General features: G+C 37.8%; 2 protein-coding genes and 1 long non-coding RNA gene across 3 annotated transcripts, besides 2 other annotated features; 1 reads left to right on the top strand and 2 right to left on the bottom strand.

Moving 5' to 3' along the window:
• Positions 1-64,131: 64,131 nt before the first annotated feature.
• Positions 64,132-86,614, bottom strand: ZNF475 (zinc finger protein 475). Its single transcript, NM_001195535.4, has 3 exons — positions 86,528-86,614; positions 67,060-67,240; positions 64,132-64,299 (listed from the first exon to the last, which is right to left on the bottom strand). Exons 2-3 carry the CDS (start codon positions 67,232-67,234, stop codon positions 64,148-64,150), a joined length of 327 nt encoding a protein of 108 aa, NP_001182464.2. The 5' UTR covers positions 67,235-67,240; positions 86,528-86,614; the 3' UTR covers positions 64,132-64,147.
• A 5,281-nt stretch (positions 86,615-91,895) lies between these two features.
• Positions 91,896-133,373, top strand: ZNF474-AS1 (ZNF474 antisense RNA 1). The gene is made up of 5 exons (XR_007058915.1): positions 91,896-92,166; positions 96,187-97,466; positions 101,380-101,504; positions 116,949-117,993; positions 131,771-133,373. It is a non-coding gene; the product is annotated as a ZNF474 antisense RNA 1 (long non-coding RNA).
• Positions 93,221-117,244, bottom strand: ZNF474 (zinc finger protein 474). Its single transcript, NM_207317.3, has 2 exons — positions 117,107-117,244; positions 93,221-95,011 (listed from the first exon to the last, which is right to left on the bottom strand). The coding sequence occupies exon 2, from the start codon at positions 94,797-94,799 to the stop codon at positions 93,705-93,707; it is 1,095 nt and encodes a 364-aa protein (NP_997200.1). The 5' UTR covers positions 94,800-95,011; positions 117,107-117,244; the 3' UTR covers positions 93,221-93,704.
• Positions 116,655-117,854: an enhancer, noted in NCBI's record as "BRD4-independent group 4 enhancer chr5:121464631-121465830 (GRCh37/hg19 assembly coordinates)". NCBI's record gives its function as "activates an origin of replication core promoter dependent on BRD2, P300/CBP, MED14 and CDK7 cofactors, and independent of BRD4, by STARR-seq in HCT116 cells {active_cell/tissue: HCT116}" and the evidence as "EXISTENCE:reporter gene assay evidence [ECO:0000049][PMID:35650434]".
• Positions 125,482-125,776: a silencer, noted in NCBI's record as "tiled region #13182; HepG2 Repressive non-DNase unmatched - State 24:Quies, and K562 Repressive DNase matched - State 9:DNaseU". NCBI's record gives its function as "represses a minimal TATA promoter and a strong SV40 promoter by Sharpr-MPRA in HepG2 and K562 cells {active_cell/tissue: HepG2 | K562}" and the evidence as "EXISTENCE:reporter gene assay evidence [ECO:0000049][PMID:27701403]".
• Positions 133,374-143,682: the final 10,309 nt, after the last annotated feature.

Raw genomic sequence — 143,682 nt, 5'->3', positions numbered from 1 at the left:
ATATATATATATATATTTTAAAGACTTAGATGTAAGACCTGAAGCTATCAAAATCTTAGAAGAAAACAGGAAAAACTCTTCTGGACGTTGGCCTAGGCAAGGAATTTATGACTAAGACCTCAAAAACAAATGCAACAAACCAAAAATTGACAAATGGAACTTAATTAAACTAAAGAGCTTCTGAACAGTAAAAGAGCAACCAACAGAGTAAAGAGACAATTTAGAGAATGTAGGAAATATTTGCAAACTATGCATCTGACAAAGGACTAATATCTCGAATCTATAAGGAACTCAAGTCAACAAGAAAAAAACAACCCTCTTAAAAAGTGGGCAAAAGACACAAACAGACACTTCTCGAAAGAAGACATACAAGTGGCCAAAAAAAAAAATTAAAAATGCTCGACATCACTAATCATCAGAAGAATGCAAATGAAAATCGCAATGAGATGCCATCTCACATTAGTCAGAATGCCTATTAGTAAAAAAAAAAAAAAAACAAAAAAAAACCAAAAACCAAAAACCAAACAAACAAAAAGACAAATCCCCAATAGATATTGGTGAGGAAGCAGAAAAAGGGGGATGCTTGTACACTGTTGGTGGAAATAAAAATTCGTTCAAATCCTATGCAAGACCATATGGAGATTTCTCAAATAACTAAAAATACAACTACAATCAACTCAGCAATCTCACCACTGGGTGTCCACCCAAAGGAAAATAAGTTATTTTCTCAAAAAGACACCTGCACTCATATGTTTATCTCAGTACTAGTCACAATAGTGAAGTCACGGAATCAACATAAGTGTCCATTGGTGGTTGATTGGATAAAGAGCATTTGGAATATATATACCATAGAATACTATGCAACCATAAAAAAAGAATATAATCATGTCCTTTGCAGCAACATGGATGGAGCTGGAGGCCATTATCCTAAGTGAAATAACTCAGAAACAGGAAATCAAATACCACATGTTCTCACTTATAAGTGGGATCTAAACAATGGGTACACATGGACATAAAGATAGAAATAATAGACACTGGGAACTCCAGAAGGGGGAAGTCTGGGAGAGGGATGAGGATTGAAAAATTGCTTATTTGGTACAATGTTTACTCTTCGGTGATAGATTCACTAGAAGTTCAAACCCCACCATTATGCAATATATCCATGTAACAAACCTGCACATGTACCTCCTGAATCTAAAATAATGGAAAATAAGAAAAATACATTATTTTACTATAATTGAATTATTGGTATTAGTTCTGGGAGGCTATATTTTTTATATTTAAATTTTGGGCTGGATATGAAAAGTACATTATGTGAAAGGTATCTGATTAGACTAGCATTAATTAATTTTACTTTGGCATTTGGACAACTTGTAAAACTTTAGTGCCATTTTTTCACACTGTTTTCTTAGCTGTAGGGCCAGTATCTAATTAATCCTACTATTAGTGATTTTTAAATTTTAGCTATTCTGTTTTATAGCCAAGAGCTTTCATAACTCTATAAGAAAATAAGAAAAGTTATCAATGGAACAGAATAGAGAGCCCCAAAATAAATCCAAACAATTAATTTTCAACAAGGACATTAAGAAGGCACAATGGGGAAAGGATAGTCTCTTCAATAAATGGTGTCAGGAAGACTGGATATTCACATGCAAAAGAATGAAATTGTATCTCTTTTTTTTTTTTTTTTTAAATTTAAAAAGTATTTAATTATTACTAGATGTCCAACAAAGTTGTGAAAAATTTAAAAATAAATGACATGCTCAAATACATATATATCCAAACAAATGCTCTTCTTTTCTTTTTTTTTTATTTTTTTTATTTTTTTTCTTTTTTCTTTTTTTTTTTAAATTTTTTTTTTTTAATTTTTTTTTTTTATTATACTCTAAGTTTTAGGGTACATGTGCACATTGTGCAGGTTAGTTACATATGTATACATGTGCCATGCTGGTGCGCTGCACCCACTAACGTGTCATCTAGCATTAGGTATATCTCCCAATGCTATCCCTCCCCCCTCCCCCGACCCCACCACAGTCCCCAGAGTGTGATATTCCCCTTCCTGTGTCCATGTGATCTCATTGTTCAATTCCCACCTATGAGTGAGAATATGCGGTGTTTGGTTTTTTGTTCTTGCGATAGTTTACTGAGAATGATGGTTTCCAATTTCATCCATGTCCCTACAAAGGACATGAACTCATCATTTTTTATGGCTGCATAGTATTCCATGGTGTATATGTGCCACATTTTCTTAATCCAGTCTATCATTGTTGGACATTTGGGTTGGTTCCAAGTCTTTGCTATTGTGAATAGTGCCGCAATAAACATACATGTGCATGTGTCTTTATAGCAGCATGATTTATAGTCATTTGGGTATATACCCAGTAATGGGATGGCTGGGTCAAATGGTATTTCTAGTTCTAGATCCCTGAGGAATCGCCACACTGACTTCCACAATGGTTGAACTAGTTTACAGTCCCACCAACAGTGTAAAAGTGTTCCTATTTCTCCACATCCTCTCCAGCACCTGTTGTTTCCTGACTTTTGAATGATTGCCATTCTAACTGGTGTGAGATGATATCTCATAGTGGTTTTGATTTGCATTTCTCTGATGGCCAGTGATGATGAGCATTTCTTCATGTGTTTTTTGGCTGCATAAATGTCTTCTTTTGAGAAGTGTCTGTTCATGTCCTTCGCCCACTTTTTGATGGGGTTGTTTGTTTTTTTCTTGTCAATTTGTTTGAGTTCATTGTAGATTCTGGATATTAGCCCTTTGTCAGATGAGTAGGTTGCGAAAATTTTCTCCCATGTTGTAGGTTGCCTGTTCACTCTGATGGTAGTTTCTTTTGCTGTGCAGAAGCTCTTGAGTTTAATTAGATCCCATTTGTCAATTTTGGCTTTTGTTGCCATTGCTTTTGGTGTTTTGGACATGAAGTCCTTGCCCACGCCTATGTCCTGAATGGTAATGCCTAGGTTTTCTTCTAGGGTTTTTATGGTTTTAGGTCTAACGTTTAAATCTTTAATCCATCTTGAATTGATTTTTGTATAAGGTGTAAGGAAGGGATCCAGTTTCAGCTTTCTACATATGTCTAGCCAGTTTTCCCAGCACCATTTATTAAATAGGGAATCCTTTCCCCATTGCTTGTTTTTCTCAGGTTTGTTAAAGATCAGATAGTTGTAGATATGCGGCATTATTTCTGAGGGCTCTGTTCTGTTCCATTGATCTATATCTCTGTTTTGGTACCAGTACCATGCTGTTTTGGTTACTGTAGCCTTGTAGTATAGTTTGAAGTCAGGTAGTGTGATGCCTCCAGCTTTGTTCTTTTGGCTTAGGATTGACTTGGCGATGTGGGCTCTTTTTTGGTTCCATATGAACTTTAAAGTAGTTTTTTCCAATTCTGTGAAGAAAGTCATTGGTAGCTTGATGGGGATGGCATTGAATCTGTAAATTACCTTGGGCAGTATGGCCATTTTCACGATATTGATTCTTCCTACCCATGAGCATGGAATGTTCTTCCATTTGTTTGTGTCCTCTTTTATTTCCTTGAGCAGTGGTTTGTAGTTCTCCTTGAAGAGGTCCTTCACATCCCTTGTAAGTTGGATTCCTAGGTATTTTATTCTCTTTGAAGCAATTGTGAATGGAAGTTCACTCATGATTTGGCTCTCTGTTTGTCTGTTGTTGGTGTATAAGAATGCTTGTGATTTTTGTACATTGATTTTGTATCCTGAGACTTTGCTGAAGTTGCTTATCAGCTTAAGGAGATTTTGGGCTGAGATGATGGGGTTTTCTAGATAAAGAATCATGTCGTCTGCAAACAGGGACAATTTGACTTCCTCTTTTCCTAATTGAATACCCTTTATTTCCTTCTCCTGCCTGATTGCCCTGGCCAGAACTTCCAACACTATGTTGAATAGGAGTGGTGAGAGAGGGCATCCCTGTCTTGTGCCAGTTTTCAAAGGGAATGCTTCCAGTTTTTGCCCATTCAGTATGATATTGGCTGTGGGTTTGTCATAGATAGCTCTCATTATTTTGAAATACGTCCCATCAATACCTAATTTATTGAGAGTTTTTAGCATGAAGGGTTGTTGAATTTTGTCAAAGGCTTTTTCTGCATCTATTGAGATAATCATGTGGTTTTTGTCTTTGGCTCTGTTTATATGCTGGATTACATTTATTGATTTGCGTATATTGAACCAGCCTTGCATCCCAGGGATGAAGCCCATTTGATCATGGTGGATAAGCTTTTTGATGTGCTGCTGGATTCGGTTTGCCAGTATTTTATTGAAGATTTTTGCATCAATGTTCATCAAGGATATTGGTCTAAAATTCTCTTTTTTTGTTGTGTCTCTGCCCGGCTTTGGTATCAGAATGATGCTGGCCTCATAAAATGAGTTAGGGAGGATTCCCTCTTTTTCTATTGATTGGAATAGTTTCAGAAGGAATGGTACCAGTTCCTCCTTGTACCTCTGGTAGAATTCGGCTGTGAATCCATCTGGTCCTGGACTCTTTTTGGTTGGTAAATTATTGATTATTGCCACAATTTCAGAGCCTGTTATTGGTCTATTCAGAGATTCAACTTCTTCGTGGTTTAGTCTTGGGAGAGTGCATGTGTCGAGGAATTTATCCATTTCTTCTAGATTTTCTAGTTTATTTGCGTAGAGGTGTTTGTAGTATTCTCTGATGGTAGTTTGTATTTCTGTGGGATCGGTGGTGATATCCCCTTTATCATTTTTTATTGTGTCTATTTGATTCTTCTCTCTTTTTTTCTTTATTAGTCTTGCTAGTGGTCTATCAATTTTGTTGATCCTTTCAAAAAACCAGCTCCTGGATTCATTGATTTTTTGAAGGGTTTTTTGTGTCTCTATTTCCTTCAGTTCTGCTCTGATTTTAGTTATTTCTTGCCTTCTGCTAGCTTTTGAATGTGTTTGCTCTTGCTTTTCTAGTTCTTTTAATTGTGATGTTAGGGTGTCAATTTTGGATCTTTCCTGCTTTCTCTTGTAGGCATTTAGTGCTATAAATTTCCCTCTACACACTGCTTTGAATGTGTCCCAGAGATTCTGGTATGTGGTGTCTTTGTTCTCGTTGGTTTCAAAGAACATCTTTATTTCTGCCTTCATTTCGTTATGTAGCCAGTAGTCATTCAGGAGCAGGTTGTTCAGTTTCCATGTAGTTGAGCAGCTTTGAGTGAGATTCTTAATCCTGAGTTCTAGTTTGATTGCACTGTGGTCTGAGAGATAGTTTGTTATAATTTCTGTTCTTTTACATTTGCTGAGGAGAGCTTTACTTCCAAGTATGTGGTCAATTTTGGAATAGGTGTGGCGTGGTGCTGAAAAAAATGTATATTCTGTTGATTTGGGGTGGAGAGTTCTGTAGATGTCTATTAGGTCCGCTTGGTGCAGAGCTGAGTTCAATTCCTGGGTATCCTTGTTGACTTTCTGTCTCGTTGATCTGTCTAATGTTGACAGTGGGGTGTTAAAGTCTCCCATTATTAATGTGTGGGAGTCTAAGTCTCTTTGTAGGTCACTCAGGACTTGCTTTATGAATCTGGGTGCTCCTGTATTGGTTGCATAAATATTTAGGATAGTTAGCTCCTCTTGTTGAATTGATCCCTTTACCATTATGTAATGGCCTTCTTTGTCTCTTTTGATCTTTGTCGGTTTAAAGTCTGTTTTATCAGAGACTAGGATTGCAACCCCTGCCTTTTTTTGTTTTCCATTGGCTTGGTAGATCTTCCTCCATCCTTTTATTTTGAGCCTATGTGTGTCTCTGCACGTGAGATGGGTTTCCTGAATACAGCACACTGATGGGTCTTGACTCTTTATCCAACTTGCCAGTCTGTGTCTTTTAATTGCAGAATTTAGTCCATTTATATTTAAAGTTAATATTGTTATGTGTGAATTTGATCCTGTCATTATGATGTTAGCTGGTGATTTTGCTCATTAGTTGATGCAGTTTCTTCCTAGTCTCGATGGTCTTTACATTTTGGCATGATTTTGCAGCGGCTGGTACCGGTTGTTCCTTTCCATGTTTAGCGCTTCCTTCAGGAGCTCTTTTAGGGCAGGCCTGGTGGTGACAAAATCTCTCAGCATTTGCTTGTCTATAAAGTATTTTATTTCTCCTTCACTTATGAAGCTTAGTTTGGCTGGATATGAAATTCTGGGTTGAAAATTCTTTTCTTTAAGAATGTTGAATATTGGCCCCCACTCTCTTCTGGCTTGTAGGTTTTCTGCCGAGAGATCCGCTGTTAGTCTGATGGGCTTTCCTTTGAGGGTAACCCGACCTTTCTCTCTGGCTGCCCTTAACATTTTTTCCTTCATTTCAACTTTGGTGAATCTGACAATTATGTGTCTTGGAGTGAAATTGTATCTCTTATGCCACACACAAACATCAACTCATCAAAATGGATTAAAGACCTAAACATAAGACCAGAACTGTAAAACTCCTAGAAAAAAAACATAGAGGAAAAGTTCCTTGGCATTACCTTAGCAATAATATTTTGGATATGACATAAAAGCACAGGCAGCAAAAGCAAAAATAAACAAATGGGACAACATCAAACTAAAAAGCTTCTGCACAGCAAGAAAATATACATATATATCAACAAAAATGTAAAGGAAGACTACAAGTGGGGAGAAAATATTCGTAAAACATGTATCTGACAAGAGTCTAATCTCCAAAATATGTAAGGATCTTACAAATAACCCAATTTTAAAAAGGACAAAGGACCTGAATAGATATTTCTCCAAAAGAGACATAAAAATGCCCAAAATGTCTTTGAAAAGGTGCTCAACATTACTAATCATCAGGAAAATGTAAGTTAAAACCATAATCAGATATCGCCTCATATCTGCTAGAATGGCTATTATCAAAAAGAAAAGACATAGGTGTTGGTGAGAGTGTGAAGAAAAGAGACCCCCTTGTGTACACTCTTGGTGTTCATGTAAATTGGTACAGCCATTATGCAAAACAATATAAACATTTGTTAAAAAATTAAAAATAGAACTACAATTTGACCTAGAAATCTCTGTTATGGGTATATACCCAAAATAAATGAAATCAGCATCTTGTAGAGATATCTATAGTCCCATGTTCATTGCAACATTATTCACAATAGCCAGAAAATCAAACAACCTAAGTGTCTGTTGGCCAATAAATGCATCAACAGACGAATGGATAAAGAAACTGCAGTACACATACAATGGAGTATTATTTAACCTTAAAAAGAAGGAGATCCTGCCATTTATAACAATATGGGTGAAACTGGAGGAAATTATATTAAGTGAAATAAGCCAGATGCAGAAAGATCAATACTTAATTATCTCATACATGGAATTTTTAAAAAGTCAAGTGCATAGAAATAGAGAGTAAAATGGTGGTGGCTGGAGGTAGGGGTGGGGAATAGGGAGATGTAGAGAATCTCATGTTTCTGAATATTCCTTAGTCCTGCAGTCCATCCAAATGCATCTATTTTGTGTCAGAGAGTCTTGGTTTTTGGTAAATAATGAGCAGCAATGAATTAATTATAAAACTACACCATCAGTGTGCAAGCAAGGTAATACATTCCCTTTTGCAGAGAGCATAAGTTTTTCCCAAGCTGTGTGTCTCTTTCTTATGTGTCACCTCCTCAAGAAGACTTCCCCTGACCTCCCTCCTCCAAACTATTCTCTATTCCATCACTGGTTTTTTTCCTTCACAGCATTTAAAAACTTCATGCTGCTATAAAGACATATGCACATGTATGTTTATTGCAGCACTATTCACAATAGCAAAGACTTGGAACTAAGCCAAATGTCCAACAATGATAGACTGGATTAAGAAAATGTGGCACATATACACCATGGGATACTATGCAGCCATAAAAAATGATGAGTTCATGTCCTTTGTAGGGACATGGATGAAGCTGGAAACCATCATTCTCAGCAAACTATTGCAAAGACAAAAAACCAAACACCGCATGTCCTCACTCATAGGTGGGAACTGAACAATGAGAACACATGGACACAGGAAGGGGAACATCACACAGCGGGGACTGTTGTGTCGGGGGGAGGCGGGGAGGGATAGGATTAGGAGATATATCTAATGCTAAATGACGAGTTAATGGGTGCAGCACACCGATATGGCACATGTATGCATATGTAACAAACCTGCACGTTGTGCACATGTACCCTAAAACTTAAAGTATAATAATAATAAAATTAAAAAATAAATGAAAAGATAAAATGAAGTAATTAAAGTTTGAACAAGTCCTTAAATACCCAATGCAGACTTTCTAAACATAGCTTATGTGTAAAGAAATATAGATATTATAATTGCTGACTTATTCTTATGCCGAAATAAAAATGATATTTGATACTGATATTGACAGAGTTAAGCATGAACAAGTTGTAAAAAAAAAAAGAAAGAAAATTTTCCTTAAAGTATTTAATGTTCCCCCCTCTAACCATTCATAAATGCCAAACACAAAACTTGCTCCCCACCCCAAATGTTTAATTAATAAATATATTCTTGTTGGGTGAATTTTATGGTGCGACTCTCAGGTATTTCAGAGCTGATAAATCTTTTGGCACTTCTGAATTATACTTTTAGATGTCAGGATATTTAGGCATTATCTTTGAGGAAGGTGACTGCATGCTCAGACACTCTGCCAAGAAGTGTGCTTCTTCCTTCTTAACCACTTCCTTCCCCAATGGCTCAGGCACTCCTCAGAATCCATCTCCTGGGGCTATCAGATTAAACCAAGCAGGAAAGCTGGTAGAAAGGTTAATATGATTGGATCCAAAACTTGGAATGGTTTAAATTCAAGGGTTTAGTTGCTAATTTTAGTCCCAGGGTAGAATATTCAACAAGTAGACTGTGACTCTGTTTAAATAATCTTCCTTAATGATGATGTAAAGTGAAATAAATTGGTTTTAAAATGTCCTGGAGACAGACAATTTTTTTTTTACTTTTTTGGTTTGTGCTTATGCCCACTTCAGACTGGGTATAAATGAACATAGGCATGTAGAGTTGCCATTTAGGAAAAATTGACAAATACAGTTTTGGATGTATTATAAAATGTAAAAAAACATGATCTAGACCTCCCACTGAGTTGCTGTGAATCAACTTAGCCATTTTTTGCTTACCCACAGTGGCCCTTCGTTTTCTGTAACTCTTTTCCTGCCTCCTCCCCTCTTAACCCCCACTATCTCTCACACAGAAAAATGTTTAAAAATAATATAATAGTAATAATAGTTTTGATTCTAATTCTCTTAATTTGTTTTACTGCTTTAGCCTAAGTTATTTATTCAGGATCAACATATTATTCCCATCCTGGCCCATGGTGTAGCATTTATTTTGCAATTATCATCCTTATTTAGTTAAATGTTTTCAAACACATAGCTCTATGTATGATACCTTCTTTTTTGAAGTAATTGAAAAATACTCTGTACATGGCTTCAGCTCTCAGAACATCTCTATTTTGGAGTTTTAATAGTCTTTCTGCTTTTCAGCAGCATGGTATTTTGTATTAAGCAAGATATGCTTTAGAAGCCAATAAATAAGAACAATAATTGTCTTCATGTTTATCAACTCAGACTCTTTCACTCTTGTCTTCATCATGCATTTTGCCACTTAAGGCAAAACCAAGGACTTGTAGTTTGCTTATATTTATCTATTGCCTGCCAAATGGTCCTCTGCTCTCCTACTCCCCTGCTTCCCACCAACCAGGATAAAAAAATAAGTTTAAGTTCTTCTTATTTGATGGCTTTCTTTGGTTCTTTCATATTTCTGAAGCTTACTTTTTATGCACAAAATTTAAAATAGAAGTGAATGCCATCTTTGTTTTTTATAATTAAACCCTCATTTAATTAAATTGAATTTCACTGGCAGGACTTCAAGGCATAACCTTCCACTTATTATCACCATCTTTTGTGATTCCTGCAGTCATTACTTCTGTGGCAGATGATTGTGGTTTATGTTTTTTTCTTGTTGTTTTTTAAATATATGTCCCTTACTGTTCTTTGGAAAGTGGCCATTGTTAAGATGGAGGTTCTTCCATACTTCCAAGTTTATGTTTGTCAGATGCTCTAGAATAAATGATTATTCAAAACATATTTGAATAATTTTTCTTTTCTTCTATAGCTTAAGTTTAGTATCCAAAAAAAATCAACAAATTAAAACATAGTTTTCTTCTTACATATTTAAAAAATAGTCACATGCATAAATGCAAGGCTCTTTTTTTTTGTATCTGTAGACAGCACTATTGGCATTAACTCTACAACTCCAACTGGGTCCCCAGTATGCTGATGAGGAACTGGTGTGTCATCAAAGTGCCTGAGGGAAAGAGAAGGAATATAGGGGAATTTCCAAGCCACAGGAGGGCATCGTAAGAGTCTGTTTCTGTCATCAGCACAGCAAGGCTAACGTCTAAACCTATACTTTAGGATTTTGTCTGCCATCACCAATGGTCAACCCAATGTCCAATGTCAAACAAATGTCACTGTTTTATAGAAAAAAGGACTTGTTTACCTTGTAAATGTGTTTAAAAGGAGAATTTTGGGCTACTAAAGCACTGTCTCTAGCAAACATAAATGTAGGCTGTAGTGATTCTTTTCTTCATTAACACTTTTTTGTTCTCATACATTTCTCTATTATGTCACTCTGTCTTCTCAAGTGCCAGTAACTTTCACAGAGGCATAGACAAACAAGTAGAAATGCAAACAATGCCTAGCCAGTGGATCTCAATAGGAGCCAGAGAAGAGGTAGGTAGTTGTGGGTGCTAAGTAAAGTCTGAAATTTCGATTAAGCAAGCTCCTATAAGATAAGGAACTGGAGTATGCAGTCGGGATCATAACAAGGGCCCAAAGAAGATAACATTGTATCCCCCACATCATATTCAAAAACATAGGTGGTGGCTGGGCATGGTGGCTCATGCCTGTAATCCCAGCACTTTGGGAGGCCAAGGCAGGTGGATTACATGAGGTCAGGAGTTCAACACCAGCCTGGCCAACATGGTACTTGGGAGGCTGAGGCACGAGAATCACTTGAACCCAGGAGGTTGCAGTGAGCTGAGATTGCACCACTGCACTCCAGCCTGGGCAATAGAGTGAGACTGTCAATATAAAACAAATAATAATACTAAAAATAATAATAATAAAAAAACGAACAAAAACAAAAACAAAAAAACACCACAGGTGGAAACTCGACTCAAGACAACTGAGATGCTTCTACGTTAAATAAAAATGATAGCAGAGTGTGATGGTTAATACTGAGTGTCAACTTGATTGGATTGAAGGATGCAAAGTATTGTTCCTGGGTGTGTCTGTGAGGGTGCTGCCAAAGGAGATTAACATTTGAGTCAGTGGACTGTGAGAGGCAGACCTACCCTCAATCCGGGTGGGCACCATCTAGTCAGCTGCCAGTGCAGTCAGAATAAAAAGCAGGCAGAAGAATGTGGAGAGATTAGACTGGCTTAGCCTCCCAGCCTATATCTTTCTCCCATGCTGGTTGCTTCCTGCCCTCCAACATCAGACTCCAAGTTCTTCAGCTTTGGGACTTGGAATAGCTTCTTTGCCCCTCAGCTTGCAGACAGCCTATTGTGGGACCTTGTGATCATTTAAGTTAATACTCCTTAATATATACATCTATATATTAATATATAGATGTATATAATATATAATGTATTAATAAAGTTAATACCCTTTATATATACATCTATTCTATTAGTTCTGTCCCTCTAGAGAACCCTGACTAATACAGCAGAGCTACCACTTTGGAATTACCTGCTAGTGCTAGAGTCCCCAAAAGCAATTCTGGTTCCTGGGGTAAACTGAAAGGAATGTGCCCAAACCAACTGCGGCAAAGAGAAAGGTGCTTCTATTTTATGCTTGTACGTGTGCACTCTCTCTCTCTCTCTCTCTCTTTCTCTCTCTCTCTCCCCTTAAACAAAGCAGACTTTTGCTCTTGACCTTGGTTCCCAGATTCCATTCTTCTTAGAGGGCAGAGAGGAACTGACAAAGGGCCTGGAGTTAGAGAGGTCATATGAAGCTTAAAAACAAACAAATCATTAGCAATGTTTGTTACCCAGAGTGAATTCATATCCAGCCACAAAAATTGGCCTTGGACAGGTGAAATGGCTTGGGTCTTCAGGCGTTATTGGTGTTGAAAGCTGGGGCTGGGCTGTGTCTGCTGCTCAAGGTCATACAGACCCACAGTTAGGAGGAACAGCCACCATTTTGCACAAGTGGGAATCTAAATTTTAAATACACTTTCTTCAAGAGACATTCTTAGTGCCTTTCTCCTTTTGCTCTACAAATTATACTAGTTGGCAGCAATAAAGCAAAAACTCATGGCTCTCGAGTTTGCCCTTGACAGAGCACACTATCAAATCTCAAACAATAAAAAATGTTAGACACAATTCCAGTGTAATTCAAAGTTGAATTGAGTAATCTTCATTCCAGAACAAGAAAAATAGCATTTAAGACAGCAAAAGAGCATTTTCTTTCTTATGACATAATATAAAAAGATGTTTAACATTACTTATTAGATGGTGGGAAAGAAAGTTGGAATATCTTCTTTCTTTTAAGGTGAGGTAATACAGAATCAACTATTGTTAATTTTGCTTTACTTAGCCCTAAATAGAAAAATAGTAGCATATACAAATAAGCCCAGAATAATTGAAAATATTTTAATATATTTCCAGTTTTAATAAAATATGCAGAAAATGGTTGATTTGATTCTTGACTTGTTAGGAAATTGTTATACAAATACTTGCATTTCAACATATGATCTGTGGAATTGCAGCATTAATATCACCTGGGAGCTTGTGAGAAATTATAAGCCTTGAGTCCCAACATGAACCTAGTGGGTCAGAATCTGCATTTTATCAGGTGTCTAGGTGACTCATATGCACATGAAAGTTTTCTAGGGCACCGATCTAAATAAAACCATTCATCAAAGGCAACATCTCATAAGCTTTGGAAAGCTGCTCTTCCTTCCAACAACTTGGCATCAAAGTAAAAATTGTGTTTGCTATACAAATATAACTCAAGACCAGTCCCCTAAAACTCTCTTCAGACATTCTGGAGCCACTGCATATTTCTTTACTTCTCCACTTCCTTCTCTGAAATACTTCCTAGGGTAAATAATTTCACTTCACATATGCTTTTACCTGTGACTTTGGAAGTCTGAATAACAGCTATGGAAAGACAACAAAAAGAAGTGATACTGAGAGGTTTGTATGAAAAAAATATGTAAGTGAAAGACAAGGCAGAAACACAAAAGAATAAAAATAGTGTGAAATGAAGAAATAAATATATATTTTATTTTATTTATATTGGAAATAGATTTGTCTACATATAAAATGTTGCATATAATGGTTGTTCATAGTTTTCACTATGTAAAAAATGGTAAATTCTCAAATAATACATACAAAAAAATGTTGAGAAACAACATTGTGAAGGGAAATTTGTCTTCTGTTCTTTTAGTGGCCCGGCATATATTTACTCTTCTCCAATTTTCCTTCAGAAATACACCTCCTTGGAGAACATCACACACCGGGGACTGTCAGGCAGTAGGGGGCAAGGGGACAGAGAGCATTAGGACAAATACGTAATGCATGTGGGGCTTAAAACCTAGATGATGGGTAGATAGGTGCAGCAAACCACCATGACACATGTATACCTATGTAATAAACCTGCACATTCTGCACATGTATCCCAGAACTTAAAATAAAATTATGTTTTAAAGACATATGGTAAAAATAAAAAAAAAAAAAAAAAAGAAATACTCTTCCTCCCCCTCACCCACCCAACTCTCAGGCCACACGCTATAGGGGTAGGGCATGTGACATGGCACACAAAGCCTAAGCCCATCCACAGTGTTGATTTGAGTATAGGCACATGTCCCAGGTTAAGCTAGCCAATGACCAATGAATGTACAGCTTTCAAATGAATAATCAGGAAAATATTTTTCTCTTTCATGCTGGTACTAACATGGAAAGGAGGAGAGGTAAGGACTGTAACAGCCATCTTGTCACCATGAGCAGATATCCTGTTCTGGAAACAGAGCCCCCACAGAGAAAACAGGGCAGAGAGTTGGGAACAAAGAAAAAACTGGCTCTTCTTGATGACCTCTTTGAAGCCCTGAAAAAGATGGGCCTGAAAATATACTTTTCAGCTATCTGAGCCAAAATGGTCCTCTTTTGCTTGAACTAGTTTAAATTGAGTTTCTGTCTCTTGCAAGGGAGACATAACTCATTTTGATTATAAAAGTTTGTATATTTCCATGTGTACATATCCATACATGGATCTTATTATCTACAATTTCATAATCATTATTCTTTACTTACTATTTTTTTAAAGATAATTTTTTAGAGCAGATTTAGGTTCACAGCAAAATTGAGAGGAAAGTACAGAGATTTCCTTTATACACCCTGTTCCCATACAAGCATAGGCTCCCTCATCATCAACGTATCTGTAAACCAAAAATAAAATTTGAAGGCCCTCAACCATTTGAATGGACCCCTCCTCTTGGCCAAGGGCATTCCGGAGTTAACCTGAAAATCTAGTTCAGGCCATGGTGGAAGAGGGGGTCAGACATGTCTCATTATACCCCTCCAGGATTAACATCAACACAGACCTTAAGTTTGATAAGAAACATTTACAGTCTGTTCTCTCTGAAGCCGGCTACTTGGAAGTTTCATCTGCATGTTAAAACCTAGGACTCCACAACCCCTTATGTAACCCAGACATTTCTTTCCACTGATCATAACTCTCAATGAATCGTCAATCAGAAAATTGTTAAATCTACCTATGACCTGCAAGCCCCAGCTTTGAGTTGTCCCGCCCCTCCAGATTGAACCAAAGTAAATTTTGCGTGTATTGATTGATGTATTATGTCTCCCTCAAATGTATAAAAGCAAGCTGTACCCGGACCACCTCGGGCACATGTTGTCAGGACCTCCTGAGGCTGTGTTACAGGTGCATCCTTAACCTTGGCAAAATTAACTTCCTAAATTGACCGAGAACTGACTCAGATATTTTGGGTTCACATATCCCACCAGAGTGATACATTTGTTGTTACAACTGATGAACGTACAATGACACATCATTATTACCCAAAGTCCATAGTTTGCATTAGGGTTTACTCTTGGTGTTGCATATTCTATGAGTCTGGACAAATGTATGATGATATGTATCTGCCATTTTAGTATAATACAGAATAGTTGCTCTAAAAAAACAAAAAAAGCCTTGCACTCTGCCCTTTTTCTCTCCCCTAACCTGTGGCATCCACTTATCTTTTTACTGTCTGTATAATTTTGTCTTTTTCCAGAATGTCATATAGTTGGACTCACAGAATATGTAGCCTTTTCAGATTGGCTTCTTTTACTTAATAATGTGCATTTAAGGTTCCTCTAATTCTTTTCACAGCTGAATAGCTTATTTCTTTTTAGCAGTGAATAATATTGTCGGATATGTTATAGTTTATTCATCTATTCACCTGCTGAAGGATATGCTGGTTACTTTCAACCAAGATGGTTGCTTGGTTGCTTTAGGGTTGTTTTCATAACTCAAAATAAAGCTGTTTAAACATCTGTGTGTAGGTTTTTGTGTGCATTTAAGTTTTCAATTTGTTTGCATAAATAGCAAGAAACACAATTTTTAAATTGTATGTCAAGAGTTTTATAAGAAACTGCCATGCTGTCTTCCAAAGTGGCTGTACCTCTTTGCATTCCCAACAGTAATAAGTAAGAGCTCCTGTTGCTCCACAACCTCACTAGCATTTGCTGTTGTCTGTTCTGGATTTTTGGCATTCTAATAGGTGTGTGGTGGTATCTCATTCTAATTTGCATTTCCCTAATGACATATGATGTGGAGCATCTTTTTATATGTTTGCTTGATATTTGTATATATATATTTTGAGGTATCTGTTAAGGTCTGAACCATTTTTTTTAATCAGGCTGTTTGCTTATTGTTGAGTTTTGAGAGTTCTTTGTATACTTTAGATAACAGTCCTTTATCAGAGGTGTCCCCAATCCCCGGGCCGTGGACCAGTACTGGTCCCTGGACTGTTAGGAACTGGGCTGCACAACAGGAGGTAAGCAGCTGGAGAGCAAGCATTACCACCCTAGCTCCACCCCCTGTCAGGTAACAGCGGCATTAGATTCTCAGAGGAGCGCAAACCCTATTTGAACTGCGCATATGAGGGATGTAGGTTGCGAACTCCTCATGAGAATCTAACTAATGCCTGATGATCTGATGAGGAAGAGTTTCATCCTGATACCACCTCCCCTACCCCCAATCTGTGGAAAATTTGTCTTTCACTAAGCCAGTCCCTGACGTGAAAATGGTTAGGGACTGCTGCTTTATCAGACATAGCTCTTGCAAATATTTTCTCCTCACCTGTAGCTTCTCTTTTCATTCTCTTGACAGTGCCTTTCAAAAAGCAGAAAATTTTTATTTAATGTAATCCATCTTATCAATTCTTTTATGGATTGTGCCTTTGGTGTCATATCTAAAATGTCATCACGAAATCCAAGGTAATCTAAGTTTTCACCTATTTTATCTCCCAGGAGTTTTATAGTTTTGCATTTTATATTTAGTTCTGTGATCCATTTTGAGTTAATTTTTGTGAAAGCTGTAAGGTCTGTGTCTAGATTAATTTTAATGCATGTGGATATCCAAGTTGTTCCAGTAGCATTAGTCAAAAAGAAGATGTTTGCTCCAATGTATTGTCTTTACTCCTTTGTCAAAGATCAATTGACTATAGTTATGTGGGGTACCTACTATTCTTTAATCTGCTTTTCTCAACCAAATACATGTCAAGAGATCTATATTGTTATTTTATTGAATACATGGTTTGGATGATAATTTATTGAATCATTTCACACCCGACCAATCAGAGAACTCACTAGAATGCTAATTAGGCAAAAACAGGAGGTAAAGAAATAGCCAATCATCTATCGCCTGCAAGCACAGTGGGAGGGATGATGATTGTCTTATAGTGGCTGCTCTTAGATACAATAGATGCCAAAAGTTTCCTATTCAGATCTTTAAAAGGTGCTAGATTTTTAATCTCTTTAGGATTGGTAGGGTCTGGTAGAAAACATCTAGCTATGTTAATAGAGATTCTTTACAGATGTAAATTTTTCCCCACAAAGGACAGCTTTCCACGGCCATTTCAAGATACGGCAAAGAAACATGTTTTGGAGTAAGGTATTTTGACTTTCCTCTTTGTCTTGTAATGTTACGCCAGAGTCAGGCTGGAAAGTAAGTCACAATATATACGGTTAAATAAAACCCATCTGATGAGAATTTGTGGTTTGTGGGGAATGACTTCCCACAAAACGTTAATGAAAGAAATTAAAGAAGTGGCTGGGATGATGATTGGGATATAAACCCAGGCATTCGAGCCTGCAACAGCTACCCTCTTTGGGTCCCCTCCTTTTGTATGGGAGCTCTGTTTTCACTCTATTTCACTCTATTAAATCTTGCAACTGCACTCTTCTGGTCCGTGTTTGCTACGTCTGGAGGTGAGCTTTTGGTCACTGTCCACCACTGCTGTTTGCCGCCATCACAGACTCGCTGCTGACTTCTATCCCTTCAGATCCCGCAGGGTGTCTGCTGTGCTCCTTATCCAGTGAGGCACTCATTGCTGCTCCCGATCAGGCTAAAGGCTTGCCATTGTTCCTGCACAGCTAAGTGCCTGGGTTCATCCTAATTGAGCTGAACACCAGTCACTGGGTTCCACAATTCTCTTCTGTGACCCACGGCTTCTAATAGAGCTATAACACTCACTGCATGGCCCAGGATTCCTTTCCTTGGAATCCGTGAGGCCAAGAACCCCAAGTCTGAGAACACAAGGCTTGCCACCATCTTGGAAGTGGCTCGCCGCCACTTTGGAAGTGGCCTGCCACCATCTTGGGCGCTCTGGGAGCAAGGACCCCCCTGTAACAGTTTTAAGATTATAAAATTATTCACCCATTTTTTCCTAGTATTTTATAAATTCTTTTTGTCCTTTCCTTTTTCCCTCTTACACATTTAAACCTTTAATCCATCTGGAAGCTATTTTCCCATAAAAGAATCAGCTTTCTTTTCCCAAATATCTGACCAGTAATCCCAGCATTATTTATTAAAAATTCAATTCATCTTCTCACCAATGTGAAATGCCATCTTTATCATATACTTAACTACCACATATCCTTGAGTCTATTTCTGGCTCCTTAATTCAATTTCAATTTAGACTATTTCTGTGCCTCTGTGGCAATTCTGTTTTAGATATTGCAATTTATAAGTTTTAAGTTTGGAAGTACTTACAAACTCAATATTGTAGGTTAAAAGTTTATATTTCCTTTTATAGAAAATTCTTCCAAATTGTTTTGACTTTTTATTGATGTTTAAAAAGTAATTTCAGAATAATTTACAAGTTTCTAAAACATATTTTGCTTCACTTTTGAATAAAAATGCATAGATATTATAGGTTATTTTGAGAAAAATAAATAGATGAATTGTCTTAAAATATTGAGATTTTATAATCAAGAACATGACATATTTTCATTTATTAAATTATATTTGGTTAATGCTCTTTAGGTTTAAAATTTTTTTAAGTCAGGAATGTCTGAATTTAATCAAATACCTTTTATATCTACTGTAATTTGACTGACTGTAAGAATCTAATGGATTTCCCAGTGTTGAATTTGATATATTCTTGGAGTTAAACCTACTTGGTTATGCTATATTATTATTTTAATGCATTGCTAAATTACCTTTGCTAATACATCATTTAGATCTTTGAGAGAGAGAAGTGGGAGAGAGAGAGACAGAGAGAAAGAAAAAGAGAGAATCTGTTAGATATTGCTACCACACATATGCTAGTGTCATAAAATAATTTAAGATAATTTTTTCTCTTGTGTTGCTCTGGAAAAAATTTAAGTCGTATTGGAGTAATCTGTTTCTTGGAAGAATGGAAAAAACTACCAAAGGCACCTTTTAGATCTGAAGCCTTTTGAGAACTTTGACAACATTGACAATTTCTTCTACAATTTGTAGTCTATTTCTTCTTGAAAAAAAAAAAAATCCAAGTTTTAAAAGTTATTAATATAAGTTGTAGAGAGTACTTTTTATGATAATTTTCTTATCATCTGTATTCGTTCCCTCTTTACATTGCTTATTTTATACATCTGCGTTTTTTCTCTTTTTTTTGTTTTCTCTTAAATTTAACATTGGTAAGTGATGTATCTAATTTAATTGTGTCTGATATTTTTTCCCCACAGAGCCAGATCTTGAATTCAGTTACAATTTCCATCATTTTCCTTTTTTTTGGATTTTTGCTTCTTATTTTAAAATATTCCTTCCTTCTGTTTTTCCAGAAGGAAAGTTTATTTTGGTATTTTTTTTTTCTTAACAAGTGACATCTTACTCACTTATTTAGGTTCTTTCCTTTTTAGTAATATAAATGTTTTTTTCCAGATATTCTGTAATTGTGATTTTGATTATTTATTTAACCTAAGAATTGCTTAATAAGTTTTTCTTTTCTTTTTAATTTTATTTGTTTCCAGCATTGAAAGTGCTTTAGTCAGAGAATGTTGCCTACAGTATTTGTACTTTTGGGAACTTAATATTTTTTTGTTCCAAAAAATGTGATAAATGTCTATGAATATCTGTGAGTCTTTAAAAGTATGCATTTTTTGTTTCTAGGGTTCAATATTTGGCATATGCATATTTATTAATTATAATATTATTACAAACATTGCTATTCAAATCTATATTTTGAGCTACAAAAAACTGAAAATGAGGTGTCATTTTTCACTATAATTGTATTCTTGTAAATATATTCTTTATCTTCTGTTACTTATGTTTTATTCATAGTATTTTTTGCTAATGAAAAATTACAGTAATTATAACTTTTTATAGATTTTAACTTGCATCAATAACTGATTTAAGATTTTCAGCTTGCATTCAACTTTGCTTGATATTAGTATAAAGCTTCCTACCACCATTTTGTTTACTTAGTTGATTATTATGTCATTTGTCATTTACTTTTATCATCAAGCCAACATCTTAGGTCTTTTGTTATACCAATTGTTTTTTCTACTTTTAACTTATTGTGTTTTCTATTTCTTTGCCATCTTCTCTAACATTTGAAAAAATATAACTATTTTAAGTTCAAATGGCAATTGCAGTTATAGTTTAAAATACATTTAAACTTACTGTTTTTTAAATAAATTTTAAGTATAAATCATGATGTTATGGGACTCATCTAGATAGTATTAAAGGTTACTTTAGGGAAACAAATTAACATATACATCATCTCACCTTTTTTTTTGTGGCAAGAGCAGCTAAAATCTACTCATTTAGTATGAGTCCTATAGACAGTACAGTTTTATTGCCTATAGTCCTCTTGCTGTACATTAGATTTCTAGACTTGGTCATCCTATGTATCTGTTACTTTGTATCACCTGACCTACATCTCTCCATTTTTTCCCATCCTCCTTCCCTTGGTAACCTGTCTCTGCATATTTGAAAATTTATTTCTAGATTTCACATGTGAGTGAGATAATGCAGTATTTTTCTTTCTGTGTTTGGCTTATTTCACTAAGCATAAAGTGAAATACTCGTTCATGTTGTGGCAAATAGTGAATGAATACTCATTCATACTCAGACTCATTCATGTTGTAGCAAATGGCAAGATCTTGTTCTTTTTAGGGCTGATTAATATTCCATTATCTATGTAACATAGTTGCTTTATCCATTTGTTAATGGGCAGACATTTAGGTTATTTCCATATCTTGGCTACTGTAAATAAGGCTGCAATGAACATGGGAATACAGATATCTTTATGAGGTGATGGTTTTACTTCCTTTTGGTATATGCCCAGAAAAGGGATTGCTGGATCATATGGTAGTTCTATGCTTAATTTCTTTAGAAACTTCCATACTGTTTTCCATAATGGCTATACTGATCTATATTTCCACCAACAATGTATAAGAGTTCCCTTTTCTCCAGACACTAACCAACATTTATCTTTGGACTTTTTGACCATAGCCATCCTAATGGGTGTAAGGTGGTATCTCACAGTGATTTTGATTTGCATTTATTTGATAATTAGTGATGTTGACCACGTTTTCTTATATATGTTAGCAATTTTTATGTCTTCTTTGGAGAAATGCCTATACTTTTTTTTGTTTTGCCAGTTTTCTAATTGTGTTATTTTTTTTTCCACTGTTGAGTTGTATGTGTTCTTTATAAATTTTGGAGATTAATTCATTATCAGATGTATGGCTTACAAATATTTTTTCCCAATCCATAGGCTGCCATTTCATTTTGTTGATTACTTTCTTTGCTATACAGAAGCCTTGCAGTTTGATGCAGTTCCATTCACTTATTTTTTACTTTTGTGGTCAGGGCTTTTGGTGTAGTATCCAAAAAATCATTACCAAGACCAAAGTCCAAGAGATTTCCTCCTATGTTCTCTTCTAGAACTTTTATAGTTTTCTGGTATTATATTTAGGTCTTTTTAAAATCAATTTTGAGTTGACTTTCTTGTATGGTGCTCTTTTGAGCATGGAAATCTAGTTTTCCCAGAACCATTTATGAAGAGACTATCATTTTTCCATTGTGTCATCTTAGTGTTCTCATAAAAAATTAGTTAACCATACACATTTGGATTTATTTCTGGGCTCTCTAGTCTGATCCAATGGTCTATGTGTCAGATTTTATGCCAGAATCATACTGTTTTAATTATTATGGCTTTATAATGTAATTTTAAAACAGGAAACATAACCCCTGAAACCTTGTTTTTCTTTTCAAAAATTGTTTTGGCCATTCAGCGTCTCATGGTTTTATATAAATTTTAGACTTGTTTTTTTCTATTTCTGTGAAGATTGCCATTAGGATTTCGATAGGTATTTTTTTGAATCTGGATATTGCTTTGGGAAGTATTAGCATTTTAACAACGTTAATTCTTCTAATCCATGAACATGGGATATATTTTCATTTATTTGTGTCTTCTTTAATTTCTTTCATTAACATTTTGTAGTTTTCAGTATGAAGATCTTTCATTTCTTTGGTTAAATTTATTCCTAGGTATTTTATTTTATTTTTTGATGCTATTGTAAATGGAATTTTTTTTTTATTTCTTGAGTTAGGTTGTTATTTGTGTATAGAAATGCTATTGATATTTGTATGTTGATTTTGTATCCCGCAACGTTATTGAATTTATTAGTTCTAAAAATTTTCTGTAGAATCTTTGGGTTTTTTAATATATAAGATCATATCAACTGCAAATAGAGATAATTTTGCTTTTTCCTTTCTGATTTGGGTGCCTTTTATTTCTTTTTCATTATGATTGCTCTTGCTAGTACTTCCAGTATTATGTTGAAAAGAAGTGTTGAGAGTGATATGCCACTCTAGATATACCTCTACTAGAAGATACCTTCTACCAAATCTTAGTGGAAAAACTTTCAGTTCTTTTTTTTCCATTGATTATAATGTTAGTTGTGGGTTTTTCATAAATGGCTAATGCCTTTTATTTTGTAGAGAAATTTTCCTTCTATACTGAAACTGTTGAGTTCTTATTGAGAAAACATGTTGGACTCTGTCGAATGCTTTTTCCACATTAATTGAGATGATAATGTCAATTTTATTTTTCATTTTGTTAATGTGATGTATCGCAGTGATTGATTTACATATGTCAAGCCAGCCTTGCATGCCAGGGACAGATCTCATTTGGACATGATGTATAATCTCTCCGATGTGTTTTTGGATTTGGTTTACTACTATTTTATTGAGGATTATGGCATCAATGTTATTCGGATAAACTGGACTGTCACTTCTTTTCTTGAGATTTATTTGTCTCATTTAGGTGTTAAGGTGATGCTGACCTCATAAAATGTGTTTAGAAGTATTCCCTCTAGCTCTATTTTTTGGTAGAATTGAAGTATTAGTATTAATTCTTTGAGTGTTTGGTAGAATTCAGTGAAGCCATCTGGTCCTGGGATTTTCTTTGTTGAAAGGTTTTTGGTTACTCCTTCAATATATTTGTTATTGTTCTGTTTGGGCTTTTTATTTCTTCCTGGCTCAATCTTGGTAGGCTGTATTTTTCTAGGAATTTATTCATTTCCTCTAGGTTATCCATTTTGTTGGCATGCTTTGGCATTCAGTTGTTCATAATAGTCACTTATGATCCTTTTTATTTCTGAGGTATCTGTTGTAATTTCTTCACTTTCATTTTTATCTTGTTGGTGTCTTCTCTTTTTTCTTTAATTAAAGTTTTGTAAATTTTGTGGGGTTTTTTTTGCAAAAATCAACTTTTATTGATTCTGTGGTTTTCTGTTCTTCATTTGATTCATTTCTGTTCCAATTTTATTTCCTTCTCTCTACTAATTTTGAGTTTAGTTGTTCTTCTTTTCCTAGTTTCTTGAGGCATAATGTTAGACTATTTATTTGCAATCTTTCTTCTGTTTTGTTAAGTAGGCATTTATTGCTATAAAGTTCCCTCTGAGAACTGCTTTTGCTGCATCACGTAGTTTTGGTATGTTGTGCTTCCATTGTCATTCCTCTCAATATATTTTTAAATTTCCCTTTTGATTTCTTCTTTGACCCATTGATTATTCAGGAACATGTTGTTTAATTTTACATAGTTGTAAATTTTCAAGATTGCTCCTATTATTGACTTCTATTTTTATACCATCATTGTCTGAAATGATGCTAGGAGTCTGTTGCTCTGAGGCACACTGGTTCAAGGGGCTGAGATACAGCTGTGGTTCTTCTGACCCTGATAGGCAGAGCACAGTACTGATATGGCTCTGGGGAAGAAGGAATGCCCTGGGGAGCAGGGCACAACTGCAATTCAGGACCTGGAGCCAACAGGGCATAACAGCAGATCAGGCTCCAGGGCACGAAGTACCAGGTGGTGGTGACTCTGAAGCCTGGGATGGCGGAACAAGGCAGTAGCCCAGGCTCTGTGAGGCCAGGTGCAGAAGCAGCAGCAATGTCCCAGGAATGGCAAGATGCTGCCGGGGTTTGGGCCCTGGAAGGTGAGGAATGGTGCTGTAATGATTGCATCCCAGAGAGGTGGGGTGCCTCAGCAGCTCAAACTGTGAGGGCTAGTCCAGTTCCAAGTCAGTGGGGCATTGTAGCTGTTTGGCCTAGAAGGCAAGGTGGCACGGCTCAGCCCCAAAAAGCACGATAACACATCAGGGTAGTGGATTGAGTCTACGTATCAGTATATTTTCAGTGGAGTCTCTGGATTCCAGGGGGTGGGATCAGTCGAGCTTCTGGATCCCCAGGGGTAGGGTGCCATGTCAGTTGTGGTGCTGGAAGGCACAGCTTCTCTGGTGTGCAAGATACTCAGCTCCTTCAGGTGGTGGTGTGCTGCCTCCCCTATAAAACGGGGTGAGTGGCAACTGCTCTGGGGTGCTGGAGGTACCTAGGGGCCAGGATACTGCCTCAGTTATAGTGCTGGGGCATGACTGTGTCAATAGTTTGATGCCTTAGTTCTCTACGGCCAGGGCACCAGTTTAGCTCAGCCTGAAGGGGAGGGTGCACCAGCAACTAGGATGGGGAAAATGGAGCGGCTCTGCAGTAGCTTGGTCTTCACAGGTAGGGCATAGCAGGAACTTGGCTGGGAGTGGGGAGTTGGGAAGGAATGGTAGCTACTGGCAGTCGTTGTGCAGTAATGGCTGAACCTTAGGGATGGAGGAATGCAAAGGGCTACTCGCCCCCAGCAGGACACTCTAGGTAGCTTTGGTTCCCATATGCTACAGAGCAGCACAGGGCATGTGGAGGTGGGGTGGCAGGGTAGGGCACAGTATCTGCTCCTTTTCTGAGTGTAACTCAGGGTACGGATTGCAGGGAGCTCCCTCAGCAGTGCTCAGAGCCTATGAGGGCTGCAGGAGTCTCCAGTAGCAAAGACTGCAGTTGTCCACAGTGGCAATAGGTGCTGCTGGCGTCCTCTTGCTTACCTTTTTTCTACAGGGAGAAGCCCCTCCTGGTTCCTAACTGATCCTGCCTACGGGATGGGGTGGTGAAGACAAGCCCTTTCCTTCTCTTATCTGTGTGGCCTTCTTGAATTTCTGTGTTCTACAAGATTTCTGCTGTACAGTTGTTTTGCTGTTCGCTGGTGCTCTCCTTTAGTTATATTGGTGGTAACGTAAATTGTTATTTTGAGGCATTTTGGTGTGGCAGGGAGGAAAGTTCTAGGAGCTTCTAGTTAGCCATTTTGCTGATGTCTCCTATGGTTCTTAATGTATCAATTTTAATTTAAAATATTACAATAGCTCCTCACTTTGAGAAACTAGAGAATAAATGCTAATTTTGGCAATCATAATTTTAGTCTCTAAGCGCATACTCTTATCTTCATTGTTTCAAACCTAGAAAGACTGATGCACAATTTTTTTGTTATTTTGTGCTGTAACAGTACTCCTAAGTTCATTGTCTGAAGATACATCAGTTACACTGCTAAAAATGCAACCAAGGAACTAGCATCCCATAGTTACTGGTCAAGAACACAAATTTAAACATTTAAATTTCTAGTAGACCACTTTATTTCCTTATCTTAAGTGACAAAAAAGAAACTTTGCTTAAAAGCAAAAATTGTTAAAATGAAAGATGCACTCTTGCTTTGTTCCACTTCACCTTCAGGCAGCATCAACCACTATATTTTAATTTTCAATCCCTCTTCTCATTAAAATGCAAAGAAAGGAATAAATGTCGTCAGTCTAACTGCTGTACAAACAGGAAAACAGATCCACTAGAAGGTGGTGCTCCTTTCCACTTTGACAGTGGAAACCTATCTCATATTGATTAAGCAATTATGTAGCTGAATTTTTTTCTTATTTTTGAATCATAATGTCCCTTATGGCATTATATTAAAAATTGTCCATGGCAAGGGAATAAGGGAGAAGAATGGGAATGAAGTATATTTTCCTACTCACCCTAATTGTAGCCAACTGGCAGAAAATACCAGACATGTCAGCATATCACCCCGCTCTGGCTCAGAAGAGAAGTAAATAGTCTCCATTCCCATGTAGTCCCCAAGCACCAAAATGATTTCTGAGGATAAAGTGTGAACTCTCATGCGCGCACAGTCTCCAGCATGCACAGAGACTGCTGGATATGGGTTGTTTCAATTCCTCCTTTAACATGTGATCATCAGTCTGTCTCACTTCTTACAAAGAATTTTGGGAAGTGAGCCTTTGCAGTACCCTGCGCCTGTCTTAATTCAAAGTATAAAGATCAGGAGACACTAACAGTTCTAAAAAATTTCTCAGGATGGGGTGGCAATGAAGTTTGCCTGGCGACAGAGTGATTTAGGAACAATGCATGGGGTTTTCTTTCTGCTTTGGAAACTGAAAAGTTGTTTTTCTTTATTTTTTTCTGTTATTGGTAAATTTTATTAATAATATCTAAAGTATTAGAAATCTTTGGATCTGATTATGATTCTGGTCCAAAAAATGTGTAATCCCCAGTGAAGAATAAATTAAAAGAGCCAACTCCTTTCCAAAACTGAATGGATTGGCTAGGAAACTTGTCCTTCACCCAGCTTTTTTCACTTAAGCCATATACTTTAAGAGTAACTTGTTTCCTTTATCAGTCAGGGTCCTTGCAAGAAACAGCTGCCACATTCAAAGCATATAATTTGAGGGTTGTTTAAAAAAAGAGACCATTTACAAACATATGGGTAGGACACAGAGAAACCACGAGGGATGGTGTAGTACTTGAGGTAAATAATAGTAGGTAACCACTTCCACCCTAGTCCTAAGGGGTTCAGGGGAAGAAACTGCTACTGGGACAGGGAAGAAGAGAGAACTGGGTGAAAGGTCTCCTCGTAGGAGCTGGGATCCTCATTTAAGGAACAAGGCCAGCCCACGGCAACCAGCAAAGAGGAAATGCGGAAAACAAATGTCTGGACCTCATTATCCTCTTTCCCTGGGTCTCCTACCAGTGTCCTCACTGGCCAACCCTACCAACTCTCCCAAGGCCAGGGAGCCCAATGATCCTGTGCTTAAGTCAGCCTCTTGGTGTGCAGAGCATAGAGGAAAGAATGAATGGAGCAACCAGAAGAGATTTAGCACATTTATTTTAAATCAACTAGTATTTATGCAACAGCTACATTTGAGGAAATTCCCATTTCCATAACTTCATCATACACATGAATCGAAAGCCAAGGACAATTGTCCTACGGAAATTTCATCTCTAGGTTGTAAGGGGTTGCTATGAGGAAGTGTAAATAACTTGAAATTTGCAATCATAACGTGTATTCCAATATTGGCTTCATCATGTATGAATTGTATAACTTTGAATGAGCCACTTCTGATTCCGGGTACTCAGTGGTATCTATCAGAATGGTGATGATAGTCATATGGTTTTTCACTTCTGTCACAGAATTGTTGCTAGTACAAAATTATCTAGTGTATATAAAAATATTCTATGAACAATAATAAACTTTAATTTTAATTTGCTTTGGAAAATTTCCTCTGAATCTATGACATCTTTACTTCTTTACAAGTCAAACTTTCTTTTTTTTGAAAAGGAGAGATACTATTGTCAAAGTTGTTTGGTCATTTAACAGTTTACAAGTCTGTGTTTTATGGAAGTAAATAAGTGCTCAGAATGTATACAAAGACTTTCCCCGGGGAATTTCCAATTTCCTCCATCACATCAGGTGCATCTTACAAATAATGTCATATATAGAAAGAATTCTTTGCTCATTAATTACATGCAGTTACCTTCAGAGAGAGGGTCTGACTTGCCAAGTATACTACAGATCTGGCTTTAGCTAGGGAAGCAAACAGATGATGAAACAGGCATTGCATTAAGGACCTTTGGGCATTGTCTTCCCAGCTATCTCCCTCTGAATCTCTGAGTTGGTTCCAGAGGTTGTGGAAAGTCATGGAGAGTGCAATACATAGGTACTTTGGGATGACTGTTCTGGGACTAGTCCAGGAACAAGAGAGGATTCTAATTTGGGAGACTTTAACAAACCTCTCTCAGATATACAACAGATAGACAAAAAATATGTATGATTATATAGAAGATTTGGAAAAAATAATACATCTAAACAAACAAATATGCATTTGTGAAAAGAACATTTTTTTCCAAACACAGAAGGTTCATTCAAAGTAGATCAGGTATTCAGCTAAAAATAAAATTTTAATAAATCCCTCAAATCAGAAAGTATAATGCCACATCTTCAAACCAAAATGTAACAAAATAAAATTTAAAACTCCTAAAGGACAGATAAAAAGAGAGAAACCAAGATGAGATAGTCAATTCACTTGGAAACTTGAAAACATACACAGGAAAATAATTTTTTAAAAATCTAGGTTTAAAACTGTATAGTAAAATAGAAATTAAATTTAAATAAACTAAATGTTATAAGCTCATGAAAGAATGAAAAAATACACCTAAGGAATGTAAGAGAGAATTCAAAGGATAGAAATATAAACTAATTAAATAGAAAATAGAACACGATAGAATACATAAGTAAAGTAAAAAGTTGCTGTATTAGTTCATTCTCACCCTGCTATAAAGAACTACCTGAGACTGGGTAATATATGAAGAAAAGAGGTTTAATTGACTCACAGTTCCACACGCTGCACAGGATGCATGGCTGGGAGGCCTTAGGAAACTTACAATCATGGCAGAAGGTGAAGGGGAAGCAAGCACATCTTCACATGGCATATCAGGAGACACAGATCAAAGGGGAAAGTGCTACACACTTTTAAACAACCAGATCTCCTAAGAACTCACTCACTATCATGAGAACAGTAAGGGGGAAATCCACCTTTATGATCCAGTCACCTCCCACCAGGTCCCTCCCCCAACAATGGGAATTACAATTTGACATGAGAATTGGGTGGGAACACAGAGCCAAACCATATCAGTTGCCTCTTTGAAAATGCCAAATAAATAAACAAACCTTTGGCAATCTGATTAACACTAAAAAAAGTATAATAATAATAAAACCCAAACTACTAATTCAGGAACTTTTAAAATAAGAGAATAGTTTTACACAAAGTAATTTTAAAAACCAGAATAACTGACATTCCTAGAAAAGTATACATTAATGAGATTTGCATCAAGAAATTAAAAATCAGAATAAACCAGTACCACAGACAAAATGGAAAATATAGTCAAAAGCCAGGTGCAGAGTATTTTATGAGTGGATTCTACAAAATCAGACCAGGATACTAAAAGAAGAGAACACAATAGTCTTCTTATAAAACTAGATGCAAAAACATTAAATAAAATATTAACACTTTTAATGGAGAACTTCACTAAAAAATAATATATATCATGATCAAAAAGGGTTTAAAATAGTACTGCTAAATATTGAAAAATTGATAAACATGTAGGTCAATAGAACAGTATAGAGCATCCAGAAATGTGTGCATGGGTATAAATATAGTTTATATTAAAAGAAGCCATTTCAAATCAGTGAAAAAATGATGGACTAAGCAAAAAGTGGTATCAGAACAACTGAGTAACCATTTTCAAAAGTTGGATTCCTACTTCATACAATGTTTACTTTTTCAAATTTTGTTTTATTGTGGTAAGAACAGTCAAGATGAGATCTACCTTCCCAGATTTTTAAGTGTACAATGCAGTGTTGTTGGCAATAGGTAGAATGTTACAAAACAGATCTCTAGAACTTGTCTTGCTTAAGTGAAACTTTATGCCCTCTGATTAGTCATTCCTTATTTCTCCCTCCCCCAAACTGAGCCCCTGGCAATGACCATTCCACTCTTTGATTCCAAAAATTTGACTATTTTAAATACCTCGTGTGAGTGAAATTATACAGTATAGCAGATCCCATGAATATGGGATGTCTTTCCATTTGTTTGTGTCTTCTTTCTTTCATGAATGTTTTGTAGTTTTCAGAATGCAAGTCTTTAACCTTCTTAGTTATGTTTATTCCTAAGTGTTTTATTCATTTTGATGTTACTGCAAATGGTATTGTATTCCTAATGTCCTTTTCAGATAGTTTGTCAGTGTATAGAAATACAATTGATTTTTGAATGTTGATTTTGTATCCTGCAACTTTGCTGAATTTGTTTATTCTAACAGGTTTTTAATTGAGGATCAGTTATATACAAGATTATGTCATCTACAAACAGGAAAAATTTACTTCATTATTTGCAATTTGCATGTCTTTTTCTTATTTTTTCTTGCCTAATTGTTCTGACTGGAACTTCTAGCACTACATGGAAGAAAAGTGGGTAGAGTGGGCATTCTTGCCTTGTTCTTGATCTTAGAGGAAAAGCTTTTAGATTTTTGCTGCTGAATATGATGTTAGCTGAGGGCTTGTCTTATGTGGCCTATGTCTTGTTGAGTTACTTTCATTCTATTCTAAGTTGGTTGACAGTTTTTATCATCAAAGAGTGTTAAATTTTGTGACACACTTTTTCTATATCTATTGAGATGATCATGTGATTTTAATCCTTTTTTTGTTAATGTGGTGTATCACATTAATTTATTTTTGTATGTTAAACCATTTTTGCATCCCAGGGAGAAATCCCACTTATTCAGGTTGTGTGATCCTTTTAATGTACTGTTGGAATAGGTTTGCTAGTATTTTGTTGAGGAGTTTGCTTCTATATTTACCAAGAATATTGGCCTGAAATTTTCTTTTCTTGTGGTATCTTTGTCTGGCTTTGGTATCGGGGTAATGCTGGCCTCATAAAGTGAACTTGAAAGTGTTCCCTTCTCTTCTATTTTTTGGAAGACTTGAGAAGAATTGGCATTAATTCTCCTTTAAATGTTTTGGAAGAATTCACCAGTGAATCTATCTAGTCCTGGATTTTTCTTTGTTAGAAAGTTTTTGATTATCAATTGTATGTTCATACTGGTTTTAGGTCAGATTTTCTATTTCTTCATAAATTAGTCTTGATAAGTTGTATCTTTCCAGGAATTAATCCATTTCTTCTAGGTTAACCAGTTTGTTGGATATATTTGTTCATAGTAGTCACTTATGATTTTTTTTTTATTTCTGTGGCATCAGTTGTGTTGTCTCCTCTTTTGTTTCTGATTTTATGTATTTGAACCTTCTCTTTCCTCAGTTAGTTTGGGTAAGTGTTTGCAAATTTTATTTTATCTTTTCAGAAACCAACTCTTAGTTTTGCTGATTTTTTTCTATTTTTCCTCTATTTCATTTATTTCTGCTCTAATTTTTGTTATTTTCTTTCATCTGCTAATTTTAGGCTTAGTTTGTTCTTTTATTTCTAGTTCCTTATAAAGTTAGCTTGCTTATTTTCAATATTTCTTATTTTTAATGTAGGTGTTAATCACAATAAATTTCCCTCATAGTATTACTTTTGCTGCATCTCATATTATAGTATGTTGTGTTTTCATTTTTGTTTGTCTCAAGGTATTTATTTTCTTTTTGATTACTTCTCTGAATCCATGGTTGTTGAAGAGTATATTGTTTAATTTCTACATATTTGTGAACTTCCTGGTTTTCTTCCTGCTATTGATTTCTATTTTCAGTCAGAAAAATACTTGGTATTATTTTTATCTTATTCAATTTGTTAAGAGTTGTTTTGTGACCTAACATGTGCTCTAGGCTGAATAAAGTTCTGTGTATGACTGAGGAAAATGTGTATTCTGGTGATGTTAGGTGGAATGTTCTCTACATATCTGGTATGTTCATTTGGTCTATAGTGTTGTTTAAGTTATCTGTTTATTGATCTTCTGTCTGGATGATCTATCCATTATTGAAAGTGGTATATTGAGGTATCCTACTATTATTGTATTACTACTTATTCTTTTTCAACCTGTCAATATCTGTTTTATATATTTAGGTGCTCTAACGTTAAGTGCATATATATATGTATGGTCATAACTTCCCGGTGGTTTGATCCTTTTATCATTATATAATGTTTTTCTTTGCCTCTTGTGACAATTTTTTACTTAAAGTCTATTTTGGATAATCTAAATATAGCCACCTCTACCCTTTTTTGGCAACCATTTGCATATAACACCTTTTTTCATTCTTTCCTTCCAGCCTATATTGTCCTTAAATCTAAAGTGGATTTTTTTATAGATAGCATATAGCTGTGTCTGTTTTTTTTTTTTTAAATCCATTCAGCAATTCTATGTATTTTGATTGGGGAGTTTATTTCATTTGCATTTAAAGTAATTATTGATATGGAAGGATTTACTGTAACTATTTTTAATCACTTTATGTTTGCCTTATTGTTCTTTCATCTGTCTTTTCATCTCTTGTTGTCTTCCTTTGTGTTTTACTGATTTTTTTTGTATAGAAATGCCTTGAATTTTTCTCTTTTCCTTTGTGTAATTTTTATTTATATATATTTTTATTTAATTTTTTAATTTTTATAGTTACATAGTTGTGTATATTCTATTCTTTGTTTTGTCATTACCTTGGAGTTATTTAAAATATCTTATAGTTATAACAGACTATTTTAAGCTGATAACAACTGAAATTAAATCACATACAAAGTTGATCAATACATCAAATTGATCAATAGAATGAAATGCAACCCAGAAACAAATTCATGTATGTGTAAATATTAAATATATATATATATAAATATATATTTGATTTATAGTTAAAAGTGGCACTTCAAATGAGTGGAAAAGTTGTGTACTATACAATAAATGGTCCTTGGACCATTCATCGTCTATTAAAAAAAATCAAAGTCACTCCATGACAAAAACAAAAAACAAAAAAGAAATTTGGATAGTTGGGGTTTAATGGTTATAGAGTTTCAGTTTTACAAGATGAAAATATTCTGGATAGTGGATACACAACAATGTGAAAATATTTGACACTATGACACTACTAAGTTGTACGTTTTAAAGTGGTTAAGAAACATATTTTACTACAACTAAAATTTTTTACAAATAAATTGTATTTGGACAACTAAGTAAACAAGATAAAATAAACAAAGCCAAAGAACTTTGAAAGTGCCAAAAGAGACAAAATAGACTATATATAGTAAATAAATGTGTGTGCGTGTGTATTTCTCCTACCTTGTGGTGAAAAAGACCTTATTGAACAAAACACAAAATGTTTCCTGGTGAAAATACCAAAGTTTTCTTCTATATAAAAATTAAAAACTTTTTGGGAGTTTTGGTATTGGCATAGCACATAAATTCATTATGTTCCATCCCTCCCACTGATTACAGCTTTAAAAACTCTGTAGAAAATACAAAATAACAACTACCTGTAGCCATATTTGGAAGAGAGTCAAAAGTTGGAGAAGCGACAGAGATGGTTCTCATTTTTTTCTCTTTCCTGTTGTGGGTCTGCCCTATTGGTAGGCTCTGGCCTTCATCTGCTACAGTAGAAGCAGTAAAACGCCAAGAAATATCCCATATTTCTGGCCAGAGGAAGGAGGAAAATGAGTTTCCAGAAGGTGGAGAGTGAAAAAAGAATTTCAGAATGAAAAGCTGGAGAGGAGCAAAACAGTAAGCAAGCCATGGATGATGAGAAAATATTGGCAAAACATATATCAGACAAAGAACTTGTATCCAGCATAATGAAAGCACTCATACATCTCAGTTATAAAGACTGCAGACCCAATAAGAAAATGAGCAATTTGAAAAGTTACTTAGCAAAAGAAGCTATACAAAAAATGGCCAATAAGTACATGAATTGATGCTCAATATCAATGGTCATCAGAGAAATGCAAATTAAACTCACAATGAGATACAACTATGTACTCACTAGAATGGCTAAAACTAAAACTGACCATACCAAATGTTGACTGAGATGTGGAACAACTGAGACTCTTAGACTACTACTGGCAAGTACATAAAATGGTATAATTACAGTTGAAAAGATAACTACTGAGTAGTGAACCTTATCTGTTGCCATTTATAGTAATAGTTTTTAAAGAGTATATGTTTGCTCTCCAAATTCTCAGTTTCCATTCCCACTCAAGTCAAGTTTTTTATCTTTATACTTTCACCTAAACCTTCCTTGCCAAAATGATCAATGACCTTCACAATAGTGAAATTAGCAGTCAATTTCCAGTCCTCATTTTCATCAATATCTAATTTGACATACATGAGCACTTCTCAAAAGGTTTTCTTCACAAGATTTTGGAACACCACACTCACAGTTTTCTCCTACCATACTATTGTACTAGTCTGTTCTCATACTGCTGATAAACACATACCTGAGACTGGGCGATTTATAAAGAAAAAGAGGTTAAATGTACTCACAGTTCCACATGGCTGGAGAGGTCTCACAATCATGGTGGAAGGCAAGGAGGAGCAAAGTCACTTCTCACATGGCAGCAGGCAAGAGAAAGCTTGTGCAGGAGAACTCCCATTTATAAAGCCATCAGATCTCGTGAGACTTATTCACTACCATGAGAACATGATTCAATTATCTCCACTTGGCCTCACTCTTGACCTGTGGGGATTATTACAATTCAAGGTGAGATATGGGTGGGGACACAGCCAAACCATTTCAACTGTCTTCTCCTACTCAGTGTCCTTGCAGGATATTCTCCCATCCCAAACTCCAAAATGTTGGAGGATGACAGGGCTCAACCCTGGACCTCTTCTCGTTTCTATCTCTAATTATTTCCTAAGTGATCTTATCCATATCTTGGCTCCCTAATTTAAAACTTACCCCAGACTCTCCTCTGTATTTCAGATTCATATACCCAAACTTGATTGTATAACTGGGATCACACATTTAATTTTTTCAAAAACTAACTTTTTCAAAAACTAACTTTTTATCTTCCTCTAGCTCTCTTCCAAGTTCTCAGCTCAATAAGTGAACTTCCATTCACCCAGTTGCTCAGGCCAACATCCTAGAAATTTTCCTTGACTCTTCTCTTCCTTCAGAACTTACATCCAACCCATCAGGAAATCCAGCCAGTTCCATTTCTACAATATATTTTCAAAATGACTACTTCTTGCCACTTCTACTACCATCAACTTGGTCCAAGCCACCAACCTTTCTCTCTTTGACTACCTGCAATGGTCTCCTGGCTGATCAGGTCAGCCTCCTCCACTCATTTTTTTTTTGTTTGTTTGTTTTCTGAGACAGGGTCTTGCTCTGTCACCCAGGCTGGATTGCAGTGGTGCAACCTCAGCTCACTCACTGCAATCTGTGCCTCCCAGGCTCAAGCGATCCACCCACCTCAGCCTCCTAAGTAGCTGGGACTACAGGCACATGCCACGGTGCCCAGTTAATTTTTGTATTTTTGTAAAGATGGGGTTTAGCCTTGTTGCCCAGGCTGGGCTTGAACTTCTGAGCTTAAGCGATCTGGCTGCCTTGGCCTCCCAAACTGCTGGAATTATAGGTATGAGTCACTGCACCTGGCCTACCTCTCTTGTTTCTTTATAGTTTATATTCAAGCGGGAGGTACAAGGATTCCTTAAAATGAAGATATCATGTTCCTCCATTGCTGAAAATCCTCCAGTTTTTTCCCATCTCATTGCAAAATAATTCAAAGACTTTACCATGGCCTTCAGGGTTCTATCTGATCAGGTTCCTGGTTCCTCTACTGTATTTCTTTCTTCCATAGGCTCACTCTTTTCCAGACAATCTGGCCTTGTAGTTCCTAAGTCAGGCCACACATGTGTTCCTGTCTTAGAATTTTTGCAATGGCTGTTTTATCTCAAGGTCTTTTCCTCTCGGTCTTGTAGTCTTCATTCTCTTCTTTATATACAGTGCTCAAATAGCTCTTCTCAAGACACTTTTCTAATGACCCTGTCTAAATTGAACCCTCAATATCCCATCACTCTTATTCCCTTTTCCTATTTTGTTTTTCTGCAAAACAATTTTATTTTTATGTCCCCCTTCCATCCCTTCAATGAAAGTCCCAAGAGTTCTAGGATTTTCTGTGTTTTACTTACTGCTATATTCTCAATATCTAGACAGTGTCTGGAACATGGTAGAATTCAAGAAATACTTGTTTTCTGTTGCTTTAGGGACAGCACTATTAGGCTGGGTGCAGTGGCTCACACCTGTAATCCCGACACCTTGGGAGGCCGAGGTGGCCAGATCACATGAGGCCAGGAGTTCACAACCAGTCTGCCCAACATGGAGAAGCCCTGCATCTACAAAAAATACAAAAATAAGCCAGACCTTGTGGTGGCACACCTGTAATCCCAGTGACTCAGCAGGCTGAGGCACGAGAATTGCTTGAGCTCAGGAGGTGGAGGTTGCAGTGAGCCAAGATTGCACCTCTGCAGTCCAGCCTCAGCTACAGAGTGAGACTCTGTTTCAAACAAACAAACAAACAAACAAACAGAACAGCATTATTATTTTCTTTTTTTTATTATTATATTTTAAGTTTTAGGGTACCTGAGCACAACATGCAAGTTTGTTACATATGTATACATGTGCCATGTTGGTGCACTGCACCCATTAACTCATCATTTACATTAGTTATATCTCCTAATGCTATCCCTCCCCCCTCCCCCCACCCCACAACAGGCCCCAGTGGGTGATGTTCCCCTTCCTATGTCCAAGTGTTCTCATTGTTCAATTCCCACCTATGAGTGAGAACATGCGGTGTTTGGTTTTTTGTCCTTGCGATAGTTTGCTGAGAATGATGGTTTCCAGCTTCACCCATGTCCCTACAAAGGACATGAACTCATCCTTTGTTATGGCTGCATAGTATTCCATGGTGTATATGTGCCACATTTTCTTAATCCAGTCTATCATTGTTGGACATTTGGGTTGGTTCCAAGTCTTTGCTATTGTGAATAGTGCCGCAATAAACATACGTGTGCATGTGTCTTTATAGCAGCATGATTTATAGTCATTTGGGTATATTCCCAGTAATGAGATGGCTGGGTCAAATGGTATTTCTAGTTCTAGATCCCTGAGGAATAGCCACACTGACTTCCACAATGGTTGAACTAGTTTACAGTCCCACCAACAGTGTAAAAGTGTTCCGATTTCTCCACATCCTCTCCAGCACCTGTTGTTTCCTGACTTTTTAATGATTGCCATTCTAACTAGTGTGAGATGGCATCTCATTGTGGTTTTGATTTGCATTTCTCTGATGGCCAGTGATGATGAGCATTTTTTCATGTGTCTTTTGGCTGCATAAATGCCTTCTTTTCAGAAGTGTCCATTCATATCCCTTGCCACTTGTTGATGGGGTTTTTTTCTTGTAAACTTGTTTGGGTTCTTTGTAAATTCTGGATATTAGCCCTTTGTCAGATGAGTAGACTGCAAAAATTTTCTCCCATTCTGTAGGTTGCCTGTTCACTGTGATGGTGGTTTCTTTTGCTGTGCAGAAGCTCTTTAGTTTAATTAGATCCCATTTGTCAATTGTGGCTTTTGTTGTCATTGCTTTTGGTGTTTTAGACATGAAGTCCTTGCACATGCCTATGTCCTGAATGGTATTGCCTAGGTTTTCTCGTAGGGTTTTTATGGTTTTAGGTCTAACATGTAAGTCTTTAATCCATCTTGAATTAATTTTTGTATAAGGTGTAAGGAAGGGATCCAGTTTCAGATTTCTGCATATGGCTAGCCAGTTTTCCCAGCACCATTTATTAAACAGGGAATCTTTTCCCCATTTCTTGTTTTTGTCAGGTTTGTCAAAGATCAGATAGTTGTAGATGTGTGGCATTATTTCTGAGGGCTCTGTTCTGTTCCATTCATCTATATCTCTGTTTTGGTACCAGTACCATGCTGTTTTGGTTACTATAGCCTTGTAGTATAGTTTGAAGTCAGGTAGTGTGATGTCTCCAGCTTTGTTCTTTTGGCTTAGGATTGACTTGGCAATGCGGGCTCTTTTTTGGTTCCATATGAACTTTAAAGTAGTTTTTTCCAATTCTGTGAAGAAAGTCATTGGTAGCTTGATGGGGATAGCATTGAATCTGTAAATTACCTTGGACAGTATGGTCATTTTCATGATATTGATTCTTCCTATCCATGAGCATGGAATGTTCTTCCATTTGTTTGTATCCTCTTTTATTTCATTGAGCAGTGGTTTGTAGTTCTCCTTGAAGAGGTTCTTCACAACCCCTGTAAGTTGGATTCCTAGGTATTTTATTCTCTTTGAAGCAATTGTGAATGGGAGTTCACTCATGATTTGGCTCTCTGTTTGCTGTTATTGGTGTATAAGAATGCTTGTGATTTTTGCACATTGATTTTGTATCCTGAGACTTTGCTGAAGTTGCTTATCAGCTTAAGGAGATTTTGGGCTGAGACGATGGGGTTTTCTACATATACAATCATGTCATCTGCAAACAGGGACAATTTGACTTCCTCTTTTCTTAATTGAATACCCTTTATTTCCTTCTCCTGCCTCATTGCCCTGGCCAGAACTTCCAACACTATGTTGAATAGGAGTGGTGTGAGAGGGCATCCCTGTCCCGTGCCAGTTTTCAAAGGGAATGCTTCCAGTTTTTGCCCATTCAGTATGATATTGGCTGTGGGTCTGTCATAAATAGTTCTTATTATTTTGAGATACTTCCCATCAATACCTAATTTATTGAGAGTTTTTAGCATGAAGGGCTGTTGAATTTTGTCAAAGGCCTTTTCTGCATCTATTGAGATAATCATGTGGTTTTTGTCGTTGGTTGTGTTTATATGCTGGATTACATTTATTGATTTGTGTATGTTGCACCAGCCTTGCATCCCAGGGATGAAGCCCGCTTGATCATGGTGGATAAGCTTTTTGTTGTGTTGCTGGATTCAGTTTGCCAGTATTTTATTGAGGATTTTTGCATCGCTGTTCATCAGGGATATTTGTCTAAAATTCTCTTTTTTGTTGTGTCTGTGCCAGGCTTTGGTATCAGGATGATGCTGGCCTCATAAAATGAGTTAGGGAGGATTCCGTCTTTTTCTATTGATTGGAATAGTTTCAGAAGGAATGGTACCAGCTCCTCCTTGTACCTCTGGTAGAATTCAGCTGTGAATCCGTCTGGTCCTGGACTTTTTTTGGTTGGTAAGCTATTAATTATTGCCTCAATTTCAGAGCCTGTTATTGGTCTATTCAGAGATTGAAATTCTTCCTGGTTTAGTCTTGGGAGAGTGTATGTGTCGAGGAATTTATCCATTTCTTGTAGATTTTCTAGTTTATTTGCATAGAGGTATTGATAGTATTATCTGATGGCAGTTTGTATTTCTGTGAGATCGGTGGTGATATCCCCTTTATCATTTTTTATTGCGTCTATTTGATTCTTCTCTCTTTTCTTCTTTATTAGTCTTGCTAGCGGTCTATCAATTTTGTTGATCTTTCAAAAAACCAGCTCCTGGATTCATTGATTTTTTTGAAGGGTTTTTGTGTCTCTATCTCCTTCAGTTCTGCTCTGATCTTACTTATTTCTTGCCTTCTCCTAGCTTTTGAATGTGTTTGCTCTTGCTTCTCTAGTTCTTTTAATTGTAATGTTAGGGTGTCAATTTTAGATCTTTCCTGCTTTCTCTGGTAGGCATTTAGTGTTATAAATTTCCCTCTACACACTGCTTTAAATGTGTCCCAGAGATTCTGGTATGTTGTGTCTTTGTTCTCATTGGTTTCAAAGAACATCTTTATTTCTGCCTTCATTTCGTTATGTACCCAGTAGTCATTCAGGAGCAGGTTGTTCAATTTCCATGTATTTGTATGGTTTTGAATGAGTTTCTTAATCCTGAGTTCTAATTTGATTGTACTGTGGTCTGAGAGACTGTTTGTTATGATTTCTGTTCTTTTACATTTGCTGAGGAGAGCTTTACTTCCAACTATGTGGTCAATTTTGGAATAAGTGCGGTGGGGTGCTGAGAAGAATGTATATTCTGTTGATTTGGGGTGGAGAGTTCTGTAGATGTCTATGAGGTCCACTTGGTGCAGAGCTGAGTGCAATTCCTGGATATCCTTGTTAACTTTCTGTCTCGTTGATCTGTCTAATGTTGACAGTGGGGTGTTAAAGTCTCCCATTATTATCGTGTGGGAGTCTAAGTCTCTTTGTAGGTCTCTAAGGACTTGCTTTATGAATCTGGGTGTTCCTGTATTGGGTGCATGTATATTTAGGATAGTTAGCTCTTCTTGTTGAATTGATCCCTTTACCACTATGTAATGGCCTTCTTTGTCTCATTTGATCTTTGTTGGTTTAAAGGCTCTTTTATCAGAGACTAGGATTGCAACCCCTGCCTTTTTTTGTTTTCCATTTGCTCGGCAGATCTTCCTCCATCCCTTTATTTTGAGCCTATGTGTGTCTCTGAATGTGAGATGGGTTTCCTGAATACAGCACGCTGATGAGCCTTGACTCTTTATCCAATTTGCCAGTCTGTGTCTTTTAATTGGTGCATTTAGCCCATTTACATTTAAGGTTAATATTGTTATGTGTGAATTTGATCCTGTTATTATGATGTTAGCTGGTTATTTTGCTCAATAGTTGATGCAGTTTCTTCCTAGCCTTGATGGTCTTTATCATTTGGCGTGTTTTTGCAGTGGCTGGTACCGGTTGTTCCTTTCCATGTTTCGTGCTTCCTTCAGGAGCTCTTGTAGGACAGGCCTCGTGGTGACAAAATCTCCCTGCATTTGCTTGTCCGTAAAGGATTTTATTTCTCCTTCACACTTAGTTTGGCTGGATATGAGATTCTGGGTTGAAAATTCTTTTCTTTTAAGAATATTGAATATTGGCCCCCACTCTCTTCTGGCTTGTAGCGTTTCTGCTGAGACATCAGCTGTTAGTCTGACGGGCTTCCCTTTGTGGGTAACCCGACCTTTCTCTTTGGCTGCCCTTAACATTTTTTCCTTCATTTCAACTTTGGTGAATCTGACTATTATGCGTCTTGGAGTTACTCTTCTTGAGGAGTATCTTTGTGTCATTCTCTGTATTTCCTGAATGTGAATGTTGGCCTGCCTTGCTAGATTGGGGAAGTTCTCCTGGATAATATCCTGCAGAGTGTTTTCCAACTTGGTTCCATTCTGCCCGTCACTTTCAGGTACACCAATCAGACGTAGATTTGGTCTTTTCACATAGTCCCATATTTCTTGGAGGCTTTGTTCATTTCTTTTTATTCTTTTTTTTCTCTAAACTTCTCTTCTTGCTTCATTTCATTCATTTGATCTTCCTTCACTGATACACTTTCTTCCAGTTGATTCAATCGGCTACTGAAGCTTGTGCATTCATCACCTAGTTCTTGTGCCGTGGTTTTCAGCTCCATCAGGTCCTTTAAGGACATCTCTGCATTGGTTTTTCTAGTTAGCCATTCATCTAATCTTTTTTCCACGTGTTTAACTTCTTTGCCATGGGTTCGAACTTCCTCCTTTAGCTCGGAGAAGTTTGATCTTCTGAAGCCTTCTCCTCTCAACTCGACAAAGTCATTCTCTGTCCAGCTTTGCTCCATTGCTGGTGAGGAACTGCATTCCTTTGGAGGAGGACAGGCGCTCTGATTTTTAGAATTTTCAGTTTTTCTTCTCTGTTTTTTCCCCATCTTCGTGGTTTTATTTACCTTTGGTCTTTGATGATGGTGACGTACAGATGGGGTTTTGGTGTGGTTATTCTTTCTGTTTGTTAGTTTTCCTTCTAACAGTCAGGACCCTCAGTTGCAGGTCTGTTGGAGTTTGCCGGAGGTCCACTCAAGACCTTGTTTGCCTGGGTATCAGCAGCGGAGGCTGCAGAACAGTGAATATTGGTGAACAGCAAATGTTGTTGCCTGATCGTTCCTCTGGGAGTTTTGTCTCAGAGGGGTACCTGGCCGTGTGAGGTGTCAGTCTGCCCCTACTTGGGGGGGCCTCCCAGTTAGGCTACTCAGGGGTCAGGGACCCACTTGAGGAGGCAGTCTGTCCGTTCTCAGATCTCAAGCTGTGTGCTGGGAGAACCACTAATGTCTTCCAATCTCAGTTGGAAATGCAGAAATCATCCGTCTTCTGCATCGCTTATGCTGGGAGCTGTAGACTGGAGCTGTTCCTATTTGGCCATCTTGGAGCTCTCAGCATTATTATTTTCTAAAATGTATTATATGGTGCACTTTCATTCTGAAATATGTACTATCTCTCCCTGTTGGGATAGGAGTATACATGCTGCCCATGGAATTCAGGCACAGCTGTTGTCACCTTCTCTAGGCAGAAGCTTCAAGAGCCTAAGCATGTTTCACCATGTCTTCTTTGCCTCCTGCCACAATAACCAGCAATGTTCTAAACAGAGGCTTCTTGCAGCCTAAGCCTCAGAGAAAATGCTATGGATCAAAGCCACAGTCCATCATAGCATGTGTAGTAAATCAACTTTGCTGCATTAAGCCATCGAGATTTTGGGACTATTCATTTTCACAGTATAATCTATCGTTAGTAGTCCAGACACCCAGACAACTATGGACAAAGGGTGGGTCTGAGAGTACCTAAGACGTATTTGACATATTACATGTTTGCCTGAGCTGGCTCTCCCCTAACAATCTAGTGCTTTGCCACCACAACATTTTTTAAAAAAAAAAAAAATTATAAAAAGCCCTAGGATATTTACTTGGGCATGATCAGAGGTCAATATTTTATTGCTTCATGTTTTCATGAAAAATCAATATAGGAAAAAATAACTAAAGTATCTTAAGAATTTGAAAGCTATTTATCAAACATGGCATATCTTACAATTAAATGAGAGTCTTATTAACAACACTGATTCCAAAGTTGTGTCTCAGGCTGATGGAACCTGAATCCTTGGGACTGGTGTCTTCAAATCTGTATTATTTTAAAAATTTCCCAACTGACTCTGATGAAGCCTGGTCAAAAATCAGTGGTTGAGGTAAACATCTCTCTACTTAAGACCCTAGGAGACACGGAGTGACATACAGACCAATAAAAGCCCTTAGTCTACCCTACTGAAAAACCTATCTAAAGATATTCTTTCATAACCTCTCATTGGATCAAAACACTTCACATTTCCAATGGAAATTCTTGCATATATAGGATAACTTTCTATAGAAGATATCTTTGCTTTAGTTTCAGTTGTCATTAAATGGAAATGGTTGACTCTATACAAAATTCTCAAGGCAGTTTCACTTAGATCCATCTTTGTAGAAACAGGACTAAGAATACCATCAAAATATGGTACGATTGTTCTCTGTTTAGGCAATGTGAGACTGACTTGGACTCAGCAGGAGAACTTCCTTCATTAATATAATATGAGGCAATTGCTTACATTATTTTATAAGAGGTAATTCAGGTAAAGTAGTAGCAATCACCAAGACTCCTACAGGAAACACCAGGATTTTATTGCTAAGTGTCAGAAACAGCCAGTGTTGGATGTGAAGAAAGAAATTGAACACCATGTGGATATTTCTAAATGTAGGTAATATAATCAATAAAGTCTTGCTTCTATCATACAAAATGGCTTTTTTACCCTATCCATACCTTTAGCATAGTTCTCTCCCTAATAGGATAGAGAAGTGAAAGAAAAGGGCTGCAGACATTTGAACCTTTTATTTGACCTTGACGGCAGGAGTGAAAGTCTCATAAAGTCAACATGATGAAGGAAAGGATGGTTAGAGATTTAGAGAAAACATACTTCTCTAACAATGCTGTAAAATAAAATCAGAAACCTTATACTAATTTGTAATGTATTTGCTTTTAGGAACAAGAGAAAATAATATTGAACAATCCCTCTCCAAAATGAGCTGTGTAGTAAGGGTCACCAAGCCAGAAGCAATAGCTGAAAGCAATGTGGTTTGCTGGATTGCAAGGATCAGTTCTGTATCCCTTGGCAGCAAGCCTCAACCTCAACCAGATATACATGCAGCATTCAGAGGGAAACAGATAAACATCTACCATTGCTGACAGATGAAGAGAACTGGTCTACCACATCTTGGCTTCTTTACCTTCATTTTTAGTAATGCAAACATAAATGAGACTTTTCTTTCCCATGAAGTAACTAATTACTAGGTGAGTTATTTCAAGTCCTAGCATTACTACAAAGAAAAACAAATTCCTTTCTGGCACCACCTCAAAAGAAGAATTTCAATTGGATTAGCTTCCTTTAATCTAGATGAACATAATAATACCTTTTTTTTTTAACCATCCTTTCGTCGAATCCATTCCTTTCCCATCCTTTCTTCATTCTCACTTAAAAATAGTCTTAGTGACTCAAACAGTCATGTTTGAATTATTTAGAAAACTGAGGCAATAAATACAAATCACTTTACATGCATACAGGGAGAGAAAGGTAGAGACAGACAGATATGATAAACAGACTATTCACTAAAGCTCTAGAACACCAGTTGATCCTGTTTTTTAATTTTTTTTGCTCAAATCAAACCTATGAATTGAATGAAGTGAGAGTTGCCTGTTGAAAGTTTTATTTAGAATGTAACTAACCATTGCTTTATGTGTGCTTTTCCCCCTTCCTTATTTCAACTGGCTTATTTTATAAATTAACAGATTAGGCATTTATCATTGCAGGTGGTAGTCACCTAAATGCAGTCTAAAACATTGCTTGGAAAAATGAGAAAATTATTCCAGGTATTAAGTCTTTCTTATTGCTATAAGAAGTAAAGCCTGCCTCTTTTTTTTCTCAGATTCCCTTCAGCTTCTAATTCCTACATAATAGCCAGCAAACTTTTCAAAGATTGTCACTTTAGCAATTTTTTCTTTTTCTAGAGATCTTCATGAAACCTTTCAAAAATCCAATTTACCCAGGGGAAATATTCTTTTATTTGGGTAAAATTGTGGAGAACGTATATTTTAGTTCTTATTTCTTGTTTACCTGCTAGATCCAAGCCAAAAAAAAAAAAAAAAGAAAAAAGAAAAAAAGAAAAGAATAAAAGCAAAGAAGGATCTCAATTTCTCAATTGTTCAAAAATTTTGTGTTGTTTGCTAACTTGCGCTACTTTTGATATTTGATAATAAAAAAATCCCCCATTACATAATTTTATATCATGCCTCATATATTTCATAGTATTTATTTCCTTCATAGTATTTGTGACTTATTAATTTTATGTAATTATTTCTAATATTTTCTGCCCTAGTAGTGTATAAGTTCCATAAAGACAAAAGCTATGTTTATCTTATTCACCTCTGTGAAAAATATTTTTAAAGTTAATGCATAAATTGATTGGAATAAATGAATGTGTCAGAATGACTGGGCCAATCTGTACAATGGGAGCAGAGACACCTTTTATGTTATTGCTAAACAAAAATGGTCCTGGCCATTTATAGGGCCTTAATCCTTAGTCTATGGATCGAAGATGTGATAACATTTAGAAAGTTGTCTGAAGGTTGCTTTTTTGACAACTTTTAAGACAGTTCCAGAAATAAGGATTCAAGGAGAATGCTGATGGAGTGCAGCTGCTTTTATACCACACGATACAATGAGTTTCTGAGAATTTGAGAAAGCTGTGGGACAGGCTGAGCATGTATAGCATTGCAGTGGCCAACACATTCAGAATGCTGGCAGAAGACACAAGACTCCTGCACAGAGTTGAAGAATAGTTTATTACACATAACAACAGCAGTAACAACATTTCTGTGCTGGTCCCTGAGCCCCACTTCCTCCAGGTCAATGTGAGAAGAGCCATAATACACCCGCACTCACCGTGGGTTATATTACAGGATGGGAATCTCGAGCTCAGGGAAACAGTCTTCTATAATGGCAGTAAGCATGCCTGCCCTTTGCTTTAGAGGGAAACATCATATAAACATTTTTAAAACTATAGCCCAGAAAAAAAGACAATCAGTACATCTTTTGCAAGATGTTCAGACAAGTGAGACACATGGAGAATTGTCCCCCAACATCCTATCTGTGGAAGGTGTTCTCCCTGCCAAGGGCCTTTATTAAATTAACTGATACCAAAGATGCATACAGAGATATCCTCTAGTATCGACATGGCTCCCACACATGCTGAGTCAGGAGGGTGGAATAAGGTGAGCGAAGAGCGAGAAAGCCAGATGTCCAGCTAAGAAAGAAAGGGCAGCTGGTGAATACCCCTTCCATCACCTGGTTCTACTGCATTTGATAGGAGTTAAAGATTGATGCAGAAAACAGGGGTGAGAAAGACCCAAAATATGCTATTCCTTCTCTTGTCAGAATATAGTATCATTTGGGGCAAGCTAAATCACTTCTCTTTCATTTCTTCTTATCTGAAGCTTATGAAAGCCAAAATAACCCTTTCAAAGGCTACTTAATCTCTGCTTAATATGCAGCTTCTTTGTTATCCTCAAAAGCCAAGAAAACACAAGAGCAAGAGTTCAGATATGTCAGGGGTTGCAGGGGTGAAGGAAAGCAAAGAAAAGCCATTTGTCACCTGTCATGTAAGGACCCAGCAGTGCTGACACAGAAGTCCTGTGAATCTGGCTTACTCCTGTTCTTGCTAATGCATTTGTGCTAAAATGAACAATAGTTTCAAGGTTTGGAGTAGAAGAGAGCCTTAGTTGTCCAGGACAATTATGCTTGTTATTTTTATTTTTTTTAAAGCATTACCTGCTTTTGTTGTTTAGAGTGAGGACCCTTTCCATAAAACAGGCCCTCAGGGCACTCAGGTAATGTGTAAAGGTTTGTTTTGCAGGGAATAATAAAAAGATCTTGAGGATTTATAAGCTGTTCCATCCATTAGAAACTATGTAGATCTGGCATTTAGAGTGAATTATTCTTACTAAGCAAAAATTGAGAAAATTGCTTAAGTCTCACCAGAAGGTACCTGTAGTCTATCAGACACTAAGACACTCTATAAGCTATAAACTTAAGAGAAAAGAAATTGCATGTCTGCATGGATGTCTGCAGCAAGATGAATGACTCCAAAGAGAATGTATCCCAGCTTTGCTCCTTGGTCTGCTTGTGCTGGGTGGTTTTTTTCCATTCTTATCCTCTAGAGAACTTAAGGAGGGCTTTTGCAAGGATTACAGCCCAAGAAGAAGTGCCCCTTTTCATTTCTCCAGTGATATCCCTCCCAGCACCATTTCCACCATCATATATCACATGCAAATATATTCAAGGACTTTTATAGAGTGCCAGGCATTGTGTGGAGCAGTCTGCATGAATTATTTTTATGAATTTCTAGTAACAATCTCATGAGGTAATGCATTAACCTCGTTATACAGATGTGGAAACTAAGAGGTGGGGAAATTAAGGAAACTAGCCAAAGTCCCATAGTTGTAGTGATAGATATGGGATGTAAACTCAGGAAGGCTGACTCTAGAGCAGATTCTTCTAACCCCTCCATAATGCCACAAAGTAGCTCTGCTCTCAGAAGTCACAGGATCACCTTAATTAGTTAGAGTTACAAAGGACTTTTAATGAGCAGGCTTTTCTCATAATGGCCACTTGGTTCTCCTAATTTTCTCAATTACAAATTTTAATATTTTCACCCTTTTCTCTTTTACATTTTTTCCTCATATGTCTGAATTCACAAAGCCTTACCAGTTCTAATTCTTAATAAATGTGCCAATACACCCCTTGCAGTGTTTGGCACAGGGTAAAGGCTTAAGAAATGTTTTTTTACTGAGCTTAGAATGCAGATCACTCCAATCATACTGCGTTCATTAGTGCCAAAACCATTCATTGCACACATTCTGCCTTAGGATGTTCCACCTTTTTTTCTTTCCTTTGAACAAATTCTCACATTTACACTTCACAGCATCTGCTCCGTCAGTCTGGGAGCACCAATATAGCATGCCAAGCTCACTTGAACTAGTGGCACTACTATACAAACGTTGGAAGAGTCATCTTTGTTTCCAAAGTTTTTATTTAAGTGTTCAATCAACACTTCCAGAACAGCTCCAGCAAAAACAATCATTTCCTAAGACTCCATTGACAATATTTATTAGATTTTCCTGTAGTTTTTGTCAAATGAATATTATCTTAATAGTAACTGGCATGTAAGACATTATATCCTGGTACTTCTAGTGTCATGAAAACCATCTTTAAGATAATAGTTAAGAAATCAAAAGAAAGTTGGGAAGAAAGAAAATGTCTTCTTCTTATTCTAGAGAAAAGATCTTAAATGTTATGTAAGTTCTGCCTGGAAAAGTTACCATGTCAACAGTCAACAATTTTCACTGACCAATATTTTCTATAGTTTGGGGCAGCTGTGGTTATCTCTTCAAATAAGGATGAAGTCTTCCTTTCAGTTGCCCATTCCTTCACAATCCCAATTTTGTATTGTAAAAGATTACAAAATGCTGAGATTTTCCTCCAGAAACCAAGAAATCACCCTTAACTCTGGCTACTCCTGAACTCACCTGTAGTCAAATAATTCTACTTTAACTTCAGCCAAAAAAGGAATTTCACTTTCTTTTATTCATCAGACTGGTAGCTCACCATCCTAAATGGACTTCAAAATAGCAGACACATTCCAGGCAAACATTCTGGGGTCTAGACAGTGTAATTGCACTGAAGTGCTGCATAGACAGCAGCACTGGCAGAATTCTTGAGAGCAATATCTGCCTTTCCAAATGTAGTATCTTTGCCTCTCCCTAGCCTTGATTCCATTACCAGGCCAAATCCTTCCCAGACTCTCATTCTCTTTTGAGAAGTCATTCATGACTTTCTTTTATTCTTGCCCCGACAAGTCAAAGATCTTCCTGGCTTTTGTGAACCTCCATTAATTTGTCTCTTCCTTACTATCTGTTGCAGAGCAGATTTTGAGCTGGAAATTTGCATGCAGAAAGTGTTGAGCCTACTTTGGGAATCCATAGGTATGGAGAAGTGACAGTAGCAGATTGGGTAGAGAGATATGTTAGGCTGCGATGCCGTCACAACAGAAATTTCTGATTATTCCATGGAGTGCCCTGAAGCTGGGATGGTCTTGCAGAACGATCCCTCTATTGAAGCAAGAGGGCCCAGCTTTTACAACTTAGCATCAATCAGTCATTGGATATGGCTGTCTCTGAAATGGGGATGAGACCTTGGCCCAGGTGGCTTTCTTCAGCTGTGGGCAATTTCTGGAGTGGTCACAGCTGAGAGACTTCAGTAGTCACCAGTCCCAGCAATTGGGCAAATGAGGACTTTAGTCTCAAAGGGTGGATACTATGATATCCACTATCCACTTATTTTTCTTTCTCTTCTCCAACATATGCTTTTCTTCCAGTCTGACCTATCTCACTAACATTTATAGTCTTACATCCAGAACTCAGAACCCTGACTCTTTACTACAGCTGTTTCACTAACCTTTCTATCTAACCCACTAACCTGGGTCTCTTTCTCTAACCCTTGAGATATTATCTCTTCTTCCTGTCCCAGTGGTTTGCAGCCCTCTGAGTGCTCTGTTATCTGAATGCCTTCAGTATGTTGCATACATTAGAATTTAAATATAGAATTTCTTAGTTGAAGCAGCAATGTCACTGTTTTGTGCACCAGGGGATAGGTGTGGGCGAGAGAAGAGACAGGTGTATTTGTTTCTTCATTTCGGTTTATAGTCTCCTTGCGAGCAAAGACCATGGTTTTAACCTTTTATGTTCTCCACAATGTAGGCAGAGGGCTATGCATCTTTAAAATGTGCAGTATCTTCACAAAAATATGTAAGCACTTACTTTGTGCCAAGTAGTATTCTAGGTACTGAGATTTCAATGGTAAATAAGACAGATGAAGACTCTACTCTCAAAGGAGATTACAACCAGGTTATTAAGAACTAGAAGTCAGTCTGCTACTTATTTTATTTTGACATTTGATTTGTCATTATCTAGAAATAGCAATACCATATTCATAAAGAAACTCTAATAGTCAACTGTTACATCTTCCTTACATAATGAAGCTATGCTATGGCAATAAATTGGCTCTGAAATCTCAGCGACCAAACACAATGTATGTTTGTCACCCTCATCATGCCCTGGTGTGGGTTGGGTGGCTCTTCTCCACCTTGGAGGTATACCATCTGAAACACGTGGCCCCCAAGTTTTCCTTATCAGGGAAAGAGAGAGTTTAAAGGCACACTGGCTCTTACCTGCCTCCATCCCTCTGCTCCAGTTCATTGACTATAATTAGGCACATGGTCTGAAGCTAACTTTAAGGGAGGCTGGGAAATGTAAAAGAACAAATAAATAAGCAGTGAGCACTAATTGTCTGTGCCATAATAGCCAATATTTGTTAAGTATTTTTATATGACAATACTAAGTGCTTTACATCTATTACAACTATGAGGTAAATATATCAATTCCACTTTACAGATTAAAAAAAATAACTGAGGTACAAAAAAGACAAGTCATTTATTCAAGATCCCACAGGTAGTAATTTGTGGCAGTCGAATTTTAAACTCAAGCTCTAAGCTCTAAAGACTATTGTTTCCATTTACTATACCTTAAAAATAAAATAAAATAAAATGCCTAATAGAAGTTCCTGTCTCCTTTCTGGACAGATCTTTGAGAAACATTGTATAGAATAATCTCTTCTTTCAGTTGGTATGATCTGGAAATACTAATCCAACCTGTGATAGAAGTTTTCCTCTTCCAAATTCTCCTAAGTTGATAGAAGAGAAATTCTTCTTATGAGTAACATCTCAGTTTTCTCCCTGCTCTGCATGAAAACACTTGCTATTTTAAATTTTTCATTCTTTATAACAGTCATTAATAGTTCAAGGATTTCAGTGAGCTCCCTTTGAACTAATAAGCTGGACAAAAGTCAGCCAAAAGCCTTACTACTAAGCTGAAAGCTATTGATGATTAAAATTATATTGTCACTCCCCACCAAAAAAAAAAGATTCTTAGAATTAGCATGTTCAGAGCCTACTAAAACATACGTGTTCTTTCTAAATAGGCATCTTCAGTGATGTGGGAAAGCAAAGCCCTTCTCAAGGGCTCAGATTTTCTGTACAAGCTTTCATTCCTCCTACTCCACCCTGAATCCTCCCATCCTTATTTCCATGAGAACAAGGGGACCACAGATAATTGAAATTAGGTTTGCCTTAATGATGGGTTAAGAAGAGAGATGACTTAAAATGCCTGGACAAAGAGGGAAGAGAAGAGCCTCTATTGCCACCTACTGGGCTCCATGTTTTTATCAGCCTATCCAGTCTACCATCTCTGGTTTCAAATCTCTGGCCTCCTAGCTTCTTTTGCAGACTAACTTCCCTCTGACACGTGTCAATCTTTCCGTTTCAGTTTGGATGGAAAAATGCTTATGAAAAAGAAATTAACATTTTAGCTTTCAGCATCAACTATTCTTTAAACTTATGCTAATTCATAAGCAAGGATAATAACTAACCACTTCTCCATAGCACTCAGTTGCTTCCAAGTGTTTTTCATTAAACTTAAGTGAAAACATTTCTCAGGATGCAATTTGAAGAGACTATTATTAATCATATGCCTTGATTAGCCTTGAACAGTGGAATAAGTAAACTGGCTGAATAAAAATTATTTTCTTCTTTCTGAATATCCTTATTTTATAAGCTGGGTATGGCTGAAGGTTTTGGTTGCCTTTAAAAAGTGAGCTATGTGAAGTGATTTTCCAATTGTATATTGACTTGCAATCATGCCTGGCATATAATTTTATATGGCTTTATATTTTAACCACTTGATTATACGGAAGATATTGATATGGATACCTTCAGGGTCTAAGGCAAAATGTTTCAAATCTTTTCTAGAGCACTTAAGAGAATAAACAATTTAACAGCATAGATTTAAGGAATGAACAGAAGCCCCTAGCACTTAGAAAATTTCATGATAAAAAGTTTTTACTCTTCTCAAATTCTTTCTTCTCTATTCACAGTTGCTCACAGTTATCTGAAAAACACACATGACTTTTAAAAGGGAGATGCCAAGAGTCCCACAAAAATGTGCAAAAAGATTGAGTTATTGGTAAAACAAATTAGCATGAGTGGATCAGCAGAATTCAAGATTGAAGATTTATTATTTAAAACATAGATTACATATTGTGTTCCTGAGTAGAAAGAGTCCATATCGAAAAGATGCTGATTATTACTAAAAAGCATATATCAATTTGATTCAATACAAATCAATATACTAGCAGAATTTTTCAATGTTGTTTGATGAGCTTGACTCTAAAATTCATCTAGAAGAAAAAATGAGTAAGAAGAGCACCACCCCCCCCCCCGAAAAAATCTTTGAAAAAGAAACTGGACTTTTCTACACAATATAAAAATGTACTCTAAAGATATAATCATGTAAGCAGTGTGATATACTGTTGCGGACTTAGGAAAATAGATCAAAAGAACAGAATGGAACATCCACAAATGAACCTATTTATATATAGGATAAACTAATAAATTATACTAGAAAATTTCACTGGGGAAAAAGTTAGATCCCTAATGTGCACCTAAAAATAATAATAAAATGTCAGGTAGTTAAGGTCTAAACATAAAAACTAAAAATTGTTAGAAGAAACTTAGGAGACTATAGTTTTGGAAGGCTTGAAAAGGCTCTTTAAGCTATACATCATAATCAGAAAGCAGAAAACCAAAGTCTAACATTTTACTACGTTGAAATGTGTGATTGACTCTAGGACTTCTGATAAGACAACTTCTCTTCCAGATGCAAGGTTACCTACAGTGAGATTGGAGGCTCCCAAAGCTCCCTTAATCGTGCACCACACTTTACACTTCAGTCTAGAAAGGAAACGACTAAGCACCAAGTGCCCCTGAAGCTAAGTGAGGCCCCAAATGCTCCCATTTAAGACTCCCTGTTACTGACCCACAGAATAGTAAGTGCCCTCTGAACACTGCCTCCCTCCCAGCATCCCTCCGGTCAACATCTCCATCTTGTCCTAGAAAGAAGCTTCAGTTAGAACTGAACAAGCATTCCCTAAAGGACCCCCCAGTACTAATCTCAATGGGAATTATATCCCCGTTTAATTTAAATGCCACCAGAAATTCTGGCTTCCCAGAGCATTATGGAGCCTCATATCCATAGACAGATCTGTAAATTCTCTCGTCTTACATTACCCAAACTTCTCCCTGACCTCCAGCCGTGTAATTTGCAGAGCCTAGTGCAAAATAAAAATGTACGTCTCCTAATAAAAAAAAAATTAAGAATTTCATGATGGTATCAGCAAAACATTAAAACCAGCATGGGGCCCTTCTGAGCACAGGGCTCTGTGTGACTACGTAGGTTATACACTCTGAAAGCCAGCCATGCTCTCTACTCCCAACCCCTTTCTTTATTGCCTTATGGCCTCAATTTCTTCTCTAAATGTTTGAAAGCATTCTTCTTAATCTAACTAAAACTCAGCTGTCCTTTGAGGACACTGTTGGATTCCCATATTCTACACCACAGGACCCAGGGATGGAGTAGGTACCCTCTTTAGTCCTCATTCCTTTCCCTTTTCAGAACTTTTCCTTCTTTCTTCAAAAGTCATTTCTTTCAAGCCCATGCCACCATCTAGACCCACTGTCTCTCCTTGTTGAAGTCATCAACACATCGCTCCATTGTCCAGCTAGTACATGACACCTCATAGGACCTCCGTAAATATGTATTGAGACAGTTAACACTTTCTTGTCATAACTGGCACAATTTTTTTAAAACTTGATAGAATGCAAATTCTACTTTCCCAACTGCCTAATAGGAGCAGTCATACTTTAAGCAAAGTATCTGTTTTGCCTGAATACACCATATACTTTCTGTTCACAGTATGTGGATATTTGCATTCTATATGCTGTGTAAGTTTGTCATGAAACTAGCCAAAATGTGACCTGTTATTAAGCCAACTTGATATTTATATCTTAAATATTTATGATTATTTCTTTAAAAAGTTGGGAGTGGGGAGATGAAGGAATCATTTGATATGACTTCAGAAGAAATGCATGCTCCTTTTACAGTTCGCTGCAGCCGTATGAAAAAAAGAGAACCCATCAGCCTGTTAATGCCTGTGCCTGCACCATGAGAATTTCTATGTTCAACACTTCCAAATACTGCCCTCTTCTGGCTAGACGGTGCTTATTATTAGAGTTGTATGAAATGAGCCTGCTTCTGAGAAGAGAAATGGAATAAATGGGGATAGAGACAATGCGATTGTGAGACAATGAAATTAGAAAAAAAAAATGGGAACAAAAATGGGAAAGGTAGATTTATAAACTTCCTAATCTTTAGGCCCACCCACATTATTCCTGTAGAGGTCATCTTGTCCAATGACCTCCAGAATGAAAACAGACAAGGCATACAACTTGTCTGACTTGCCTTAGTACCTGTGGAAAGTTAGGGGCTTGAAAGAAATGAAGCCATAACTGCTCTGATCCTTTTGTTGTCGACAGCCCTCTCTTTCCTTGTGTACAGACCCTGTTCCTGCCCTTCATCCCTGCTCCAGCTGTTCCTCTGATCTGCTGCCCATTGTTGGTTGGGCTTCCAGATAACCGGCACACACAGCATGGCCACTCTTAGATACCTCCAGAGCCTCCCCTGATAACCCAGCTATGTATGGGTTTTCTTTCTATCCTTCATTGCTAAAAGGTATATGGAATTGCTTCGTCACCTTATGCATCTGGGTTCTTCAGCTCTCTGGAAAATACCGCATTGGTGATATAAGAAGAAAATGAAGCAAGTAAACAAAGAGAGGAAGAGAAATAATACCTTTAACTAGAGAAAGTAAAACATTAATTTTGAGGATTTTTTAAAAGTTGATCCCACATGCAGTTGGATTCCACATCCCATACAGTCTAGAATGCTACTGTACCTTTCCTCCCCATGGTCAATGTCACTTACCTGCATGTAGGCTGCAGAGCGTCCCACCACGTTTCACTTTACAGTACATTTAAAACATGCTAATATACATGCTAGTGTTCACCAATGAGGCTGCTTAGAGCCAGAGGTGAACGCCACAGGCCCTGGAGGACAGCCTGGAGAGCCAAAAGGATTAATGTGTTAGCACACCAATAATGGGCACATTGGTTAGGAAATAGTGGTCTAGAAAATACAACAGATTAAGGCAAAATAACATGCCTTATCAAATTATCAGGAAATCCTGTGGACAAACCCAGAGAATTACAAAGAAAAACAGGCCAATTAGAGTGGAAACAAAACAGATCAAAACCTGCAATTCATGGAGTATCCCACAATTTCTATGGGTTTTTTCCTTGGGGTGTCCTCTAGTGACCCTGCTGCCTCTACCTTCTCATCCTTTCAGGGCCAGCTCCAACTTCCCTCTGCAGTGAGGTTTTCCTAACAACTTCAGTCCTCCCGTCTGCTTTGGCTGCAGGAGGTAGAGCCCATATAACACCATTTGGTACAATTACACTAAGTCTTGTGTTGTTCATTGATTTTTTTTGTTTAAGACAGGGTCTTGCTCAGCTGTTCAGGCTGGAGTGCAGTGGCATGATCATGGATCACTATAACCTCAAACTCCTGGGCTCAAGAGATTCTCCTACCTCAGCCTCCTAATAAGTGGCAACCACTACACTTAACTAATTTTTTTATTTTTTGTAGAGACAGGGTCTCACTTTGTTGCACAGACAGGTCTTGAACTTCTGGGATCAAGTGATACTCCTACCTTGACCTCCCAAAGTGTTGGGGTATTTTTTTTTCAACATATTTAGCCATATATCCATGTTCTCTGGCCTTCCATGGTCAGATACACCTTTGCTAGACAAGAAAAAAAAAAAAACACCAAGATCCAAACCCTTGTTGGATGATGTCAGGAATCCCAGTCCTCTCCTCAGGTGACTCTGAGGATTTCTGTAGAGGATGTACCTACCTTGGCTGTTGCTTGCCATCTGTTGCTTCTAACTGCTTTTTTGCATGTTTCATGACGTTTCATGGGCATAGCTAATAATAGGCCAGAGTGAATAGTAAAACTGTACTGAGGGCGTAAGATAATATTCAGAGTTAGAATGCGGAAAAGGAACACTTAAAACTTGGTAATAATGACCACTGCTCTTAAGTCTACCAGTCTTATCCCAATGCAGAGTCCCACCTGCTGTCTCATCTCAGTCTGTATTGCTGACCTGTTGCTATGGCTATGGTTTCAGTCCCTTCTCATATAGGAGGACGTTCCTCTTGATCTTGTGCTGAGTCCAAAACTCCAATTTCTTTCTGTCAGATTCCAGCCAGAGGATGAAAAACTAATTTACTTCATAATAATTACCGGGAGTTGGAGCTCTTTCCACTCCAAAGGCAACCATTCATTATTCACATTCTTTTGCAAAATTGTCCCTCTCATCTTGGCCCCAATGAGACTTCTCATTTATGAGACTAAACCCAAGAATAAACCTCGCATAACAAAACACCCCTAAAAGTGTTTCCTCAAACAAATAAAATGATTCTTTCTTCCAAAAAAGAAGTGATGCTCCTATGCCTAATATATGAAAATGGCTACAATTTTTTAAAGTTTCACCTTTTTTTGCCTTTATTTGCCAAACTTGTCTGCCTTGATGGCAAGAGCAATGCCTTATCCTCCTAGGTTTGTGCCCAAATATTGTTGATTTTCCATTAGAGGGAAAGTGGTCCCTGAACAAGAAGCCAGGAATAGATTCATGTTTGAGCTGCTTGGAGACACCATTAATTATTCCCCCAAATTCGTGTGCACCTCTCCTTCCTGCGGCTGCAGTAACAACACAGTTCTCATCCTTTCTTGCACTTAGGCACTACCATGTGGCTGAGATTCAGCCAAGGAATGTTAGTGATATGAGGAGCATTTCTTCCAGACTGGGCCTGTACAAAACTGCCAAATGGCTAACTCCTTGATCTTTTCTTCTGGCAAGGCTGAAAGGAAAGCCCTCCCCTTCCCCGACTCCCCCACAACCAGGGCAACTTTTGAGTGCCTCATATGGAATGTTGAAAATAGAAACTTCATCAGCCTAGGACCCTGACTGATTTTATGAGAAAGGGATAGCTTACTAAACTGCTCACTTGCCCAATGCTCTTTTTAGTGCAAGAAATAATTTTCTATTTTATTTAAGCCATTATACTCTTTTGGTCTTATTTATTGCAGCAACTAGCTTGCCTCAGTACAAGCTATAAATGGATACCCTATAGTCAGAGAAGCCCCTACTCAGATGGAAAGTTAGCAAAGGTCTGTGTGGTGGGATAAGGCACACTAATGGTTAAGGAGAGGCTCACTCCCCATGCCCTCTCAGCCTCCATTTCAGTACCACCGTCTAAAATTCCACCACATGGATTTCATTACTTTGGATAAAGATGTAATACTTCTAGGAATCTTCTTTTAAAATAACTATCACCTGAAAGAGATAGCACATTCAACCGTGATCTTCCATGAACCTATTAGGATAAATGAGTTTCTCAGATGTCTTTGCAATGAAATACCTAGTGAAAACTTGAGAAAGGGATACAGGCAGCAAAATGTTGAAGGGAATATTAGGGGAGATGAAGGAATATCTGGATCATGGAGCACTCGAGTTTTTGCTCCAACAGAAACAGTGGAGCTGTTTTGACTCCACTGCGCAGTGGTGGGCAGAAGGTGGCAATGGAGACTGCAGAAGAAACCTTGATGGGGAAATTGATGCAGAAGGTTCAAAGAGGGAGATGAAGGCATTGAAGGTGGGTTTCTTTCTTGATAATATAGATGAACTCTGGTCCTCAAATCAGGTGCTTTTGAACACCCTTTTTCTACCCTACAAGCAAGTTATTTTGATGGTCCAGGCTACTTTTTAGATCTGTACATGGCTCCTTAGGAAAGCCCCAGTGAAAATCTTAAGAGAATTTTGGAATTTGTTCAAAACATATGTGCATTTCCAGAGTTCAGATGTTTTGATTATTTTTTCAGTCAGTGCCTTGTTTAGAGGTTCCTGTAATAACTCTACCATTCCAGATTATGCAGTTATTGTCTTCTTTCTGCAGCTCATGGAAAGGAATATGACTTCTAGTACAGACAGGTGGGCAGGGCAAGGCCATGGGGCTACTAGTGCCAAAAGTCAATCATCAAATAATTCAGCTGCATTTGTCCATTTATTATTACTTTAAAAACAAGTATGTACATATGACAGAATCAGCTTTATGATTAAGAATATTAAAGACAGTATTTTTCCTTAGCATAACATCAGTAATCTGCAACCAAAATTTATATACACTGCAAAATGGTTGTGTATTCAATGGTGGCAAATCTTGGAGCCAGTTTTTATATAAGGATATCTGCCCCTCCAGAATGTTGTCTAGTTGCTCTCTTGCTAAAAAGCAAGCTGTGGAGGTAGCCAGTAACTTTTATGGGCTTGAGAGCTCTATGCCTCTGATCAATAGGAGATTTTATTGGTCCTACCTTATGCCACATAGATGCATCTTGCATTTATTGTCTGTTGTTGCCATAACAAATTACTACAAACTCAGTGGCTTAAACAACACAGATATTCACACAGTTCTGTAGGGTTCAATCCTAGGCTCACCTGAAACAAAACAAAGTAGCGGGGCTGCGTTTCTTTCTGAGGCTCTGAGGGACCATCTGTTTCCTTGCTCATTCCTGTTCTTAAAATAATTTACTTTGCTACTTCTGCTTGTGGAACTGAGGCTCCTGTTTCCTTGCTGGCTTTCAGCTGAGGGTGGCCCTTAGTTCTGAGGGGCTTCTCTTACCCTTCGCACGTAGCTCCCTGCAGCTCAGAACCTGCAACAGAGTATTAAACCTTTCTTATGCTGCCATCTCTCTCACCCACCCTTTGCCTTCTTCTTCTACTTTTTAGAACTCAAAAAGGTTTCCACAACTCAAGGTCCATAACCTTAATCACATCTGCAAATTTCCTTTTGCCATTTAAGCTCCTGTGTCCACAAGTTTTAAAGACTAGGATGTCAACATCTTTGGGGCCCATTATTTTGCCTAACACATTCTCAGCTAACTAAAAGACATCTGAAAACCCTTGGCCTCTAGGGTGATCAGTGTCAACAATAATGGGACCCAGCTCCATGATGCCTAGGGCAGATTTCACTTTCTTATCTCACTCAGTTAAGCTTATGTCCATGCTGGCTTAATTTCATGTTCCTGTAAGTAGGACTGAAAGGCATTGTCAGAGATACCCTGGAATCTTGGGATCCCAGCAACCCCTTCCTGCCACCTTCCTCTTTCTTTTAATTAAAAATAGTAGTAGTTGGAATTTAAACCATTCAAATTCACCCTCAGTGGATGTCAACGACTAAGTTTACCTGGATGTAGGGAACATAAGACTTCATTATACTTTTCTCAATGAGTGTATCTATTTTATAACAATATTTTAAAAGAACTAAGCATAAAGGTCTACCATCCTGTGATAACCCAGCAGTGTTTTTCCTGGTGTATATTCTCTTCACAGCACCCAATTTGGCCTCTACTGGAAATTTCACTGGTTCTCATTTGCGTAATTTCTTCAAAGTGCAGAAAAGCTTCGTTTTTCTTATCTTGCCACAGTGCTCACAGAGAGCAGGCAGGGCTGGCAGAAACAGGCACAGCAGTTTGAGTGGTCCAGACAGTGAGTCAATATGAAAGTCATAAATGATAAGGGAAGTGGGACCATTGCCAGAGGAGGGAAAGGACCTCTCAGGAGTGGGGAAGGAAAGGGCAGGACTTCCCGCCCTGACATGATATGGGATTTAAGCCATATGAGTTGGTCTCAGTAAGGAGTATAAAGAAGAAGTGCTACTCATGCCAGAAGCAAATGAATATAGAAAGACCAAGTGCTGTTACCTGGTTTGCAGAGGAGAAGACTGGATATTTATTTGATATATATATATATATATAGCTTACAAATGGTCCTGATTATCAATAGGAGCTTCTTTTTTCATAAAGATTCTCAGACTCGTGTTCCCCAGGCTATTACAGCAGTGCATCAGGGAGCCATCCTTGAGACCTCACTTAGAAATACTTGTTAGAGCCAGGAGTGGCGGCTCATAGTTAACGCCTGTAATCCCAGCACTTTGGGAGGCCAAGGTGGGTGGATTATGTGAGGTCAGGAATTGGGACCAGCCAGACCAACATAGTGAAACCCCATCTCAACTAACAATACAAAATTAGCCGGGTGTGGTGGTCATGCCTGTAGTCTCAGCTACTTGGGAGGCTAAGGCAGGAGAATCGCTTGAACCCGGGAGGCGAAGCTTGCAGTGAGCCGAGATTGCGGCATTGCACTCCAGCCTGGGCAACAAGAGTGAAACTGTCTAAAAAAAAAAAAAAAGGTAAAGTTTGTTGGAAAATACTATGATGTATGGAGCCAAAAAAGAGTCCAAATAGCCAAGGCAATCTTAAGCAAAAAGAACAAAGCTGAGGGCATCATGCTACCTGACTTCAAACTACGATACAAGGATACAGTAACCAATACTGCATGGTATTAAAACAGACAAATAGATGAAAGAAACAGAGAGATAGCTGACAAATAAGGCTCCACACTTACAACCATCTGATCTTCAACGAAGTCGACAAAAATAAGCAATGGGGAAAGGATTCCCTATTCATTAAGTGGTGCTAGGATAACTGGCTAACCATATGAAAAAGATTGAAACTGGACATCTTCCTTACATCATATACAAAAATCAACTCAAGATGGATTAAAGACTTAAATGTAAAACATAAAACTATAAAAACCCTGAAAGATAACCTAGGAAATACCGTTCTGGGCATAGGACCTGGTAAAGACTTCATGACAAGATGCCAAAAGCAATTACAGCAAAAACAAAAATTGACAAATGGCACCTGATTAAACTAAAGAGTTTCTGCACAGCAGAAGAAACTATTAACTGAATAAACAGAACCTACAGAATGGGAGAAAATATCTGCAAACTATGCATCCAACAAAGGTCTAATATCCAGAATCTATAAGGAACTTAAACAAAACTATGAGCAAAAAACAACTCCATTAAAAAGTTAGCAAAGGACATGAACAGATACTTTTCAAAAGAAGACATACATATGACCAAAAAGCCTATGAAAAAATGCTCAACGTCACTTCTCATTAGAGAAACGCAAATCAAAACCACAATGAGATACCATCTCACACCAATCAGAATAGCTATTATTAAATAGTCAAAAAATAACAGATGCTGGTGAGGTTGCCAAGAAAAGGAAATGCTTATACACTATTAGTGGGAATGTCACCTAGTTCAGCCATTGTGGAAAGCAGTGTGGTGATTTCTCGAAGAACTTAAAACAGAATTTCCATTCTACCCAGCAATTCCATTATGGGGTATATACCCAAAGGAATATAAATCATTCTACCATAAAGACACATGCACATGTATGTTCATTACAGCACTATTCATAATAGCAAAACCTGAAATCAACATAAATGCCCATCAACAGTAGAATGGATAAAGAAAATGTGGTACATATGCACCATGGAATACTACACAGCCATATAAAAGAATGAGATCATGTCTTTTGCAGCAACGTAGATGGAGCTGGATGCCATTATCTTAAGTAAACTAATGAAGGAACTGAAAACCAAATACTACATGTTCTCATTTTTAAGGGGAAGCTAAACAACAAAAACACATGGACATGAAAAGGGAAACAACAGATACCAGGACATACTTTAGGGAAGAGTGTGAAAGGAGGCAGGAGGGAGAAGATTTTTAAAACTACCTATCAGATACTATGCTTATTACCTGGGTGATGAAATAATCTGTGCACTAAACCCCCGTGACACACAGTTTACCTATATAACAAATTTACACATGTATCCCTGAACCTAGAATAAAAGTTTTAAAAAAGGAAATACTATAATGAAGCCATCTAAAGACCCCCCATAATGGATCTGAGAGACTGATATGCTCGCTAAGAGTAAGAGATTTCCCCTCTCCATGCCCCTGACTAGAACATCCTTTTTCAGCCCCCTTCTGGTAGGACAGACCCTAAAAGATTGACGTTAATTGAATGCAAATGAGCATCAAGAGATCCTGGAATTCCTCCTATAACTTCAACTAGAGGGGAATTCAGTTAAACTTTGTGCAGTGCCAAGTAACAGAATGGTGAGGAAATTGCATTGTTGTTGATGCCTGTAAGAGCATTACATCCCACACCCACCAATAATGGCCTGGGTTAGTGTAGACTTCCAAGTACCTTCATCTAGTATCTGCTCTTTATAATCTAAAACAGTATCTACGGGAACTATTTCAAGGTTTGAATTCATAGTTCATGGAGATGCCAAGCATTGTTAAAGAAATTATTTTATTTTGAGAGTTACAAAGAGCTGCACGGATGTGAACTCATTGCGGGAGGGCCATTGGCAGAGAAGGTGAGCTCTTTCCCATTAATAGAGAGACTTCAATGACTTGCTTTGATAATAGACCAGAACTCTTGGGTTGATGTCATCATAACTGAGCTTGCTCCAGATTTAATTCCATGGAACATTTGTAGGCCAGCCAAGGTGAAGCCATCGTGGAATCTCCATACTCAGTACCTTGATGTGTCTCAAGCTGGCTCACAGTTCCCTGTGGATGCGATGATTTCTACAAGAACTCATTCTTTTCAACCACTTCAAGAGCTCACTGACTTAATGCTTCATACACATAAGGATGCTGGGTTTTTAATTTTTAATTTTGTCATACTCAAAAGTCACTTATTATGACCTGAGTGGCAACTCATTTCATAGTTGAGGCCAGAATTTTTTATATTCCCTGCTACTTGATTTCTGAACATCAGCAAAATGCAGAAGTGTCTTTTGAAAAACCTAACACTGTCCACTTCAAGCTTGTTTTCACCTCGGTCTAAGTTAAACCCAAACCAGCAGCAAAACTGCAAGATTCCCATTTGCCTTAGTTACTTAAATAATATACAAAATGTTTCAGATTTGTCAGATCATTTGTGTTAGTATGGATAATCACATTAGTGATGAAATCTAGCATACATATAGCAATGGATGAGTGTGGGATTGGAAGTCCAGCAGTCCTGAGTTTGCTTCCTTCACTATTCCTTAACTCAAGCTCAGTGTGACCTTGAGTTAACTATTTAGACCAAATATCAGTTTTCTGGTCTGTAAAATAAAGATAATGATATCCATCTGTAGGCTTGACATGAGATGTATATAATGTAACATATATGAAGCACTTAGCACAGTGCCTGACCCACAGTAAACTCAACATCTATTTGATGTTTTTGTCATTTTGGTTAATAAGGTAAAACAACTAAACCACCAACTATGAGTCATTAAATGCCATGATTTTTCACAAGATTTTTATTTGAGGGTATCTAAAGACTTTTAAAATGTTCATCTCTTGCTTCCTTTGAAGCAGGCAGGAAAAAACAGAAATATTTGCACAATTATCCTAACTTAACCCTGTGTAATAAGTAGAAGTATGACCAAAGTATTAGGTAGAATAAATTTGCCTGTGTAATTTGGATCTGACTATGCTGTGTAAAGTCATGAATGTGAGGCTTGCAGGAACCCACTGGATCCAGAATGGCCCTGGAATTCTGCCATAAAATGAACAAAGATCTCAAGCAAAACCGCTGGGAGTCCAGGCAAAGCAGCACAGCCCGGGGGAGCAGAATTTCCTAGGCAGAGTCCCTCCCTGACCCTGGCGTCCTCCCAGGAGAGCCCCACCTCGATGAATACACATTCAAGGACTCTAAAATACTAAGCAGTTTCACAACCCACTTACTGTGCATAAGCCTTGGGTGGGGAGGCACAGAACTTTCTGGCAGGCATTTAGACCACAACAATAAAACACCTATAAACCCCTATGTCGGCATAAAGAATTCATGCTGGACTTCTCCTAAATAAGGAAGGAGTTAGCCTCCACCTATTTTGATGAATTGTATTGCAGCAGTCTCCTGACACATGAGGCTGGCAGTGGCTCTGAAATATCTTGTATCATTTCTTGCCATTTGAAAGCGAGAATGAGTTAGATATGGTTCCAGTACATTGAGTTCTCAGCGATGTTTTGAATGTCTCTGCTGTTAAACAATCTTATAGAGAAAAGAAGCACCCCAGTCAAGAACTCAAAAAATGTCCCTGGATAAAAGGACATGTGGAATGACAGGTTATTTCAGAAAGCTCAGGGAGAGGAAGGAATCAGGTTCTTCCTGGGATTAAGGAGTTGCCTGAAGTTGCCTCCAAAACCCTTGTGCACTGAATAAGAGTCCTAATTGTGAAGTTCAAAATCTTGTTCAGGAAAGAAAATGGAAGAAAAATGGGGACCATTGGCTCTGAAATTTCTTTTAGACAAAAATCCCAGCTCTGATGAGAAGCAGCCTGCTTGTAAATCTGCCTGACAAAAGTGTGAAATGGTCCCCAGCATGCCTATGCACATGCAGCTGCTTGTTAAAACCAGAGCATTTGCCCAACTGCATAATAGTGAGCAATGCTTGCAACACCGAAGCGCTGAACTGGGCCTCCCCGGCTAGACCAGCCCTTGGTCAATTCCAGTTTTCCTTGTTTCCCCTCGTCAGCTCCTTTTTCTCCTTCCCACTTTATCCCAATCTCTTTCAAAAGGATTAATTTCTGTAACACTTCAGTAGAGAGAAAAGGGCTTTACTTGGCGGCTTTGGGTTTACAAGATCGTTGGTGAACAATCAGTCTGTCTGGCAGGAAGGTACGCCCACAAACATTACAGGGAACCAACTGGCTGTGGGCACTTGTCCAAGCAGCTTCATTTAAAGCATCAAGATCATAGAAGCCTTTGGCTGGAAAGTTAAAGGAAAAAAGCAAAAAGAAAAAAAGAAAAAAAAATACCAAAAACAAAAGGGAAAGAAAAAGGTAAAATGGATCAGTTTTTATTCGGGAGAACCATATTCTACTTTCTATGGAAAATATTTTCAGGAAATACCTGTTGACTGAGTATTTTAAACAAATCATATTACTTTTGCCTCCAAAAAAGAAAGGGCTGCTCGCTCTTTCAAGTGTTGAATAAAATTAGCTGGGAATCAGACAGAGGCTTTTCACTCTTTGGATTTTAAAAAGGGAAAGACATTGTTTTACATGGTATGATATGCATTCTTCACTAATTATTAACATCTTTGCATACACATTATTATTTTGCAAATATAACTTTTGGCCTTCTTTCAGTTGACTCTAAATATAAGCTTACAAAGGGGAATGAGCATGTATTCGTATTTTCCTTTTCTGTAATCCTTCAGTGGAATGTTTTTAGAAGCCAAAACTGACAGTTGAGAGTGAATTTAAGATGAATTATATCCTAAAAACTTATCATCTCTTCATGGTCATAAACTCAGATATTCTTTAAGTAATCAAAGTGGAGAATACAAACAGAATAATCTGACAAAAAGATACGTCCTTAAGAAAATAACAAAGACAGATGAGAAATGTATAACCTTCATTGGCAGAGCATAGGGAGAAAAAAGCATATGGCTTTATTTTAGAGAAACAATGTGGCATTTAGCTTTAATAAACCTTAGTTAAAATAGAATGATTTCAGTACATTAAATTGACTATGTCTTAGAACCACTGAAAATAGGCCCCCAAAATGTAACAAGGCACTCAAAAACATATTACTTAGTTTTTATCTTTGGCACAACATAGATTACTTCGTTAAAGCTTAGGCAATTCTCATATGATTTCTATCTAATGGTTCACACAACCACAGTGAACCTTAAATTTTTTAACATGTCTGCTCCTAATACTCACTTTCTTGCTCCATGGAAATTTAAATCCCAGCAAAATCTAGTATTTCTTCTTTGGATAAAGCAAATGTCACTGTCTATGTGGGATATGAATGTGTAGTTTCAGTGCTTTGAAAAATGAGAAAAGAATGACACTGACTTTCTCGTTACTCATGCGAGTTTTAAAATGAACTCAAAAATTCCAGAGTAGTCACTGACTCTCACTTGAAGGTGATTCACCACATTTCTAAATGTTTTTGCATAGGGCCTTGACTTCAGATCAGGAAGAGGGGTTATTTGAACCCTGTGACTACAATGAGTTCATGGGATAAAAATGGTAATATGAATTCTTTTTACCTAGAGAGGAAGGGCATCCTCAGAGATAAATAACATGGAAGTGAGAGGAAGACTGCAGGGAAGTGCAGTTATAGGACCCATCTTTTCCATCTGTAGGCAGTAACAGAATAGTGAACCACCAGGGCTTTCAGACCAATCATTCCTCTTACTTCTAGCCTGCTGGTAGTTATGGTCAAGCAGAGAAAGTGATAAAGATCAGAAGGGAAGGAAACATATTTTGACACCAAATGAGAAATGCTGGAAAGAGAGTTTCAATGAGGTAAACAACCTGTTTATGGAAAATGCTCTAATTTCAGTAGCTGGTCATTTTCATCTTTAGCTGTTTTCCCACCTGTATGAAAAGTCCTCTTTTTGACAAGCACTGTGAGTAGCTGGGATCTAGCAGGATCTAGAATTTATCATACAATCTAGGGTCTACTTTGTGGGTTGTTATAAAACTCTCCTTGTGTCACATCTCTGACACAAGTGCTTTGGACTAATTGACATTAAATGACCCCCAAGGTACTTTTCAGCATTGCAAATCTACGGTTACATAGGAGAATGGATGAATTGAAAGATACTCCTCTTAAAACCAACATTGTCCTGTGAGATGGTTTAGGGGATCTACTGAGAAAATGACAATGGTAAAAATATGATAAGCAAGTCTGAGCTTGCATGGCAAAAATATTTTCTTAACTATTCTCATACCCTAAATGAATAAACATGAGGCTTTGTGATGAGGCGAAACATGGCAGTGTAGTTTCAGTTTCATTTGGTTTGCACCATGCTTTACAAATGATTAAATGTGAAAAATTCTGGACATTTAAAATAGATGTCTAGATTTCTAGTTTGTTTTGTGTTATTGAAAGATATGAGTACATTGGACTAAATTTCTTAATGATAACGCCAGCTGGAACTGGGCAGCTGCTTGTCTCCTATAGAGCGAGCTGATGCTCCACAGCGCATCATAGTCCTTACCTCCCCTTTGGTGCACACATGGACCAGTTTACTCAATGTTATAACCTGACTAGTGGACCTGGTGAAAATTCGAGTTTGGTATCCCTGCTCTATGAACACCAAGACACATTCATATTTGGAAACATGACTTTGGATGTTCCCAAAGGTTTTTTTTAAGTTTCATATTTTTTTAAGTTTTATTCATTTTTATTTTTTAAGTATTTTATTATTTATTTTACATTCAAAGGGTTTGATGATGTATGAAAGAAACTTTTGGAGAATACAGCAAATTCCCATAGGTCCCTCTCATGCACAGTGTTGCCAGGACATAGTGTCTTTATGTCTCAGCATCAGAAGATAATTCTTTGGACAGGCATTTCAGAACTGTTTTTCTTATTTGTCTGTAACCAAGGCAAGAAATGTTGTTGATTTTGGTCGTTTGAACAAGTGAAAAAAGAATACTTCTGCTCTTATTAGTTTAGAGAGAAAAGTCTCCCCTTATGCACTCAAATCTTTTTTCTAGGAACTTACCAGTAATGGTCCTGACTTCTGGTTTTTTAGGTACTGGTCTCCTTAACTCTTTAGGCAACAAGTTGTTTTCATTATGCCATTTTTTCAGACATTGTGGCTCATGAATGCTAATAGATTTTGTTCCATATTCACGACCACAAATGTAGCAAACAACTGCTGGTGGACGCCGTATCATTGTTGGCTGCAAGTAACATAAAATAAATCATGAGTGAACTCCCATTCACAATTGCTACAAAGAGAATAAAATACCTAGGAATACAACTTACAAGGGATATGAAGGACTTCTTCAAGGAGAGCTATAAACCACTACCCAAGGAAATAAGAGAGGACACAAACAAATGGAAAAAACATTCCATGCTCATGGATAAGAAAAATCAATATCGTGAAAACGGCCATACTACACAAAGTAATTTATAGATTCAATGCTATCCCCATCAAGCTACCATTGACTTTCTTCACAGAATTAGAAAAAACCACTTTAAATTTTATACTGAACCAAAAAAAGAGCTCGTATAACTAAGACAATCCTAAGCAAAAAGAAGAACAAAGCTGGAAGCAGCACACCACCTGACTTCAAACTATACTACAAGACTACAGTAACCAAAACAGCACGGTACTGCTACCAAAACAGTTATATAGACCAATGGAACAGAACAGAGGCCTCAGAAATAATGCCACACATCTACAACCATCTGATCTTTGACAAACCTGAGAAAAAATAAGCAATGGGGAAAGGATTCCCTATTCAATAAATGATATTGGGAAAACTGGCTAGCCATATGCAAAAAACTGAAGCTGGACCCCTTCCTTACACCTTATACAAAAATTAAGTCAAGATGGATGAAAGAATGAAATGTAAGATCTAAAACCATAAAAACCCTAGAAGAAAACCTAGGCAATACCATTCAGGACATAGGCATGGGCAAAGACTTCATGACTAAAACACCAAAAGCAATGGCAACAAAAGCCAAAATGGACAAATGGGATCTAATTAAACTAAAGAGCTTCTGCACAGCAAAAGAAACTACCATCAGAGTGAACAGGCAACCTACAAAATGGGAGAAAATTTTCTCAACCTACTCATCTGACAAAGGGCTAATATCCAGAATCTACAAGGAACTTAAACAACTTCACAAGAAAAAAACAAGCAACCCCATCAAAAAGAGGGCAAAGGATATAAATAGACATTTCTCAAAAGAAGACATTTATGCAGCCCAAAAACATATGAAAAAACTCATCATCACTGGTCATTAGAAATCAAAACCACAATGAGATACTAGCTCATGCCAGTTAGAATGGTGATCATTAAAAAGTCAGGAAACAACAGATGCTGGAGAGGATGTGGAGAAATAGGAAAGCTTTTACACTGTTGGTGCAAGTATAAATTAGTTCAACCATTCTGGAAGACAGTGTGGCGATTCTTCAAGGATCTAGAACCAGAAATACCATTTGACCCAGCAATCCCATTACTGGGTATATACCCAAAGGATTATAAATCATTCTACTATAAAGACACAGGCACATGTATGTTTACTGCAGCACAGTTCACAATAGCAAAGACTTGGAACCAACCCAAATGCCCACCAATGCTTTACTGGATAAAGAAAATGTGGCACATATACACCATGGAATACTGTGCAACCTTAAAAAAGGATGAGTTCATGTCCTTTGCAGGGACATGGATGAAACTGGAAACCACCATTGTCAGCAAACTAACACAGGAACAGAAAACCAAACACCCCATGTTCTCACTCATAAGTGGGATCTGAACAATGAGAAGACATGGACATGGGGAGGAGAACATCACACACTGGGGCCTGTTGGGGGCGGTGGGCTAGGGGAGGGATAGCATTACGAGAAATACCTAATGTAGATAACGTGTTGATGGGTGCAGCAAACCACAATAGCACGTGTATACCTATGTAACAAACCTGCACATTCTGCACACGTATCCCAGAACTTAAAGTATAATTAAAAAAAAAGAAAAAATGTCTGTTAGATAAAGCTTAGATTTGGAAATCATATTTTAAAATTATACCACATTTAAGTTAGCTGGAAAATCAACATGATTTAAAAAAATCCCCACTAGCCTGGTGACTTTATCTTTTTGGCAATTAAAAGATTAAACTATATTATTTGAGTAACTGGGATTGAGGTGAGGACATGGCTTCAGAGGAAATAAAAAAGAGCTAACCAGAATTCTTCATATTGGTACTATATAAATTATATTTTCTCATTTAATATTGATTGATTGCCTTCTGACTATTTTATCCAAGTTACTATGCTGGGAGAATACAAAGATAAATCAGGCATAATTCCTCTTCTCAATAACACCAGGCTTGAGTACACCCATATATCTGAGAAGAAAAGTAATAAATGTCAATGGAAAGTTTATAACAGACATTGTTAACACTATTATGCCCGCCCACATTGGGATCATGTCAACAACTTTCTACTGCAAGCACTTGTGATTCTTTGCCTTTTTTGATCTGGAGTAGGCTCTGCCCACAGCAGAACAGCTCATCAATTGCAGATGAGAGTTAGCGAATAAATACCCAGTTTCCTCACCAAGGTTGATTCCATATAGTCTTCCAGAAGTCCCCAGAGTGATTGTACCACAGTCGCTTGTTAACACACTATCTAGGCTTTGTTCTCTTCCCTGTCTCTCTTCCTATTCCTTTACTGGGGTATCCTGAGATCACCTCCCAAATAAACTACTTGAACTCAAATTCTTAGTTTTCTTGTTCTTAGGAGAACCAAATCTATGGGAGAGTTAAGGATAAGATGCAATAGGGAAATTCAGCTTCTGTCTAGGATATAGAAAAGGACAAGAATCATTGCTTCCACCTAAACAATGAGAACAAATTGAATAGCTTACAGAATCATAATTTTTGAGCCCATTGGAGACTCAAAGTTGCAAGATAAATAGATGAACTAAAAGGCCTACCTAAGTTTGAACATAGATCAATAGTACCAAGAAAAAGCCTCCAAGCTCCAAACTTTATATGAGACATAATTTTCTGCCACAAGAAAAGGGCAGAGTAGCTGAGCATAAGCCCCTGTAAGGTGCAGGCATGCAGGGACCGTCTGTGTATACTCTCCTACCCACCATGTCTTACACTCAGTTATAGGAGGTGACAATCTGACACTGGGGAGAGGAAGGGGCATTGACAGAAGCCTCTACCATTTTAGGAACCCAGGGCCTGTCTAAATCTGAGGATAGAGCTGTACAAAAGACTTGCACAGAGTACAAATAAAACTTATAAATACAGAAAGGCAATTTAGAGAAGGAGAAAAACATTGATTTTGTTCTGGATCTGTTGAGTTTGACATAATTGTAGAATTTAAATAAATAAGTCCAGCCAAAACAGGAAATACAGGCCTGCAAATTCAGTATTCATTTATTTCAGAGCTATTCACACAGAAAAAAAATGTTTAAAACCATGAAAATTCTATAGATAGGAGTATGTAAAGAATATATGGAGAAAAATTCTTGGGAGAATATTTATAGTAGGGATATTGGACAAGGGAAATTATAGCCAGAAAACACAGAGAAAGGTTCAAATTTGCAGTTAAAGAAACAGGGCATGCAGACAAAAGATTCTGGAAACATTTCTGGTTTCCAGAAATATGGTGTCATCAGCCTTGTCAGATGCTGCAAAGAGTGATGAGGGGCTGAGTAAAGGCTATTAGATGGAGTTATCAGTGGATTCCATACCAGTGACTTTTGAGAGGTTAGTTCCAAAGGAGTGGTAAGGGTAAAAGCTAAATTGTTAGGAGTTAAAAATTATGTCAAGGAAGAGAACAATACACTTTCAAAAAACTTGCAGAAAAGAAACTTGAGAGACAAGCAAAGTAAAAGAAAGCTTTGTTTTGTTGTTGTTTATAGGATAGGGATGCCTTAGGCAGAGAGGAAAAGAGTATAGGCCCACAATAAAATAGGATAATTAAAAATTACAGAGGAGGCAGTAGAAGATGAGATTAAGGGCACAATTGGAGGTGTCAGCTTCTGAGAAAAGGGAAAAAGGAAAAGTTAGAGAAAGGGAAAAGGTGTTTGTAGAGAAGTGAGGAATTGGTGGTGCTCACATACATGGACTTAGTCTTCTAAGTATGAGATAAAGTGATCTTCAGAGAATGAAGAGATTTGAATTCTGGGAAATAGTGAAAGATGCTGGGATTATGCACTCTGGGGAATGTAGTAATGATTCAATTAGGGAAGAATATTCACTGAATAATGGAAAAGACCTAGTTACCTGAAGCTGCAAGAAATTTTGTTGGAATTAAATGACTTTTTTTCAATATGCTCTTTAGTAGCACCAGGTGGCATGAAAACAGAAATAAATTAAGCTGATTGTGTGGTCTCCATTGGGGAAATAAAACTTGGTTAATGTGTATGTCTTAGAATCAGCCTACTTCTAACTATAACTATTGGGACTTTCACTTTTCACAGACCAATATCAAAACCAGAAGGAAACACATTTATGATTTCTGATTACCAGGCATAAAAAGAGATTTTAGATGAATAAATCCACAGTTAACATAGACGAAGCAAAAAGGGAAAATAAAGTGACTCCCTGGATGATTGAAGTTTTTATAAAAAGGGTATTATTTGAAGTGGAATTTTTTTCTATTATTTTATATTAACTTATGCCAATAAACTGTCTACATTTATCAAAATAACTAAATAGTTATTTATCCTTCTTTTTCTTAGCCATATGGTAGGTTCTAACAATTCAAAAGTGGCATGAAAAATATTTGAGAAATTCAAGAAAGACCTAAGAGAAAGTACAAAGCATAAGGAAAAATTTTCAAGATGTTTAAATGTTTCTTACTATTTTTTTAACATGTTTATTTACTGGAAAGGTTAATTAAATGCAGATTTTTAGTTTAAAATGAGAAGTTATTCTTTTCATTTTGAAAATAGTGAATTTAATAAAATTCCACATGGAAAGTATGAGCCAAATCCAGTATTTAACCACACATATAAGCACAATAAATAGCATGGGTCATAAATGAAGACATTCGTGTCACCGTCAGATTTCCTTTGGAAGGAAAGTTAGAAGAAAACAGGCAGACACAGAGGTCAGAAGACACATACTGAACAACTGAAATGGATGTGGGAGAAAATTAATACCATAAAAAGGTGAAGATGTTCTATATTACATTTTCTAAAGCTTCTCCCATGCTCTATATTTGTGGTTGAACTTCAGTTGAACCTGCAATATACTCCATATTCTTAGGTTTTGAGCATCTTACTCCTAAGCCATGCTCTAGTGAAGCGCAAACAACCCAGCCACAGCAGAAGAGAAAAATACATCCACGTGGGTCTGAACAGAGATAAGAAGACCTATTTTATTTTTCATTGATTTTACAATTGTCAGTCTGAAACTTCCAGGGAAAGCTGAGCAATCTCCAACTTGTGGTTATTGCCACTGCCCCAGCTGCCAAGGTTTTCCTATTTGGCCTCTATCTCCAGTCCAAGGTTTTCCTATTGGGCCTTTTTCAGATAGAAGTGGATATGTGGGGGATGGAGAGAAGGAACGGAAAGAAGAGACTGTAGCTCTGGCAGAACCAGCAGAAGGCCCCCTCTTAGCAAATGTGCAGTCTGTAGCTTTCAGTGGCATGGCATAACAGAGTAAGGAGGGCAGTGGAAGGGTGGCTGAGGAGGTTATGTGAGGGCAGGGGGCCCTGTCTATGGAGGCCCTTGCCGGGACCAGCCAACTCCAGGAAAGCGTTATCCAAGAAAGGCAAAGAGGAAGTCGGTAAGTCTGAGGTTGCTGAAGAGCAAAGAATTAGATCAACAGTTTTCCCTGTAACATTTCAGATAGATAGTATTTTGCTGATGTGGCATTACTTTTCTAACATCAAGGTAAAAGACTTTTTTTACAAAAAGTTAGTCACTAAATCTATGTAAGTGTGCATAAAAATCTATCAGGGCTCATCACAATTTTGTTTCTGTGCTCTCAGTTTCCTGGGAAAGTTGATTTAGGCTAGATACAGACAGGCACTTGAACATTTTAGGGAAAACTTTTAACTTGAATCCACTAACTTTTCATATGTTTTCAATTATTTTGCTGGCCACTATTTGGAATTATCATATTATTTTCCACACAGCATCTTTTTCTTTCTGTTAATCTCTTTTCTCTGTCAGGAACACTTCATGTTCAATGCTTTAGGCCAGGTTTGTGTAACACACAGGGAAGTGGATATTTAACAACTTTTATCCTAATTATTGTATATAACCTGGCATCCATCCCTTCATTGTTACTGATTGAAATAAATAGTCATAATATCACTATTGAAGCAGGGGAGAAAGATTAAGGACCAAGAAAAGAGGCTGATTTGTTGGAGAACCTTAAGAGAGGTTTGGATAAAAGAGGAATGGACATAGCTGTTTCAGAAAACCGAGACTAGAATACCTACATTTCAGATAGATTCAGATTTCTCTAGATGACCTCTCTGATAGCACAGGCTAAAAGGAAACCACTGTGAAATACACAACTCAATAACTAATATTGTTTATAGAAAGAAGTATGACAATTGGTCAGAAGGAAAAAAATATTCCTAGCACTAAATTTATTGCATGAATTTATGAATTTTAATAAAAGACATGATGAAAACTAAAATGGAAGTCATTACTAGCAGTTTTACAAAATATCAGAAACACTCCACATTTGTTCATTTCTTTTTTTTTTTCTGAGACGGAGTCTCGCTCTGTTGCCGAGGCTGGAGTGCAGTGGCGCGATCTTGGCTCACTGCAAGCTCTGCCTCCCGGGTTCACGCCATTCTCCTGCCTCAGCCTCCCGAGTACCTGGGTCAACAGGTGCCTGCCACCATGCCCAGCTAATTTTTTGTATTTTTAGTAGACACGGGGTTTCACCGTGATAGCCAGGGTGGTCTCGATCTCCTGACCTCGTGATCCATCCGCCTCGGCCTCCCAAAGTGCTTGAATTACAGGCGTGAGCCACCGCGCCCGGCCCACATTTGTTCACTTCTTATACTAATTATACAGAAGATACGAAGTGATAACTTATAGTGTGAAAGTATAGTTCTGTGATGTTATTTACAAGGGAGTTCAGAGAATGTGATCCAAGCATCACCTCATGAAATAGAAATTGGTAAGAAATGTTTATGGAGCAATAGCCTTTGAAAATCTGATTAGTGTAACAGTGATCTCCCCAGAAAAATGCATATGTATACAGAACTGTGGATATGATATCGACTGATTGGTAGATTCCCTAAAACCTGTCTATTAGCCCCAGGAAGTGAGCTATTGGGCCTTTAGACAGAGCCAAACTTTCTCTTCCAATAGATGATTCATTGTTAAAGGGGCCATTTGGCACTGTTTAAATGGCTCAGAAAGTTCTGAGTTGAAGCATTCAAGAACTTGGCACCATATCTGGCTTTAGGGTGATTCTAAGCACTGTTTTGCCTAGAATAGTCTTATTATATACCTGTTGTCTTGGCTAATATTAATAGCTGCTCTTTTACTCCCTGAAAAGTCCTTGTATAATAAATACATGATATAGCCACTCTACCCCTGATCCTCTTTGAAAAACATTAGTTAATATAAGAAATCAAGGGATGAAACAACAAAAAAGCTAAAAAATATAGAGATTGTGACTCAAAGAGTGGCAATTAATCCACTTAAATCATAGAAGGCAATATAACTATAGAAATTGTAGAGGCTGTGCCCAGTGGCTCTTATCTGTAATCCCAGCACTTTGGGAGACCAAGGCAGGTAGATTGCTTGAGCCGAAGGGTTTGAGACCAGCCTGAGCCTGAGCAATCTAGTGAGACCCCATCTCTACAAAAAATATAAAAATTAGCTGGGCATGGTAGCACGTGCCTATAGTTCTCAACTATTAGGAGCCTGAAGTGGGAGGACCACCTGAGCCCAGGAGGTTGAGGCTGCAGCGAGCTGTGATCGTGCCACTGCACTCCACTGTGAGCACCAGTGTGAGACCCTGTCTCAAAAAAAAAAAAAAGTATAGAGAAGAGAATATAAAATTAATTATCAAAATTGGCAGGGGAAGGAGCAGTACAAATAAGTTAATGACATTAAATTCCTCACTTTTCATGTGAAACAGTCAATTGAAGCAGTGTAAAATTAAAGTTTGAAGTTAATGTTTTGCAAATACTTTAATAATTACTGTTTTTAACTTTAGTGGGTCCTTTTAAAAACTAAACTTTTAGTGAAGAAATATTATCCTACAGTTCAGCAAAATTATTAGTTTCACTTTGGTGCCTTTTTGTCAAATGCAAGTAATTTAAATTTATCTCTACTGATAACCTCACTTCTATGAAAACATATACGTGTCTACTTACATATGTCTGTGTACACAGATGCCTGGAATGATACTCACTAAGGTCAAATTAGGGGAGTGTGGGGTAACTTTTATACTTTCCTAATGGCTTGGATTTTTATAATGAATTTGTATCATTTTTATAATAAAAAGTAATAAAAAAATCAGCTCTGGAGTCAAAAGCTAATCTGGATTGGGTAATAAAATCAGCCTTAAAGGTAAAATAATGCAGACTAAATTATTTTCTGCAAATTCCTTAAATAACTCATAAAAGATATTCAAAGATTATATATATAATATAGTTTAATATTATAACAAACTAGTAGTTGGAATTAGAATTAATATTAGGAATGAATACAGCTTTGCATAGCATAAAATTACAATGCTGTGGCATAATAAGAAATGCATATTTGGTCTCTGCACCTACTTCCTGACACAGAGTTCTCAAAACCCTTGTAATTTCTTGAGTGACAGGGGTGATAGGAGCTTTTAAAATTATATTTGGTCCTTTTCCCTGTTTCTGAAACAAGAGCTTCTAAGACTTTTGGAATCCCCGGGAGTGATGAATGTCTTTTTGTATGCTAATGAATGACTGGTGGCTAGGACCGCCCAGACAGCTTTAAGATTCGGGCTGGTTGCCAGAATGACCAAGGCCTGATCAGAGGGCTGGAAATTTCAGCTCTACTCGCTGACCTCTGAGGAGGGAAGAGGGGCTGGGGATTGAGATAATCACTAATGTTCAATGATTTAATCAATTATCTCTGTGAAATGGAACCTCCATAGAAACTCCAAATGAAGGGTTTCAAAGAGCTTCCATGTTGGCAAATCCATTGAGGTGCTGGGAGTGTGGTGACCCCAGAGAGGTCACAGAAGCTCCACACCACCCCTAACCCCGTACTTTGCCCTGTGTACCTATTCATCTGGCTGTTCATCTGTATCATTTGTAGTAAACTGGTAACATAAATAACACGATGAAGTGTTTCCCTGAGTTTTGTGAGCTGTTATAGCAAATTATTAAGCGTGAAGGGAGGATCATGGGAAATCCAGTTTTTAGCCAAGTTGACAGAAGTGTGAGTAACCTGGCGTCCCAGTAGTGGAGATTGGCTTCTGAAGCTGGGGGGCAGTCTTGTGAGACTGAGCCCTCAACTTTTGAGGTCTGCACTAACTCTGGGACAACACGCAGTTGTCTGGAGAACTAGAGAACTGGTTGTTGCTGTGGGGGAAAAAATCCACACATTTGGTGTCAGAAGTGTTGTCAATAGAAAAGGTTTTCCTTTTAAATACAAAATAAAAATACGGTACTTTAAGTTACGTTATTCCAATACTATTTTATTTTGCTAATTGTTTATGGTTGAATACATATCAGTTAAATACTTGTATGATGAAACATAATTGAAATCCTAGAATTCTGCTCCATTACTTTAAAAAGCAGTAACAAATGTCTGGAAAAATAGTCTGAGAACAAGATTTAGCATGAGTTCATTTCCACCATAAGATAATCCTAAATCCAGCTTTTACAGATATTTTAGTCTAGGCTGTTTCCCACACCTGAACGCATTAGTCAAAAAATGAACTCACAAGTAACCAAGTGCGGCTGTATGGTACTAGTCATCTTATTTTGAAAAGTGGTGGTCAAAAGGATAATTTGGTGGGTGGATGAAGCAGGCCATCCTTTGGATCCTGTATTGCCCATTCTAGCTGGCTTGACATATTGCCATATAATTTTCATCTTCTCAACTATCTCCACCCCCCGCCTCTTGACTGTTTTGTGCAAACTTGGCCTATCTAATATGATGTCAGTAATTTTATGGTTCTCTGTGGCTACAGACTAAAGTCCAACACTTCATATAGACTTCAGCCATGGCCAGTCTTAGCCCCATGAATCACATCTTTGAGCCACGCCAAACTGGACACTATTCCCCATGCTAGAGGCCACAGTCCTCAATTTTGCTGTCTCCATGCCTTCATTCATCTACTTCCTCCAGCACCAAGCTGGAGGTTGTGGGGAATCCCAATCCTTAACTCTCCTTAGTTATGGAGGCAAACATATAAACTATTAATTTACAAGCCAAAATGTGTAAGTGTCATGATATGGGGACATAGTGCCACAAGAGTCTGAAGCAGAAAGAAAGGGAAGTGTTTTGATCAGAAGCCAATGAAGTGGATAATATCTGAAGTGGGTTTATTGAATGGCAGAACTGTACAGGAGAGAGGAGAACTCCCTCAGCCAAGCTGCTAAACAACACGACCCTTTCAACAACTGTTTAATAGTACTGTAGTATGTGAACATGAAAGCTATAATGCCCATAATGGAAACAAGAAGGCTGCTTAGAGGAAGTGTACAAGTGAGGATCAATCTGTTCCACATAGGATGGAAACACGAGTGGTTAGACCTTGAGAAAACAGTTGAAGGTCGCAACATGTTCTAAGTGTCTCCCCTGGCCCTCTGCCTTTCCACCTTGGTCCAGATCCCAGACTTCATCCTCCTGTCAGAACAGTGGGGTGGAGATTTGACAAATAATACTAAAAGGAAGGGCTTTCTATAAGAGAGCTGCATCAGTCAAGTTAAGGTGTTATGCTGTTTTGGATAGAGAGAGGGCAATTTTGGGGATTGTGTTGAGTCCTGAATGCAAGGATGAGGACTTCATATCTTTGAGACACAATCAGATTAAGAAATGGGCCAGATGGGACAATTTATAATTTTTTATTTTTTTAGACGGAGTCTTGCTCTGTGCCCAGCCTGCAGTGCAGTGGCACGATCTCGGCTCACTGCAAGTTCTGCCTCCTGGGTTCACGCCATTCTCCTGCCTCAGCCTCTGGAGCAGCTGGGACTACAGGCGCCGGCCGCCATGCCTGGCTAATTTTTTTGTATTTTTAGTAGAGACGGGGTTTCACCGTGTTAGCCAGGGGATGGTCTCAATCTCCTGACCTCGTGATCCATCCACCTTGGCCTCACAAAGTGCTGGGATTACAGGCTTGATACAATTTTTATACACTAAACCATCTTGGTTATCCCATATTGGAGAAATGCAAATTGGTTCTGCCTACACTAAAGCTCTGAAGTCACAGTAAAAAAACCATGAATGTGGCCAGGTGTAGTGGCTCACGCCTGTCATCCCAGGGGAGGCCGAGGCGGGCGGATCACCTGAGGTCAGGAGTTCAAGACCAGTCTGGCCAACATGATGAAACCTCATCTCTACAAAAATACAAAAATTAGCTGGGCATGATGGCAGGTGCCTGTAACCCCAGCTATTAGGGAGGCTGAGGCGGGAGAATCGCTTGAACCTGGGAGGCAGAGGTTGTAGTGAGCCGAGATGGCACCATTGCACTCCAGCCTGGGAAACAGACTGAGACTCCGTCTCAAAAAAACAAAGAACAAAACAAAACACGAATGCAACTGGAAACATCCATAAATAGAGCAAGAAAGTTGAATACAGTCATTCAATGGTCTATTACTGAGCAATAAAAAAGAACTACTGCTACTTGCACCAGTGGATGAAACTCAGAATCATTATGCTGAAAGAAACCAAACACAAGAGTACACACAGCATGATTGTATTTATATAAAATCCAAACTAATCTGTAGATTAGTGGTTGCCTGGAGGCTAGAAGTGGAAGGTGATAAAGGAATATAAGAAATTTTGGAAGGTAATGAAAATGTTCTATGTCTTGGTTATGGTGGTGGCATAACAGGTTTCTAAAACCATCAAAATTCATTGAATTGCACATGTTTAAAGGATGCAGGTTATTGTTTGTAAATTATTTCTCCATAAGGCTGATTTAAAAACACTAGTGCAGATACAGTTTAGTGGAGTATTTTTGCATTGCCATGCTCATGCAATGCAGTCAGTTAAAAGTCAGCAGTACACGTTGTAAAAGAAATTCCAGAATCAAGTAATGTATTTTAGTTATTTTTGCCAGGAGCTAGGGAATATTTCAAATGATCTCTATTCTAAACTCTTTAATTTATCTCCCAAGAAGTTTTCCTAGTTCAAAAAACAAAGCATATAACCATAAAAGAAAACAAATAAAAAGACCTAGAGAAAATTAGAAAATATTTTATCAAGACTTTTTTTTCAGGACATTAAATTTTTTGTAGGAGAAAGTCCATTAGGAAGCAACCCCATTTACATAAGATTTCATCAAGAAAACTCAACCCTAGAGTTTCAGGACCTGAGCCCTGCAGCCAGAGATGAATAACATAAAAGCAGGACTCTTCCTCTGCACCCACGTGCATGGCATCTTGTCTGTTTGAAACATAACCGACCAGTTTCTTGGCTAGCCATATGTAGAAAGCTGAAACTGCATCCCTTCCTTACACCTTATACAAAAATTAATTCAAGATGGATTAAAGACTTAAATGTCAGACCTAAAACCATAAAAACTCTGGAAGAAAACCTACGCAATACCATTTAGGACATAGGCATGGGCAAGGACTTCATGTCTAAAACACCAAAAGCAATGGCAACAAAAGCCAAAATTGACAAATGGGATCTAATTAAACTGACAGTGTGGCGATTCCTCAAGGATCTAGAACTAGAAATGCCATTTGACCCAGCCATCCCATTACTGGTTATATACCCAAAGGATTATAAATCATGCTGCTATAAAGACACATGCACACGTATGTTTATTGCAGCACTATTCACAATAGCAAAGACTTGGAACCAACCCAAATGTCCGTCAACGATAGACTGGATTAAGTAAATGTGGCACATGTACACCATGGAATACTGTGCAGCCATAAAAAAGTATGAGTTCATATCCTTTGTAGGGACATGGATGAAGCTGGAAACCGTCATTTTCAGCAATCACAAGGACAGAAAACCAAACACCGCATGTTCTCACTCATAGGTGGGAATTGAACAATGAGAACATTTGGACACAGGGTGGGGAACATCATACACTGGGGCCTGTCGTGGGATTGGGGGAGGGGGAGATAGCATTAGGAGATATACCTAATATAAATGACGAGTTAATGGGTGCAGCACACCAACATGGCACATATATACATATGTAACAAACCTGCACGTTGTGCAAATGTACCCTAGAACTTAAAGTATAACTAAAAAAAAAAAGAAACATAACTGACCAGTTTCTTATCTTCCAACATATGAGGCACTTCAAAGTTCATTAGTATGTAAATGTGTATGTGTGTATATATGCACAAAACACATATAAATTCAGTTAGTCCTCATCTACAGTTGATTTTAGGGATACTGAAAGGCTCCCCTTGTGTCACACCATTTATTCCTTTATATTTTCCTTGTGCTTGCCCTTGTCTACCCTCCAGCCTACAATTATTTTCTTTAGGGTCATTCAGCTCAAAAAGAGAGAGCTGAGAACTTTGGCTCTAGAAGGGCACAAGAACAATTACCCATCTGCTACCAGGGAATAAAGGAAGCCTCCTGCATTCACACATTGGAAGGCAGTAATTTGCTGGATTTATCTGTAACCATTACAAAAGCAGTAAGCCTGTTCTTTTTGATGAGGTCATTTTAGTGGGCCTTTGCCAAAGAGCCACATCAAAATGTAAACTATGTTATTACTAAATATGTATGCAAATGAAACGCCTGTGTCCTTCTCCCAAGTAACATGCTTTGTACATTCCTTGGAAATATTTTTTTAAATGCAGAAAGTTTAATGGTCTTTTTTTTTTTTTTGTAGGTTGCATCATCCGTACATCAAACCTACATTTTGTAGGTTGCATCATCCCTACATCAAAATAGCCATATTCCCTGTGTTCATTTGAGGTTATTCATTAACCTAAGAGTCAAAGAGAACTCAGGGCACCCAGAGGTAATAGAACATCCTGCAAGGGAAATAGCCCCTGTAAGCCTGAACCGTGACTTGGAGCAAATCAGAAAAAGGCACTCCTACCTTCAGACACTTTCCAACCATACGGTTGTAATCATTAATCTGTAATAACACAAGTCACAACATGTAGAATTAAAAAATGGTGACCACGGGGGAGATAGACATGACAATCCTTACCCTGTCTCACAACTGGGCCTAGAACTGACCATATATGTCAATGTGTACTTTGTCTCTCAGATGGAGTGTGAATGGTAACCAGTATAGTTTGCTAGTCCATAAATATCTGGGATGAATCAGATGCTTTTCAATTTCAAAAGCCAATAAAACAATAGGATTCTAGATTTTGATACTGCATTTCCATTGTGAGCAGAGATAAACCAGAGACCTCTGCTGGAAACACAGCTGAGACTGATTCACGTGAGGCCCACACTAAATGCAGATGCATCTGGAGGAAAGGGCTGTCCCTCAATAGGTGATTTAATTGAAGCCCAGATGTTGTTGCTCAGAAGTATTTTCTGATTACTGACAATGTGCCAGGGACTGTGCTGGGTACAGAACTGAGAACTTGCCCTAACAGTGGGAATGACCATATTGAACTCACTTTATTTACTTTCTTTTCTTTTTGCCCCTTTCATCTCAGTCCAACCCCTTTATTTAGAAAACATTTTTTAGCTTTGTCCAAAGCTCTATCTCTGAGACAGTATCAGGTTGACAGATCCCTATTTGGCTTGTGCTGAGCCCATTCACTTTAAATTACTCAAGATACAGAGGCAGGGTGAGAAGGGGACCTGCTGAGTGGAGGAAGCATTCTGACTTCTCTGCCCTCTAACATGTTTGAACTCAGACTGATTAGTTTTGAAAACTACTCTCCAGATGTGCAGCCTCCCTAGGATCCTGGACTTTTGGTCCTTAAAAATTATCAGAAGGTTTGGCTCCAAGGTGTCTGATCCAGAAGAATAGCTTCATCGTTCCAGAGACTCCCACAGGTGATCCAAATGGTAGTTGGCTGCTGGGGTGAGTTACCCTATGCTCAGGTATGAAGTGTGCATGCCCCTGGTCCCTGCACACAGCTATCACACAAACATGTGGCTCCTTAAGCATCCGCAGCTGTCTTCTCCTGGCCCAGGCATAGGTCTTTACAGCATCTCACCTGGTCTACCCAATGCTACTGCCTCCTCTTGGCTTTATACTCTGGATTTCAGGTGGCAAGCTGATGGACCAACAGCCATTTCAACCAACAGGCATGTTTTACTTGGTCAGCACAATGTTCTTAAAAGTTTTAAATGTGAATATCTTTAGGTGAGGCTTACTCTCTAGTATACCACAAGCTCTACCACTCCCTGTTGCCCTCTATGCAGCCTGTTCTGCCCCTGAAAGCATTTGAGCTTGTGACTCTGAGCTGCCTATTTTTCTAATCCCTCTCCTCACTCATATCCCCAATAAAAGGTATTTTCCTTATATCTCATTTCTAAGAAATGAACTAACCTTATTGTTAATTCACATTAATGTGCCAGTGACTAAAAGGGAATCTTTGCATTTTAGCTGAGATCTCCTGCAGAGTCAGTGTTTTCACTCGAAAGACTGAGTCATTGACTGAGGAATTAAAACAAAACTTGCCAGGTAGTAGGAGAGGTATTTTAGAGAGAAAAAAAAAAAGGTGACACAGAGATTGTCACATTGAAGATTCCTTGCTCTTTTTGAATTTAAACATGATAACAATTACAACAGAACTTGACAAGAGGCTTGAAGCCTATCCTTAGGCAAAAGAAGCTGTACTTTAAGGCATGAGACCGATTTCCAAGACGCTGTGCACACAGTAAGCATGGGTAATCCTTGAGTCATTTACTCTCTGGGGGATTTTTGCTTTCCCTGCTCCCAGCTGGATCCCAGGCTGTCAAAAACAGGGCACATCTTGCCAAGGTCTGAGGGAATTATGTGATTGTGTAGCTATTTGAATGTGTGTCATTCCATCAATGAGTGTTTCTCTTTCTCCATGATAAAATTAAACTAAAAATTTGGGCCTTAGCTTCTGTTTTAGATTTTCCACACTCCTGATTCCTTCCATTAAGCCAAATAATTGAGATTTCTGTGGTAAGTGCACAGGGCATATCATAGAATGCAGGAAGTTTGGATGGAGGAAGTAAGAGTGAGCGTTCCCCTCCCTCCATGCTTGGTGAAAAAGGCTAAAACCTCTTTTATAAATCCTTGTGTATGTTGCAATATTAAACATGTCTGACCAAGTGGCATAATGGCAACTAATTATCAGCATTTACTGACTAACAGGCCCTGTACTAAACACTTTACATGCTTTATTTCATTTGTTCTCATAATAACCCTCTGGGCAGAGCTCAATGCCCCTATTTTATAAACCAGGAAACTAAAGCACACAGTGATTACTAAGTGGAAAAGCTGGTTTCTGTTGCAGAGAGTTGGGTCTCCTGTGAAGTGGCAGGGAGAAGCTGACAGATAAAGTTTTGTTAGGCACCATCCCAGGTCCTTTGCAGTCATCCTCTCATTCCAACCTCTTATGGTAGAAACTGAGGCTTGGGGAGGTTAAGTAACTTGTTCAAAGGTATTTGATTTAACTGTGCATCTATGATCTGAATCCAGGTCTGTCTGATTCCAGTTGCTTCTAGAAACATGGGAGATACAGTCATCAGTGGTCAGTGGGGTATCATGCCCTGCCTTACAAGTCCAGAGTCAGCCATTGGATGGGACTGGGGAAAAACTAGCAAAACTCCTGCCTTTGCTCTCCCAACTACCTCAAAAGTTTATTCCTTTGGGTCAAACATTAACTTCTCCCAGATAGGTTTTCAGAATGCAAACAGTCCTATGAAGGATGGTTTTCTGTTAAGTTTATAAAATTATCTTGACCCCTTCCAACAATACCAAGGGGTGGGGGTGCAGAGGTAGGGAGGTTGCAGAAGGTGCTAAAAGGCAAAGGAGATTAGAATATGAGGCGAGGCCACCAGAGACTCATTTCTCCAAATCAGAATTTTGCCTTCAGCCATTTAAAACATAATTTCAACCAACTTGACTGAGACTGAATATATACAATTAAGTTTCTACTCTCTTAGTCATGTCCTCCTACATGCAAAGTATAAATAGCATTTTAATGTATGGGAGTAAATGCATAGTTCATTCCCAAACCTTAACAATTGCAGAGTTTGATTGTCTAGAAACCACTGGTATTTCACATTTACTTCTGGTGTTTTTAAACAATTCTTCCCAAATGTCATATCTGGAAGGATCGTTGTTTGAAATTAAATTGTTTTTGGAAATCACTGGATGCCGTGTAAAAGAATTTCCCAATCCGGTCTGTCTATTGGCCAACCATAAAAGAGTCTGTTACTTGTGATTTGGAGTTTTCTTTTGTTCCTTTTAACCTAAGAAAGATTTGACATTCATTTGGAAATGTTGTTTTTATTAAACTATCTTTATGTATTTAATTTTTTAAAAAGAACTATTGATATTTCCAATGCATGCCTGACATTTTAGTTATTTAATTGTTAATCTTGAGCTACAAAGCTGAAAATCATAGGTCAAAGAATGAATTCCAAAATAGACTCTAATTTGGTCTAGGTTTCTGAAAGGAATAATTTCCTAGCTGAAGGTTTTTTTTTTTTTAATTTTCACATTTGAGATAAGAGCCGTTTCTGCTTTTGTTTTTCTGATCTTAGAAGAACATAGTTGGAAGGTGAAGGGTTTGAGGTATTGATTAAATGTCTTGCCAAATTCTTGTCTGAAATGACTTTCCTTGAAGAAAATGGTTGGAGAATGTTCTTGGTGTTTGGTTCTTGTGCTCATCAGTTTGGATACAGGCCTGACTTTTATGCCAGTTGGCTTCTAGGTCACAGAGTAAAATGGAGAAACAAGGGAAAATGGAAGAAAGACAAGAAAAATCCATGGGCTACGGCAGACACTCAATTTGTCCAGTGCATATAATTAAAGAGATGAAAAAAAATGCTCTCTGACCTGAACTTGGACATTGGGTTTTCTCTAGTGCCTGATTTGTCTACAGCTTATGTGTTAGAGAGCACATTGCTCAGGAGCAGAGGCCAAAAAAAGGAATTTTCCTATAAAAAGAAGACCACCACCTTGGATAGGCCAGAAAGAATTCTAACTTTAAGATATTTTTTAAAAATTTTCCTATCAGAGTTGACCCCGCTCTCTCCTTATCCTTCCTTTCTACTCTCTGCCTCCAATTACTTGAAGCTTTAACATGGGACCAGTGATACCTTTATGTTCCCACTTTCTCTGATTAAGGGTAACCTGGGATATGAGAGCAGCATGGGAGACTTTAAAGATGGGACCATGGCATCAGAGCAGGTGCTTGGGCTGAGAATACTGGAAACTTATTGAGTTCCTGGATTTACTAGCCCTTTCTTCAATTTGTAGGTCATTTCTTTCTATGTATAAGACAACCTTATAAAGTAAATATTAGAAAGAGACAAGAGATGTAAGGGAGAGGAGCACTACACAACATAAAGGGAGAGAAGAAGATGGAGTCCCAAGTAAAGTTCTCTCAATTCCCCACCTATCCATAAGGCTGAACTTATGCCTCACATTGAGCAGTGAGATTCTGTTCATGGGACAGTCACCTCTGTTTCAATAAGGACTCCTTACAGATTGCGTTGCACTGCCTTTGTTGGAGCTTTAAGAATTTTGGGAGAGATTGTAGTTGTTGACCTTGGAATTTGGATTTTTAAGTACTGAAGCTATATCCATTCGCTCATTATATAAAGATTCAGTATGCATGATCACTAGGAAATGTGGATGTACGTGTGTTTGGACTGGAAGCAAGTGATGGGGGAAAAAGGCTTTGAAGACATATGAAATTAAGTTAGATTAACTTTTCGAGAGTATAACTATGTTATGGTTTTTGTTCATTTTACGCCTAAATAATATTTGAATTTATAATATGTGATTCTCTCCTCTCACAGAAGTTACAGTCAGTATTTTTCTTTCTAGAGAAGCAGAAAGCCACATACAGAAGCGCCAATGCAAAGAAAGAGCACCTATTTTTGCTTTGGGCTTTGGGCTCTGGGAGATGTAGTTGTATCTATCACAGTGTCTCTACCCAGCAATATGTGATATATAATTATAAGTCAAGGATAAGTTTTTAAATAATTATATTAGACTGTGATTTGTACAGGTGAGTATTATCCTTTAAATTTTTAGATTAGAAAGCTACATGTCAATTTCACTCATGAGGCTGTTGCTCTAAAATGTGTAACTTTCCCCACCTTCGACACACACATATTCCACACATGTAATACATATACACAAATTCCCTTGGGTTGCCTTCTGGAGCCAACAATGTAGAAGAGAACTGGTCCTGTTACCTTAGTGTTGTGGTCTGTCGATGTGAGAGCCATGGGATCATAGAATGCTGCCCTGATATGCAGGCATGGTTGGCACCAAGGAAAGATGAAGAAATGACACAGGCAGTTGGATATTAGTAGTCCAGCGGTCAGCATCATCAAGGGGTAGTTTGTGAGGTCAAGGCTGGTTTTCATGACATCAGCACAGCTGAGGAGGTGAACTAGGACCACTGAAGATTATTAAAAAGGTCGGATCTACAAGTAGGATCCCACTGAAGGTTTCATCTACCACCTCCAAAGAAGCGGAGATCATAGAGGGAAATAATTCTAAAAGACTTAGTCTTTTTTTTTTTGAGACGGAGTCTCGCTCTGTCGCCCAGGCTGGAGTGCAGTGGAGCGATCTCGGCTCACTGCAAGCTCCGCCTCCCAGGTTCACGCCATTCTCCTGCCTCAGCCTCCCGAGTAGCTGGGACTACAGGCACCCGCCACCATGCCCGGCTAACTTTTTGTGTTTTTAGTAGAGACAGGGTTTCACCATGTTAGCCAGGATGGTCTTGATCTCCTGACCTCGTGATCCACCCGCCTCGGCCTCCCAAAGTGCTGGGATTACAGGCGTGAGCCACCGCGCCCGGCCTCTAAAAGACTTAGTCTTGATTTCAGGAGCTCAGTTTTAACAGAAGGCATGAAGAGACAAAGGACTAAGAAGGTTCTTAACATTAATCTTTTTCTATCTCTTTATACCTCTCTCTTTCTCATCCGATAGGCTTGATAAGATTGCCCGATATTTCATCGAGAAAATTTGAGATACAAGCTAACAGGTAGTATTTACCTTATCTCCCCACTAATAACCTACAGGCTTGCCTTCATCTGTGTTCATCACTCTCCTGAAACAAAAAAATTGCCCTCTCCTATCGAAGACCTTCCTTCTGCACACACTGGTGATCCCATCTCCTGGTGCCTATTTTTTTTCCAGGTTTTGCACTTTCTCTGATCACCTCTCTTGCTTCTTCAACCTCCTTTTCTCCACTGGATCATTATTCTAAGCATTAAAACATAATCTAGAAGCTCCCACCTTTTAAAAAAAACCTCTCATCCCAGTATCTCTATTCCTAGCCAACCTACTATTTCTCTTCTAGTCTTCAAAGCCATACTTCTCAAAACACATTCTATCTTTATTCTCCATATGCTCTGCAGCTCTCACCACTGCACTGTGTGCTTTCCAAGGTTAGCAGCTGCATCCACACTGCCAAATTAAATATTTTTTGGTCCTCATTCTACTCAACATCTCAGTATAAAACACTGTTTTCCACGCCTTTATTTAGAACATTTGTCTGATCTCAGCTTTCACGGCACCCTACTCTAGGCCTTTCTCTTGCATCTCCAGACCTTCATTCTCCAGCTTCTTCCCCTCTAGTCCCTAAATATTGTATCTCAGGGCTCAGCCCTGGGCCGTTTTTCTATCTGAGTATTCATTCTGATTGCTTTAAATATATGTTTATAATGCACAAATGTATATCCCAGCCCAGTCCTCCCTTCTGAGTTCCAGACTCATAGATCCAGTTTAAGTCAAATATCTCATATGCATTTTGAATTTGATAAGGCCAGAATTAAACTATAGATCTTACTTCCCCAAATCCAACCCTTCCACAGTCTTCTTCATCTTAGAAAATGGTACTACTAGTGCAGTTGCTCAAGCTAGAAATCTGGGAGTCATCCTTGACCCTCTTTCTTACCCTCCACATCCCAACTATCACCAAGATCTGCCCATTGTACCTTATCTTTATCTCTGCTACCAACATGATATGCCAAAGCATCACCAGCTCTCACCTGGGTTCCTGCAGTAACCAAACTACTGATGTCCCTGTGTTGACAGAGCAGCTGGAGGAAACTATGCTACCTCTTCAGCCTCATCATGTGCCTGTTCCCTCTCTCATTAGGCCCTGGCCACATGTGCACTCTTTCACTTCATTATAAGATCTTCCTTACCTCAGGACCTTCATACATGCTGCCATTGATCCGAATGTCTTTTTCTCTAACCATTCCCTTCCTCCACATGTTTCCTCTTGGCTAGTGCTTTCACACCTTTTATGTCTTAGCTGAAATATCTTCCTCCCACAGGTTTTCTCTAGCCAAGATCCTGAATGTTTGTCTTCCACCATTCCACACTGTCATATCACAATTTTAAATTGTATATTTTTTAAAAATTCCATATGATTTCCTCAATAGGACTACAAACTCCAAGAGGTCAAGAACTGTGCCTATATTTTTATGACTCTATATTTAGTACTTCATCCAATGCCTAATGATAAGTATTAATGAATGAATGGAATTCTGTCCTCTTCTTCCTGTCTAACACTCACAGGTCGGCAGGGTAGCGACACCCATTTTTTATATCACTTCTATGCCCCTTTCACAGTGACATGAAAATATATGAATTTTTGGAATTAGACAGAATGGCTCTGACAGCCACTTGCGAACCCACTGTATGACTTTAAGCAAGTTGCTTAACCACAATCTCCCAACCTGGAAAGTGGGAAAATAATGTTTATCTTATAGTAATATAATGAGAATTAAAATGACATCAGGTATATAAAATGCTAATCATAAGGTGCTGTGGTTTCAATGGTGGTGTCTCCTCCAAAATTCACAGTGGATCTTACTTCCTAGTGCAACAATGTTAAGAGGTGTGGCCTTTGTGAGGCGATTAAGCTGTGAAGGCACCACCTTCATGAATGGGCTTCACACCCTTATAAAAGGGATCAAGGTTAGAAGAGGGAGCACCCTTCTTGCATTTCCATCCCTTCCACCACAGCATTTCTCCCCTCTGGAGGATCTAGCAACTAATTACCATCTTGGAAGTAGAGCATTCCTCACAAGTTCATAAAAATCCTGCTGGTACCTTGATTTCGGACTTCCCAGCCTCTGGAACCATGAAATATAAATTTCTGTTCTTTATAAACTACTCAGTCTTTGGTATTTTGTTATAGCAACACATATGGACTAAGACATAAAGGCATTCAGTAAAAGTTAGTTGCCTGTCTTCCATGCCTTCCCCCAAACTCCAAATTCTTCTTACCTAATAGATACACATGCAGAATTTGAAAAGATGAGAATATCCTGCCCTCATGTGTTTTTCTGATTATGCTCTTCCCACTGTGAGTTTTGCCTGTAAAGAATAAGATACTTAGCCAGAGAAGAACATTTGTAGCTTTAAATCAAATATGTAACTCTAGCACTAAATAACTGGAGTTTATCTAATAAGGGCACCTTCTCAAATACATTTGGGGATGACACAAAGGAGGAAAAAGTCAATAATATTATTTGATAGCACAGAACACATTACTTTAAAAGAAAACACCAGATGGCAGCACCAGATGCTGGAGATGTGTCTGATGGGGCTTTAGCTCAAACCTGAGGACTGAGGATGCTGAAAGTAGCTTAAAACTGTGTTTAGAGAGACAATCATTTATAGAAAAGATAGTTCCCCTTAAGAAAAATAATACATATTTTGCAATATAGAACAAGGTTTTTAGGAACAGCGTTTCAAATGTTACAAGTGAAATCCTAGGAAAATAACCCCAAGCCTTACCTAATAAAAACTTATTAGACAAAAGCTTCATTCTGGTTTATAGTTAATTAGCTCTCTTCTGTTCCAATTAGCTTGAAAGGGCCTAAAGCTAAAGAATGAGTTACAATCAGCTTCTAAAAACAGGCAAAATTTTATCAACTATTAAATGCAAATATTAAAATTTATTCATTCACATTAAAATAAGAATAATTACTTCTATTATATCCCTCAGCATAGCTTAGAAAATAATTTACTAAAATGACATCAAAGAATCTCATTAAATGTATGTGATATTAAAATTTAAAATATTAATATATAGTTTGATCCATATTATGAATCAAAATTTTGTCTGCAATTGACACCCCTTTTAAATTTTTGCTAAATTGGTATTACCCATCTAGGCTTTTCTTTTAGAGGAAAGAAAGGAAGTGTGCTGCTGCTCATTACACCATGAAATACATAAACACAGTCCCAGGACCATCCCACCTTTTAAATAAAAATCCACACTGAAGGTTTTATTCCTCTTAAATACTGTTTAGTGTCCTTCACAACTTTCCCGGGAGATCAGGAAGAGTGAGTTCAGTGCTATACTTTGGATGTGAAACAGTGAGACAATTTGAGCCAACATATTGGTTAGAAGGCAATGCAAAATGCCCACTGAGATCTTGGAGCAGAGCTTGTCTAATCGGTGTTTGTGTTTAGATTTGATAGAAGGATCACAGGAGCATCTGTATCATAAGGGACCTGAGCCAATCTATTTTGGAGAAACATTCTGAGGGAAAGGTAATTCATTCTGCCAGTGAAACAGTGACTGTGGGGTCACTGGAGTGAATTGTTTTCCAAGTACTATGATCATAGTTCCGAAACTGTTTCTCTCACCTGAATCCACTACAAGATTGAACCCTGTGAGAACATAAGGCACGATAGCTGATTCTAATCTGAAATCAGACCAAGGATTCCGGGGGGAAATCTGAATTGTAAGAAGGAATGTGTGAGAGTCACAGGCTGCCAAAAGTCAGCTTTCACAGACAGATGAAATTCTGAAATCTAATAATCATTAGAGTAGTGTTCTTTATGGAAAATGAGTAATTCACAGCACTAAAATTTAAATGATAGAAAAATATCTATAGGGAGGATCAAATCATAACTAAACTACACAGTGAAGGAAAGGCTTTCTGCTGAAAGCACTATGGAAGGGTAAATATCTTCTCTAAGAAAGGGCTAAAGCCCACTGCTTTGAAAGTTCTTATGCTCCCTGGAAGCCTAAGAGCTTTCTCCTTCATAACTAACCCAAGCTTGTTTTAAGCCTGGCAGCCAAAGGGTCCCTATGTTGGATGACCCTTCTATGCCCTCTACTGAATCTTGTGTGGTCCCCAAACAGGCCAGCACACATCTGACAGTGGTCGGGGCCAATTTCCCATTCACATGTGTGTTCTCAGGCCTGAGAGCAGGGTTGGGTGTGCTCTGACATAGTCATGTCCTCTAGACCGCCTCCCCCTACTCTTGTCTAAATGCATAAGTCGAGTCACTGAAGGGCCATCGCTGGCCTCTCCTGACATTCTCCCCTCCAGATGACCGGGTGAGTCAGGAAGGTGTTTCCTCGGGAAGCTGGGGGCCCAAGCCAGCCAGTTTCAGCCATCGTTACTGAGTAAGAACATGCTGTGCTCAGCCTGTTGGCTCCACTCTTGAGCACAAAGTATGTGTTACAACAACAAGCACAAGAATACTGACCACACGCTTCCCTATCTCTAGATCTGTAATGAGAACATTTGAAGTAAATACATACAATCAAGAAACAGTTCTGTAAGGCAGAAATTGAACAGAGTTTCTGATTTGTAGCCCTGAGACACAGCTTCTTGTACTCTGTGAATCCAGACCCCACAGGTTATGGAAGAAAAGCAACAGACAGAAGATGGGAAAAACAGGTCACGTTTATAAGACCAGCTTGAAGACCATGCCACACTGAGGAGTTTGGTTTTTCGTTAGGCAAAGAAACTAGCTGTTTTTTCTTCAATGTTCATCGGAAAACTTGCCCAGCAGCTGTGAGTGACTCTTCAGCTTTCGAATCATTGTCTTGGAATCTTCTAAACCAGTAAGACCATACTTATTTTATTTTAAACATGGAATTTAGGAGCAAAGGACTAGACAGTCCTCAAAGTAATAAAATAAAAAAGAAAGAAAAATCATATTAGAAATAAAGAATGCCGCCTCCCCAACCAATTCCTTTGGTTTAATCTTTTACAATAGCTTGGTATAATCTTCGTTTTCTTTTTTTCTGTCTGTCTTTCTTTTTCTTTTTTTTTTTTTTTTTGAGATGCAGCCTCAGTCTGTCACCCAGGCTGGAGTGCAGTGCGTGATTTCAGCTCATTGCAACCTCCAACTCCTGGGTTCGAGCAATTCTCCTGTCTCAGCCTCCCGAGTAGCTGGGACTACAGTCATGCCCAGCTAATTTTTGTATTTTTAGTAGAGACATATTGGTCAAGCTGATCTTGAACTGCTGACTTCAGGATTTGGCCTCCCAAAGTGCTGGGATTACAGGCATGAACCACCACACCCGGCCTAATCTTAGTTTTCTTAAGAATCCATTATCCCTGCAGGCTGGGCTTTACATTATCCCCAAGTGCTGGGATTACAGGCATGAACCACCGCACCTGGCCTAATCTTAGTTTTCTTAAGAATTCATTATCTCGGCAGGCTGGGCTTTTCAAGTAGCAAGCCATGGAAAAAAGACTTTTACCACTTCCTGTTTCTCATAATTTGATATTCTGTAAGGTTGACACAAGACAAAGCAACCACAATCTGGTTTAATGGACAAAGAACATGGACCAGGCCCTATCTTGCAGGTAGCCATCCTCGTAAGCAACTCTCTCCAATCCTTGCCCATGGTGAAACTTTAGATAAAACCCTAAAAACTCTTTGCCATTCAAGCTGGGGGTTCCTGGGGTCATGCTTATTCACAATGGCCCAAGTGGGGGGGTCAGGGCCTTGTCTTCAGCCTGAACACAGGGCACAGAGCAGCAGCAGGAACCAAGCACCTCCCAGAATATAACCTAGTTGCTTCAGTGTCTACATTGGGGTTAATTTCCTACTTACTACAACCATGTACGTGTCAAAAGAAAAAATATGCTGTATTTACAGACCATGTGTATTTTTGCAAGTGCTTCAGTGTTTAATTGTTGCTAAAGTCATTGGGGGTTTTTGACACAGATTCTATTTTAGTAAGATAAACTCAGCATAACCCAGCATTGCCAAAAATGAATTCCTAAGGTAGATGACTAAAATAAACCGACAATAAATATTGGCTGTTGGAATGGGAATTATATCTCTGTAATGTAGACACAGCATTAATGACTCATTTTCAAATTACTGTCTCTCCCAGGGATTATTTGTATCAGGGATCAGGGAAGAAAGAAGTCCATCTCTTCTTCTTTTAGACAGCAGAATTGAAGAGGAATATGAACCCATCAGGCAAGGATGTTCTTATATCTATTCAGCCAAGAGAGGTATAGGCCCTGGAGTTCAACAGGGAGTTAACTTGAACAGGCTGCTTTGAGGCTGATACAAGGCATTGATAGAAAAAATACTAGGGGCTGAGGTGGCTGATTCTGGGGATAGTTTTCTCTTGTTCCCCTACAGGCAGAGGGCACCACCAGGTTCACCTAATGCGTCTTGTGTGGCATGAATTACCTTATCAGTTACACTGGGTGCTGCCCTGTTCCTTTGCTGCTTGGAATTAGTGTACTCTTTTAGGCCTCCTTTACTCCCTAAATTCAAATTCTGATATTTTGGCCCATAAGGATGAGTTTTACAACTTCTCTGGTGTACCAGGAGGCGGTCTGAGGTAAAGATTCGGCTACAATGTGGGCAGAACACAAGCTGAGCTTGATTTGGTCCCGCTTGGCTGGACTGTGCATTCGGAAGGGGCTGAGGCTTCTGTGGGAGTGGCTGGTGGAGCTCCACAGGGAGCCGGTCATTTTCCATTTTCCACTTTTCCAGGCATTTGGGCTCATGAATAGGAAGGGACAGGGTGCCAAATTCCTTACCACATATGTAGCAGATAACAGTCCTTGGTCGGGCTGGGGTTCCACTACAAGCTTTCTTGAGGCCAGTAAGATGATCAGAACTGTTTGAGTGTGGTGCTCTGGGACCCTCACCCTTTGGCTTGCAGCTTCTGTGATGAACAAGAAGATGATCTGGCAAGAATGTGCGGCCACAGGATTCACAGGGCAGCAGCTGAGCCTGGGCACTCTGAAATGCAGCCTCGTTAGTTGCCTGAAGACTGTAGGACCCACTGCTGCTGAGAGACTGTGGTTTGGAGGGTTCTGGCCTCCTCAAATGCTTGGGCAACTTGCTGTTTTCAATATGCCACTTCTGCAAGCACTGGGGTTCATGAATGGCAATTGACTGGGACCCAAATTCTCGGCCACAGATATAGCATACCCGGAATCCAGGCCTGCGGGCCGGGATCACAGGGGGGCTAAGCTGGCTTTCCGATATAATTCTTCTACTTGACAGTTTTGATAGTATCACAGTCCCAGGTCTCTTTTTCTGAGTGTCTGTCTTTATATTTTCACCAGGATTAACACTCTCTGTTTCTGGGGAAAGGCTAGAATAGGAGTCACTAGAGAGAAGCCCAGCTTGGTTGATAAGGAAAGTGGGTTCTTTAGAATGGTGAAAAGTTTGTTGTAACTTATTGGAAATTCTTTTCTTCTTTCCTCTTTCCATTAACAAAGATGTCTTTCTGTAGTGCTTGCTCTGATTTCAGGCCAGACTCACTTTGGGCTTCTGCTTAGAGTGAAGGTTAGTGAGGTTAGTTGTCCTGGGGTTCACACCGTTGCCAGTACCTTAGCCTCACAGACCGTGACTCAGAGCTTCATTGCAGGACGGCAGTCTGGAATGTTGGAAAGTCCTCATTAAAGCTGAGATGTCTCCAAGATCTGTGGAGGCGGGTGGGAGACATAAGAAGTTATTATGTAAACACACACACACACACACACACACACACACACATTTAGGTTGTTTTGTGTGTGTGTGTGTGCTTTTTTTTTGCTTGTTTTAAATATTGACCTTGTATACTTTTTGACTAGCACAGTAACCAGCATATGGGATTTGGTCAATAAACTGACATAAACCTGAGGAAATCTTCCATCATCAATTGCACTATCACTGTATTGAAAATCGTGTTCTGCCCAAAAAGTTAACTTGACAATTACAGCACATCATAGATACAGAAGACGCAAAGCAATAGAGGCTGAGACCAGGGTGGTGAGACCATAGAAGAGAAAACTGCAAACTGTGAATATTAGATTAATGAAATCAGCAGGTCATACGAAAAGACCCCCTGGGCCCCACAGAAACTTCCACTACGTCAGAGATCCTTAACTTGTTAGTGACATGGATTCCTTTGACAATTCTGTGAAGCCTATGCACTTCTCAGAATAGTATTTTTATAAGTAAAAATAAAAATTGTTGCTATCACAGGTGAAATCAGTTTTACTGAAATAATTTGTCAACTGTTTCTAGTTGTGATATACATTTTAATTGAGGTAAAGTTGTGTCACAGACTTCTTGAGTGTCCATGGACCTGAAATTAAGAACTCTTGCAGAAGAAGTAATTCAAGAATGAATCTTATGAGGATTATCAGGATAGCCCTCAGAGGGACATAAACTTCTTGTGACACATCATGTATTCACTTTTGTTTATTATGGGAATAGGGTATTAATAAAGTGGAGCTATAATTCTCCAGCAAAGAGTACAGCCTAGGCCGGCACCCATCCTGGTGGGATATCTGCAGATCTTTCATGGAAAGATGATACACAGATGCTGCTTGAGGCTCTTTTTTTATTAAAAAGGTATCATACCTACTTTCTTGTTTTATATATGTATGACTTCCAAATATTTTTAAATATAAAACAAAGGCCCTGGATTCCCCAAGGATCCCCACCAGAAGAAGTGGCAGCTTAGATATCCATTTATGGGAAGAATCTTAAATTTGTATATTGGGAAAAGTTATGAGTAAATTTTACCGTGGGTTTATAATCTGGCTCCCCAAAAAGATTATTTCAGAAGCCTCAGGACCTTTTTCATTTCCTTTATCGTTTCATTTATCAGGGTGATAAACTCTAAAGCATCCATTCTTAACCACAGAAGAGCAGCCCCTGGTATGAAGCTGGATCCTCTACATCACGGCAAACACTTCAGTTTGGACAGTGCAAGGCCAGCAGTCCTGGTAATATGGAAACCCTGGGCACTGGATTTGATAAAGAACAAGAAGAGCTGTGATATCTGTGCCCAGCTCCTGTACTTTGGTGCCAACAAAGGTCTGAATCCTTGCCTTTAAGAGTATCAAATCAGGTCTGGCACAGAGAAAGAAGTTATTCTTCATTTTGACAGATTCTAAGACAGTAATGTTAACAGATGTGGGAAAAGTATGTGTTGGCCCCAGAGTGGCCAGCATAGAAAATAAAACAGAGAAATTTATCACTCGATCAGTACCATCTAAAAGAGAAAGTAGATCTATGGAACATAGGAATAGGGTAAAATTATTTCATTAGGTTTTAAATCCAGCCCGTGGGTTATTTCCACAAACCATTCTGCTTTATTGGCTCTGTTCACCGAGGAATTTTAGTTTATCATTTTCCTTGATACTAGGAAATTGCAGACACTAATATGACTTAAGAAGACAGATTAGAAAAATCAATGCAATCAAATAAGCCTCCTTCCCCTAAATTGTCTCTGCCTCTCTTTCTCTCTCTCTGTCTCTTTCTCCCTCCCTCTCTCTCTCTCTCTCTCTCACGCGCGCACACACACACACACACACACACACACAGAGTCAATTCTGTTTCCAGCAGATTAGAATACTGAGAAATCCCCATGACTTTCCCCAGCAACCCCTCCATCTCCCTTTTGATAAGGCAAGAGAGGTAATATTTACTGAATGCCAATTATATGCCAGATAGGGCACAGATTTTTTGTAAACATAATTTTAGTTAATTCTCAAATGATTATGAAGCAGGTATTATTATTTCAACTTTATAAGTAAAGAAACTGACTCAGAAAAGACAAGTAATTTGCCCAAGACTGTCAGTTTCTAAATGACAGAACTGTGAATCAATTCCAGCTCTCTTTGGCTCCAATACGTGGCTCTTTCCATTATTCATTCTGCCTAAATTCCTCCAGCAGAGCTTCTTCCCTTTAGTTTTTATCCCTGTTTTAATGTATTATCCATATGCCTCAGGGGAAGGTAACTAAGCTCTCACCAGCTGTTATGCTTCCTTTTAGAAGAAAGAAGAGGCAAGAAGGAGGAGTGCAGACAAGGCACAGAGGAGAAGCCTCTGAGAGGGACAAAGCAGAAGAGAGAGACTGGGGCTATGGAACACAATGTTTTCAATGTTAAGTGACAGGGGACTTTTTTTCTTCAACTTTTATTATAGGTTCGGGGTACATGTGCAGGTTTGGTATATGGGCATATTGTGTAATGCTGAGGTTTGGAGTACACATGAATCTGTCTCCCAGGTAGTAAGCATAGTACCTAATAGGTAGTTTTTCAGCCCTTCCTCCGCTTGCATTCACTATCTGTTGTTCTCATCTTTATGCCCACGTGTACTTGACGTTTAGCTCCCACTTATAAGTGAGAACGTGTGGTATTTGGTTTTCTGTTTCTGCATTAAGAATCACTTTTTCCAGGCCGGGCGCGGTGGTTCATGCCTGTAATCCCAGCACTTTGGGAGGCCGAGGTGGGCGGATCACCTGAGGTCTGGAGTTTGAGACCAGCCTGGCCAGCATGGTGAATCCCCGTCTCTACTAGAAATACAAAAATTAGTTGGGTATGGTGGCTGTAATCCCAGCTACTCAGGAGGCTGAGACAGGAGAATCGCTTGAATCCGGGAGGCAGAGTTTGCAGAGAGCCAAGATCGCGCCATTGCACTCCAGCCTAGCTGACAAGAGTGAAACTCCATCTCAAAAGAAAAAAAAAAGAAAAAAAAGAATCACTTTTGCCATATACAGTTGTTTTCTAGATGTAGTTTTTCCTGAGTGATGTGCAGTACAGATTCTTTTCTTAATTTCACCAATATCTTCAGAAAAATCTACATAACCAGCAGAGGTAGGGACCAGTTGGGGGAATGGGGCAGACCAACGATGAATGATGTGTTTTGTCTGTCTTGATCATGGGCACAGGGTAAAAGTGAAGGCTGCCCCAAGAGGCCAGGTAGTGCTCAGTTTGAAGCCATGTCACCATTTGATTAGGGATAGATCTTACCGCACACAAACATTTGTGCACTGCAAATATTTTCTCTGCAGCAAACACGATGAAACATCACAAAACGTCCATTTGAATCTTCAACTTTTCTTTTTCTACCATCCCTTTCCTTCTCCAATGTTCTCCTGAAATTTTTCCCTTATTGTGACTAAAGGTATCAAAATATGAAAGATGAGGTAGCTGGAAGCCAGTGAAATTTTTGGGAACGGAGGTGTCTTATGGAGAAATGCGTAATGTTTCTGCCAGTGACTGTGCAAAGGCAACATGCCATGGCACAGCAGTGTTGGTTGCTCTCCCTTTATAAGTTAGCTCTAAAAGCAAAAGTGCTGGAAAATACTAAATGCATATACTTAAATCACATAAGAAATTGGCCTGTCACCCAAAACGTCATAAAGCAATGTTGCTAGTTTATAAAGAGAACCACTTTGCAAAGCCAGACAGTTTTACCTCAAGCATCTCTGGAGAAATGTTCACTCAGTTGGCCTGAATTATTCGTTTTGACCATATCTGCACATAGGACATTTACAGAATGTCCTGGAAGGCATCACCTTTTATCAACATGATGCCATTTTTCCATTCTCTTCAGGGTTCATGGGAAGGGAGAGACAAACACACAAAGAAGAATGTAATAACCGTGGAAATCCAAAAACCATCTTGGCATTAGAAGGTGTCTCTCTAAAAGAGAGGGAACAGAACACAATGAAAAGTGTGATCATATCTTTTAAAAAATAATCTAGTCCTTTGAGGATGAGTTCATGTCCTTTGCAGGGACATGGATAAAGCTGGAAACCATCATTCTGAGCAGACTGTCACAAGGACAGAAAGCCGAACACCTCATGTTCACACTCATAAGTGGGAACTGAACAATGAGAACACTTGGACACAGCACGGGGAACATCACACATGGGGGCCTGTTGTGGGGTGGGGGGATGGGGGAGGGATAGCATTAGGAGAAATACCTAATGTAAGTGATGATTTAATGGGTGGAGCAAACCAACATGGCACATGTATACCTATGTATCGAAACTGCACGTTGTGCACATTTACCCTAGAACTTAAAGTATATAAAAAAATCTAGCCCTTTGAAACAAAAGAAATATAGTTGATACATGATATGATCCCTTCTCTATTAGTATTGAATTCAAATTCTTTAAATGAACAAAAACATAAACAAGAAAGATGGAGTTGGGGCTGATGGTGGCTCTGATCAAGATTCTAAAATAGAGGAGGTTCATCTTCAATGTTGTTCACCCACCCCATTCAGCAGCCTCCACTCTCCAGCCTAGTATTCTTGTATGCTCACCAGTCCGTCTTACCTATGAAATCTTGCTTTCAAAAAGGAACTGATGGACTCATTTACACCAAGGCTTATAATTGATGAGATAATGTCCCTTCTAATGTCCGGCAGAGACAGTTAGTTCCTTACCAATAGCCATTCCACTCAACTCCCTCAATTAATAGAGCCCCAACTTTCAGCTGGGCACATCTACAAGCTCCTTTGTAGTTAGTGAAAATATTGTGTGGAACTTGTAAGAACAATTCTTGAAAAGGAAGAAGAGAACAATTGCTTCTCTTCCTTTCCTTCTTACTGATGCTTCGAAGATGGATGTGATGACTGGCGCTTTAGCAGCCAGTTGAGAACAGATTTCATTTATGTAACACTTGATATGACAGAGCAGAGGCCTGGATGGACTTGGGTCCCTGGTAATGCTGGAACCATCATAGAAGCCCTGGAGTGCCTTTCTTGGACTTTATTTACATAAGAAAAGTAAATTTTTATTTTTATTTTAGCCATTTTTAAGAGTCTGTTATTCACATGGAAACCTAATACTAATTGAGAGATATCTGTATTTTAATACTGGTGATTAGCACAATTCATCCTAATAATGTTATTTCAAATTTCAGATTTTTTTTGATGAAGGAATTTTTTTTGAGGGAGTAGAGGTTTGGGCGCAGAATTGACTTATTAAATATACACTTCTTAAAAATCAGAAATTTAAAAAATTGATACTATAAATACTGGATCAATGGTTCTTATGAAATTGATCACACTTCCTTTTTTAGAGATTCTTTTAAGAAAAAAAATTTAATGACTATTTTTTATTAAAAATAGCCTATTTTTTCCACAAGCTTATTAAAGAGCTAGCAGATAGCAAAATTGTGCCAGTTATTAACTTATTGTCTGTATACTCCCAACCTTCTTTTCTATATTTAGCTTTATGATATGGGTACAGGGACTATGCACAGCCCATTTCTGCTTTGCAAGCTGGCTCTGTGTTATGCTCTGCCAACAGGAATAATGGGAGGAGAATGCAAGAAGTGGGGAGCAAGAGGCCATTTAATCCTTTTAAAGGCTTCCTGTGTGCATGTGCTTGCTGTGAGCATTATTCCAGCAACACTCCTCTACTCCAGCAGCAGCAGTTCTTTTCAGTAGCAGCAGCTGAATCCAACCAAATTTGTAAAACCAGACAAACTGACCCTTCCCCACCAGATGCAATCACCAGCCAGTCTGTGCGTCCTCCTTGGAGATCTGAGTTTCAACTCCATAGGGTGCCTCTTCTAAGTTTCTAAATTTTAATAATTCAAACGGATGTAACAACCCTCAAAATATAAGTAATAATAATCTGTGATATTCAAGCTGCATATTACTTAAATATTGCAATAAATATAAATGCAAATTAATTCTTTCATAGAATCTTACAAAATAAGATGCTTATCTGAACATTTAATCCTCAACTCAGACCACTGAAAATGCATTTTTGTTATTTTTACACTATCGCAGTGCTTTAAGAGCTAGAATGTATTGTTCTTCCATTTTCCAGTAGATGAACAAATTCATAAGGGAAGCCTACTGTTCTAAGCATGCTTGTATTTTTTTAAATTTTATATGACACTCTTCACCTGCTGACCCCCAAGCCACAAGGCCACCACTGCCACAGAGGAAGCCATAGCAAAGTGATCCTACTCATAGACCAAAGATGACCAGGAGTGTTGAGGGCAGCTTGTCAGGCTCATTCTCACTGGTTCTGCATACTCTTTTCTAGGCAGCGTCTGGTACCATGGCATCTGCAGACCTCAGCCAATCTAATGTGAGTGGGAAAGGCCATGTGAGAGCAGCTGGGACCTAGAGGCAGTATGGTTTAAGAAATATAGGAGCAGCATTTGAAAGGTAAAAAGTGGAAACATTTTCATAAAAGCCACTTAGCCTGAGGCATGGCTTTGAGAAAATATTGGCATTTCTAGACTGATTATAAATAACTGATGAAAAAATTCCTTTTCTTTGTCTCCCCTTCACTATGAATAATTTTAGGTCAAGAAATAAGTTCTTTCACTTTCATTCAATCTAATTGTCAGGTATGAACATAATAGTCTATGGTGTTAGAAAAGCTATGAAAAAAGTGAGAGAAATGCACTCTTTGCGCTTCTAACTAGAGCCCTCTGCCAAAGGCATTTTATGTTGTTAAGGCTTATAATATCACCCTATGAAAACTACTGTTAGATCAAGCCTGTAATTTTCACTCTATATTGAGTATCCAAATCACAGAGTACCCAAGAGTCATGAATGCCACACAGGTATGATCATATAATTGTAATATTGACATTTGCAGTGGTGGAGCACTGGTTATACAAACCGTCAGTATAATCACATTAGAGGCCTATAATATATAGAAATCCAAAGGATAGCCCAAAAAAGAAAAAAGTGGAAGAGTCGAATAACAAGTCTTCAAAGGAATTTCACATGCCATATTTTCTCTCATTTAGGATAATTTTCTTCCAACAGGATAGCTCTATACCAATATGTCTTTTTCAATATTGTTTAAGCATTGGCTCATAGGCACATCTGGTCCATAGCTATGTTCCTTTTAGCCTGTAGAAAGTCAAAACTGCTTGACTTAGTTCCTGTTATTTTAAAATTGGGAGATGTCACATAAAATAAGGATTTTTGGTTTCTCTTGAAAAGTGGAAGAGCTGGCAGAACAGAGCCCACATTCCTGTGTGGCAACATCTAACATAAGCTGATGCTGAGTAACAGCTGTGCCTGTAGCTCAGAGAGCCAGCCTTTACTCTTCCAATGCTTCTCACTAGCCGGATTCACTAATTTATAGTTCATGCTTCTTGCTTGAAAGTGTCCTGTGGGGACATTTTTCTTCTTAATTAAATATTGAAAATCACTTCAAGGAACTGAGAATCCAACTGAAGTCTTCTAGGATATAATTGTTATAAATACAACATATTTATTAGTAAATATTTAGAATATTTAGGAAGGAATCTTCCTAATGAAAGTAGATTAGGGCTGAAATGCTTCGGTCTAGGAGGGAGGGTAAAATCCAAGAAGAAAAGACAGAATCGGTGACTTAAGAAGGAATTTTCATAAGTTATTAAAGGGTTATAGAAGATAATATATACATAACTTTAGAGAAAAAAATAAAGCAGCCAGTGTTTAGAACAGCTACAGGTGGGATTATAGAAGAAATAAAAAGAAAAAAAGGAAAACACAAACAGACAAAATTGTGTTTTGTGGATCACCTAAACTTTTTGGAGACATTCCCATAATTATTTATTGATCGGTTGATATCATAAGAGCTACTCTTCTATTTAAGACAATGGACCTTTCTTCACCATTAAATGACTCCCCAGATGAGGATTGTTAGATTATTAGTTTAAAGAAATAATCAGCCAATTAAAAGAACCATAAATAAGCTATTAGCAATATAGACCATAGTTGGATTGTAAAGATTTGCTCTGGAAATACTTTATAAGAGAATTATGCTTCCTTGTGGGGATTACAGGATTTGGTACACTTTTTCTTTCTGCCAAGCTGTCCATTTTGTCAAGAAATACCTATAAATTAGTTTGAACTGCAAACGTATAAGAACAGTATAGTAGCCCCTTCTCGACCTAGAATGAGATCTATAGCCATCAAGTGTCTAAAATTGATATATTATGGTTTTTAAACATTGGATGGAAAAATCCACAGATAACCATATTTTAGTATCTACATTTTAAAAGAACTGCAAATAGATGCATATGTTTGCCAGCCCCCATCATGTGATATGCTTGCACAGAGTTCCCACTGTCTTTATACTCTTGATTTAGTTGAACTCGGTGCGACACTTTTGACATAGACTTCTGAGCCACGCTGTGTTAGTATCAGAAGTGTGGTCACTTCTGTGTGTCCAGGTGGAAACAAACACAATGAAGAATAAAGTTGTGCATGAACGGAGCTGCTAGGCCAGGATAAATTGGCATAAGAGAGATGGGCTCACTGAATCCGGGAGGAACCTTTCTGATACATCACTCACTTACCTTACAGCAGTTTCAAAGTTGTGCCTTATTTCTGTCCACCTCCAGGAGGTCAGTGCCTCCTGGAGCCTGGCTAACACTTACACTGATTATCAATACCATTCATTACAGACATCAACACCCTTTGTTAATAATGCGCTCTCCACCCAAAGCTGTTTCTGAGGAAAATGCCTGGGAAGGAAGTCAAAAACAGCAGAGTCCATAAGGCAGGCTGGGTCTCTGCTGTGTGCATGAATCAATGTGCCTCTATTTTCTGATATGCTCGCCATGACGTTCCTGGCAGTGACTCTGGAGACCTGGTTGTTTGTGTGTGCCCACAAACTGAAGGCTGTTTCTGAACCTGGGCTTTTTGTTGCTGTTCTCCCCACATCTCTCATCCTTCTATGTGAATAAGTCATCAAAATATGATTGTCATACCATTTGACATCGCTGAATCATGGCAACAAGACTCTCTTTCATGGGCCACATAGTTAGAGCTCACTGATGATTCAGAATCCTCAGCCCTACAAATTCTCATTTCCCAGGAAAGCTTATACAAGATATCCACTGCTGGAGAAAACCACTAGAATGAGTCGCCTGGTGTCTAGGGGAAACGTTCATTCTTTGTGTCCCCAGACCCAAACAAACATGCAATGTGGTGATGGTTCATTTAAAAACCTCTTCAGCTTTTAGTTTAAATTTTTTTGTGGTTCAACATTTATAGAAAGCCTCCTTCCACTCCATGACCAATAACTCTCAACTGCCTTGTTCTGTCTGCCTTTAGTAAACACAAAGATCACGTGTATATTTTAAGTCACACATAAGATTGGAAATATTAGGATATTGGATGGGAAGAGTTTAATTTAAAATCAACTTTGTGGATGCTGATGTGTCCTATCTTTCTTGTGTTTTCAACAGGGTCTTTTTTCCCATCTTCTGTGTTCTATTTCACTTTGTTTCATTATTTCCACTATCTATCTGAGCTTTAAGTTTAGGACAACCCAATAAGAATACCCAATAAGGATAAGATGCCATTAGAAAGAGAGTGAAGAGTATAGCACCCTATGGTTGACACCCACTGCTAATGTCCTCTGGATTTTCCATTTGGCTGGAGAGAGAAGGCGATGCCAACAATTCCAGCTCACTACTAGAAAAATGTGGCTTATATCTTAACTTCATTATATTCTGGAGAAAGCAGCATTAGAAGTGAGGGGCCCAGTCTAATCACATGAGTCATCAAATGTGGAGAACTTCTTCCCCAGTCAGTGAGAGATAGACAGCAGCAGAAAAAATTTCAAGTGTGAAAGGGCCTCAATTAGCTGTTCCAAAGAAGGGGTCTAAGAGTTAAAAAATGCAGGCACCTCTTGAAGGCAGGAAGACCAAGGAAACAGATTCTCTCCTACTGCCCCCAAAAGAAAGATGATCGTGCTGTGAGCTGGGTGTAGAGGTTCATGCCTGTAATCCCAGCACTTTGGGAGGCCAAGGCGGGAAGATCACTTGAGTCAGGAGTTCAAGACTAGCCTGGCCAACATGGTGAAACCTCATCTCTACAAAAAATTAGCTAGGGCCGGGTGCAGTGGCTCATGCCTGTAATCCCAGCACTTTGGGAGGCTGAGGTGGATGGATCATGAGGTCAAGAGATCAAGAACATCCTGACCAACATGACAAAATCCCGTCATTACTAAAAATACAAAAATTAGCCAGGTATGGTGGCACATGCCTGTAGTCCCGGCTACTTGGGAGACTGAGGCAGAAGAATCACTTAAACCTGGGAGACAGAGGTTGCAGTGAGTCAAAATTGCACCATTGCACTCCAGCCTGGCAAGAGAGGGAGACTCCCTCTCACAAAAAAAAAAAAAAAAAAAAAAAAATAGCCAGGGGTAATCCCAGCTACTCGGGTGTCTGAAGCATGAGAATAGCTTGAACCTGAGAGCTGGAGGCTGCTGTGAGCTGAGATCGCGCCACAGCACTCCAGCCTGAGCAATAGACTGTTTCCAAAAATAAAATAAAATAAAATAAAATAAAATAAAATAAAATAAAATAAAATAAAATAAAATAAAATAAAATAAAATAAAAAATAAAAAAATAAAAGCTGAAAACACATTTCCATTTTGTGGTGTCATTTCCTATATGGAATCCTAACCTAAAATGGATCCCCCATCCTGCTGTGCCATGACACTTGTGTGTAACCCCATTAAATGTCCCCTTGGCATCAGTAGCTCATGGGTATTGCTGTTTATCCAGCTCATACCCATTCTGTATGCTCTACATAAACATGAGCAAAGCAAGGATAAAATTTGGAATATACTGTAAAATAGCACAAGAACATTGGAGATGCTGCCTGTGGTGCCCAGAAAGAAGTAGATTTCATTTTAATACAGGAGTGAGACTGAATATTTTGTCTATAATTGAGCCAGATTTGGAAATTCTCCACAGGTAGAAGAGTGTCAAACAAAGACTAATGATAGCATTAACATGATGTAGCTGTCCCAAAGATGGGGGTCCCTTACTCTTTTCCTGCCTGTATGCTCCCTTTGGATTTAATTGCAGTTTATAGTTGTATACTAGGTGTATTTCACTCTGTTTTGTTTTATCATACTATGATCTTTTAAAATATATCTTGCCACTCAGATGTTAAGAATTAATGTTAATTTTTTAGGTTTGATGACATTATAATTGTATTTTTTATTGTAATTTTTACTGAGATAATTGTAGATTCATATGCGGTTGAAAGAAATAATACAGAGATCCCTTGTACACTTGCCCAGTTCCCTCAAGGGTAACATTTTGCAGAACTATAGTGTGGATATTATACTATAATAATACCTCAACCAAGTTGTTGATGTTGATACAATCTACTGAGCTAAGTCAGAATCCTCAGTTTTATTTGCACTCGTATGTGTATTAAGCTCTATATAATTTTGTCAACTGTTTAATAAGTATCCACTACTGCTGTTTTTAATAAGAATTTATCACATTGGTAGCATCTGAATTTTGGTTGGAATTAAATTTCAACATGAATTTTGGAAGGGACAAAACATTCTACAGTAATACCTAGGGTTTCCAATTCCAGGGTCTAGAAGAGCTCTTCACCTGTGAGAGTTTTCCGTGATGGTCTGTGGTTAGCCCAGCTTCTAGGCAAACTTTTCAGAGAATTCCATTGGCCTACATTCATGGGACACCAATAATAGGCATCAGGAACATCCTCTTTTTTCACTCTTCTCCTTTACCTTTCCTGTCCACTGTGCTTGTAAGTCCTCTCTACGAAGACCACTCCATTAAATGCAAATATGGCAAATAACTCCTAAGCTGCCTTAAAAGCTTTTTTCTTCTCTATCTTGAGAAATAACAAGTTTACTCTGGATCCCAGGGCAGGAACGTGCAGATGTGATGTCATGTCCTTATTTCTTTTCAACAGGCATTAACAATTTCTTAATATTTCACTTTTATTCAGTCACTACTCTTTCTTCCCAACTTAAGTGTTATAAGCTGATTTTCATCTACTTGTTCACATCATCATGTTCCTTGTTTTCTAGTTTTTCAAATACCAGGATCTTATAGTACCATAATTATATGGAAAAAATACACAGAATGGGCTGAACTACCTGAAGACATTATGAAATCAATATTTGAAAATTCATACATTTAGGGTTTGTCCTGTAAATATCATGAAGTAATGACAATTTTTTAGGTCACAAATCTTGATCCTTTTTAGTTGACTGCAAAATTCCAGTTATAAAATTGACAATAAAATAAATTTGGTTACATGAAAGATCATTACATTTTTAGGGAATGATAATGAAGCCTGTTTCATATAGGCAAGGAATGGGTAATGTTAATTTAAATAATTTTAGCTAAAACAGCATTCCTGTGCTACTTCTGGGAATCTCTGTTGAAAACTTTATTTAGAAACTGCTTAACACACATAAATGCCCCAATAGTTCAAATAATTAAACTCCGTTTGACATGGTATTTTACATTGGAAACAGGTTAACTGAAGGGGAAAGTGTGGTTTTAATTTTTGTTGATTGAAATGTCATATGTTTCATATATAAGATGGTTCACTTGGAACTGAACAGATAAAGCAATCCAAGATTTATCTGATTTTAATGTTTTACAATCATTTAGTACTTTTGAGTGGAAATGCCATGAACTGATTCAAGGAATGTAAATATTAACTTTTATTACACATTTATGATTTTAAAATGAACCAAAATGGAAAAAGTCTTTCACAAAATAATTATATATTTTTCCATTCTTTCAAAGGATATGTATACTTGATTGTCAAGAAAATAGAATTTTATCAGTTATACTTATTATCACCTCACTGAAGACTCTGCTTCCAATTGTTCAGACACATGAATACACATACACATACACACACACACATACACACATACATCACAGACCTTATGCATTCCTCTCCATATTTCTTCCGGGTCAAGGGGATGTATTGATAATCAATGTTATAATCTTCATTTAGTAATTAATCCATGCCACAATGCTAGTCCATCTGACACTTATTTAGTGATGATATGCTGGATTGTAACTAGGTCATATGGTACTAATAAGGACAATTGTTGGCTGAGAGTCTAACTGAAACTCGAGATTTGAGTCTTTGCCCAATTGCCTTTTTCTTCTATTTCCAGTCCTCACTACTCTTCGTTTTGTTCTTTGTTCATTTCACAATAATTTCACTAAAATAACCTTTTGAACATATCTTTGAACTTGGGAGAAGTCTCATTGGTGGTGAGGCCAGGCTGAGAAGATCATGAGGATGTTTGCCTTTGCCTCAGCTCTTCAAGTAGATTCCCCCTCTTATTGTGGGTTTGCATGTGAAATGCAAGGTAAGGAATTAGACAGTGAGGGAAAAGGGAAAAGGCACTAACAGACACTCTAAACAATATTTAGCATGTTTTTGTTTCCTATGTGATTGCCCATTAATAATTTGGCTGAAAAAAACATCTTATCCTATTCTATCATCTTCTTATATTTTCCTTCTGCTCCCCTTCTCATCTTAGTATTTTCTGCCTTTGCATTTTAATATATCTCCTTTCCCATGATTTTTCACTCCTGTCTTCATTCTACCCATTTGATATTGGATAACCTCTTGTGATATTACATCAATTTATGTAGAAGCATTTCCATATCTAGCATTGAAGTGGTTGGTTATTCCTTTTGGCTGTTTTGCCTGCACTCATAAATCTAATGCCAGGCAGGTGAACGGGTGCGCCTCGCATCTGTGGGCTGTTTCAACCACATAGGTGAAGAGGCACTTCCGCTCTCAACCCTCATCTATCCTTTTCAGAGCAGTCACATTTAACTCCTTAAGCTACAATCACAACTTAAACCTCTGCTGACTGACTGCTCCATGGTTGTCCCACTACTCTCAAAATAAAATCCAACCTCTTGACCTTGAATGCCCTCTGTAACCTGGTACCTCCCTCAGTCTCTGCCTATCTCCTTTTGCTCTCCCTTTTCTGCACCATGCTCCATCCATGTTCATCTCTCAGTTCCTCAGGCAAGTCAAACTCTCTCTTACTTTGGGGTAGACTGGGGGAGGGACTGGGAAGAGGCTTTGCACATGCTCTTGCCATTGCCTAGAATCTTCCTCCAGTTCTTTGCTTAGCTTTCTTATTTTATCCTTCAGGTCTCTATTTAAATATTGTCAACTCAGGCCTTTCTTAACTACTCTTTTTTTTTTTTTTTTTTTTTTTTTTTTTTTGAGACAGAGTCTCACTCTGTCACCCAGGCTGAAGTGCAGTGGCATAATCTCGGCTCACTGCAACCTCTGGCTCCAGGTTCAAGCGATTCTCCTGCCTCAGCCTCCCAAGTAGCTGAGATTGCAGGCACCTGCCACCACGCCTGGCTAATTTTTGTATTTTTAGTAGAGATGGGCTACTGTTGTTGCCCATGTTGGCCAGGCTGGCCTTGAACTCTTGACTACTCTTTTTCAAGTAATTTCTTTCCCTCTGTCCCAAACACACACACTTACACACCCACCTGCACCCATACACATGCACATACACATGCCCATTCATGTTCATTCATGGAACTGATATCACCATCACCATCCATCATAGTTATGTTCAGTGATGCCACTGTTTATCATCTTTACAGCACTCAGCACCTATGTTTTTGTCTGTTTGTTTGCATGTGTAATATTTATCTCTTTAAATTGCATGTGAACTTCGAGACAATAGAGACTTACTTGCTCTCTACATAGTTATATCACCAGCACCTCGCCCAGTGCCAGGCACATTGTAGGTCATAACAAAATAAATTTAATGTTGACCTAGCTGAGTGAGATTAGCTTGATGTTATATTAAATTTTTAAACAAAACTGAAGTTCATTATTTATATGAGGAATAAAAAACATAAAGGGGCTTTTGGAAAAGAAGTGTTATCAGACAGCTTTGTAATATTTTCTCAAGTCTTACACATATGTGATCATTTAATTCTTGTTCATTTTTATAATACTATCTCAAGGAATTAGAATTATAATAATATTATAGCTTTAAAAGCATAACTATACTGAATCCAAGATAAATGAGAATCTCTCCAAGGACCATGAACTAGACCAAGCACTATACCTCATGGTAAAGATTATCAAGTAGTGAGCAACCAGAATAGATGTGCTGCTGCTCCCTAGAGAATGGACCTAGACAGGCACACCAAAGGTAGCCATACGAGCAGCTAGTCACTTGTGCTGGGGGCACTGCCTAACTAGGTAGAAAGCTGAAGGAGAATCACAGAGTTTGGCTTCCCTGAGCTAAGTTTATTCATACATTGTTTTTCTTGACCACATATGTTCTGAGTGCTAATGACTTTCAAAATTTAATTTCCCTTGGAAATCAGATATCTTCTTTTTTAAATTTTTAATTATTATGAATACATAATAGTTGTACATATTTATGGCATAGGTATGATATTTTGATATAAGCATACAACATGTAATAATCAAATGAGGGTAATTGGGATATCTACCTCCTCAAGCATTTATCATTATTTTGTGTTGGGAACATCACAATTCTAGTCTTTTCATTATTTTGAAATACTTACAGTAGCTTATTTTTAACTATAGTTGCCCTGTTATGCTCCTGAACATTACGTCTTATTCCCTCTAACTGTATTTTTAGGCTCATTAACCAACCCCTATTTATTCATTTCCCATTACCCTTCCCAGCTCTGGCAACCATCATTTTACTCTCTATCTCAATGAGATCACATTTTTTTTTTTAGCTCCCACATTTGAGTAAGAACATGTTCTACTGTCCTTCTGTGCTTAGCTTATTTCACTTAACATAATGTCCTCTAGTTCCATCCATGTTGTTGTAAATGACAGGATTTTACTCTTTTTATGGCTGAATAATATTCCATTGAGTATATGTGCCACATTTTCTTTATCCATTGATCCACTGATGGACACTTATCTTGACTCCATACCTTGGCTCTTGTGGATATTGCTGCAATAAACATGGGAGTGCAGATATCTCTTTGGCATACTGATTTCAACTTTTTTTGGCTATATACCCAGCAGTTAGTTTGCTGGATCATATTGTAGTTCTACTCTTAGTTTTGTGAGGAACTTCCATACTGTTCATAGTGGCTGTACTAATTTACATTCCTACCAACAGTGTACAAGGGTTGCCCTTTCTCCACATCCTCGCCACCAATCAATATTGCCTGTCTTTCTGATAAAATCCATTTTACCTGAGATGAGATGATATCTTGTTTTAGTTTTGATTTGCATTTCTTTGATGATTAGTGATGTTGGACATTTTTAGACTGTTTGCATGACTTCTTTTGATATATGTATATAGACCTTTTGCCCATTTTTAATTTTTTTCTAATTAAAAAAATTTTTTGAGATGAAGTCTTGATATGTTGCCCAGGCTGGTCTCTAACTTACGGCCTCAAGTGATCCTCCCACCTCAGCCTCCTGAGTAGCTGGGATTATAGGTGCATGGCACCAAGCCTGGCTTTTTGCCCATTTTAAAAATGTATAATTTGGTTTTTCACTATTGAGTTGTTTGGGCTCCTTATATTATCTGATAATTAATCCCTTGTCAGATGGGTAGTTTGCAAATATTTTCTCCAATTTGTGGGTTGTCTCTTCACTTTGTTGATTGTTTTCTTTGCTCAGTAGAAGCTTTTTAGCTGGCTGTGATCCCATTTGTCCATTTTTGTTTTGGTTGCCTGTGCTTTTGAGATCTTACTCAATAAGTCTTTGACCAGACCAATGTACTAGAGTGTTTTCCCAGTGTTTTCTTCTAGAAGTTTTATAGTTTTATGTTTTAGATTTGATTTAGTCCTTTTTGATTTGATTTTTTTCTATGGAGAGAGATAAGAGTTTCATTTCATTCTTCTGCATATAATTATCTAGTCATCTCCCTTCTAAAGAGAACCCCCAAGTACCAGGCACTCAAGAAGAACATTTTCAAGGCCACAGGCCTTTCAGTATCAATGTATGATTTTTGGAAGGTATCTCATCAGAACTCCTTGAACATTAGAAGGGCTGACACACTATGGCCTACAGGATAAATCTGGCCATCGTTCAGCTCTTTTGTAAATAAAATTTTATTGAAATACAGCCATGTTTATTCATTTATGTTTGTCGTTGACTGCTTTTGCCCTACAATGGCAGAGTGTATGGCTTACGAGCCCTTAACTATTTACCATTTGGGCAAAGACAAGAAAATTTTCTAACCCTTCTGTTAGACCATTTAAATTAGATTTCATTTTAACATTAAGACATCAAGTTATTAATCAATGTGAACTTATAGCACTCAATGCAACCAGAATCCTACTAAGTGCTGTCTGCACAGAACTCCATAAGGCTCCTGTTAGAGTCTCCTCTCAAACAAATGCTTGGCTGCATTGCACCTTGGGGGACCTTCTATTTGCACTTTGCCATTCTTTTTAAATGATTAACAACTTGCCTTCTTTATATTCTCCCTCTCTGCTGCTCCCAACATAGTGTATTCCTATTGCCATATTTGTGTGCAATGATATTTAGAAATTGTTTCTTCGTGTTTGTAAGACTCCGCAGAAATCATCACTGATCCCTCAGGAAGGGTGTTCTGGAATTGTTCACATTCTTCACCATTTACAACTTACTTCTGGAATTGCATATAATCCTGAAAATGTATCATTCACCCAGATAGTCTGGGAAAATGAGTTAAAATAAGATTACATATTTATTCAAATTATGTAGACCCAGAGAAGAAACAGTCATATGAAGGTCCAGTTGGTAAAACTAAAAATTCTCTTAGAAATAATAGATAAGATTTGAATTCTAAAATAAGCTGGAGCTGGGCGCTATGGCTCACGCCTGTAATCTCAGCATTTTGGGAACCAGGGTGGGAGGATTGCTTGAGCTCAGGAGTTCAAGATCACCTTGGGCAACATAGTAAGATCTCATCACTACAAAATGTAAAAAATATTAGCCAGGCATGGTGGTGCACACCTGTAGTCCCAGCTACTTGGGGGACTGGGGTAGGAGGATCGCTTGAGCCCAGGAGGTCGAGGGTGCAGTGAGCTGTGATTGTGCTGCTGCACTCCAGTCTGGGTGACAGAGCAAGACCCTTTCTCAAAGAAATGAATGAATGAATAAAATAATCTGGAAAATGCAACTAATAGAAATAATAGTTTACATTTTAGGCTCAAAAGAAATAGGTATTTTATGGAAGTGATAGCAAGATTTGGAGATGCTGGAAAATATTTTTTCTTAGTTAACATTTGAATGTTTATAATTTTCTGTCAATTCGTAAGAATATGTGATGACATTTATTCTGATGCATATTTGACCAGGTATAGATTTTTCTCTGTAATTGTGAGAAATATACTGTTAAACAGGAAACAGAGCTGATGTTATAAATAATGTTTTCTTGCAGAAATTATGAACAAATAAATATTCTCCTCCTGCTTTTTCCTGTCTAGAACAGTGTCTGGAATATAGTAGATGCCCAATAAATTACTGAATAAATTAACAAATAAAAATTAAGTTCAAGTCACATTCTATATTAATGGGCTTGAAAAATACTTATTTTTTTCACTGGGATTATGATTCCTGAATAAGATTATAACTATATTTTTGGCTTTTGCTTATTACAGAATCACTTAAAATAAGGTTGCTGCCTGGGGAAACATTTGGGCAACATGCAAGGAGGACTGCCCAACCTGATTCTAATTCTTGCGTATGGTTCACTAGTAAGCAGTCATGGAAGAATTCAGCTTCCATATTTATTCTGAATACTTGCTTCAGGTATTCAAATAATATAAGTTGGCTTATTAAAATTAATATGCCAATAAGGATAGACAAACAGATCCATGTAACAGGATAGACAGTCCAGAAACATATGGTCAATTTACATACATGATCAATTCATTTTTGATGAAGATGCCAAGACAATTCAATGGAGAGAGGAAAATCTTTTTAACAAATGAGAGTGGAACAACTGGATGCACATAGGGAGAAAATATCAACTCCCTACTTTCACTACACACAAAAATTAACTCAAGATGGATCATGGAACTAAATATAAAAGCAAAAATGATAAAACTTTAAGAAGAGAATATCTATGATCCTAATATTTGCAAAGATTTGTTAGACAAAACACAAAAGAACTAAGTATAAAAGAAAACATAATAAATTATACTTTCTCTTAATTATAAACTTCTGCACATTAAAAAAATTAAGAAAATTAAAAGGCAAGACATAGATTGGGAAGAACTGTTTGCAAGACATATATTTAAAAATTGGATTATCTAAAAATTTAACTTTATAAAGTTAAATTCTAAAATACCCAATGGTATTGACATTTTAAATAATTACCTAAAAAAATGAAAGTATATGTCCACAAAAAGTCATTTACAAATGTTTACAGTAGCTTTACTCATAGTAGTGAAAAACTGGAAATAACATAAATATACATCAATGGATAAATGAATACAAAATTATAGCATATTCATACAATAGAATATTGTTTCACAATACAAATGAACAAACTACTAATATACACTACATGGATCCCTTTGAATAATGTGCTGCCGAAAAAGTCAAATGCTAAAGAAGTATAGGTACTTAATTATTCCATTTCTATGAATAAGCAAAGCTAATCTGTAGTGACAGAAAGTATATCAGTTATTGTTTGGTGGGTAGGTGCATGAAAGGAAAATTGACTACAAAGGTTAATGGACGTTTTCTTATATTTACGTCTTTGTTGGTTCATGGATATAATCATTTGTCAAAACTCATCAAATTTTGTACTTAAAATGGGTGCATTTTATTATATGTGAGTTATACATCAATGAAAAAGACATTAAAAAGAAAAAATGTTAAATGGGTAAAAGGTATGAATAGATAATTTTTAAAAAGATACAAATCTCCAAGAAGTTCATGAAAAGTACTCCATTAGTCATCAGGAATATGCAAATTATGACCACTGTGACATATTATTCCATATTTATTACAAATATCTACCCTATCACTCATTAGTTTCACTCCTGGGTCCGAATCCAGAATAAATAAAAACATATATCTAATAAGACTTGTGCAGGCTTCTTTTTTTTTCCCCACATATAAGTGAGATCACATAGTGTTTGTCTTTCCTTATCTGGCTTATTTCACTTAGTATAATGTCCTCAAGTTTCACCCATGTTGTTGAAAATAGCAGTATTTTCTTCTTTTTTAAGGTTCAATAATATTCTATTGTATGTTTATACCACATTTTCTTTATCCATTTATCTGTTGATAGATAATTTGTTACCACATATGGACCATTGTTAATAATGCTGCAATGAACAAGGAAGTGTAGATATCTCTTTAATATACTAATTTCATTTTCTTTGGATATATACCCAGCAGTGGGATTGCTAGATCAGATGGTAGTTCTCCTTTTAACTTTTTGAGGAACTTCCATATTGTTTTCCATAATCCATAATGGCTGTATTAAATTACAATCCCACAAACAGTGTATAAGGGTTCCCATTTCTCCACATTCTCACCAACACTTGTTATCTTTTATCTTTTTAACAGCCATTCTCACAAATGTATGGTAATATCTCCTTGTGATTTTTATTTGCATTTCCCTAATGATTAGTGATGGTGAGCATCTTCATATACCTACCTGTTGAGTGCAATAATGGTTACCATGAGTGGAGGATGAGACGAAGGGAAGATAGGCAAAGGGTACAAACCTTCAGCTATAAGATGAGTAAATGCTAGAAACCTAATGTACAGCATTGTGATTATAATTAAGAATTATTATAATTAATAATAATTGAAATGTGTTAAGATAGTAGATCTCAAGCATTCTCACCACAGCCAAAAAAAGGTAACTATGTGATATGATGAATACTTCAATTAGCTTGATTGTGGTAATCATTTCACAATGTCTACATATGTCAACACATTTCATGAGAAACCCCAAATACATGTGATTTTTATTTGTCAGTCATACCTCAATAAAGCTGGAAAAAAGTTAGACATAAAAAATAAAATTAGGAGAAAAATACTTTGTGGAAGAATCTTTATAGCTGCTTTAGCTATAAGAGGACCAAACTAGAAACAAACAAACTACCAATCAATGTAATAAACAAATGTAAAATAAGCATATAATGCAATTATACTTACCTTTAAAAAGAATTGTACTACTGACTTAAAAACCCACATTGAAATGCTTGAAAAAACATTCTGCTGAGCCAGAGACGTCAGTCTGACAATATAATATATATGGTATCATTCTATTCATATAAAGTTCATGAATGGCCAACTATTCTTTGAGGACAGAAATCAAAACAGTGGCCCCCTGTGGAGGGAAGATTGGCTGGAAAGGATGTGAGGAAACATTCCAGGGTGAAATAAATGTCCCGTGCCCTGACTGAGGTGACCATGACATGGTTGTATATACCTGTTAAACTCATTGATTTTAGAAACTTGAATTTAAGAACTCAAGATTGGTTACAATTTACTCCATGTTGATTTTATCTCAAATAATTAAAAAAAAAGCCAAGACAACTGAGTAATTATAGCCTTTAATACCCCTTTTCTTTCATGGATAATCTGGCTAATAAACATATAGTTCTGAATTAATGTTAAAACCTGACTTCATCTACTTTTCTTTGAAGAAAGTTATTTTAAAAATCATTCTTTTAAATACAATTTTATTATTTTTTAGGTATTAGAACATCTAATCCATAGTTCACTCATCATTGTCAGCATCCAAAGAAGTAAAATGACATTTATTGTTTTGTTTAGTAATACTTGAGATTTTTCACTTAAGAACTAATTATTATTATTATCGTCATTTGTATTTCTTCCCAATAGCAAGGAAATATTTACTGAATACTGGTGAGAAGCCAATGGAAGAGAACAAGAATATCTAAGAGAAGCAGTTGTTATTAGTTGAAAGGTTTAAGACCTACCAGACAACAGAGAATGCACACACCCTGCGAGAGCCTCACCTTGTGACATTTGTTCTTTACCTTTTTATTTTGCCTTTTAGCATGGCATGCTGAGCACCTCTGAGTTTTCAGGGAAGGAGCTGACAGAAACAGGAACAGAATAGCTGGGAGCTCCAAGATTCACATTCCTTGCAGGAGCTGGTGTGAGTTTTTGAGGCTGCTGAGTAACAGGAACCGCAGTCTTTGTTGCCTGGATGTATCCTGGCAACCTGTCAACAAAAGGGACGGGACTGAGTTCTCTAGTAACTGATGGGAAACAGAGCAAAGTAGGTATGGATTTCAGCTTTCTTTTAAATTGACTCCAGGAACTTTACCGATGGACTGAGCAACCAACAGGGACAGATAAATTTAAGTCACAGGCTCTTCTTGATGTAGAAACACAGCGTTTTATTTTAAAGAAGAAAAGAAAACAATATTTACTGATTATCTTATTGATCTTTTCTAGGGACTTTAAAAAATACTGTAACGGTTAATATTGAGTGTCAACTTGATTGGATTGAAGGATGCAAAGTATTGTTCCTGGGTGTGTCTGTGAGGGTGTTGCCAAAGGAGATTAACATTCCAGTCAGTGGACTGGGAAAGGCAGACCCACCCTCAATCTGGGTGGGCACCATCTAATCAGCTGCCAGTGTGGCCAGAATAAAGCAGGAAAATGTGGAAGGACTTGACTTGCTGAGTCTTCTGGTCTTCAGCTTTCTCCCATGCTGGATGCTTCCTGCCTTAGAGCATTGGACTCCAGGTCTTCAGCTTTTGGACTCTCGGACTTACACCAGTGGTTTGCCAGGGGCTCTCAGGCCTTTGGACACAGACTGAAGGCTGCACTGTCGGCTTCCCTACTTTTGAGGTTTTGGGCTTCCCTACTCCTCAGCTTGCAGATGGCCTATTGTGGAACTTTACCCTGTGATCATGTGAGTCAATACATTTTAATAAACTTCCCATCATATACACATCTATTCTATTAGTTCTGTCCCTCTAGAGAACCCTGACTAATACTAATACCATCTATATAGAAGAGCTTGGGCCAGTCGCAGTGGCTCACACCTGTAATCCCAACACTTTGGGAAGCTGAGGCGGGTGGATCACCTGAGGTCAGGAGTTCAAGACCAGCGTGGTCAACATGGTGAAACCCAGTCTGTACTAACAATACAAAAATTAGCCGGGCATGGTGGCACACACCTGTAATCCGAGCTACTTGGGAGGCTGAGGCAGGATAATCGCTTGAACTCGAGAGGTGTAGGTTGCAGTGAGCCAAGATAGCGCCGTTGCACTCCAGCCTGAGCAACAAGAGCGAAACTCCATCTCAAAAAAAAAAAAAAAAAAAAAAAAAAAGAAGAAGAAGAAGAGCTTGGTCTCCTCTAAAACAGGGAAGATGGATAGTCTCCATGGCTCTCAAAGCATGTTCTATGTTTTGGTCTAAAAGGCAAGCAACCACAAGATGTAGAAGCTATGCTTAATCTATTTTTCTAACATGTCCTAAAACATAGAAAATATTTTAAAAACTAAGGCCAGTATTTAAAAATATATCTGAAGCAGTGTTTTCAAGATTCGTATTTCAAAATACTCTGAGATATTAAGATAATTGTAGTACAATTCTACAATTAAATATTCTGCAAGCATTAAAGCTTATGAGGCAACAGTTTATTGACCTGGGAAAAAGTTTACAATATATTGCTAAATGAAAAAGAGAAGCTACAAAACAGAATAAATAGTATAATCTCATCAAATTCTTTGTGTGTGCTCATGTGCACACAAACACACAATTAACTCAAAGAATATACATCCCAGTGTTAACAGTGGCTACCTATGAGTGGTGAGATTAAGGAACATTTTTACTGAATGTTCCTTACTGGTTAGCAAAAAAAAAAAAAAAAAGAACAAAAACTTGACCTCTAATATTCCCCAGCCCTGCTCCTTGTCCCCAGATAATGTAATTGGGATATGGAGGTAATTCACAGGACTCTTAATTCTGCTGAAGTGACTCTTCAGGCCACACAGTCTAGAGATCCCAAGGGACAGTAACGTTTCACATCCTAACTTGCAATAACGCTCTAACTATTCTAGATATCTAATTTATGATATAAAATATTTCTAATTAAGATGCTTCTGAAATCATACGATACATATACAAATAATAATACATGCATACAATGACATAGAGCTGATATAATATCAGTGAGTAAATGTTGAGATGGCGGCAAGAAAACCCTGTTTTACCTGTTGCCTTTTACTGACCTGTAGGCCCCTAGTTAACACACTTTTCACTTTACACAAACTGCATGTTTTATCGGCCTTATTGTGAACTAAATGTGATCTTTCTCTAAAGAAAGTGCCCAATAAATAAACATCATCCCAAATGCACACCCAATATTCAGTCCAGTGGCTGGCTATTTGGGCCAGATGGCAGAAGAGACAGGAAGTGTTGGCCTATGACAGGACAACCTCAGGAAAACATCACGAGAGTGGATATTTCTGAGCTAAAGCAGGGCAGAGTCTCTATCCTGGCTGGAGCAACTCTTAGGAGGCCCAAGAATAACAGAGCTTGCAGGCTTTGTTAGCTGTAGCTGATGGTGCACTCACGGCCGTCTCTTCCCTGGTGCTGTGGCTGAGTTGCCAGCTGCTTTTCTGTATTCATCGAAGCTGCTTCTAAAACTGGCTGGAGTGGAGCCTTTGTTTCTTCCCAAATTCTGGACTCATTTTTAATTCATGGGTTTATAGTTTCAGTCAGAATTGAACTTCCTGGTGTTCAAATGTATTTCATCTTGGCAAAACAGGCGTTCCTGGGTGCTCTGTCTCTGTCTCCTTCTCCCTGTCTCTGTGTCTCTCTGGTCTTTCCGAGCGACCAAAACTTTTAAGCTGCTCGTATTTTTTTTTTTTTTTAAGCATGCGCAGAGGCATCTTCGACATCAAAAAGCTCTTACAACACACAACCTTTTGAAGATTTAAGTGTAAATGAAGCAGAAACATATGGATTCTATTTTCCATAAATCACATACGGTCCTAAAAAATCAAGGAGGGTATGTGTTTTGCATGATGTATTCTGTTTAGTTGAACCCAAAACATCTGAGGCATACTTGGAGGTTGATGAATCCAAAATATTTACCCATCCCTATTTATAACATTGTGGGGGAGCCCTTGATTTATGGTGACAACTAAACTGCTCACATCTGTTGAGTGGGCAACCAGCAACCAGTGTGAGCTTCAAAGATAACCGTGTTCCTTCTTCTGTTCTGACTCCAGGCATTCAAGTCAGACCCAGATCAAAGACACTGAAGCCTTTACTTGAGCTGGTCTGGTTTGCTCTTGCTTGAGCTTTTCTCACCTAAAACAATTGCCAGTTATTTCAAGTTATGTGATATCCAATCATGCTTGTGTCACTGTGGGATGATGCCAGCCTCCAGCAATAATCCAGATCTGACCCCTTGTGGGAGCAGCCCCACCACAAGGAATTCTGGATTATTTTCCCTTCATAAAACCACAGCTGTTGTGCCTGCACAAGCCCCTGACTTTTTCATTGAAGGAATGAATCACATTTTCATGGAGCAGGAGAAATGCTTCTCCTTGTTGGTATCTCTGCCTATCCTCAAGACTCTTCACTGATGCAAAGCCCAAATCTTACTTTGCAAGCTACCAATAATCCTTTGGAGTTTATTTAAACTTGGCAGAGACTACATTCTGTGAGAAAAAAAAATTGCAATGGCAGCAGCAGGGATCCAAACAGGATGTTTGTGAAGTCTGGCAAAATAGGTGCACTGAGTGCCTTGTTCTTGTCTACCTAATTATTGTTTACTTCATTCTTATCGCCTAACTCCGAAACAGCAAGTTCCAGCCACCTGACATCCGTTATCTCAAATCTTTTAACCATCCTACAAGGTAGGCATTAGTATCCTTGTTTGACAGATTAGAAAACTGAGGCTCAAGAGCATTAAGCAACTTGCCCCATTGACAAGGCTATTCCAAAGCAAATCTGGGATGGACATGTGTATCTTTCTGGTGCCCAAATGGCTTCCCTTCGCTGCCTTCTGCTAGATCTTGCTGCCATATTCCCATACCCAATAAATAATATTTTCTATGACTTGCCCAGACTGAGTAAACATTTAAAACCTAGACCTTCATGTCTCCGAAACAGGAGGCTTGAAGAAACACTGAAGAAACATTATATATAACACTGAAGAAACATTCCCTGTCCATAGGAAGGGAGATCAAAAGACAGAAATCCTTCTATCTGTCCTGGCAATGTTTTTATTATGAGTCTGACCTCAAAAGAGAGAGTCATTTTTCAAATACGCCTTTTGTCACAAGAACAGGCTTTGTATAAACTGAGTTTTATATACTGTACTAGACTGAACTGTAAAATGTCTACATTTAAAATAGTGCAAAAAGTGTTCAGTAGTAGATTCGAAGGAAAGGAGGAGAGGGTGCACTTTAAATATTTTAAAACTCAAAAAAATGTATTGTATTTGATGCACCGGAGTCCTGTCCATCAGATCTTAAATCTTCAAGGAATCCTTGCCCTAAGATAGTGTTTCTCAACTTTTTTGTGTTAGTGCCCTCTGCCACAAAGACTTTTAAGGTTTATTTTCCTAATCTTCCCTCACCCACCATGAAATTTTAGTATCACAGATATACCTTATATCTGTTTATGTACTGTGGTTCTTTGGCCCGCCACAAACAAATGCAATATCTAAGATTATGTCACCTTTGAAACCAATTTTCACTGCTTCCATGGGGAATGCATGCTGAGGGTCATAGATCCAGAGAGCTGACAGTGTTGGCCTCAGATGATCTCACGGCCAAACTGATGTACAGAAAAAGTGGCCAGGAGGCCACAGAAACCATGGTAATCCTCCACAGATTGCCTAAACAAAAGAGAGGGGCAAATTTTCCCTTAAGTGTGTTCAAGAGAAAAATGGACTTGCTTGAAAAGGGGCAATAAATTTATGATATTTTCTATGTATTTGAGTGGTTTTATCATAGAAATAGAACTCTTGGAGCTGAAGTGGACTTCAAAATTGCATCTAGTCCAGCCAACTGTCCTCAGGCAAAAAGATATTTTTGGTCTGACTTTTTAAATTGATGAAGCATTTAAGTAGAGAATATTAGTTACTTGTTTATGTAGCACAGATTTAAATTCTGACACCAAGAAAAAAAAATATCGTCAGAAGACGCCTTTGCTTTATCTTTGCCATAATAAAAACATTGCCAGGACAGATAGAAAGATTTCTGTCTTTTGATCTCCCTTCCTATGGCCAGGGAATGTTTCTTTAGTGTTATATCTAGTGTTTCACAGATAATACAATATTTTGTATATATTGTGTTGTAAAGCCTCCTGTTTCAGGGACTTGAGAGTCTAGGTTTTAAATGTTTGCTGTGAGTCTGGGCAACTCATCACAATCCTGGCTCTGCAGGCTGCCCTGGCTCAGTTCTCTACCCTAGTCTTCCACCTCTTTTCCTAACTTTCCCAACACCCATAAATCAGGACCCAGAGCAGCTTTACATAGTAGGTTCTCAGTGAATATTTGCCTACTATGCTGGGCACGTACCTTATTTTGTTAAAAAAGATAATAGTGACAAGTGGGTTGAAGATAACCAAAGTTACAAGATGTTAAGACCAGATTCACATTTAAAGATTTTCACCTTTTAATGTTAACATTTTGAAACAATTTTGCATCTTTTTAGAGATTTGGCAGAAGTCCAAGACCTTATGGCATGTGAACAATAAATATTTAATCAGTAGTTTATCACTCAAAGATTTCTAAAGCTGGTTTAAATTAGAGTGTTCATGGCTGATAATAGTCTAATATTTGATGTTTTCATATGTGTTTTATGAAGTGCTTTTCAACTCCTTAATTAGAGATAGTAAGTTATAAGGAAATTCCTTCTAATTGTCCTTCTTTCCACCAGTCTCAGAGAAAGGGATATATTTCTCTCTGGTAATTTGCCCCCTCCCCCCCCCCCAGGTTAGCCTCTCCTCTCTAGCACCTTTAGTTTCTTCTATTCTGTTGGCTTCTTCCCCTCAACTTTTAAACGGACTCAGCTGTCCTCTATCTTAAAAGAAAATAATCTGCATTTGCTGTGTGTTCCTACCTACTTCTTGAGTAGGAGTGATCCAAGCCCCTGGCTCTATTTTACACACACATACACACACACACACACACACACATACACACATTTAATCACCTCTGTACCCCATCATGTGGTTTCTATTGCTTCTCTCACTGAAGCATCTTCTGAGAACATCATTGGTGCGCTCCCAATCGGCTCAGCCAAGACATTTTCCTGGTTTCCATCACCCACGATGACTTTGATACATTTAACTGTTGCCCTCCCACCCACTAGAAATTCTCTTCTCCTTTAAACACCTCATTGATTTTACAGGCAAAGAAATGTACCAAGTTTTTAGGCTGACTTCAAGACTTGATTAGTATGAATATAATCCATCCAAGAAGCAAAGAGTTCAAGACCTAAGTCACAGCCACAGTGCTTGCTGTGGAACCTGTTTGTCACCACTGTGAATGAGTGGAGAGAGAGATGAGAGCTGGTTAGTAGGGAGCACTGTATTCTGAGACATGGAGATTATTCTTGCTGCATGCCAAGTCTCGTGCCAGGCAATTTGCTATTGGGATCGCCCTTTGCTATGGCAGGTGGAGTTTTCTGTCTCTTCCTTTCCTAATTTCCTGCAGATGTTTGCTAAAATAGAAACTTGGTTAGAGTAATAATACATGAAGGTTTTACCAAGAGATGATCAGTATCAGCAAGACTAAGTCTATTTACCTTTTAGAGGCTTTCCTTGAACCCTGAAAGCCCTAAGCCGACTCAGATAAAGACTGTACCATGCCACTCTAGTCCTTGTTAACTACCTAATGAGGCTGAATTGAGGGCCCATGGTAAGGGATGAGGATGCTAGAAAAAGAAAATATTGTACAGACACTCACCCTAGGCTGACTTCATATGAACCAAAATAAAACTTCATAGGAAAACATCCTCTGGATCAGTGATTCTTAAATGGTGATAATTCCTCCACCCCAGGAACATTCTGCAATGTCTACAGACATTTTTGGTTGTCACATATAGGGTGAAGGGGAGTGCTGCTAGAGGATAGAGGACAAGATGCTGCCAGACATCCTAAAAAGCACAACTAAGCCCTCCACACCCAAAAAATTATCTGGTCCAAAACATCAGTAAATGCTAAGGTTGAGGCTTGTGTGCTGAACTCTCCAGGTGTAAAATAGACTCTGAGTGGCAATGTTTTCTTTCTAGAACAGGCTGAGTCAACAGGCTTTTTTCCAGATTCACGGTGCATAACCAAGGGGTTCCATTGCAAACGAAGCAGCAGGCACAGAGAGTCTCTATAGCTTGTTCATATTTCTACAGCCGATATGTGAGGACACCTTGGAAATGTGCACGCTGGCCCTGCCTGACTCACTTCACGGCCCACGCTTTTTTCCATATCACCTGCCCCAAGCAGCTGAGCTGCAGACATTCAGTTGCATGTGACTAAGGGCTAACTCACTTCTGCAATGCAAAAATTAGCTAGAGAAAATGCAAAGACAGAGAACTGAGACTAAGTGTTCCCTGTGAAATTTGTAATCGAATTAGAGTGGGACAGAATGAAGCTAGGGGTTGTCTGATATGTGGGCAAGTACAGACTCTGAGGTGTGAGGTCAGAGCCAAGTTATAGGAAAATAAGATGAGGTCAGCTGGCTCCTAGATAAAGCAAAAGACTGGCGAAGGCTCTTGCGAAAGTGATGATCCCAGCCAGGTGAACCTGGTCTTTACCAGATTCTCTCTTGCATATGCCCTATTTGTTATATCCTCTGGACCTGGAATCACCCAGCTCTCCTGTCCTCCCTCAGCTTTCACCACAAGTCACCTCTCCTTTCCCTTTGTTCTCGTCTAAAGCTCCTTCCCAGAGCAGCTCTTCAATAAGCAACCATGAATTTTCAACTTTTTGGCTAGTAAGATAGTGCTTATGCTTCACATTGTTATTATTAACAATATGTTATCTCTCCAACATCAGACTCGGAATGGAAAATTTTATTTATACTATTGTATAGTCAATGCTTTGGGAAATATTAGCTATTTTTGCAGATGAAACTCCATTCCATCTTATTTTGGAAAAGAGACATCTGAAGTCCAGAGGGGAAAAAATTATCCACCCAGTTTAAAGTAGAGCCAATGAAAATATGGCCTTTTTCACTCTGTCTTTTGTTATTATTGTTTATTTTCTTGGATGGGCAGTATGTGTGCACACACACACACACACACACACACACACACATATATATTAATATATATATATACAGTACAAAACTGAAAAATAAAAAAAAAATTCTATTTCCACCCCTGACTCACCAGGTTCCCATTCCTGGACCCTACTGCAGCAGCAACTTCCATTACCAATTTCTTGTGTATCCTCCCAGAAAGTCTATGCATTTACAGATGTACATCTACGTGTGAATATTGCCTCCTGGCCTGTAACCAGTGCCCTTCCCATTCCTCTTTGTGGCCACCACAGCTTCTATTGCTCAAGACAAGCCATGACAAAACAGATGACACATTTGTGCTGTTGAAGGAAAACTCAGTGACTCAGATAGACACAAATTGTTCCATGTACCTTTCATCCTCATTACCAGGTGACTTTGCCAAGGTCAAGTGGTGACATTCTGATTTACCACTAAACTGACTGGATGTAACTCACGTTTGATGAGAATATGAAATTCAGATATCAAAAAGGAAAAAATATGCTTAAATTTTTGAGTTTCATAATTAAACTTGCTTTTATTGCTTTGTTGAGAATATTATTTCTCTTTTAGTTCAATGGATGCAATCTATCTGAAAAGCTAAAAATAGGATTTCTCCAAAATTGCCAATTAATACCCAAATCTTTAAATTTAAGTTCCAGAATCATCACATTTCTGAAATTTTCCTTTAGCATCCCAGGTAAAAGAGCCAAAAGGGTCTCATTGTTTTAACTGGCCAGGTTAGGCTGAGCTTAATCCAAGCTCCTGGTAGGAAATGCAAATTTGGCTCACCGTGGCTGTGCCATTTACAAGAACCTGCATTTGAATAAACCAGGAATACATTTCTCTTGACTCTTATAGAGCCCTTTTGATAATGACTCCAGCCCTCCTAAGGTTTTTGTCCAGGTTGCCTGAAAGTGGACAATTTTTACAAGTTTGCTTTGGCGCCCATGGCATGGATTTTTATGGAAATTCACAATTGTTTTAGTGGGTGCCAGTTTGCCTGCAGATCTCTGTGGGAGCCTCCCAGCCAATTTGATGAGAACTATATGCACCTAAAACATGCCAAGTGATGTAAGGAGTGACCTGTCCCCAGTTCTTTGCTCTCCTGCATATGACTGCTGATACATCTTTGCTCTCAATTTAAGGACACACTATTGAGTATGTGCAGTATTTCTGAAGTCAAAAAAACATTTCTATATTGAAGCCTCCTCTGCTTTTTCCCTGAAAACATGTCTGTTTCTCTGGGATTAAATCCAATTTATTCTATCATATCAAACTGGTAAGGCAACAATGATACAGGTTCATTGGGAATATATATTTTCCATGAATGAAACAAAATGAGGATTTGGTTAGGAGAAGGTGGAAATGTGGCCCAAGATTAATTCTCAACATGCCTTTTAATAACCAGCAGGAAAAATCACTCATTCAGGTGGCTTCTAAATGAGTGTTCAGATGTATTTATGCGACCACATGTAAATCATGATGTAATCACCAGGAAGTCAAACTGAGATTGGCTTAAATTAGAGTTTACAAGGTTCTTACCCCAAGATTAAAACATGTGCCACATTTTTCCTTTATTTTATTATTTTTTTCTATCTGCCATTTTACTCTCATGTTTTATTACTTTGTATTATTGGAAAGCTTATTACAGTTTTACTTTATGAAACACTTAAGAAGACTGTTTATTAATGGCTTAATTTAGAAACAGCACAATTCTCATTTAATAAACTAGAATTCTGTAAGGCAGTTATTTCATATTCATAAACAATCCTCTTAGTATATTTTTTCAATAAGGCCAGAAAACTAATGTATAGCAGAGAAAAAAGTACACGCGAGAATAGATTTTATGTTTCATGCAAACCAAAACTCAAAAGTAACCTGTTATTTTACAGTCTTCACCTTCCCTTCAATTATACCAGCTTTAATATTTTTCCTTTGAATTCCCCTGAGTCAGATGGTTCTCTTAAGCCTCAAGATTATAAAAACAAGAAACCTCTCCAAAATCACGTGGTTAAAGTCTCAACCTGCCGTTAAAAATACTACTGGTGAGGCCAGTGCTGCATTCTCTGGACAGCTTTCATAGGCTGTACGAACTCAGAGAGTCACAGTGAACTGTAGGGAGCATGGCATTCTGTACCACCCTGTCCCTGGAAAAATACCATGGCAGACTCTGGGAATTGTCTACCCAACATCTATTTCCTATCTCACTGGCCCTTTCTTCTTTCCAGTAAAGAGGCTGAAAAAAGATGATTTTCCCATCTTCCCTTCCATCTGGGGATAGCCTTGTCACCAAGTTCTGGCTAAAAAGATGTAGAAAAACATCTATTAGAGCAATGCTTTTCAAACTCTGCTGTGTATAGGTATCACCCGGACATAGTGTCAAAATACTGAATCTGAATCAGGCAGGGCCAGGGACATTGCATTTTAATAAGTTCACTAGTGATGGGTGATGCTGTGATCTGAGGACCACAATTTGAGTAGCAAAGTCTTAATGGGCTTCTAGCAAGGATTTTCCTTCTTGATTTGGACATCAGGGAGAAAACTCCCTCTTGTTCTCCCTTCTGGCTTCCTGCTTTCTAATAGAATTGAAGAAGGACATAAATGTGGAGTGGGGTGACCCATCTTATATCCAAGAGGAATGGAGGCTAACATGCTGAGAATAGCAGAATAGAAGAATAGAACATGTCTAGGACTTTGATGATGTCATTTTGCCACTGAAGTCAACTAATCTTGGCACCTTCTATTTCTAGACTTTTTAAAAAATGGAATAAGAAGTATCATTATGACTTAAGTCACTACTTGTAATGTTTTCTATTATATGCAACCTAACAGTTCTTATGTGTTACACAAACTAACCTGATACATCCAGAGCTAGGTTTATAATCTATCAGCCCTGAGGCAAATCCCATTTCTTATAGTCAGTAGCCTACAGAGAGTCACCGGGCCTGGGGAATGTAATTCTTTGGCTGCCAGGTCTTCTGGGAGCAGAGAACATTCATTCATGTGCTGCTAGATGAAAAAAATATATATTCTTAAGATTGTGGCAATTAACCCATGGCACAAAAATGGGGAAAAGGTGAATGGAGAGAGGCATAAGATTTGAAACTGTTTCTTGTATTTTCTTATTCTCTAATTAAACTATTCTGAGGGATGACAGAACAAGTGGTTTCCTATGAGTGAGCTCATAAAGTGAAGTTTGCTGCTGAAACTCATTGGCATCCAAAGGCATTTTTTTGGTATCTAATACTGAAGGTATGTGTTGCAGAATTACAGTAAATTAACTAATGTGTATTATTTTGGAAAAGTTTGACACTTGCTTCTCCTAATATTAAACAAATACAAGGTGAATACAACTTTGTTAACAATGCATTTTGAATTTGTTTGCTCTATCTTTAAGACTATTTTACCCCCAAAGCTCTGATCATTCCAATTCTGTCCAACTCTTTGATATCTTTCTCTCTCACATCTCAATTTTCTCATAGTATTAGTTAGGTTACAATCTTACCTGCTGTGAAAAACAAACAATAGTAGCTTAAATTGGATACAAAACTATGTCTGCCTCATCTAACATCCAAAGACAGATATGGAGCTTCATGGTCAGCTCCTCACATTTCCACATTCTTCGTTGGCTATTGAATGGATATGGTTCAAAGCCAGTCCATTGGATTTCATCTTCCACTGGCTAATGTTTCCACATGGAAGAGATACACATCACTTTCCTTTTCTTCCCATTAGCCAAAGCAAGTTACAATTTAATGGAAGTTAGGGAATCACAATAACCACATGCCCAGAAGGAGGAGGATCAGAATATTTTTAAAGAGCCAAATAACTGCCACAATATTTAAACAGTGAATTGCAAATGCCATATAAGACTAGAAATACTAGTTATAATGATTGCTAGAACAAAATCAAAATTAAATTACTCCCCCTAATTTTGCTGCCAACAACTGTGTTAATCGCCATCCTCCCTACTTTGTGCAGTTTTTTTATGAGTTTCTCAGATACGGGCCATACCTACTAATGTGTGGCCTAACAGCCAGAGTAGAAAGGAAACCATGATTCCATTGGTCTATATTACATTGAGAAATTGGCCATGCAGCTAAAAGTCATCACATTTGATGTTCAAAAAAAGTTATCTTTCAAAGGTATTTTTCATTTTCCTGTAGAATTACTACTTTGGACAGCGCTGGGACTAGGAAAAATTGTGAATAGGGTATGACTTAGAGACAGTTTATAATATTTTGAGGGTAATAGCCCCTTTCTATTCTCTATCTTGCTTTCCAAGTCTTCTGTAAGTCCAATACCAACACCTAAGTTTTCACTTTCCAAGGAGAAATTCTTATTTGGGATCATTTCCACCTCAAAATTTACGATCAAAATTTAACTCCACTGTGATCTATTCTTTAAAGACACAGGTCTTTGCTAATCAATATGAAAAAAACTTATTACAAAGTGTTCATGGCCAAAAGGAATTGAATATGTAATTATTCCAACTAATAAATTTGTAAATTTACAAGGGCCTTCAATACCTTTAGCCAAAGGAGACAGAATAGGAATCTCAGTATTCAGGAAAAGAATTGTAGAAGATCTCTTTGAACAGATCTTCCCTGGGGGTTTCCCTTAAATCACTCCATAGACCTTAAAATGCTTGTTATAAACATGAATGATATATCTTTTTTATTACCGTGCTATTAAAGTAACCTAAGTGATACCATCTGATGCTGGCGAGGATGCAGTTTAACTGACCTCTAATACATTGCCTTGTATTGGAATGGGATGAATTCTGTTGGAAAGGTAGTTTTGATGATAAACTCAATCAATTAATCTAAGATTACGCATTAAATGTGATTGCTGATGAATGTTAGGTAAAATGCAAAAGAAACATTCAATGGTCCTATCCGCAGTCTCTTCTCCTGGCATACTACCTTCTTTGAGTTCCTCTAATACATATATGCCCCTTTGCTTTCACGTGACATTATATTTCCTGAAATGCACTCACCCCCCTTTCTCTATCCCATCTTACAGTTTTGCTGACTAATTCTTCGTTTATTATGCTTTATTTCAATGCTACTTCCTCTAGGAAGCCATTTGAGGCTCCATGAGGAGGGGATTCAATTCCTTCTATGTGTTTCCACAGGACCTCTACTTCCTCAAAGTACCGGTCACTCTGTAGGCTAGTCTACACCACCTGTAATAAGGAAAACCCCATCAAGACAGAGATGGTGGCTCCCTTGGTGCTATGATCTGAATGTTTGTGTGTCTCACCTCCCCCTTGATCTACAAATTTATATATTGAAACCTTAAGCCCCACAGTATTAATAGGTTTGGGGCCTTTGGGGAGGTGATTAGGTCATGAGGGCAGAGCTCTCGTGAATGTAACTATTGCCCTTGTATTATAAAACAGGCTTTAAAAAGCTTGTTTGCTCCTTCCACTATGTGAGGACACAATAAGAAAACAGTCTGCAACCCAAAAGAGGGCCCTCACCAGAACCTAAACATGCTGGCACCCTAATCTTGGACCATCCAGTCTATGGTATTTTGCTAGAGCAGCCCAGTATACCAAGGTACTTGGTCACTGTTGCCTTCTTAGTACATCAGGAATAGTATCCATAGTACTGCTCAAAAGCATATTTTGAATAAATTAGTTAACATATTTAGCATTGTAGAAGATTGTCTCTTTATAATATACTTACTGGTTTTACCCTTGCCTGATGTTAGGGTTTCAAAATTTAACAGTTGTAAGAAAGCAATAATAGATACAGAGAGATCTACTCTATTAGATATAGATCTAGGTAGATTAATACATTATCTAGAAATATGTAAACAGTCTCACTATTAGGTGAAACAAAATATGTAAAAAGCTGTAAGTACAAAGATGCCCCTAGCAGTCTTCTTTATCTTATCAAATATCAAGTGTATTCCAAATGTTCCTAAATAGGGGAATATTTAAATTAATTATAGAGTTATGCTTGAATGGAATAATATGTAGCCATTGAAATGATGGTTATAAAAAAGGAGGGTTGAGGAGACTATGTCACAACATGGAAACGCCTTATAATAAAATGTTAGTCAATTACAAAGTAAGATACTAAATCATGCGGACATCATTATTATAAGTATGTGAAAAAATTTGTATGAAAAGAAATAATGATTGCATTTAAGTAAAGAATAGTGGATTTTTTTGGTTTATATTTCTATTCATGTGATTATGTTGCTTTTATAATTAAAGTATGTAATAATGATATTTGTAACTTTAAATGCAATGAATCTGCCTTATGGGTAACAAAATAAGAGTTTGTCTAACCCTTGTGGTTCAAAGTTTAAGAGATAAGATACAAAGAATGCAAACCAATATTAACTGGATCAAAAAAGAGATTTTACTTCATGTGATTGATTGATAGGAAATAAATTGCTAACTCAATAAAAATTGTTTCTTTTGCAGAACTCTTTTTGCCCAACAGAATGTGGACAGCAGAACTGCTTTATAAATTGGGAGGAAGGCACACCTGGAAGATGGTGATGCCAGCACAATGGGAAATGTGCCAGTGTGTAGAATTCTTCTCTGGTCTTTGTAAATAGAAATGCTCACTTTCTATGTGAAACACCTAAATGATTCGATGCCAAACGCAGAATAAGTTTAAAGGTAGAACAAGCAAATAGCTAAACAAGGGAGTGTTTCAGAAAGGAAATATGTCAAGCCTTGGCTCAAAAGCAAAACAGTCTTTTCATGAAGGGAAGTGTTCACAGCATCTATTAAATGCATACTCAGTCACAAAAATAAAACCCATCTGTTTAATATTAACATTTGTAATAAACATTTTAAAAAAAGGAATGTAGAAGGCAAAAATGTATTGTAAAACAAAATGTACACTCTTGGGATAACTAAAACTTCCTCTGAAAGAATTGCAGTACTCTAAAGCTTGTTCTTTATACCAAAAGCAATAACAATTAGTTGCATGACACTGCAATAGCAGAGGCATATTCTGCCCTTTGAGAGGACAGGATATTAATCTGAAAATTGAGCATACGCTCCCATAGTATAGAATGCCAAACTTCCTTGGATGCAACTTGCCAAAGCAAAATTATACACCTGAAGTGTGTCCTAAAATTTAGAGACAGAAATGATGTATTTTAAAATCATGACTTAGATATTTGAAAGTTTTTGGCTACATTAGGAAGCTAATTGTCATGTACTTCGATACAGAATCAAGATGTACTAATTTTTATTGGTACACTGGCATTAAATGAATGTGTAGCATATGTTTAAAAGGATGTATCTGAGAAGCAAGGATGAGGGTAATAGAATACTAAAGTCTAAACTGAGGGTCGCTTCAATATTTTATTAGCCATTTTATGCATATGAACACAGACCATATTAGATACTTAGCAAGTAGGGGAAAAAAACCTGTTTCTATCAGGGGAAGGATTATCTCTATTGAGAAACACATGTTAATAGGTCTGTCTAGTTCGGAAGAAGCTGCCTCTCTTGGTCAACATTGGATGATGTGGAGCTGTTCTATCCAATATAACAAGCACTAGCCACATACAGCTATTGAAATGTACATGGTAAATTAATTAAACTCTAATGTCATGTTTAATTCTTTAAGTGCTTAATAGCCATATACAATTAGTGGCTACCATACTGTGTAGTGCAGATTACAGAGCATTTCCATCATCATAGAACGTTCTATTGTATAGGACCGGTCTGGGTAAAGTTTGGGAGATAGAGAAACTACTCCATGGGAATCTTGGATTTAGGGGCGAGTAAAACTTTCACAAAGTGGCAAGGAGATCTGAACAGAGAGGCAAAAATTGCAGTGTCGTGAGAAGCCAGAATCTTGTCAGAAAAGAGAGACTGTTGGCTATAGAAATGTCTGAAGTGTTTTTTCAAAACCGAATACCTGAGATTAAATGTAAACTGCTCCACCTCCTCCCACTGATACCTTTTGTTACAAATCTTCAGGAAACCTAGAATGGAACAACACAGCAAGGGCTGCTGCCTGGGCATTAGAAATAGAACACCACACCCAATGGCTAAAGCTGGTGGCCAGAGATAAGAACTTAGAGGCATCTCTCCTGCCTAGCAGACTGGGCCCTGTGTTTTCCCGCCACTTCCTTTAAATAAACCATTCAGGCACTTGCCTGTAAACTGAAAGTGATCCATATTCTGCTAGCTGCCACTCTCTCTTTCTCTCTGCCTGACCTTTCATTCCTGCCTTGCGTGACCGAGGGATGGAGGGCTGCCCTCCAGATTCATTGCACCCTCCCTGCCCAAGGCCTTAAGCAAAAAGCTTTGACTTTGCTTGTTTTTGTGGTGGTGTATTGAATTTTCACCTTCCATCTGAAGAACTGGGGACTACCCTAGGCTAGATTTTCCAAGGGAGGCCAGGACGAACACAAGAGCAGTCTCCCAGTACTAAGGCCATGGTCAGGTAGGCATAAACTGGACACAGGTCAGGCAAGAGTCTCAAGGATGTCTGCCAATATAACCAAGTTCCCCATGTGAGGGACATCCTGGTCTCAGGTCAGACAGCTAGGCACTAAGCCATCTGCTAGGTGAAAGAAGTGTCCTGTGAAAGGCTCCTTTTCGTTTCCTGTTAGGGCAGGATTGCTAGCCTCTCTGGTACTGGAACCACAGTTTAGCTAGGGGCTCTCAAAACAACTCTCCTCCACACATAGCCATGGGTCAACGGTATCTGGGGTAGTATGGGTCAGTGTCATAATCAGCAGATGCAATGAAGCATGGATATTAGAAATTCAATAGAAATAGCAACTTAAGGTCAGAGGTAACCAGGAAAGAAAAATAAGACACCGGCCCCACCTCAGTACCCCAACATAGCCATAAGAAATGATCTCCAGAGAACTGTCGAAAGCAACTTGTATTAAATTAATCTAAGGCAACTTCAGTTGGTTGTAGAATTACTTCAATTATCCAATTGATACAAGTTACACACATGTGGAAAAAATTACAAATTACTATTCCTTTGTCTTTATTTCCTGACAAACAATAAACATTTTCTTAGGCATTAAGAAGGATAAAGTAAAGAACCCAAATGCATTCTCCTCTATTTATTCAGCGCAGAAAAGGCTTAGGTTAAAAAGTCCTAGAGATAATTTTTATGAGGTGGAAATTTCTTGATTGACAATGAGAGATTGATCATGGAAACTTCCTCTTACCTTTCTTTTATCTTTGCGAGCTCTTTGCTGCTGTTTTCAGATGTGTTAGGAATAGAGATAAACTTCTGGCAGGCCTATTTTGTGAGGTAGATATTCTAGCTCAGAATAAAGTGAAGGTTTATGTCACCAGATTTCTTGGTCAATACTAGGAAGACGTTTAGCTTCTTGGGTGGGTGCAAGAGTAACTGACTGTTCTTTTGTTTTCCAGAAACCAGTCACATCCACCATATTAAACAAGAATTTGTTATTTATTTGTGGATTTTTTAAGTCTTTTGGTCAGCCCTGCAAATAATAAAGACTTCTAAAATTAAAGGAATACCAAAATAACTATGGCATTTCCTTAGTTAAGCATAATGGCTTCTTCAGAGCAGACTCACTGCATAAACACTGAACATATTCTTTCCCTCCAGTAACATCTGTGAACAAGTTTACCACTTGGGAAAACGAGAGACTAGTAACTATGTCCAGACACGGTTGGGCACAGGTGCTTCAACAAACCATTCCACAAATACACCCCAGTTCCGACAAGTGAGCTATTTCTGACTGATCCTTTGAGACTTCCAGTCACACTGTGTGTTTGGCCTGGGAGCAGGTGACCCACTGGCAGGGCAGTCAGCATCATCAGCTCAGGGGATGGACTTTACTGGCAGAGTGCCTTCCCTAAACATATTGACTCTCCCAACAGAGAACGGCAGCCCAGCGATTTATTAAAAGCAATTGTGTATTTCCTTGGTCTAGCCAAACATTTGGTGCATGTTACACAACCCTCTAAGACCAAGCTTCAGTCTGACTCTGAAGAAAAGCTGTCCCCCACTAGCCCAAATTATAATGAACCTCTGATCTCCCACAGTGACCAATTTCTGGGATGTTCATTGGTACTTAATCATGTACTGCCTTGTGAGAGGTACTTCTTCCACTTGTAATGAAATTTTTTTATTTTCCTCATTTAAAACGTTTGCAATTTACCCCTGTTAAATTAAATTTATGGGATGGCATTGTCTTGAATTCAGCTTGTACACAAGGCCCCAAGAGACCAGCCCAGCCCAGAATGGAGTCATGTGTGCTAGGTGCCACATAATCAAACTGATCATGGCTTTTAAAAAGCCAGTTTAAACAACAACGAAAACAAACCAGATTTTCAGCAACCAGTCCAAACAGGTCCAGTCACCGTAAGCTGGCATGATAAGGAAACTTTCTCTTCCTTAACCCTGTAAGGAAAGTAACTTTTAAACAATGAATCCACATTTTGTTTCTTGTTTTATGTTCTTCAGCCTTTCTGTCTATAAAGCCTACTCCCTCTGCTCAGCTCATTCGAATGTCTTTCTGTTTTGTAGATGGAATGCTGCCTGATTCACAAAACACTAATAAAAAAGAATTTGATCTTTGAAACACAACTTGCTGAAATTTTGTTCTTTGACACCCTTAACTACATTTCATACTCTTTAATGGTAAAGACATTTTTAAAAAATTTCATTTGTTTTGTAATAATATTAAGTGTGACAGCTTATGTCTAATAGGCCTTAATCTATTTTTATGAATTTGAAAATAGATTTTTAACATTGGAATTTAGAAATAAGCATAAACCCTTAACCCCTTATAAAATTGTTTTGGGTAGCAAAATGTCATTTAGCATTCTAGTAGAGTCAGAGGGAGAAAAACTAATTCTCTTTTATTAAAGTTGGGGATTGGTGAGTGTGTGAAGAGAAAAGGCAGAACAGATACTCTAAAGCTTGGGAGATCCAGAATCATTATTCGATGTGCTAGCAGAAAGAAATCCCCTGAATCAATTAACTACTCAAATGTAAACTGCCCATCTCTAGAATCAGCCATATAAAAATCAAAAGCTCTTCTCTGCTTCGTAACACCCACTATATTGAAGCTGGTTATTTTATAATAGTGATGTTGTTCTGGTCATAGACACGTAGTATCTGGATTTTCCCTATAAGTGACACTTTGTATGCTCACATATTGGATGCATCAGCTAAACCATGTTCAATGTTTAGCAAATCAGTGGTTTTAGAATTCAAAGTTAGCAAACAAACTCTTTTTTCAAATGACATTTTACTTCAAAGACCTGTGAGAAGTGAACACAGCCTATTATTCTTGAATACTCTAAAAAAAACCCTAGAGAATTGGAATTATTTGGCCTGTGCAAAAGAGAAAATTTTGAGAACAAATTAGCTGTTCTCAACCTTATCAAAAGACAAAGAGGAAATGCATAAATAAAATGCCTTTAATGCATGTATAGCAAGAGGGGATTTTTCTTTACTCTCATTTTTGAGAGTGGCAAGCATGTGTGTTTTTATTAAACCAGAGGCAGACTTTGTTATCATAATGGTGCATCAAATGTATGTACACATGAAACCATTACCATAATCATGATAGTGAACACATTGATCACCCTTGAAACTTTCCCTGTGCCTCTTTTGTCTCTCTCGCCTGTCCCCCAACCTGACCTCACAATCCCCAGAGCGACACTGCTAACCTTCTGACACTATAGATGAGTCTGTATTTTCTAGAATTTTATATAATTGGAATAATATATTATGTAACCTTTTTTGTTTGGCCTCTTTCACTCAGCATAATAATTTTATGATCCATCCATGTTGTGTTCAGTACTTTTTATTGCTGAGTAGTATGCCATTGTATGGCTATATCAAAATTTGTTAATCCATTCACCTGTTGATAGATTTTGGGGTTGCCTCCAGTTTTGGGCTATTACCAATAAAGCTGCTAATATTTGTATGTAAGTCTTCTATGGGCATATGCTTTTATTTCTCTTGGGTAAATACCTAGGAGTGGAAAGGCAGAATCATATGGTAGGTGTATGTTAATCTTTTTAAGAAACTACCAAATTGCTTTTCAAAGTGGTTTCCATTTTATACTGCCAACAGCAATATATGAGAGCTAAATTTCCTCTGCTTCCTTGCCATCATTGATGTGATTATACCTGTAATTCTAGTTATTCTACTAGATGTGTAGTAAAGTTTTATAGTTCTTTATATTCAGCTTATATGTTCAAATTCCAATTTATAGAATGATATTCTCAACTCGCTATGTTTTAAAACTACATCTTTACCAGTAACAGTCACAGTGTCACTGGCCATAGGGTCCTGGTAGGATTCAAAACCATAAGGCAATCAATATCTAAGTGGAGGCTCCTCATCATCTTGTTGGCTTCATGGTATTTGTAGTTGAGGGAATGCTAGATCACCAGTGCATCTGTCAATTTCTCTTTGGAAAAGACCCAGTGAAATGGCTGTCATATTATATGAGAAAACACCCATCTGTAGCACTGTTTTCTTTAGGTCTGTAATTTAATGAGCAAAAGAGACAAAGAATATGTTCTTAAGCTACTTTGTGTTTGACACTTGAGAGAGATGTGTAGGATCAGGAAGTGTTTGGACTGAGGATAAAGGGCCACACTGCCCTGTTTTCCCAGTCCTAGAATAAGAAAGCTTATGTAAGAGGTAATGCTTTCAGAATCCATCAGTCGTATCCCATATTGGATAGACTCTACCTTCTAGTGTTTCTCTTACTCACTTTTTCAGTTCCCTTTTAGCTCATTCAGGAACCCAGTTTCCTAGGGATTTTTTATTGCTATACCTTGGACTAGAACAAGGTATAATTTTGGGCAGGTGTGTAGCCAGATAGAAAAAACAGGGTTTGAAGAAGGCAGTGGGTTGTATCTCAGCAGGGAAGAATATATCTAATGGGAATTTCAATGTTTGATATATTTTCCCTTACAGTAATCCAGTTTTCCCTTTTCCCATATTGCTCTTCAAAAACTAAGGCTAGACTCAGAGTTTTATTATTCCAGGAAAATAATGTGTAGCTATTCCCTGGATCAAAAATGCCATTCCTCAGATTTGAGTCTAAAATCAGATTTTTAAAACATTTTGTGAAACAACAGCATTAAAATTCAGACCCTGTTGAAACAAAAACTTTTAGAAAAAAGAAATTCCCAACTTTTCTTTGTATATCAAGATCAAAACATGGGAGTGTGAACCTAAGTATTATAAGCCACAGTAAAGAAAGGAATGAAGACATGGTGTAAGAAAAGACTTCATCTAACAGAAATAAAAAAAGATTTTTTCTAATTGCTGTGGAGCAGAGCCAAGAGAGGGTGAAGGTTTGGCAAGAGGTCATATACAAGTGTCCTAGCTCCTCTTTTAGTGCCAAAGTCCCTGTGATCGTGAGTAGAAAGATACAAAACAGGAACAATTCAAGGGCATTGGAGCTAATGGACTGTGTCCACAGAACCAGTCCATGAGACTATGCTATACCAGTCCATGAACTTAGCAAAGCCCTATGTTCTGTTTGGTCTTAGTGTCTGAAGAGAATAGTGATCGCTGAGAGAAAGGCATTGAACTATCTCACAGAATCCTGCAAGCTGCAGCAAAATGTGGAGGAAGCAGGCAAATGTTCCGGGCTTCCCTGTGGGGCACTGAGGTACCGGACCAGCCGCCCAAGGAAGTCTGTGGTACAGGGGTTAATGCACAAAAAGGCAGCAATGAAGCCCATGGTCAGTGATCTGTGAATTTCAGTACAAGTGCATAGCACCAGTCCAGACAAGAACAGCCACAACGCAGCAGGCGTCTGCAGATCCCTCCCAGTAAGGACGAAAGATAGGGCATCTCAGCAAATGCTGAAGAGCAGAGGATGGCATGAGGAAGAGACTGCCCTCCCAAATACTATAAAAATGCATTTGCTTCCACTAATATCCAGAGGCCAGTTTGGACAGAAAGAAAGGGAGCAGAAATTTTGAAACTGAGAATTAATCCTGATGAGAAATTAAAACTAACAGAATAATTTACCTTTAATTGGCAAGTGCAATTATTTTTTCTGCTATCATCAGCAGGAATGGGGTTTCCAAGATAAGATGAGATCAGTTTCTGGATATAAAGAAACTACATTTTGTTGCAGATTTGAATTGTGCTGTACACTTTTTACCAGGTCCCCCGACCCCAACCCGCAACAACCACTGCACCACACATTCCTATGTGTTAGCAGTCATCTCAGGCAGAATTCTCCAGGGACAGCCTGGTCCTCAGCCCTATGCAAATGCCACTGATCTCCTTGAGTCCCAGTCTAGAGCACCATGGCTACTCCCGTCTCTGGGAAAATGATCCTGTTGCCTTGTGCAGAATACAAATCTCCTGGAATAAATAAATACAGATAACGATGCTTTGTTGGTTCAGGTCATCTCACCCTTTTTCTCTCATAAAGGGGAGGACAAGAGAATTAGATCCTTGTTTTGACTCTTCTTCAAATATGGATAGTGTACATGAAAAGGAGACACAAAGCAGGTTTATACAAGTCTCTTGTTCTATTCTGTTAGTCTTATAAATAGTTCTATAAAGAACACACAAAAATAACAGAAATAATACTTAACTTTTAACTTTTAATTGATTCTAATAATCACATAAAGTAGAAATCTTGACACAATCAGGAATTATAGTTGTCATTAATTTAAATATCAGTTCAAACACTTACTTATAAAAGTTATACATACCTTTCCCTTTTTATTTTAACTAAAATATGCATTTATTCACCATTATACAAATTATACAAATGAATGCACTTTTGCTTACCAATCTTTTGATTTAAAGCCAATAGGTCAAATGATTAAACACATGCTGTTATTCTTAATAAACTACCTCATTGTGTATTATTAATAATTTATAATTTTTATTTAATCCACTTATTTAAGGTGGACTGAGCTCTTGAAAATACTTGTGAAGCAATTTGGGTGTAAAATCATTCTAGAGTAAGATGATTCTCCACTCTATTTTTTACAATAACTATCCACAGGTAATTCATTGGTAATTTTTAGTTACTCATCTCAATCTAATTTTGAATAAGTTTTCCACTTAATTTTCATAGAAGCAACTTTTTAAATGTTTTCACTCATAGTTTATTGATTTATATAACGTGTTTAGTTTACATATTTAAAGTTATAAGTACAACTGGCATAAACTGATTTGGAAATAAACACAACTGGCTATGGTATTGGTCAACATATATCTCAATTGGTAGGTGCTTGCCAGACTAAAAGCTGCCAACAGTGAACATTCAGCAAGCCATGGGCAATAGTGTGCTGGAATGGAAAATATTGGTTAGTACGGAAAGTTGATGAATTGGTCATAAGGTAATAGAGTTTATTACAAAACCATTCCCAGCAAATTCATATTGCATTACACAGCAATTTTTTACAAAGTTCACCAGAAGCATCCTTTATCAACGAAGTCAATCAGTTTTCATGTACCTACTTTGTAGTGCTTAGTAAGGCACTCTCTATATGTGATTTGTTATTTTTGTCTTCATAAAGGTTGAGCATCCCTTATTTGAAAATCCAAAATCCAAAACTTTTTGAGCACTGACATGACTTCTCAAGTGGAAAATTTCACACATAAGAATTTAATACAGACTTTGTTTCATGAACCACATTATTTAAATATTGTATAAAACCACAATAGATCAGGCTATGTATATAATAAAGGGTGTATGAATTTCATAATAAATGGGAAATGAATTTCATAGATGAATAACATAAATAACAAATGAATTTAATGTTAAGAGGAGTCCCATCCTCAAGATATCTTATATATATGCAAATATTCCAAAATCTGAAGAAATCTGAAATCTGAAACACTTCTGTTCCTAAGCATTTTGAATGAGAGATATTCAACCTGTAATCTATTTATTTCCTACCTGGTCCTCTAACTTTGAGATATTGAGTAAGTCCTGGGTTTTTAATGTACAAAGAGAGCTCTTAGCCTGGCGTTTTAGTTACTTCTATTCTGCTTTTCTGCAATTATTCCTTATTTTCTTGCCACAGTTTTGCCTACTTTTTATCAATTCCCAAGATCAGTTCTATACCATGTTTTAAATAAGCAGTTTTTCAAATTGTTTACCAATCAATAAAGCAGGGACACTGTGACGGTTAATTTTATGTGTCAACTTGACTGCACCATGACATGCCCAGATATTTTGTTAAACATTATGTCTGAGTGTGTTTGTGAGAGTTTCCAGAAAAGATTACCATTTGGATCAGATTAAGTAAAGCAGATTTGCCATCCTAGGGTGGGTTGGCCTCATCTAATCCGTTGGAGGCTTGAATAGAACAACAGGTCTCCAGTAAGGAAGAGTTTGCTAGCTCAACCTGTTTTCAAGCTGGGACATCAGTCTTCTCCTACACTTAGACGGGAACTTACATGATTGTTTCTCCTGTTTTTTAGGCCCTCAGCTTGGACTGGAACTACACCCCCAGCTCTCCTGGGTCTCCAGCTTGCAGAGGAAAGATTGCAGGACTTCTCAGCCTCCATAAATGCGTAAGCTAATTCCTTACAAAAAATCTCTCTCTCTCTCTTTCTCTCTCTCTCTACACACACACACACACACACACACACACACACACACACACACACACACGTATCCTCCTATTGGTTCTGTTTCTTTGGAGATCTTGACTAATACAAGCACCTTTCAATCAGATTGGAGGCTGCCTAATGCTGGAAGTGGGCCACCCATCTCTACTGTGCTAAATTTCAACCTTTTAGTTGCCTGATCATGGAGAGGTCTAGGTGGCCTGGGTAGCAGAAACACAGTCAAAGCTCAGAACAGCAGTTATTTGTCCTCATGTATCTTAATATTTTAGCAAGTACAACTCTCTGTGTGTGACAACAAACTACAGAATTCTCTTATAATTCTAAGGCATTGTGTGTGTGTGTGTGTGTGTGTACACAAATGCATATGCACACTAACGTAACTCCCAGAAATGATTTCCACTGACAAGTCATAAAGAGTTGTAAAAAAAAATATGACTAGTTTAGTACACAATACTAATTCTTCTTAGACTTTCCATCACTAGAAGTCCAATATTAATAATTTTACCATAAAAGGGGTGGTAATCAGAAAATATTCTCACTTCTGATGGACTACTTTAAAGTTGAAATGGTGTTATGTTTCCATTAATAGCCTGGATCTCATTAAGTCATTAACACATTCTAAATTCAGTGACACAAATTCGAAGTAAAGCAAATGGGAAGGAGGAGGGATCTTTAAGCTTTAAAAGATCTCCCTGCTTTAAGCTGAAGTTAAAGCTGACCATACCAAAGACATAAAGCACTTTTTAGTGTGAAATGACATTTGTGGTTATGTTTCTATTTGATGAGAAATGTTAAGTTTGTGACAATCATCCATCCTTACTGTGAATTTTTTTTCATTAAAAATATGTGTATTACTCAAGTATTTATAGATAAACTAAGATGCTATCATGAATTTGTTTCAAAAGAATTCAACGGACAGTTGGAGGAGTAGGAAGTATGGATAAAATGAGATTGGCTGTGTTTGATAATTATTGAAGCTGGTGTTGGGTAAACGGGGGTTCATTATTTTATTCTATTTTTATGTATATTTGATGTTTTCCACAGTACAAAGCTTTTTTCTCTCCATTTTCTATTTTTTACTTTAGCCATAATTATACTTGTGTCTCTAATTCATATTTTAAAAGTAAAATACAAGATAATTAAGATGGTATGTATCCAATTAAAATTAAAATAAATCTTAAAATAATGAGCCCTTTTTCATAGCCATTCCATTATTTGTCTTTTAATCATGATAGTGTTCTTTATGGAAATCACAGAAATTACTTTGAGTTCATCATTACAGATTTAATAAAGTTTAGAGAATTTCTGTTTGTTAATTCATTTAACAAATATTGAGTACCTCCTTTGTACCAGAAACAGTGTGGGAGGGTTATCTGCACTGAGTGAAAATATATTTTTTCATTCCCCTCCAACAGACAGTTGTCAAATCTATGCTGCATTTTAGTTATTTTCTTGTTTGTCAGCTCAAGGCATACAGCATCCCTTATGAAAATATTGCTGAGTTTTGCTTTCTGCTAAGAAACTTACTATTTTTAGAAATAACATGTTTTCTTATTCTAAGTATTTTTTAATTTATTGATTTCTATAAATAGCCCATCATCAAAGTGGGATAGATCAATAAGATAAATTAATTACTTTTTGGAACTGGCCTAGTATCTAACATCTGAAGAAGGTAAAAATACTAATTATAGAATGGTACAGTAAAAAAGAATACAACCTTGTGAGAGACCATTGTCAGGTCTGGAATTTTATTTTACTCTACTTACAAACTATTACGTCAGCCTGT

This window comes from Homo sapiens, chromosome 5 (assembly GCF_000001405.40).
Source record: "Homo sapiens chromosome 5, GRCh38.p14 Primary Assembly".
Classification (NCBI taxonomy): Eukaryota; Metazoa; Chordata; class Mammalia; order Primates; family Hominidae; genus Homo; species Homo sapiens.
The sequence above is the reverse complement of the archived record's forward strand: the minus strand, read 5'-3'. Positions and strand labels throughout refer to the sequence as shown.

Excerpts from the sequence above, each read along its gene's own strand:
- ZNF475 (NM_001195535.4), bottom strand. The coding sequence starts at position 67,234 with ATGATACGGCGTCCACCAGCAGTTGTTTGCTACATTTGTGGTCGTGAA. Across the intron at positions 64,300-67,059 it reads AGAAGTCAGGACCATTACTG|CCAAAGGCTTCTATGATCTT; the intron begins GTAAGTTCCTAG and ends TTAACTTTCCAG.
- ZNF474 (NM_207317.3), bottom strand. The coding sequence starts at position 94,799 with ATGGAAAGAGGAAAGAAGAAAAGAATTTCCAATAAGTTACAACAAACT.